At 48.7% G+C, this 128,467-nt stretch overlaps 9 protein-coding genes and 1 long non-coding RNA gene across 24 annotated transcripts; 7 read left to right on the plus strand and 3 right to left on the minus strand.

The window, feature by feature from the left end:
- The first annotated feature begins 23,655 nt into the window (after positions 1-23,655).
- Positions 23,656-24,859, plus strand: CCL21 (C-C motif chemokine ligand 21). The gene is made up of 4 exons (XM_004004119.5): positions 23,656-23,836; positions 23,948-24,068; positions 24,163-24,345; positions 24,427-24,859. Exons 1-4 carry the CDS (start codon positions 23,770-23,772, stop codon positions 24,449-24,451), a joined length of 396 nt encoding a protein of 131 aa, XP_004004168.2. The 5' UTR covers positions 23,656-23,769; the 3' UTR covers positions 24,452-24,859.
- Positions 24,860-45,122: 20,263 nt separating this feature from the next.
- CCL19 (C-C motif chemokine ligand 19) lies at positions 45,123-46,961 on the plus strand. The gene is made up of 4 exons (XM_004004120.5): positions 45,123-45,311; positions 46,179-46,305; positions 46,533-46,626; positions 46,717-46,961. Exons 1-4 carry the CDS (start codon positions 45,251-45,253, stop codon positions 46,741-46,743), a joined length of 309 nt encoding a protein of 102 aa, XP_004004169.1. The 5' UTR covers positions 45,123-45,250; the 3' UTR covers positions 46,744-46,961.
- Positions 46,962-63,356: 16,395 nt separating this feature from the next.
- LOC114112952 (uncharacterized) lies at positions 63,357-64,354 on the plus strand. The gene is made up of 4 exons (XM_027964275.3): positions 63,357-63,423; positions 63,696-63,763; positions 64,009-64,068; positions 64,192-64,354. Exons 2-4 carry the CDS (start codon positions 63,717-63,719, stop codon positions 64,346-64,348), a joined length of 264 nt encoding a protein of 87 aa, XP_027820076.1. The 5' UTR covers positions 63,357-63,423; positions 63,696-63,716; the 3' UTR covers positions 64,349-64,354.
- Positions 64,190-68,078, plus strand: CCL27 (C-C motif chemokine ligand 27). Of its 3 annotated transcripts, none has more exons than XM_042243082.2 (4): positions 65,188-66,746; positions 67,166-67,438; positions 67,576-67,708; positions 67,902-68,078. In XM_042243082.2, the coding sequence occupies exons 2-4, from the start codon at positions 67,369-67,371 to the stop codon at positions 67,996-67,998; spliced, it is 300 nt and encodes a 99-aa protein (XP_042099016.1). In that variant the 5' UTR covers positions 65,188-66,746; positions 67,166-67,368; the 3' UTR covers positions 67,999-68,078. The 3 variants fall into 3 exon arrangements, with proteins under 3 accessions (XP_027820075.1, XP_042099016.1, XP_042099017.1); XM_042243083.2 differs by having other exon boundaries at positions 65,188-66,535; XM_027964274.3 differs by having other exon boundaries at positions 64,190-67,438.
- Positions 68,079-68,147: 69 nt separating this feature from the next.
- On the minus strand, positions 68,148-77,819 carry IL11RA (interleukin 11 receptor subunit alpha). Of its 6 annotated transcripts, none has more exons than XM_060410865.1 (14): positions 77,771-77,819; positions 76,692-76,807; positions 74,587-74,686; positions 74,251-74,311; positions 72,883-73,052; positions 72,634-72,748; positions 72,451-72,483; positions 72,199-72,365; positions 71,354-71,517; positions 70,238-70,379; positions 69,600-69,719; positions 69,385-69,481; positions 69,055-69,137; positions 68,148-68,559 (listed from the first exon to the last, which is right to left on the minus strand). In XM_060410865.1, exons 3-14 carry the CDS (start codon positions 74,684-74,686, stop codon positions 68,543-68,545), a joined length of 1,269 nt encoding a protein of 422 aa, XP_060266848.1. In that variant the 5' UTR covers positions 76,692-76,807; positions 77,771-77,819; the 3' UTR covers positions 68,148-68,542. The 6 variants fall into 6 exon arrangements, with proteins under 6 accessions (XP_060266848.1, XP_011973292.1, XP_042099013.1 ...); XM_012117902.4 differs by having other exon boundaries at positions 77,191-77,819; XM_042243079.1 differs by having other exon boundaries at positions 76,473-76,807; positions 77,191-77,819.
- Positions 77,820-79,829: 2,010 nt separating this feature from the next.
- GALT (galactose-1-phosphate uridylyltransferase) lies at positions 79,830-83,181 on the minus strand. Of its 3 annotated transcripts, none has more exons than XM_004004123.5 (11): positions 83,028-83,181; positions 82,583-82,752; positions 82,235-82,310; positions 82,096-82,144; positions 81,842-81,971; positions 81,632-81,688; positions 81,351-81,473; positions 80,938-81,070; positions 80,752-80,835; positions 80,285-80,439; positions 79,830-80,002 (listed from the first exon to the last, which is right to left on the minus strand). In XM_004004123.5, exons 1-11 carry the CDS (start codon positions 83,050-83,052, stop codon positions 79,922-79,924), a joined length of 1,083 nt encoding a protein of 360 aa, XP_004004172.1. In that variant the 5' UTR covers positions 83,053-83,181; the 3' UTR covers positions 79,830-79,921. The 3 variants fall into 3 exon arrangements, with proteins under 3 accessions (XP_004004172.1, XP_011973324.1, XP_042099015.1); XM_012117934.4 differs by having other exon boundaries at positions 82,946-83,181; XM_042243081.1 differs by having other exon boundaries at positions 82,924-83,181.
- Positions 83,182-90,077: 6,896 nt separating this feature from the next.
- SIGMAR1 (sigma non-opioid intracellular receptor 1) lies at positions 90,078-96,027 on the plus strand. 2 transcript variants are annotated; one of them, XM_015093060.3, is made up of 4 exons: positions 90,078-90,323; positions 90,456-90,656; positions 90,790-90,882; positions 95,756-96,027. In XM_015093060.3, exons 1-4 carry the CDS (start codon positions 90,173-90,175, stop codon positions 95,806-95,808), a joined length of 498 nt encoding a protein of 165 aa, XP_014948546.2. In that variant the 5' UTR covers positions 90,078-90,172; the 3' UTR covers positions 95,809-96,027. The 2 variants fall into 2 exon arrangements, with proteins under 2 accessions (XP_014948546.2, XP_012010245.3); XM_012154855.4 differs by lacking the exon at positions 95,756-96,027 and adding an exon at positions 91,805-92,850.
- A 716-nt stretch (positions 96,028-96,743) lies between these two features.
- LOC132659291 (uncharacterized) lies at positions 96,744-116,904 on the minus strand. Its single transcript, XR_009599530.1, has 2 exons — positions 106,301-116,904; positions 96,744-97,024 (listed from the first exon to the last, which is right to left on the minus strand). It is a non-coding gene; the product is annotated as an uncharacterized LOC132659291 (long non-coding RNA).
- Positions 99,256-106,466, plus strand: ARID3C (AT-rich interaction domain 3C). 2 transcript variants are annotated; one of them, XM_027963899.3, is made up of 7 exons: positions 99,256-99,702; positions 101,532-101,604; positions 103,640-103,823; positions 103,975-104,258; positions 104,977-105,159; positions 105,388-105,477; positions 105,935-106,466. In XM_027963899.3, exons 1-7 carry the CDS (start codon positions 99,379-99,381, stop codon positions 106,033-106,035), a joined length of 1,239 nt encoding a protein of 412 aa, XP_027819700.1. In that variant the 5' UTR covers positions 99,256-99,378; the 3' UTR covers positions 106,036-106,466. The 2 variants fall into 2 exon arrangements, with proteins under 2 accessions (XP_027819700.1, XP_042099018.1); XM_042243084.2 differs by lacking the exon at positions 104,977-105,159.
- Positions 116,905-116,980: 76 nt separating the features above from the next.
- On the plus strand, positions 116,981-119,179 carry RPP25L (ribonuclease P/MRP subunit p25 like). Of its 4 annotated transcripts, none has more exons than XM_004004125.5 (2): positions 116,981-117,061; positions 117,775-119,179. In XM_004004125.5, exon 2 carries the CDS (start codon positions 117,808-117,810, stop codon positions 118,297-118,299), a length of 492 nt encoding a protein of 163 aa, XP_004004174.2. In that variant the 5' UTR covers positions 116,981-117,061; positions 117,775-117,807; the 3' UTR covers positions 118,300-119,179. The 4 variants fall into 4 exon arrangements, with proteins under 4 accessions (XP_004004174.2, XP_011973354.2, XP_042099019.1 ...); XM_012117964.4 differs by having other exon boundaries at positions 117,778-119,179; XM_042243085.1 differs by having other exon boundaries at positions 116,981-117,023.
- The last annotated feature ends 9,288 nt before the right edge of the window (positions 119,180-128,467 follow it).

Here is a 128,467-nt window from a genome sequence, read left to right on the forward strand (position 1 = left end):
CACATCCTGGGCCATAAATCTAGCCTTGGTAAATTCAAAAAAATTGAAATCATTCCAAGCATCTTTTCTGACCACAATGCAGTAAGATTACAATTACAGGAGAAAAACTAGTAAAAATTCCAACATGTGGAGGCTGAACAACACGCTGCTGGGTAACCAACAAATTACAGAAGAAATCAAAAAGAAATCAAAATATGCACAGAAACGAATGAAAATAAAAACACAACAACCCAAAACCTATGGGACACATAAAATCAGTGCTAAGGGAAAGGTTCATAGCAATATAGGCTTACCTCAAGAAACAAGAAAAAAGTCAACTAAATAACCTAACTCTACACCTAAAACAACTAGAAAAGGAAGAAATGAAGAACCCCAAGGTTAGTAGAAGGAAATAAATCTTAAAAATTAGGGCAGAAATAAATGCAAAAGAAACAAAAGAGAACATAGCAAAAATCAACAAAGCCAAAAGCTGGTTCTTTGAGAAGATAAATAAAATAGGCAAACCATTAGCTAGACTCATCAAGAAACAAAGGGAGAAGAATAAAATCAACAAAATTAGAAATGAAAATAGAGCAATCACAACAGGCAACACAGAAATACAAAAGATCATAAGAGACTACTTATGATCATAAGAGACTACATACAGACTATCAGCAACTATATACCAATAAAATGGACAACTTGGAAGAAATGGAAAATTCTTAGAAAAGTACAACTTTCCAAAACTGAACCAGAAAGAAATAGAAAATCTTAACAGACTCATCGCAAGCATGGAAATTGAAACTGTAATCAGAAATCTTTCAGCAAACAAAAGTCCAGGACCAGATGGCTTCACAGCTGAATTCTACCAAAAATTTAGAGAAGAGCTAACACCTTTCCTACTCAAATTCTTCCAGAAAATTGCAGAGGAAGGTAAACTTCCAAACTCATTCTATGAGGCCACCATAACCCTAATACCAAAATCAAACAAAGATGCCACACACGAAAAAAGAAAACTACAGGCCAATATCACTGATGAACATAGATGCAAAAATCCTTAACAAAATTCTAGCAAACAGAATCCAACAACATATTAAAAAGATCATACATCATGACCAAGTGGGCTTTATCCCAGGGATGCAAGGATTCTTCAATATCCACAAATCAATCAATGTAATATACCACATTAACAAGTTAAAAGATAAAAACCATATAATTATCTCAATAGATGCAGAGAAAGCCTTTGACAAAATTCAACATCTATTTATGATAAAAACCCTCCAGAAAGCAGGCATAGAAGGAACATACTTCAACATAATAAAAGCTATATATAATAAACACACAGCAAACATTATCCTCAATGGTGAAAAATTGAAAGCATTTCCCCTAAAGTCAGGAACAAGACAAGGGTGCCCATTCTCACCACTACTATTCAACACAGTTTTGGAAGTTTTGGCCACAGCAATCAGAGCAGAAAAAGAAATAAAAGGAATCCAGACTGGAAAAGAAGAAGTAAAATTCTCACTGTTTGCAGATGACATGATCCTCTGCATAGAAAACCCTAAAGACTCCATCAGAAAATTACTAGGGCTAATCAATGAATATAGTAAAGTTGCACGATATAAAATTAACAGAAATCCCTTGCATTCCTATACACTAACAATGAGAAAACAGAGAAATTAAGGAATCAAGCCCATTTACCATTGCAACAAAAAGAATAAAATACTTAAGAATATATCTACCTAAAGAAACAAAAGACCTATATATAGAAAACTATAAAACACTGATGATAGAAATCAAAAAAGACACAAATAGATGGAAAAATATACCACCTTCATGGATTGGAAGAATCAATATAGTGAAAATGAGTATACTACCCAAAGCAATCTATAGATGTAATGCAATCCCTATCAAGCTACCAGCAGTATTTTTCACAGAACTAGAACAAATAATTTCACAGTTTGTATGGAAATACAAAAAACCTCAAATAGCCAAAGCAATCTTGAGAAAGAAGAATGGAACTGGAGGAATCAACCTGCCTGACTTCAGGCTCTACTACAGAGCTACAGTCATCAAGACAGTATGGTACTGGCACAAAGACAGAAATCTAGATCAATGGAACAAAATAGAAAGCCCAGAGATAAATCCACACACCTATGGACACCTTATACAAAGGAGGCAAAAAATATACAATGGGGAAAAGACAATCTCTTTAACAAGTGGTGCGGGGGAAACTGGTCAATCACTTGTAAAAGAATGAAACCAGAACACTTTCTAACACCATACACAAAAATAAACTCAAAATGGATTAAAGATCTAAATAGTAAAGTAATGCTCAAAATTCTCCAAGCAAGGCATCAGCAATACGTGAACCATGAACTCCCTGATGTTCAAGCTGGTTTTAGAAAAGGCAGAGGAACCAGAGATCAAATTGCCAGCATCCACTGGATCATGGAAAAAGCAAGAGAGTTCCAGAAAACATCTATTTCTGCTTTATTGACTATGCCAAAGCCTTTGACTGTGTGGATCACAAGAAACTGTGGAAAATTCTGAAAGAGATGAGAATACCAGACCACCTAACCTGCCTCTTGAGAAATCTGTGTGCAGGTCAGGAAGCAACACTTAGAATTGGACGTGGAACAACAGACTGGTTCCAAATAGGAAAAGGAGTACGTCAAGGCTGTATATTGCCACCCTGCTTATTTAACTGATATGCAGAGTACATCATGAGAAACACTGGACTGGAAGAAACACAAGCTGGAATCAAGATTGCCAGGAGAAATCTCAATAACCTCAGATATGCAGATTGACACCACCCTTATGGCAGAAAGTGAAGAGGAGCTAAAAGCCTCTTGATGAAAGTGAAAGAGGAGAGTGAAAAAGTTGGCTTAAGCTCAAGATTCAGAAAACGAAGATCATGGCATCTGGTCCCATCACTTCATGGGAAATAGATGGGGAAACAGTAGAAACAGTGTCAGACTTTATTTCGGGGGGCTCCAAAATCACTGCAGATGGTGACTGCAGCCATGAAATTAAAAGACGCTTACTCCTTGGAAGAAAAGTTATGACCAACCTAGACAGTATATTCAAAAGCGGAGACATTACTTTGCCGACTAAGGTCTGTCTAGTCAAGGCTACGGTTTTTCCTGTGGTCATGTATGGATGTGAGAGTTGGACTGTGAACAAGGCTGAGGGCTGAAGAATTGATGCTTTTGAACTGTGGTGTTGGAGAAGACTCTTGAGAGTCCCTTGGACTGCAAGGAGATCCAACTAGTCCATTCGGAAGGAGATCAACCCTGGGATTTCTTTGGAAGGAATGATGCTAAAGCTGAAGCTCCAGTACTTTGGCCACCTCATGTGAAGAGTTGACTCATTGGAAAAGACTCTGATGCTGGGAGGGATTGGGGGCAGGAGGAAAAGGGGACGGCCAAGGATGAGATGGCTGGATGGCATCACGGACTCAATGGATGTGAGTCTGAGTGAACTCCGGGAGTTGGTGATGGACAGGGAGGCCTGGCGTGCTGCGATTCATGGGGTCATAAGGAGTCGGACACAACTGAGCGACTGAACTGAACTGAACTGGACTGTAAGACCAGAAACTATAAAACTCCTAGAGGAAACCATAGGCAAAACACTCTCCGACATAAATCACAGCAGGATCCTCTATAACCCACCTCCCAGAGTATTGGAAATGAAAGCTAAAATAAACAAATGGGACCTAATTAAACTTAAAAGCTTTTGCACAATAAAGAAAACGGTAAGCAAGGTGAAAAGACAGCCTTCAGAATGGGAGAAAATAATAGCAAACAAAGTAACTGACAAAGAATTAATCTCAAGAATATACAAGCAACCCCTGCAGCTCAATTCCAGAAAAATAAATAACGCAATCGAAAAATGGGCCAAAGAACTAAACAGACATTTCACCAAAGAAGACATACAGATGGCTAACAAACACATGAAAAGATGTTCAACATCACTCATTATCAGAGAAATACAAATCAAAACTACAGTGAGGTACCATTTCACGCCAGTTAGAATGGCTGCTATCCAAAAGTCTACAAGCAATAAACGCTGGAGAGGGTGTGAAGAAAAGGGAACCCTCTTACCCTGTTGGTGGGAATGCAAACTAGTACAGCCACTATGGAGAACAGTGTAGAGATTCCTTAAAAAACTGGAAATAGAACTGCTATATGACCCAGCAATCCCACTACTGGGCATACACACCGAGGAAACCAGAATTGAAAGAGATACGTGTACCCCAGTGTTCATTGCAGCACTGTTTATAATAGCCAGGACATGGAAGCAACCTAGATGTCCATCAGCAGATGAATCGATTAGAAAGCTGTGGTACATATACACTGCTACTGCTAAGTCACTTCAGTCGTGTTTAACTCTGTGCGACCCCATAGACGGCAGCCCACCAGGGTCCCCCCTCCCTGGGATACTCCAGGCAAGAATACTGGAGTGGGTTGCCATTTCCTTCTCCAAGTACAGTACATATACACAATGGAATATTATTCAGCCATTGAAAAGAATACATTTGAATCAGCTCTAATGAGGTGGATGAAACTGGAGCCTATTATACAGAGTGAAGTAAGCCAGAAAGAAAAACCAATACAGTATACTAACACATATATATGGAATTTAGAAAGATGGTAACGATAACCCTATATAGAAGACAACAAAAGAGACACGGATGTGTAGAACAGTCTTTTGCACTCAGAGGGAGAGGGCGAGGGTGGGATGCTTTGGGAGAATGGCATTGAAACATGTATATTATCATATGTGAAACAAATCACCAGTCGGTTCAATGCATGAGACAGGGTGCTTGGGGCTGGAGCACTGGGATGACCCAGAGGGATGGGATGGGGAGGGAGGTGGGAGGGGGTTTCAGGATGGGGAACACATGTACACCTGTGGTGGATTCACATCAATGTATGGCAAAAACCATTACAATATTGTAAAGTAATTAGCCTCCAATTAAAATAAATAAATTTATATTTTTTAAAAAAAGAATTCTAGAGAGAGGATTTCAGGCAACTAACTTCCTGCAGTGGGGGGATATGTTCTCCACAGAATCACTTCTCCTGTAAAACACTGACTCTCAGCAAACAGGGACCGTGGCTGCTTCGTTTCTGTACCACCTCGACAAACACAGGGTGGGCACAGGAATAAACACCGCTGGAGATGCTGCTTCCTATGCCATGTGACAGGAGCTGAGTCTCTGCTCTTCCCCAGTCAGCCAAGCCTGTTGCTCCACCTGCTTCAGGGCAGAGGCCTGACCTGTCAGAGAAGGAAGCACAGAGTCCACTGCAGGGAGAGGAAAGGAGGGAGGACAGCCCCGAGTGCAGGCGGGGACATGAGGAGTGAGAACAGCGCAGGCACGCAAGGTGCCGGGGGAGGCAGAGGACCCGTGCCTAACGGGGCTTGCAGAGGACTGTCCCTTCCCAGGCACAGACACAGTGAGGCCAGGACCCTGCGTACTTGCTCTGATGGGAGCACGGGAGGAGAGAGGGGGCCTGAGAAGGGGCCAGAAGGCGATCTCTGTTTCCAGAAGGAGGGGTGCCTGCTGCCAACTGCCCCCCTTTCCCACCCTGTCCCTCTCCTCCACTGAAACGTCTCTGGGTCCACAGCCAGGCAGAGAGCATATTGGGGGCTTTCCAGAGTGTATCATTCCCAAGGTCAAGCCCCACACTGAGGCCCTAGGGGCAGGGCCCCGGGCAGGCAGCCGGACACATGGGAATCCAGACAGCGGGAAGGGAAAGGAAACCATCTCTTGTGGTAAACAGAGCTGGCAGCTGGGGTGCATCAGAGGAGAGGGGCAGGGGAAAGTGAGAGGCCAGAGCACAACCTCACTGCAGTCAAAGACACACGGTTGCAGACACAAGAGGACATAATTTCAGTGATGCCACTCAGAAACTAACTCAGAGTAGCCGTTCAGAAAACACACCTCCAGAGACTCATGAACACCCAGCGTCAGACATGTCCACAGACCCTCGCACCACACACGTGGAACAGACACAGCCCCCATCCTGCAGGCCACAAACACAAATGCATTCCAAATCCACAAACACAAATGCATTCCAATTCCAGCCTGCTAGCCTTTCTGCTCCATAAAACCTCCATAAAACCTCAGCCCAGGCCTGTTCATCCACCTCTAAACTCCAATTTGGAATTTCTGTCCCATTGCCTGTCCTTTAATAAAAACAGTCTTGCATCCACGTGCACACCCCTGTCCTTAATAACTTGGCTGTGTGCTTTAAAAATATATCACAGTCAGCAAGTGAGTCCCCTGTGCGCTTCAGCAGTCCCATCCTTCACTTACTACACACCCCCTCCCACCCCAAGGAGTGTCCCCAGTTTGCAGCAGGGCCCTGACCCTCACTCAGCCTCTGATGCAACAGAAACAGAATCTAAAGGAAGAGTCTACCAGCCAGACCTATCTGTCAAAATCTCCCTCAGGGAACTGTGAAGAACCCATTCCTGGTTCCTCAGGAAAAAGCCCTTGACTCAGGATGTGACCACATGACACTGCCCTAAACTTTTAACAGTAACTGTAGTCCATGCCCCTAACCCTAACCACAATTCTAACCCCAATCACAAACAATCTAAAACCACAGTCTTTCAAGCGGTACCCTCAGAACACTGTACCTTAGAAAGGTAATGCTGGTGAGTGTTACCCAAAAACTGTTTACATGATCAGGTAACTCTAGGAGAGAAAACTGTGATATTCCCTCTCCCCAGGAGCTAGATCCCTACTACCCTCCAGTCTGATTGCAGCTTCAGGAATCACAGCCATTTATAACTCTCAAAGGCAGAGGGCCGAAAAACATCCAAAACCTCTCATCTAAACCAGACCAATATCACACAATATATATAAGCTTAAGTCCCTCTTCAGACCATCTTAGAAGCTTAAAACTCACCCTCAACACAAAACTTACCTCTTTGTCCCATTTGATCCCAATTTTAAACTCAAACAGCACCCTACCCCAACTCTAATACAATCCTAATCCAAGATGAGATGAGTGCAATTGTGCGGTAGTTTGAGCATTCTTTGGCATTGCTTTTCTTTGGAATCGGAATGGAAACTGACCTTTTCCAGTTCTGTGGCCACTGCTGAGTTTTCCAAATTTGCTGGCATATTGAGTGCAGCACTTTCACAGCACCATCGTCCAGGATTTGAAATAGCTCAACTGGAATTCCATCACCTCCACTAGCTTTGTTCGTAGTGATTCTTTCTAAGGCCCACTTGACTTCACATTCCAAGATGTCTGGCTCTAGATTAGTGATCACATCATCATGATTATCTGGGTCATGGAGATCTTTTTTGTACAGTTTTTCTGTGTATTCTTGCCACCTCTTCTTAATATCTTCTGCTTCTGTTAGGTCCATACCATTTCTGTCCTTTATCGAGCCCATCTTTGCATGAAATGTTCCCTTGGTATCTCTCATTTTCTTGAAGAGATCTCTAGTCTTTCCCATTCTATCATTTTCCTCTATTTATTTGCATTGATCTAAACCTCTCATCCAAAACTTCTCATCTAAACCAGATCAATATCACACAATATATATAAGCTTAAGTCCCTCTTCAGACCATCTTAGAAGCTTAAAACTCACCCCCAACACAAAACTTCTCTCCTTGTCCCATTTGATCTCAATTTTAAAATCAAACAGCACCCTACCCCAACTTTAATACAATCCTAATCCAAGATGAGATGAGTAAAGTAATGCTCAAAATTCTCCAAGCCAGGCTTCAGCAATACATGAACCGTGAACTTCCAGATGTTCAAGCTGGTTTTAGAAAAGGCAGAGGAACCAGAGATCAAATTGCCAACATCTGCTGGATCATGGAAAAAGCAAGAGAGTTCCAGAAAAACATCTATTTCTGCTTTATTGACTATGCCAAAGCCTTTGACTGTGTGGATCACAAGAAACTGTGGAAAATTCTGAAAGAGATGGGAATACCAGACCACCTAACCCGCCTCTTGAGAAATCTGTATGCAGGTCAGGAAGCAACAGTTAGAACTGGACATGGAACAACAGACTGGTTCCAAATAGGAAAAGGAGTACGTCAAGGCTGTATATTGTCACCCCGCTTATTTAACTTATATGCAGAATACATCATGAGAAACACTGGACTGGAAGAAACACAAGCTGGAATCAAGATTGCCAGGAGAAATCTCAATAACCTCAGATATGCAGATTGACACCACCCTTATGGCAGAAAGTGAAGAGGAGCTAAAAGCCTCTTGATGAAAGTGAAAGAGGAGAGTGAAAAAGTTGGCTTATAACTCAACATTCAGAAAACGAAGATCATGGCATCTGGTCCCATCACTTCATGGGAAATAGATGGGGAAACAGTGGAAACAGTGTCAGACTTTATTTGGGGGGGCTCCAAAATCACTGCAGATGGTGACTGCAGCCATGAAATTAAAAGACACTTACTCCTTGGAAGAAAAGTTATGACCAACCTAGATAGTATATTCAAAAGCAGAGACATTACTTTGCCGACTAAGGTCTGTCTAGTCAAGGCTACGGTTTTTCCTGTGGTCATGTATGGATGTGAGAGTTGGACTGTGAACAAGGCTGAGGGCTGAAGAATTGATGCTTTTGAACTGTGGTGTTGGAGAAGACTCTTGACAGTCCCTTGGACTGCAAGGAGATCCAACTAGTCCGTTCGGAAGGAGATCAACCCTGGGATTTCTTTGGAAGGAATGATGCTAAAGCTGAAACTCCAGTACTTTGGCCACCTCATGCGAAGAGTTGACTCATTGGAAAAGACTCTGATGCTGGGAGGGATTGGGGGCAGGAGGAGAAGGGGACGACAGAGGATGAGATGGCTGGATGGCATCACGGACTCGATGGACGTGAGTCTGAGTGAACTCCGGGAGATAGTGATGGACAGGGAGGCCTGGCATGCTGCGATTCATGGGGTCGAAAAGAGTCAGACATAACTGAGCGACTGAACTGAACTGAATTGAATCCAAGATGAACTAGCTCTATCAATAGGAACCATAAACCCAATTCCAAATCCTACTTTACCATCACCATTATTCCAGTCCTGACCACTGTCCACTTCTGACCACTGTCCACTTCTGACCACTGTCCACTTCTGACAACCACTGACCACTGTCTACTTCCAATCTGCAACCACTATGTCATATTCCAAGCATAGTCTGAACTCTAACCCTGACCCCAGGCAGCTTCACATGGGGTAATGTCTGCAACTACACTGAGCACACAAACATCACACACTGATGAAGGAACAGGTCATTTGTAGTCCCGGGATCCCATAGCTCCCTCAGTAACATCTACACAGTCATCAGGGCAGCCTGTCCCTGGAGCCCTCAGTGGTCATCTGGGAGCCCAGGAGCACCAGTGCACCCAGGTCCTTTGACCCTTGTTAGATGTATGAGCCCTCAGGGGCCCAGCTCACCCCAAGCTCTGTTCCGGGACTAGCTTGGCTTCTGAGCTAAAATTCCTGCCATACCCCTCCCCGGCTCCCGCCTGCCAAGCTGGGAGCATCTGTTGCCCTGGAACCCCCATCAAGCAGGAATGAATGGGCCTGGGGTTGAAGGGAATGCGGGCTCTTCCCAATGTGGGGGTTTCCAGACTCCTGCACCACCCACACCTAGGACCGCTACCGCTACCCCAGAGCCTGGCCCAGGTGCCCGTCCTTAAGAAGTAGCAGCCTGCCAACACTGGGGGAGTAGGAGTGGATGGCACACCTTCTCCCTCTCCTCCAGGGTCTCAATCTGGTGACAGAGTGTGTTCACTCTGTGCTCATCAGCAAGTAAAGCTGAAGGGAGTCACACGCACCTCCCTCTCCCTCACCCTCAGCACAGGACCTCTGGTGTAACACACCTCTGTACCTTGGCCACCTTAGAGACTGTCCAATACCACCTAGGCTCCCTCAAGAGCTCACCAAGCCCAATATTCACCCAACAGACTAGGACACTTAGGTGGCTACTCACATGTCATATGTGCCGCCATTTGAGTCTCTGTGTCCCCTTCCTTAATGTTTACACCCAGGCTGGCTGGAGGACCAAGAGAGGGGTTGGTTCAGGGCTACAAGCTCCAGACTCCTATACCAAGCTTAGGGTTTGGGTGGGACTGTGAGATGAGCCCAGGCCAGCATCCGAGGGCAGAGGAATGGCTGGGTGACAGACCTGAGGCCCCAGAGAAGGATAAGGATAACAACCCCTTTCACCACCTGAGGCCCTTTCCTGGGGACTGTGTCTGTACCTGAGCCCCACTTCTTTCCAGGCTCCCGCCTCCACCCATCAAGTCAGACATCTGCATGCCAGTATACAGCAGTGATTTTCTGTCCCCTTCCTGCTCTGAGAGCAGTTCTTTCCCAATCTGGCTTTAGGTCCAGCCAGGTATCTATTAATACCTCTGGCAAAATCCCCACTCTTTCCTTCCCTTCCTTTAGAGCCCCTAACTTAGATTCTGAGCCACAGTAGCAAGTAAGGAAGTCCCAGTACCTCCAGTATGGAACATCTCCCTGAGGCTGGTCTACCCCTACAGGCACAAGTTCAGAGGTAGGGACTTAGGGCAGGTCCTCAGAAGTTTTCCAAATTGAGGGAAAGACAATTGAGGATGGGACCCAAGGAGGCTGCGGACACCATCTAACAAACAAGAGCCCCCGTGATGGCATAAACAAGGGGAATGGGGCAGGATGTCCTGGGAGAAACAGGGAACCTAGGATGTTAGGAGAGGAGACCGCACAGTCCCCATCTCTTCCCATTCATGTTCTCCCTCTTTCCATAAGCTGTGCCAGGGCAGAAGGTCCCCCCTCAGGAAGATTAGGGGTATATCACCTCAGCTTCCTCTTCCCCCAGACCACCTTTGTTCCCTTCCCATGGCTCTGTGCCCATCTGGAGTTTGGGATGAGTTCACTATTTACTCTCCCAGCCCCACCCCACCAAATTCTTGAAAGCACTTGGACAGCTTGATAAAAATACATATCCTTTGGCTCTATTCTGAGATTCTGTTTAATACGGTCTGGGGTGGTGCCTCTAATTCTGTATAATTATCAAGCTTTTCACATGATTTCGAAGTGCAGACAAGTTTAGAAACAGTGTAAACAATCTAACATGATATGCCTCTGGTATCAGTTCCATGTCCCCCCAGGCCCATGCTATTCCACCTCTCTGGGAACTCTTCAGAGATGTGCAGTTCACTATTAGACACTTCCACAAAAGGTAGGGCAGCTGTGGAAGGGGAGATTTTAGAGATGGGAATTAGAAGCTTTCTCACGCCAGGATTTACCATAAGACCAGGTAAAAGACCCAAGAAATCTTATCTCCTTGTTTTTGCCCGGTCCTGTTCCAGGAATGCCAGCTTCTTGCCAACTGGGACACTCCCTGCCCTGCTAGATCTCAGCCTGTTGTAAAACCTCCAACCCAAGATTTCAAGTATCTCTCTTCTAATTTACTCAGATTCCAGCCCCTCTCTTCTGGGGCCCCCATCCCAACAATATCTCCATCTCTAATCCCATCCCCTCCACATCCCATCCTTTCCCAATAGCACCACCCCTATTCTAGACACAATCTTTCCGTCACTACCTTGTGCCTGGCCTGCACTGTCCTGACTGTACCCCTCCCAGTCCTGTCTTCCCTGTGGTCTTCTATTTCCACAAAGCTGGGGTAAGCCTGGGGGTGAGGGGCATGCTGGGTTTAGCACCCTGGGAACCGGGTGAATTTTCTAGTCCTAACCTGGTGATCATAACTCGAAATTCTACGCTGGTTTTAAACATAGATTCTAAGTTATGACCTAATAATCCTTACATACTATATCCCAGCATAAATTCCAAATGGATTCAAGATTTTAATGTTAGAAATTCAACTACAAGAATGACAGCATGCAAAATGTCAAAGTAGAAAACTCTAGGGTTAGTCCCTCCACTGAAGCAAACATTGGGCTGAAAAAAGCAACTGGAATCCCCTATTTTAGAACTCTGGAACCTAACTGGACACAGAACATTGAAAGGAGTGCTTGATAAAAGCCAAGGATGTTGATCTTTCAGGAGAGATCATACATGAGCTAGCTACTAGTCAATGCTAGGGGATGGCAGCCCACACTCCTGTAGTGGCTAGTTGGTGGCAGAGAATCCTGTCCTCCAAAAATTGGAGTTTTATATTTTGGTTGGTCTGGGGGTTCCCTGAGAGATAGGTGCAGATGCTTGCCTTGGTTTCTGCCTTCTTGAGCTGCAGCAGCTTCCACAGTAGCATATATCAGAATATTTAAGGGGCATACTGTGATTCATGGGGTCGCAAACAGTCGGACACGACTGAGCGACTGAACTGAAGTGAACTGAACTCTTTTGTGAGAGAGGGAGAGCTAAATCTTTGTCAGGACACTGGCTGACCACAGATATTAGAGAACAGAAATTTCAGGGACCACACACATCAAAGAGTGCACTTGGCAAAAAATTTTTGGAAAAGTCAAAATGGACAGCTATAGCCATTAACAACACAGGCAATTATAAATGATAGTATATTAAATCTTTGGCTTATAACTCCTCTTCCTTCTATGTGATTTAAAAGGCATAAAATAATAATTATGAATCTATGTTAATGGGTACACAATATATAAGGATGTAATCTGTGACAGTAACAATATAAAGGAGAGCAAAGTTGTACAGGAGCAGAGTACTATTTGTTTGTACTACTGAAACAAAGCTGGTATTATTCAAACTAGATTATTATCAGCTTAGGATGTTAATTATAAGCTCCAAGCTAGCTACATGGGTCATGAGTATGAAATGCACAGAATCAATATAGTCAATAAGTATATAACATTTTATATGGTGACAGAAGCTAACTAGACTTATTGTGGTGATCATTTTGAACTGTACAGTAGTTCGTGCACCAGGAACTAACAGTGTTGCAGGTCAATTATACTTCAAAAATAAACTTATAGAAAAAGAGACTGGATTTGTAGTTACCTGAGGTAGGGGTAGAGCAGGGAGGACTGGACTAAAGGGAGTCAAAAGGTATAAACATCCGGTCACAAGCACTAGGGATGTGATATACAATATAATTAATACAAGTAGCATTACTATATGTTGTACATGAAAGTTGTTAAAACAGTAAATCCTAAGAGCTGTCATCACGAAGAAAAACTTTTTTCTTTTATTTTGTACTTAGATGAGATGATGTGTGATAATCATTTCATGATATATATAAGTCAAATATTTATGCTGTATATCTTAAACTTATACTGTACTACACATCAATGATATCTCAATAAAACTGGGAAAAAGTGAAAAAAAGTGAGTTCAACTCTCTAATTAAAAGGCAGAGATTATCAAAACTACAATGAGGTATCACCTCACACTGGTCAGAAGGGCCATTATCAAAAAAAGTCTATAAACAATAAATGGTAGAGAAGGTGTGGAAAAAAGGGTACCCTCATTCTGTTGGTGGGGATGTAAATTGATACAGCCACTATGGAGAACAGCATGTGTGCTTACATGCTAAGTCTCTTTAGTCATGTGCTACTCTTTGTGACCCTAAGGACTATAGCCTGCCAGGCTTCTTTGTCTATGGAGATTGCAGATAGTGTATAGATATTATATGCTCTCTCCTCTCTCCAGGCAAAAATACTGGAGTGGGTTGTCATGTCCTTCTCCAGGGCATCTTCCCAACTCAGGGACTGAAGCTGTGTCTCTTATGCAGTCAGATTCTTTACCACTAGTGCCACATGGAAAGCCCTAAAAAACTAAAAATAGAACTACCATATGACCCAGAATTCCACTTTGGGGCCCAGAGAAAACCATAACTCAAAAAGATACAGGCAGGGACTTCCCTGATGGTCCAGTGGCTAAGACTCCATGCTCCCAAGGCAGAGGGCCCAGGCTCAATCCCTGGTCAGCAAATTAGATCCCACATTTCACAACTAAGACCTGACAGAGTCAAGGAAAGAAAAAGATTCATGCACCCCAGTGTTCACTGCAGCACTACTTATAATAGCTCAGACATGAAAGTAACCTAAATGTTCATCAACAGAGGAATGGATAAAGAAGATAAGGTACATATATACAATCAGATATTAGTCATAAAAAGGAATGAAATCGTGCCATTTGCAGCAACATGCACAGACCTAGAGACTGTCATACAGAGTAAGTCAGAAATAGACAAATATTGTACACTAACACATATACATGGAATCTATAAAAATGGTATAGATGATCATACTTGCAAAGCAGAAACAGAGACACAGACATAGAGAACAAACATATACCAAGGGGGAAAGGGGAGATGGGATGAACTGGGAGACTGGGATTGACATATATACACCACTTTGTATAAAATAGCTAACTAATGGGAACCTATTGTGTAGCACAGGGAACTCTACTCAGTGCTCTAAATGGTTGACCTAAATAGGAAAAAAAGATCCAAAAAAGAGGGGATATATGTACACATCTGACTGATTCGCAGTATAGCAGAAACCGACACAGCAATATAATACACCACTAAAAAAAATACACCAATAAAAATAAATAAATAAAATGTGGGGCTTCCCTGGTGGTCCAGTGGTTAAGGATTTTTCTTGCAATGCAAGAGACACTGGTTCAGGCCCTGGTCTAGGAAGATCTGACATGCCATATGGCACAACTAATGAGCCCACGCTCTAGAGCTTGCGAGCCTCAACTACTTAACTCAGTACAGCTGCTAAGCCACAGGTGCCCTACAGCTACGCAGGCGTGTGTGCCTGTTCTCTGTAGCAAGAGAAGCCATGGCAAGGAGAAGCCTGAGAGCCACAGACAGACACTAGTCCCCACTCTCCACAACTAGAGAAAGCTGCATGCAGTGAGGAAGACCCAGCACGGCCAAAAATAAATATAAAATGTATAAATGAATGTGAATAAATAAATAAAAGGCGGAGATTATCAGAATGGATTGAAAAATAAAAGCAAACATAAAATAAAAGCATGATCCATCTATATGCTATCTATAAGAGACTAACTTATAGAGATATAAATACAAAGCTTTAACATAAAAGGATGGATTCCTCCTGGTGGTCCAGTGGCTAAGACTCTGGTCTCCCAGTGTAGGGGACCTGGGTTTGATCCTTAGTCAGGGAACTAGATCCCACATGCTGCAACTAGGAGTTCACATGTGGCAACTAAAAAGAAAAAGACTCCGCATGTTACAACTAAAGATCCTGCTTGCCACAATGAAGTTGAACATGTTGCAGCTAAGACCCAGCACAGCCAAATAAATAAATAAATATTTTAATAAATAAAGTAAAAGGATGGAAAAATATCCTAGGCAACCAGTGACCAAAAGAGAGCTACAGTGGCTCTATTACTGTCAGACGTAAAACAGACTTTGTAAAAAAAGGTTATAAGAAATAAAGACTGTATTTTGATAAAATATTTGATACAGAAAGATATAACAGTTATAAGCAACTAACAGCCAAGCCTCATCACATATAAAGCAAAAAACTAACAGAACTGTAGGGGAGAGTTGACAGTTCTACAATAATTGCTATAGAATTTAATACCTCACTTTTAATAATGGATAACCAAACAGGAGATCAATAAGGAAACAGAGAACTTGAACAATACTATAAATATATTAGACCTAACATTTATACACACCAAAAACAGGAGAATATGATTTCTCCTGAAGTTCACATGGAACATTCTCTAAGATAAATCATATGATAGGCCATAAAACAAATCTTAACGAAATGTTAAGACTGAAATCATTCAGAGTATCTTTTCTGATCACAGTAGAATAAAACTATGAATCAGTAACAAAATAAAAAGTGGAGAATTCACAAATATGTGGAAACTGAACAATATACTCAAATAAAGGGTCAAAGAAGAAATCACAAGGCAACTTAGAAAATACTTTGAGACAAATAAAAAGAAAAACATAATAAACTAAAACTTATGCGAGTCAATGAAGGCAATGCTAAGAAGGAAATTTATAACTATAAATGCCTATATTTTAAAAGATTTCAAATCAATAACTTAACTATTCACTTTAATAAACTAGAAGTCAATAAAACCAAACCCAAAATATCAGAAAGAAGGAACTAATAGTAAAGCAGAAACAAATTAAATAGAGAATACAAAAAACAGAAAAATCAACAAAAACCAAAATGTTGGTCTTTGAAAAGATCAACAAAATTGACACATTTGGAGTTAGACTGACTAAGGAAAAAAGAAAGAATTTTTAAATAATTCAGGTTTTTTAAATAATTCAAATTATTAAAGTCAGAAATGAAACTGGGGTCATTACTATCAGTTTATGTTTTATAAACATAAAAAATGTTATTAGAGTATACTATGAACAATTGTACATCAATGAATTGGGTAACCTAGATGAAATGGATAAATTCCAGAAACATACAAACTATCAAAACTGACTCAAGAATAAATAGAAAATCTAAATAGATCTATAACAAGTAAGGAGATTCAATCAATAATGAAAATATCCCAACAAAGGAAAACCCAGCACCAGATGGCTTCATTAATGAATACGACCAAATATATTTTTCACATCACTATCAAGTGGGATTTATTTCAGAGATATGAGGATGGTTCAACATCCACAAATCAATCAGTATTATACACCACATTAACAAACTAAAGAATAAAAATCATACAATCATCTCAATAGACACAGAAAAAACATTTGACAAGGTTCAACACCCATTAATGATTTTTTAAAAAGACTCTCAATAAAGTGGATATAGAAGGAATGTACCTCAACATAATAAAAGCCATATATGACAAGCCTTCAGCTAACATAATACTCAAATGTGAAAAGTTGAAAACTTTTCCTGTAATACTAGGAACAAAAGACAGGTGCTTATTGTCACCACTTCTATTCAGCTTAGTATTGGAAGTCTTAGGGAGAGCAATTAGGCAAGAAAATTTATGTATGTATATAAAACTCCAAAGACTCCATCAAAAACCTCTTAGAACTAATAAACAAATTCAGTAAAATTTCAAAATACAAAATCAACAAAGAAAAATCAGTTGTGTTTCTATACACTAACAACAAAGTATCTGGAAAAAAATTAAGAAACAATCCCACTTACAATAGCATCAAAAACAATAAAATACCTAGGAATAAATTTAACCAAGGAAGTAAAACAGCTATACACTGAAAACTATAAGAAACTGATGAAAGAAATTGGAGAAGACACAAATGGAAAGATACCCTGTATTCTTGGATGGGCATGTTAATATTGCTAAAATGTCCATAACTACCCAAAGTGATCTACAAATTCAATGCAATGCCTATCAAAATTCCAATTGCATTTTTTCACAGAAATATAAAAAAAATCCTAAATGCATGTAGAACCACAAAAGACCCCAAATAGAATAATTTTAAGGAAGAAAAACAAAGCTGGAGCCATCATGCTTCCTGCTTTCAAACTATGTTACTAAGCTCTAGTAATCAAAACAGTATAGTACAGGCACGAAAATAGAAACATAGACCAATGCAATAGAATACAGAGTCCAGAAATATACCTACACATATACAGTCAACTAATCTTTGAAAGGGAACCAAGAACACAAAATGGGGAAAGGATAGTTTTTTCAATAAATGGTGATAAAAAACTGGATAGCCACATGTACAAGAATGATACTGGACCCCTATTTTACACCACCCACAAAAATTAATTCTAATTAAAGATTTAAATGTAAGACCTAAACCCATAAAACTCCTAGAAGAAAATGCAGAAGAAAATCTCCTCTGCAATGGTCTTGGCAATGATATTTTTGAATATATGAAAACAAAGCAAAAATAAACAAGTGGGGACTTCCCTGGTGGCTCAGTGGCTGAAAATCCCCCTGCCAATGCAGGGTACATGGGTTCAATCCATACTCCAGAAGATTCCACATGCCATGTAACAAATAAGTCCATGTACCGCAACTCCATGAGCCCCTGCTCTAGTGACCACAAGCTGCAACTACTGAGCCTGCGTGCCACAACTGCTGAAGCCCGCATGCTCTAGGGTCAAAGTGCCACAACTACTGAAGTCTGAAAACCTAGAGCCCATGCTCCATAACAAGAGAAACCACCACAATGAGAAGCCTGAGCACCACAATGAGAAGCCTGAGCACCACAATGGAGAGTGGCCCCTGCTTGTTGCAACTAGAGAAAGCTTGCACACAGCAAAGACAACCCAGCATAGCCAATAAATTAATAAATATTTTTAAAAATAAACAAAGTGGGAGTACATCAAACTGAAAAACTTCTGGAGGCTCTTTTCCTGCAACCTCTGAGTAGCTCAGAGATGGAGCCTGGGGTACATTCAAGATTCAGCTCCACCCATTACCCACCATCATGGCCAAGGAAGGCACTGGTGCTGGAGGGGTAATGGACATTAATATTGTTTTGCAAGAAGTGTTGAAGACCACTCTCATCACAATGGCCTAGCACATGGAGTTTGCAAAGTTGCAAAGCATTAGACCAGTGCCATGCCCATCTTGCATCCAGCTATGATGAACCTACATATGTCAAGTTTATTGAGGCCCTAATGAAGATTGATGACAATAAGAAACTAGGGAAATAGATGCATAAAAAGGTTTTGACAATATTCAATACCAATTTATGGTTTAAAAAAAAAACCCTCCTCATAAAGTGGACATAGAGGGAACCTACCTCGACATAATAAAGGCCATATACAAGAAACCCACAGCAAACATCATTCTCAGTGATGAAAAACTGAAAGCATTTCCTCTAAGATCAAGAACAAGACAATGATGTCCACTCTCACCACTATTATTCAACATAGTTTTGGAAGCCCTAGCCATGGCAATCAGAGAAGAAAAAGAAACAAAAGGAATCCAAATTGGAAATGAAGAAGTAAAATTGTCACTGTTTGCAGAGGACATGATACTATACATAGAAAATTCTAAAGATGCTACCAGAAAACTATTAGAACTCATCAATGAATTTGGTAAAGTTGCAGGATACAAAATTAATACAGAAATCTCTTGCATTCCTATACACTAACAACTAAAGATCAGAAAGAGAAATTAAGGAAACAATCCCATTGACCATCACAACAAAAAGAATAAAATACCTAGGAATAAACTTAGCTGAGGAGGCCAAAGACCTCAGAAAATTATAAGATACTAATGAAAGAAATCAAAGATGACACAGATCAGGAGATATACCATGTTCTTGAATTGGAAGAACAAATATTGTGAAAATGACTATACTACCCAAAGCAATCTCCAGATTTAATGCAGCCATAGAATTAAAACAAAAAATCTTTACAACTTGTATGGAAATACAAAAGACCCCAAATAGCCAAAGTAATCTTAAGGAAGAAAAATGGAGCTGGTGGAGTCAGTCTCCCTGACTTTAGACCATACTACAAAGCTGTAGTAATCAAAACAATATGGTACTGAAACAAAAACAGAAATATAGATCAGTGGAATAGTACAGAAAGTCCAGAGATAAACCTACCTATGGTCACCTAATCTATGACAAAGGAGGCAAGAAACATACAATGGAGAAAAGACAGTCTCTTCAATAAGTGTCCTGGGAAAACTGGACAGCAACATGTAAATGAATGAAATTAGAACATTCCCTACACAGTACACAAAAATAAACTAAAAATGGATTAAAAACCTAAATGTAAGACTGACACTATAAGACTATTGGAAGAAAACATAGGAAGACTACTACTCTTTGACATAAATCACAATAAGATATTTTATGATCCATCTCCTAGAGTAATGGAAATAAAAGCAAAAATAAACAACCAGGATCTAATTAAACTTAAAGCCTTGTACAGCAAAGGAAACCACAAACAAAACAAAAAGACAACCCTCAGAATGAGAGAAAATAATTGCAAAGGACGCAATTGATAAGATATTAATCTCCAAAATATTCAAATAGCTCATGCAGCTCAGTATTTAAAAAAAAAAAAAAACAATTGAAAAATGGGTCAGTCAGTCAGTCAGTTCAGTTGCGCAGTTGTGTCCGACTCTTTGCGACCCCATGGGTAGAAGATCTAAATAGAGATTTCTGCAAAGAAGACATATGGATGGCTAAACAGCACATGAAAAGATGCTCAACATCACTAATTATTAGAGAAATGCACATCAAAACTACAATAAGGTATCAGCCCACACTTGTCAGAATGGCCATCATCAAAAAAGTCTATAACAATAAATGCTGAAGAGGATATACACTGTTGGTGGGAAAGTAAATTGATACTGACACTATGGAGAACAATATGGAAGTTTCTTTAAAAAAAATCTAAAACTAGAATTACCATATGTCACAGCAATCCCATTCCTAGGCATATACCAGGAGAAAATCACAATTTGGAAAGATACATGCATCCCAATGTTCACTGCAGCACTATTTACAATAGCCAGGACTTGGAAGTAATTTAAATGTCCATCACCAGAGGAATGGATAAAAAAGATATGGTACATATATACAATGGAATATGACTCAGTCATTAAAAAGAACAAAATAATGCCATATGTAGCAATATGGATAGACCTCAAGATTGTCATACTGAGTGAAGTAAGTCAGACAGAAAAAGACAAATAATCATATGATATTGCTTATATGTAGACATTTTTTAAAGGGTACAGGGACTTCCCTGGTGGTCAACTAGCTAGGACCATACTCCCAAAGCAGGGGAGTATGATCCCTGTTTGATCCCTGGTCAGGGAACTAGGTCCCAAATGCTGCAACTAAGAGTTTGCATGCCACAACTAAAAGATCCTACATGCCACAACTAAATCTTTGAAAGTCAACTAATTTGCATGCCGCAATGAAGATCGAAGATCTTGTGTGCCACAACTAAAGATCTCAAATGCCCAGCACAGTTGAATAAATAAACAGTTTTTAAAAGGGTACAAATGAACCTATTTACAAAACAGAAGTAGAGTCAGAGATGTAGAAACCAAACTTATGGTTACCAGGGGATAAGCGGGGGAAGGATAAGCGGGGGAAAGATAAACTGGAAGACTGGGATTGACGTATACACACTACTATATATAAAACAGATAATTAATTAAGAATCTACTGTATAGCACAAGGAAGTCTACCCAATATTCTTAATGGCCTATACAGGAAAAGACTCTTTCAAAAAAAGAGTGGATATATGTATAACTGATTCCCTTTGCTATACACTTGAGACTAACAACATTGTAAATCAATTATACTCCAACTTGAAAAGAAACTAGGGGAGTGGGTAAGCCTCTGTAAAACTGATGGAAAGGGAAAACCCTGAAAGTGGTTGGTTGCAACTGTGTAGTGGAAGAACTATGGCAAAGATTTTCAGACCAAGGATGTCATCAAGAAGTACTTCAAATGCAAGAAGTGAACAAACTTAAAACTTGGCTCTTGTTTAAAATAAATAAATAAGCAAGGTTCTGTACAGCAAGAGAAAAAATCAACAAAAACGAAGGGCAGTGTAGGAACACAGGAAATAGGAAAAATATATTTACAAGCCATATATCTGATAAAAGGTTAATACCTGAAATATATATAACGAACTCCTAAAACTCAATAGCAAAACAAAAAAAAAAAAAAAAACTGACCATAAACTGGGAAACGAACCTGAAAATATATTTTTCCAAAGAAGATACACAAATAGCCAGTCGACATATGAAAATATGTTCAATATATCTCTAATCATCAGGGAAATACAAATCAAAACCAGAAAGAGACATCACACCTGTTAGGAGGACTACTATCAAAATTATAAGAGATAACAAATGCTCCAAAGGGTGTGGAAAATGAGAACACTTCTGTATTGCTGGTGAGAAAGTATACTGGTACAGCCATAATAGAAAATAGTATGGAAGTTCCTTAGAAAAATAAAAATAGAACTACCATGTGATCCAGCAATCCCACTTCTGGGCATATATGCAAAGGAAATGAAATCACTACCTCCAAGTAATACCTGCACTCCCATTTTCTGTGCATCATTACTCACAACAGCCAAGATATGGAAACAGCCTAAATGTCTGTTAGGGAAACAGTCTAAGTAGAAAACAAGCTTGTGATTATATATAAGATTATATATACACAATAGAATGTTATTCAGCCCCATATAGAAGGCTGAGTGCCGAAGAACTGATGCTTTCAAATCACGGTGCTGGAGAAGACAAGAGTCCCTTGGACTGCAAGGAGATTCAACCAGTAAATCCTAAAGGAAATCAACCCTGAATATTCATTAGAAGGACTGCTGCTAAAGACGAAGTTCCGATACTCTGGCTACCTGATTCAAAGAACTGAGTCATTGGAAAAGACCCTGATGCTGGGAAAGACTGAAGTCAAAAGAAGGAGGCAACAGATGATGAGATAGTTAAATAGCATCACTGACTCAATGGACATGAATTTGAGCAAACTCCAGGAGATAATGGAGGACAGAGGAGCCTAGCAAGCTGCAGTCCATGGGGTTGCAAAGAGCTGGACACAACAAGAGGGAAACCTGCCATAAGAAAAAGAAGGAACCTGGAGGGGATTATGCTAAGTGAAATAAGTCAGAGAAACACAAATATTGTATGGTGCCACTCATATGGGGAATCAACAAAAAAGTCAAATACAAAGAAGGAAGTAGAATGATGGTTGTCAGGGACTGGGGAAAATGGAGAGATGTTTTAATGGGTACAAAGTTTCAGTTATAAAATGAGTAAGTTCTGAGGATCAAATGTACAACATGGTGATTATAGTTAACAATACTGTACCGTGGGCTTCCCTGGTGGCTCAGACGGTGAAGAATCCACCTGCATTGCAGGAGACCTGGGTTCAGCCCCTGGGTTGGGAAGATCCCCTGGAGAAGGGAACAGCTACCCACTCCAGTATTCTTGCCCAGAGAATTCCATGGACAGAGACTGGCAGGCTACAGTCCATGAGGTCATAAAGAGTCAGATACAACTGAGCAACTTTCATTTATCCTATACTGGAAATTTGCTAAGAAAGTAGGGCTCAAACTGTCTCACTACAAAAAATAAAAAGGTATAACTACATGAAGTGATGGAGGTATTAATTAACTGTGGTAATTATTTCACAATATATACATATATCAACTCATCACATTGTACACTTTAAACATATACAGTTTTGTCAATTATATCTCAATAATGCTGGGGGGAAAACCTAAGGGGAACCTTCAAGGGCTTAGATTTGGCAATGTTTTCTTAAATACAATACCAAAAATACAGACAACAGAAGAAAAATTAGATCAACTGAATTTAAAATTTTTGTGCATCAAAGAACACTATCAAGATATCAAGAGAGTGAAAAAACAACCCATAGAATGGAAGGAAATATTTGCAAATCATATATTTGATAAGGGGCTATTATCCAGAATATACACAGAACTCTTACAATTCATTAATCAGATTTGTCTTTTAGTAACAGTCCTCAGTCTGCTTGAAGGAATGGAAGAACATGGAGCCTGGAGTGAACTGAAGAGGCAATCACAGTGTTCCAGAGGAGAGGTGATAAAGCCTCCATCAGAACAGGGGCTGGGAACAGAAGGCGGGCCTTTCAGATTCAACTTTTATTGAGCAGGAGACAGGGTTGGCTTGGGGACTGACTAGCTGTGTGAAGTTTTCATTTCCGCATACTAGTGAGGCTGGGTGCCAGGACAGGATCTGAGTGTCTTTCAGGAAGGAAGGAGGGAGATTCCTACTCTTGCCTGGACTGAGTGCCTAGGGATGGGGGAAGCGAAAGTGTCCGCCTGCATAAATAGGCAGCGCACCAGTCGTAGCCCACACACGGCCCCCCAGACTGAAACTGCCCACCTCGCCTGAGCGCTACCACGGCCATGCCTCAGTCACTGGTCCTGAGCATCCTTGTCCTGGCTCTGGCCTTCTGCATCCTCCAGGTCCAAGGTATCAAGGAGTTGCCTGGGGGGGGAGGAGGGAGGGGTGGGGGGAGAGCTAGAGAGGCCTGGGGTAGGAGTCTATAAGCAGCCTCTCACTCCCTGTGAACCCCACCCACAGGCAGTGATGGAGGGGCACAGGACTGTTGCCTCACGTACAGCCGAAAGAAGATTCCCGCCAACATTGTCCGCAGCTACAGGAGGCAGGACATAAGCCTGGGTTGCGCTATGCCAGCTATCCTGTAAGTAGGTACACAGGGTGGGTGCAGGCTAGCAGCTGAGTGGGAGGGCATGATAGGCAAGACTAGGACAGGCTTGCTAACCCCCGAACCCTAGGTTCTCGCCTCGGAAACGCTCTCAGCCAGAGCTATGTGCAGACCCTAAAGAGGCCTGGGTGCAGAACCTGATGCGGCGTCTGGACAAGCCATCAGCCCCACGGAAACCAGCCCAGGACTGTAAGAAGGACAAGGGGGCCCCCAAGTCTGGCAAGAAGGGAAAGGGTTCCAAAGGCTGTAAGAGGTAAGGGAGCTAAAGGGACAGGGGGAGGGAGGTGAAGGAGAGCCTCGATCATGCCCTCAAACCCCTCTTCTGCCCTCCCAGGACTGAGACCTCAAAAGGGCCATAGCCCAGTGACCAGCCCGGAGCCCAGGAGGTCCCCACCAGTCTCACTAGGGCTTGGAGCCCCAACCAAAGGGACAAGAGAGGCTAGGAGAGAGGGAGGACTCGGGGGCCCCAGAGCAGCCACTTCATGCTGGCCTTGCCTCACCCCTTCTCCAGCTTCAGCCACCCCTTCTGTATTCCCACCCTACCCTGCACGGCTACACTGCCCACATCAGGCCAGGCCTAGAGACGCAGAGAAGGGCATGTCCCCTAGGAAGTGTGAGAGGTGGCAGCAGGCCTGTCCCTCTGAGGAAAGTTCACCCAGGGTCCTGGACCTGACCCTGCTCCACACTACACACTACCCAGCTCTTTTTTCCTTTGTAAATATGACTTATACCCAGTTGAATAAACAGCCATTCTGGCCTTCTTCCCACGTTTCTGTTTCTGTGTGTTTGTGTCCACAGAGAAGCCATTGTCACCACAGCAGGGAGTCACACACTCTAGGGTCCCAATCAGGAGCTCAGGCTGGGAAAATACTATGTTCCCTCCCACCCCAAGACTTTCCTTGCTTCCCAGGTGCCCAGACCTGCAGGCAGTAAAAGAGAAGCTGACTGGCAGGGTGGGAGCTGGGCTGCTCCGGGTCTAGGAGAAATCCCTGCCCATGGAGAGATGGTGGCTCCAGGACACACATCCTCAATGGTTCTACAGGCCCCTGAGACCCTGAAGAGACCACTTACCCTGCTTCCGCCCAGCACTCTCACTCTCAGCTTCACCAGAGGCTGTCCACCCTTGCCTTTTGGCATACTGGAGGGAGGTGGGAGCCTGAGCCCGCCTATAACACAGCCAAACACAAGTTTTTCTGGAACCTGCCCCACGCAGAGTTCCCATCTCCTCCCAAAGACCCCAGAGGATTCCCTTCCACCCTGACAGTGAAGTGGGGTGCATGGCCTCTCCTCCTTGCCCAATGGGGCTATGTGCTCTCTGTTCCTGCCTGGACTCTCGAGTCCTGCCTCAGCTTCCTTCCAGCTAGGAATGCATCCTCCTCGTCCCTTCTTTTCTCCTTTCTTCCCTAGCTGAGTACCCTGGGGTCCAGGGTACTCAGCCACTTTAACCTCTTTAGCCACTTTAACCTCTTGAGGCCATGGAATGAGTCTCCAGTGACAGGTATTTGGAACCCCAGAAATCAGATGTAAATTAGTCTCTTCTACAAGAAGACTCCAGCCTGGCTCTCCTATACCTCTTCCTTCCCAGAGCAGAGACCCTCCAATTCCCCACTTCACCGTTAGGTGAGGGAGGGGAGAGAGACCATTAGATGAGGCCAGGACAAGTAAGAAAGGAGGGGACAGGTCCTAGGAGGGGGACAAGGAGCTAGAGGTGTCTGCCGCATCCCCTTGTTCTTCCTCTGGGGCCTGAGCATGCCAGAGCACTTAACCGCTTATCAAGTCATGAAAATATTTGCTGTCTGCTCCTCCTGAGGCCAGTGAAGACAGGGGCTGCTCCCTACCTATCATCATGCAGCAGGTGTGATCTTAGTCTACAAACTCAGATGCGCAAGAGTTACTGCACTTTAAAATGCTCTTTCAGGAATTCCCTGGCAGTCCATTGGTTAGAACTCAGCACTTCTAGGGCCCAGGTTCATCCCTGGTTGGGGAACTAAGATCCTGCAAGCCACAAGACATGGCCAAAGACACAATATAAAATGTTCTTCCAACGAACCTTCTCCAAGGCCCTGCACTGGAGGGCTGGCACTCTCAGGATCCCATCTGCCAAGGGCTGTGCAAAGGTCAAAGAAATAGCAAGGCACAGGGGAGGCTTCCTACATGCCCCTGACACCCTCCCATCAAGAGATTGGTCTCACCAGTGAATTCCGTGACCCCTGTGTTCCCAGCAGGTACAACTCCCTGGGTCTTGGACTCTCCAACTCATAGCTCTGTGCCACATTTGAGCCACAGGAGTTCAGCTGTGAGAGCTTCTGGGCTTGGTCCTGGCTTCCCCAGACACCCCCCAGAGCCATCTACTCAGGTCCTACCACTTGCTTCATCCCAGTCAGGGATTAGAGCCCACTGCCCACAGTGGCTAGACATACACACCAATCCCCTCCACAGTCTTAAGGAATTCTCTCCAAAACCCTCCCTTTTCTCAGTCCCTCCAAGGTAAAACCTCTTCCCAGGTTTACTTTAGATTTTTACAAAGGTAAAAGGGATTCTGACATCAGAGTGCTGATACTCTCAGTACTGTTCAGTTCAGTTGCTCAGTCGTGTCTGATTCTTTGCGACCCCATGAATCGCAGCACGCCAGGCCTCCCTGTCCATCACCAACTCCCGGAGTTCACTCAGACTCACGTCCATCGAGTCAGTGATGCCATCCAGCCATCTCATCCTGTCATCCCCTTCTCCTCCTGCCCCCAATCCCTCCCAGCATCAAAGTCTTTTCCAATGAATCAACCCTTCACATGAGGTGGCCAAAGCCCTACCAAAATCCTCGCTTGCTCTAAAGAGAAAAGAAAATGATCAGCAAAAAGAGAACAAAAGAAAAACACAGGCAAAACAAAGCTTCATATTTCACCAAATTATCCTACCACATTGCATACCTGGTATTTTCCTCAAGCCTTGCCCTGAGTAGGCATGCAATATAATGTTTATCTCATCAGAGAATGAGTCCCTACTCTCCTTTTCTGCCTTCATCTTTGGCAATACTATCCTGTTCTTTCTTCTTTCTATAAGATGTATCATTCAAAAAAACCAGATAATACATACTTATGGTTAATAAAATCAGAAAGTACCAAAGCACTTATTCTGAACAATGATTTCTTGCAACTTTCAACTCTTAAGCTACTTCTTCTGGGAGTTAGTGCCATACATCTAAATGCTTTGTTCATACCTCTGTTTTTTTAAGTTACGTATTTTTAAAGTTATCAGTTGACTTCCTTTTATAAAAAGTGAAGATTTAGCTCTCTTACCAACCCTCTTCCCCTATCACTCTATCCTCTAAAAACACCTATACCACTATACAGTAGTCATGTATGGATGTATGAGTTGGACCATAAAGAAGGCTAAGTGCTGAAGAATTGATACTTTTGAACTGTGGTGTTGGAGAAGACTCTTGAGAGTCCCTTGGACTGCAAGGAGATCAAATCAGTCAATCCTAAAGGAAATCAATCCTGAATATTCATTAGAAGGACTGATGCTGAAACTGAACCTCCAATACTTTGGCCACCTGATGGGAAGACCTGACTCATTTGAAAAGACCCTTATGCTGGAAAAGGTTGAAGGAATGAGAAGGGAACAACAGAGGATGAGATGGTTGGATGGCATAACTGACTCAATGCACATGAGTTTGAGCAATCTCCAGGAAATGGTGAAAGACAGAAAAGCCTGGCATGCTGCAGTCCATGGGGTCACAAAGAGTTGGACAGGACTGAGCAACTGAACAACTACAATTAGGCAATGATCAGAATTTACATTATAATGACCATGTAAATATTGTTCATTGCAGAGAAAAGTACATACTTTGCTTACTCTCCTTTTGTCACTCAGCTTTTTTTTAAGATTCTAATTGCTCTTTCTTTTTTAAAATACCTATACTTTCCCTTTATCACAGCCTCAATATTTTTCAAACATTTTACCACAGGACTAGAGACCTAATGTTTAAAATATATGTTATAAAAGAAAATATAAATGTGTTTATAAACTTGTGGTAGAAAAAAACTTTTTAAACATAAAGCCATAAAACACAAACTATAAGGGGGAAAGATCAATACCACTGAATTCAAAAACAAGTAGGAATTCAGGGTAAAGATGGCAAATTAAACACATGCATTTATTTTCACTCCTTCCTGGGTCCCAACTAAAACTATAGTAAATGTCTCTGGTGTGTGTATATGTTTATAAAGGCATCAAATCACAACAATATAAATGAGAGGGGAGACAAAAGAAACTTTCCAGAAGATCGCTGCTTACACAAGTAAACATTTCAGTGTAAAAAAAAATGAGTACAAAGCATAAAATGAAATTATAAATCTGGAGGATTTCCAGGTTTATGCTCATGCATACAGTAAAAATATTTTACTGAATACTAGTACAGTATGCCAGTGTTCAACAGTAAGACAATCAATGGCTTTTACTAGAAATGTGAAAAGGAAAAAATTCTAAAAAAAATTCTAAACATCATTCATCCCCAAAATGTATAAAACCATAAGCATGAAAACTCATTGTAATCCCCAGAATCCTGGTTTTCCCTTAATAGACAATTACAATTGTCTAATAATAAATCATCTTCACTGTTATCCGGAAAATTAATAATACCATGTTTTTAAATGATTTTTTAGCACTATCTCTTCCATGAAATGATAACGCAACCACACACACACTTACGAAATGGTGGGCCAGTTCCTTGTCAGTGTTGCCTCAAAACCTTAAACTTTCTGCTTCCCCTGGTTCACTCCTTTGTAAATCTTTAAGGGCCCCTTTGACACAAATGTAAAGGATGGATGGGGCAAGTAAGATTTCCCAGAATTACAGCTAATAAAACTGTCTTAACAACCTCAGAAACAAATGCCAAATTAAGCAACCAGATTTCTTAACACCCCCCTCCCTCTATGGTACCTGGGCCACACTTTGCCTAGCCACTACTTTAGTCTTTACTTATCAACACAGCCTTTAGAGGGACATGATTACCAATGACAGGAACTTTCGTTTGACTTCTTCCCTTTAAAAATTAAAAATGGGGTATTATGGAGCTACCAGCACAGCACAACTGACGTACTTGGCACCTCCTATCCTGCTTTAAGGCATAGAAAGGTCAGCGAAACTGGATCTATCCTTGCTATTTATGAAAGCTCAAAAGTAATTTGTTTCCTAGCTTTAATTATTTACATGTGACTAAATGTCTTCAGCTTCCACTGACCTCTTTTGTGAAGTTCTTTTCCTTTCCCACATCTGAGTGTTATTTCTTCTAGTGTTTGGGGACAAAGTAATGCTGTTTTGTTTAAAAAAAAAACCAGGGTTTCTTTTCTTTGGTATCAGTCTTGACCAGTGAATTCCCATTTTTATGGATGCTGAAATGGCCAAACATTTTTCTAATGCCTATATTTGGAATCCTCCTAGTAACCGTTATTCTGCAGCTCCCCTACAGAGACTGTGCCAGCTATGTCAAGAAGCTGAAAACTCTATTTTCTTCAAGACCTCCATTTCCCAGCTCCATTTCCCAGCAAATCAAAACTCCCCGGGGAAACTCTGCTGACATATTCTTGAAGACTTTTGCTTTACAGACATAGATTGTGCTAATAATAAATTTTAGTCTAATATTAAACGAACTCCACCTGTGATTTACCTGAGCAGCAGGCACCAATTTCGGTTCACAATACCCCACAAATAGTTGGGGAAACAGTGGAAACAGTGGCTGACTTTATTTTCCGGATGGTGACTGCAGCCATGAAATTAAAAGACGCTTACTCCTTGGAAGGAAAGTTATGACCAAGCTAGACAGCATATTAAAAAGCAGAGACATTACTTTGCCAACAAAGGTCCGTCTAGTCAAGGCTATGGTTTTTCCAGTAGTCATGTATGGACGTGAGAGTTGGACTGTGAAGAAAGCTGAGTGCTGAAGAATTGATGCTTTTGAACTGTGGTGTTGGAGAAGACTCTTGAGAGTCCCTTGGACTGCAAGGAGATCCAACCAGTCCATCCTAAAGGAGATCAGTCCTGGGTGTTCATTGGAAGGACTGATGTTGAAGCTGAAACTCCAATACTTTGGTCACCTGATGCGAAGAGATGACTCACTGGAAAAGACCCTGATGGTGGGAAAGATTGTGGGCAGGAAGAGAAGGGGACAACAGAGGATGAGATGGTTGGATGGCATCACTGACTCGATGGACATGGGTTTGGGTGGACTCCGGGAGTTGGTGATGGACAGGGAGGACTGGCGTGCTGCGATTCATGGGGTCGCAAAGAGTCTGACACTACTGAGCGACTGAACTGGCGCAGCACGCCAGGCCTCCCGGTCTATCGGATGTCGAACTTCATTCGGCTTTTTTGCCCGACTCCGCCACCAGGAGGCAGCATCGTCGCCAAGGTCCTTGGTCCTCTAAAGGCAAACAGGCTTATGAGTTGAATAACATTCAACTATTCTCTTCATCTTTCTGGGATCGTTTTTTTTTTTTTAATTTTCCTCAAATTGTCTCATGCTAGGCCAGAAATTCCTGTGTGCACTGATGAGCAAGACAAACTCGTTTTTCCGCCCTTGTCCCGGTGAAAGCACTTCATCCTCCGGCACCGAGCATTGAGCCCCGCACAGAGGCGCTCAGAAAATCTCCGTTAAAGAAAGAAACCCTTCTCAGAGTTCAGTAATTACGTGGTTTAAGGAATCTGTTCGGTGCGGGTTATTTATGCTGCGAAGGAAGTTCCGGAGACATAGTGAATTTTCTTCAGCCTTTAAGCTTTAAGACAAACATGACCATGTCCTCCACGTTGAAGCTGGACTAGGGATAAGTCCGGAATACTTGGGGTGGGGGAGACCCTCACCAACACTAGCCTCCCGCTGCCCACGCGCCCCGGTCTGCCCCGCCCGGTACCTGCGGGTTCAGTGGCCCGAGTGGCGAAGATTTGGCCAGACGGCCGCTGTGCTCAGCCCAGGGTAACCGCCTCCCGGGGGGCTTCCCAGGCTCACTCTGACCCAAGGTCCCCAGGGCTGCAGGTCCTGCGCACAGCCCGAGTCTCTTTTCCGCACGATCCGACCGCGCGCCGGGACCCTTGGCCTCGGGGACCAGCGGGGGCCTGGAGAGGGGACAGCACCAGAAGCCGTGCCAGGCCCCCGGACTTTGGGCCCAACGCTCTTCCCAGTCTCTCTGAGGACCCTGCCGGGTCGCGGCCGCACCCCGCCCTTGCTAGAGCATCAGCGGCGCTCTCTCCAGAGCCTCCCTTCCCAGGCTGGAGCGCCCTCTGCAGACCTGGGAAGGGAGACACATCGGGCACGCAGAAGTGAAGACAGAATCACAGCGCGTGTGCGCGCGCACACACACACACACACACACACACACGTGACAGGCACACCAGTCACGCTCAGCCACATATGCACATTCATCCATTCAACAAACATTTACTAAGTGTCTAATGGAGCTCCTTTCCACAATCCCTAACCCCCTCTACTCCCACTCCTACCATGGCCTTGTTTGACTTCCCTGGTCCCGCAGCTTTCTCCCCTGCCCAGTGACTAGAGTGCCCTCCACCCAAGATCTGCGACCCCTGGGACATGGATTTGGTCACACCAGGAGCACGAAGGCCGAGTGGGCTCCTTGAAAGAGTATGAGCCACCCCGAGCTGGGAGATTTGCCCAGAGTTAACACTAAACCAAGATCACCACAAAGGTCACTTGGCTGAGAAAAGACTGAAATAGGTGAAGCATGAAGTACATTCTAGATGTATGGTAGACACTGTTACAAACCCACCGCCCTCCAGCCCCACCCCCTCCTTCACTGGATCATTTAAACCAATGACTGGGGAGTTGGTGCCTTAACACCTTCCACACACAGGCCCTGTGTCCTCTCACTTTTTTGCCATTATAGAGGGTACCATCACAACCCCTGACAGCTGTCACCTTCCTTGATCCCTCTTCATCCCCCTGATCTGTCAGGGCTAGGGGGTTCCAGGCCCTGGAACTTGACCCCTTTTGTCTACACTCACTCCCTTGCTGATCTCATTGTCTTAAGGTTTTAACTACCATGCATATGCTCCCAAATTTTTATCTTCAGCTAGAATCTCTCCCTTGAACTCTAAACTCATACTACCAACTACCTACTTAACATCTCCACTTATATGTCCAAACTTCAGCTTCATCTTAAAAAGTCAAAGCAAGACTCCTGGATGGGGGGCTAAATTAGGATCTTGGGATTAAAACACATCTGCAAGCTAAGTCATATTGTGTTCAGTTGTGTTCAACTCTTTGCGACCCCATGGACTGTAGCCTGCCAGACTCCTCTGTCCGTGGGATTCTCCAGGTAAGAATACTGGAGTGGGTTGCCATGCCCTCCTCCAGGGGACCTTCCTGACTCAGGGATCAAACCTACACCTCCTGTGTCTCTTGCATTGCAGGCAGATTCTTTTCCGCTGAGCCGCTGGGGAAGCCCCCAAACACACATGCTACTATATACAAAATAAATAACCAACAAGAATCTGTATAGCACAGGGAACTATATTCAATATCTTGCAATAACCTATAGTGGAAAAGAATATATATATACACACACACACACACACACACACACACACACACACACACACACACACATATATATACAATCTAATCACTTATCTGTATACCTGAGACTAACATAACATTCTAAGTCAACTATATTTCAATAAAATTTAAAAAGAACAAGTCTCCTGACTTTTTCACAAACCTACACCTCTACAACTCTTCACATGTTGATAAATATAACCCCAACCATCACATTGCTCAAACCAAAACCGTTTATTTATTGAGGGTGTCTTATGCACTATTTTCTCTTTTTCTTGTCTTTCTCTCATATACTGTGCTGAACCCCTCAGCAGAGCTCTTCGGCTCTACTTCAAAATATTTTCAGAATCTAACCACTTCTCACCAACTCATAGCAACCTTGTGTCCTCCCTGGATTATTGCAATTGCCTCCAAACTCGTCTCTAGGGTTCCATTTCTGCATCACTTTGGTCTATCCTCCATCTGACCGCCAGAGGGAGCCTTTAACACATGCCAGATCATGTCATTGTTTAAAAACCCTCCAAAGCTTTCCCCAACGCATTTCAGAGAGCAGAAACTCTGCAATTGCCTCAAAAGCCCTACACTATCTGTCCCATATTGTTATCCGGCTATATCTCCTACCACTCTGCTCTTTGCTCACTTTCCTCCCATAACAACGGCCTCCTTTCAATTCCTCAGATACACTCTTGCCTCAATACCTTCACACTTGCTATTTTCTCTAACAGAGCATCTTCCCCAGATCTCCACATGGCTCTCTCCCTCACCTGCTTCAGATGAGCTCTCTGCTCAAATGTAATCAGAAAAGACTTCCATGGCCATCCTCCCCAATATTCCCTATCCCTCTGGCCCTCTTTATTTTTCTTTATAGCACTTACTGCCATCTGACATACTATTTTTTTTTTCTTGTTTGCTTATTGCTGGTTTCCTTCATTAGAATAAAAACTCTCCAAGAGCAGGAATCTTTCTGGTTTACTGTTGTGTCCCAGGGCCAAGAACAGAGTCTGGAACATAAGACGCCCTTAATAAATATTTGTTGAATGAATGTGGTATAAATCCCTTGTATATAATTATTTCACTATTTCACATTTTGCTGCTGATTCTCAGGATCTTTCCCAACAGAAATTCCAGGAAGAGAGTATTAAAATGTAATTGAAAGTTTAATGCCAGCTCAGCATGATACTCTTGTATCATAGAAGATCTTGGTGGGAAATAAACGGCATGACCCAAAAGGCTTAATTTTTAAAAATTTAGTGAAGTGTCTATTTACAGAGGTGAGGGCAAGGTTACCGTGGGCAGCCACTGTACATGAATTAGTATAGCTCCAAACTTCAGGCCACCTCTCCTTGCCAACAAAGTGACATTAACTACACTGTCTGAAATTCTGCCCACTGAGAAGACTTCCCTTCACTGCTGTCTCTCAGGGCCACCCCTGAAGGTAAACAACATCTATCTCTAACTGATGCCAGCATAACTTAGAGACCCATCTGAAAATCAAGACCAAGAATTTTCCCTCTGTAGTAACTGTTTATAGAAAATTTCTCCATGAAGGCATAAATATGATCAGAAGAAGAGGTAGAAAACAATACAAGTAGGAATCTGAGTCACCCATCCATGTTTTATCCATGCCTTCTGAAACTTCTAAGGCCTGATCTCAAATGTACAATGTTCATTTGACAGTAGAATGCTATCAGGCACATCTAACTATACAATTTGCTATAGATAACACCCTAGGTTGTATTGCCACTGGGTGATCTATAGTTTTAGACTATAGTCTAAGTTTTAGACCAGGGTCCAGCGGCAAATCAGAAACTGATTTTCAAGTAGAGCTGTAAGCCTCCTACTGGGGCTCCTACAGCACCCTTCTCTGCCACAGACCATCTGAAATTCATTAGATTTATGAGTCATAGGCTGAAGTAGCCAGGCAAATTTCTCCAGAGCCTAGACCTGCTACAGACCCCTTCCTTGCTCTAGGCCTCAATCAAAACTGCCAGCTTTGTGCTCTATCCAGTAAATATTTTGCTGTGCTACTCCTAAATAGGATAGATGTTGCCTCCCAAATCCAAGCTTCTCTTTAAGCATTGTGCCTCTTCATATGAAGGTGCAACATTCCCCAGATCACTGTTTCTCAGTTCCTCCCTACTTCCTAGGCTGTGTGCTCCGTTGCTTCAGTCGTGTCCAACTCTGTTGACCCCATGGACTACAGCCCGCCAGGCTCCTCTGTCCATCAGATTTTGCAGGTGAGAATACTGGAGTGGGTTGCCATGCCCTTCTCCAGGGGATATTCCCGACCCAGGGATCAAACCTGCATCTTTCGTGTCTCCCTGTAAGGAACTATAGGCAGATTCCTTACCCACTGAGCCACCCAATAGTCTAGAAATTTTACCTACGTAGCAGAATCCTGAAGTTTTGGAAGATTATTTCTCTCCCTCTGTCATACGTAGTAGGTCTTACTGAAGCATTTAAGGCAAATGCTATTTCTTATGCACCAGTAAACTTAATGCCATCAGTTTAAAGGACCATTTTGATATCCTAGGGATACCCAGATTATCTTATGATAGTCAGATCAGGAAAGTTGACATATCCCTGAGATAAACAATGCAGGGGTATTTCTGTCATTACAGTTGGAAAGGAATGGATTTCATCAGTCTTTAAGTACCTGGTACAGAAATAAGACACATGCTAGTTTATTAGCTATAGTATGCTAAAGTATCTTTAATTGGAGGCAATACAAATTCTCTTTAATTCTTTGAAGGTGCTCTCATCTATGCACCTTATCTAGCAACAAAGCATTGCTTTAAGTTTACTACTGTAGTGGGGAATGTGGTGAGACAGGCCCCATTCAAAGGACTCTCACATGGCCTTCCTGCCATAATTTTCCTCCTTCCATGGTCAAGGAACCAGTGTGGAGACTTTGCTAATCATTTAGTATACTTATCTCCACTATACATTCTGAGGGCTTCCGGGATGGCTCAGATGATAAAGAATCTGCCTGCAATGTAGGAGACCTGGGTTTGATCCCTGGGTCGGGAAGATTCCCCTGGGGGAAGGGAATGGCTACCCACTCTGGTATTCTTACCTGGAGAATTCTGGTGGACAGAGGAGCAGAGTCAGACACGACTGAGAAACTAACACAACTAAAGAAATAACCACTGGGTAAGTCTTACAGCCTCATGTGAAATGGACCTGGATCAAGATCCTTCTGTCACCTCAGCTCCATAAACCCTCATTCCAACTAGTGGATCACAGTGGGGTTTTGGGTCCCTAAGACTCATATTAACATGAGACAATACCCAAAGATCTGAATATTTTCTGTTCCTCTATTCATAGTCACTCTGGCAAATGGTTACAGATCTCTCTGGGAAAGGGAGGCTTAGAGCAGTGAGTCTCAAATTTTAGCATACATCAAAAACAACCATCAGAAAGGCTTGTTAAAATATAGATTGCTAGGCCACTCCCAGAGTTTCTGACTCAGTAGAGTTGGGGCAGAGCCCAAGAAGTGACAAGTTCCCAGATGATGCCAATACTGCTGGCCCAAGGATCACATTTTGAGAAAGATCTATCGAGTCCACCTGTGAAAAGACTCAGGCCTTCCCACCACTCACCCACTCAACACCCGATCAAAGGGCTTCAGGTCTCGGGAACTGATTTAAGTCATGGAACTGGGCAAAAGACTATAAATCCACAATACAATTTGAATCAGATTTCTCCCTAACAGAACTAGACATTTTACACTTATATGAGTCAAGTAGCACATCAGTAAGTTGTCCATCTATTTCATTCGGAGGAACACTATGATCAATTAACTGCTACCACAGATCCTCATGCTCAAAGCACAATGATTAACAGGTGTCCCTGCAGCTTGGGATTCCCAAGTGGCCCTAGTGGTAAAGAATCTGCCTACAAATGCAGGATGATGCAAAAGACACAGGTTAGATCCCTGGGTCAGGAAGATCCCCTGGAGTAAGAAATGGCAAACCGCTCCAGTATTCTTGCCTGGAAAATCCCATGGACAGAGGAGCCGGATGGGCTACAGTCTATGGGGTGGCAAAGAGTTGGACGTGACCGAGTATTTGCATGCACACGTGTGCACACACACACACACGCATGCACACACACAATTACACTTGCAGCTTATTTAGTAATTTCATTCATCTTATTGCTCAAAGGTGAACATATGGACTCTACCACTCAAGGATTCCATCATTTTCCTCAAAATAAGACTGCCCAGTCCTAAGAGAATATCTCTCACTCTCATCTCCTGCCTACCAAGGAAACCACTACAGTGCTTTTCAAAGTTAGTGTTCCCATCACCAATACTTTTCTTATGGCCTTGAAGAAATAATTGTCATCCTGGCCCCTTCAGAGTTAGTGGTTGCACACAAGAGTGGCCCTCCAGAAGCCAGAATTGAAAGAGACGCACGCACCCCAATGTTCATTGCAGCACTGTCTATAATAGCTAGGACATGAAAGCAACTTAGATGTCCATTGGCAGACAAATGGATAAGGGAGTTACAGTACATATACACAATGGAATATTCAGTTCAGTTCAGTTCAGTCACTCAGTCGTGTCCGACTCTTTGCGACCCCATGAATCTCAGCATGCCAGGCCTCCCTGTCCATCACCATCTCCCGGAATTCACTCAGACTCACGTCCATCAAGTCAGTGATGCCATCCAGCCATCTCATCCTCTGTCATCCCCTTCTCCTCCTGCCTCCAATCCCTCCCAGCATCAGAGTCTTTTCCAATGAGTCAACTCTTCGCATGAGGTGGCCAAAGTACTGGAGTTTCAGTTTTAGCATCATTCCTTCCCAAGAAATCCCAGGGCTGATCTCCTTCAGAAGGGACTGGTTGGATCTCCTTGCAGTCCAAGGGACTCTCAAGAGTCTTCTCCAACACCACAGTTCAAAAGCATCAATTCTTCGGTGCTCAGCTTTCTTCATAGTCCAACTCTCACATCCATACATGACCACTGGAAAAACCATAGCCTTGGCTAGACGGACCTTTGTTGGCAAAGTAAGGTCTCTGCTTTTCAATACTCAGCTATAAAAAGGAATGCATTTGAATCAGTTCTATGAGATGGATGAAACTGGAGCCTATTATTATACAGAGTGAAGTAAGCCAGAAAGAGAAACACCAATACAGTATATTAACACATATATATGGAATTTAGAAAGATGCTAACAATGATCATATATATATACAAGGCAGCAAAAGAGACACAGGCATAAACAACAGACTTTTGGACTATATGGGAGAGGGCAAGGGTGGGGTGACTTGAGAGAACAGCACTGAAGCATGTATATTACCATATGTAGAACAGTTGACCAGTGCAAGCTCAATGCACGAAGCAGTGCACTCAAAGCCGGTGCTCTGGGACAACCAAGAGGGATTGGGTGGGGAGGCAGGGGAGAGGGGGTTTCAGGATGGGGGGACACATGTGTACCCATGGCTGATTCATGTTGATACATGGCAAAAACCATCACAATATTGTAAAGGAATTATCCTCCAATTAAAATAAGTTAATTAATTTTTAAAAAGAGGGGCCCTCCAACTTTCCCATCTGTCTAATCTTTGCACCCCTTCCTCTCTTTTGCTACTCAAAGTATATTCTGAAGATCAGCAGTATCAGCATCACTTAGAAGCTTTTTAGAAACAGAATATCACGGACTTCATTCAGAACTACTGAAGCAAAATCTTCAGTTTAATAAGATCCCCCAGTGGGTCGTATGCACATCACAGTTTGAGGAAGACTATTCCACAGTATGTCAGCGAGGTTCTAGCATCTCAACCTCATGATCACAGGCCATTGTTTGAGTCCAAGCTTCCAGTAACCAACGTAATAGATTATTAACACCATTCCCAAGTGCTCGGCTTATACAGTGATACCCAAATCCTGGATAAGGGCATCCATATCAATAAATTTGTCCTCACAGTCCCCAGGATTCTCCCAATACAGTTGACAAGTTCTTATAGCTCCTTCAGAGAATATGCTTTTGTTCTTGGAGCTATTAGGTAGTTAGAATAGGAAAAAGGAGTACAAAATGGCAATGGCTAAAAGACAAAGAAAGGGAAAAGACCATGAACATGGAACAAAAGAAAATCCACTTTTTTCTGAGTGAGAAGTTCAGGTGAAACAAACACGCCCCCTTCTTGGCTAGCCCAGTTTGCATAGGGCAGGCTATAGGTGGGAGGAGACAAAACATATAAAAAGAGGAAGCCAAGCTGGATTGAGGCCTCTCCTTTCCGGTTGGCCTGTCCTCACGCCTCGAGGGTATACTTTCCTTTGCTTGCTGAATAAAACTCTGAGCTGTAACTGAGCTGTAACACTGGCCTACCATTTCAAATCTTTGCTGCGGCAAGACAGAACCGAGGCAATCACACACTCCCTCGACATATCTGGTGCCATGACTCAGATTTAACCTGGCCGAAACGACCTCAACTCGGCCCCAGTTAGGCAGAGACCAAGCACAGCAGAAGCCCAACTTGGCAAAACTCACGTGGTGGAAACTGAATACAAAGGAAAGCCAGTGCAGTAGAAGTAACAAGAAGCCTAGTGTGCTGGAAACCAAAACAGCAGCAACAAAAAAACAAATTTGGCAGAAAGTTTACACAGCTCAGTCTCAGATTCCAGAAGACCTCCATTTAACGTAGAAGGTCCTCGCCCCTATGTCTGGAAGGACATATGGCTAACAAAATCTTAATTCTTTTACAATCTCTCATTTCTTGTTTCCTTGAACCCCCAGCTAAAAGGCTAGTGGCAGTGGGTGCAACTGAGGGACTCTGGCAGGAGCTACTCCCCAGTGTGTCCCAAAGGCTCCACTATTCTCTGCTCCCTAGTAGCTGTTGGTTCTTCTGTCCTTAATCTCCTTTGTGCCAAGGATAAAGCCAATGAAAACTGTGGGCACAGGTCAGGCATTTAGCAGTTTCTCCAGCAAGTTATAAAATGGGTTCCTCTGCACATTTTTCCCACTGCTTTTTCCTGCCGTCCTTCAGATCCTCTCTCCATCTATGCCACTGTTTACAAAGTATTGGGCAGGCCATTATTTTTCCACTTCTGAAAACTGTGTTTGAAACTGTTTACCTAAAACTGGGGTTCAAACTCAAGTGGCACGGACTCTGTGCTATGCTTGGTCAGTCAATCACGTCTGGCAAGGACTCACACCCAGTCAAAACCCACGGTGCCTGGTTTCAGGACCTAATGAAGCTCAGGTTCTTGATGTCGCATTGTAGAAAGAATTCAGTGAGAGACACAGTGATAGGTAAGAGGTAGATTTGTTCAAATTCAGAGAGAAACACAGTCCACAAAATGTGCCATCACAGAGGGCGTAGGGTGGCGACCATGAAATGCGTGGTTAGTTTTTGTAAGCTGGGTGATTTCATATGCTAATGAGTAGGAGGATTATTCTAGCAATTGGGGAACCACCCACTCCTTGGTCTTTTGTTAGTGCCTCTGGGTGTGGCTTTTAGCTTGCAGATTGAGGATCCAGGTTTAGTTGAATTTGACTTGACTGCCATCTTGAACCCATGTGAAGTTAACGAGTTTATGTTATGTTCTTGGGCTATGTCATTCTTTCCAAAGTTGTGCCCCGCCCCCCTTCTGTCCTGTTTCTTGCTCTATGCTTGAGCCCTGTCAGGGCCCACAGTGTTGCATCTACAGTCTTCTGGCTGGACAACCAGAAAATAGCTGATCTTGGGAGGAAAATACTGTATAATATCCATCCCTCTAGATATTCAGGCCTTTACCTTCCATGTTTCCTACAACATGCGCAACAACAGCACCTCTCAGTGGACCTGCCAGGGCAGGTGACAGCACACAAGGCTTGCTAGGAGTCCGTCTGCTGCTGGCATCCCTTCAAGGGCAATTGGGCTTCCAGGGATAATGTTTGCCACTTTGGGAGTTAGGCCTGTAGGCCGTTTGGGCCCAAACACTTACACCCGTCTCCTAAAGTTACAAACATACCCCCGGATCAAATCTCCACTCCACTTTTATGGAACATCTGGTCTGTTGCCTCTTATCAATTTGTTCTTAAGCCACTTACTAACTCCTGCAACTTACTAACTGCGCCCTCTGTAGGCAACATTGCTCCACCCAGCTTATTATTAAAGCACTCTTAATGCCCCTAAGAGGACCAGATAAGCCACTCCTTTGTCATTACTTCTGTTATTACCTAGAGTGCCTCTATGACAATGAAATGTTTACCTTTGGAGACACCCTAAACTGCTCTCATGGAGGAATAGGGGAGGAAATCAGTGATTTACAGAACCTCAGAGCAAGCAGAGGATAAGACTTATGGCTATTTCGCCATGTTCCCAGTCTCAGGGCACACACTTGGATTACCTTACATCATGGTATCTATTCCCATCCATGTAGACAAACTGGCAGTGAGTTAAGATTACAACCCCTTAATCGTACCCAGCACTAGTCACGCTGAAGACCTTGGAGATGCCCAACTCCAGCCTAAGATCCCAGAAGGTCAACCTGCCTAGGGTCCCCAGGAGGTTGTCACACCTCAACCTGCCTGGGGATCTGCACCCTGACCCAGGGACACCCAGCTCTCAGGTTGCAACAATACTGGGTAGGATAGGCTTCAGAAAGACTCACCCCTAAGGAAGACCACCCACACAAATAGAAGGAAGTCTATTAGTTGTGGAACTGTGCCCGGTCCCAGCAATAACTCAGGAGTCCAATGAGAACCCCATTGCCTTTCTGGAAAGTCTCAAAGAAGCCCTCCAAAGGTATAACAATCTGTACTTAGACTCTTATGAGGGACAGGTGATTTTAAAGGACAAATTCCTGTCCCAGTGTGCATCAGACATCAGGATAAAGTTACAACAGCTACAGCAGCAGGACCCTGCTGCCTCTTTAGATGAAATGGTCCAGACAGCCACCAATACCTTTTATAACAGAACAGGAGAAGGAGGCCAAGGCCCAGGAAAGGGAGAGAAGGAAAGACACAAGCCATGCCCAGATGCTGGCTGCCCTCCAGGGAAGCCCTATAGCAAACCCCGAGTCCTTGAAGGACAAGGCACGAGGCAAATGCTTAATCTGTAGACAGACAGGAAATTGGGCCAAAGGATGTCCAAACCATGGCAAGTCTCCTAAAATGGCTTGCTACAAATTCCATCATTTGGGACATTGGGCAGCACAGGAAACTCTATTCAATACCTTGTAATAATCTATAGTGGAAAAGAATATGAAAATGATTCAGTTTTATATACATGGGCATAGCTGAATCACTTTGCTGTACACCAGGAACTAACACAACATTGTAAATCAACTATACTTCAATTAAAAACAAAAAAGAATTTCACAGTAGTTGTCTGAATCTCTACCTATAACTTAACTTGGAATTTCATGTTCTTAAACTTTTCTTTTCCTTATGTAATTGTGCCAGCACAATTAGAAACAGGCAGACCATCCAACAATATATGTAATGACCATTTGAAATCACCATTTGCAGCCATAGTAATTAAATACTGAGGCATTTATCTCCTAATGTCTTTCCCTGCATCAACATCCGACCCCACACCTCACTTAGGGATAGTCTTAAGTGATGGTGGTGCTCCTTCATGCTGCAGATTACTCGTGTCCTCTCTCATCCTGCAAGGAGGTTTGTGGACTCAGCAAATATATGAGCAACCCAATCCCAGGATCCCATTTTGGGAATGTATTCCTGGGATCTCTTCTGGTACCATTTACTGTATTGGTCAGGATGCTGGCAGGAAACAGATAGCACAGTCAAAAAAAAGATCTAGCCAGAAAGATTTCACTTAAGGGGATATTTAAGAGATGGGAGTCAGGATTAAGGAACCAACACGGAATGGTGAGGCATTTAGAGTTTAGCAATAGCGAGAAACCATCACACCAAGGCCTGAGGGGCCAGAGGAAGAAACATTATTTCCGGAGTCTTAGAGATAAACCCATGGAGAGGAGCCAGTCAAAATAATCTGTAACTGTTGATCAGTGGTTCTCATGCTCCATCAAGTACCAGAGTCACTGAGGGTGCATTAAAATACCCATTACTCCAGTAGATCTGGAGTAGGACCTGAGACTCTGCATTTCTAACAAGCTCCCAGGTGACACTGATGCTGCTGGAAGACAGCTCTTTGAGAACAACTGCCAGAGAGTAAATCATTCACTCTGAGAACTATAGCAAGATGAAGGATTTGGAAAATTCACACCCCAACCTCTCTCTCCTACCACCAATCTCCCGCTGCTGCCTGCCATGGACCAAACCCAAATAGAAGCTAAAGGATGAGGGATCCTGAGTCTGTCTGTAGAGGTCACCCTTCTAGGGGAACAGAGCAGAGCAGAGTGGAGACTGGAGTGGGGTGCGACAACAGAGAATTATCAGAACCACCATAAGGATTCAGGGAAAAATGGTTAGATAGATGAATCAACAGATATATGAATAAAAGAATAGAATAATAATAATGGTTAATATTGAGTGTTTCTTGAGTACCAGCCTCTAAAGTAGTTTTTGCTCAGACTGCCTCATCCTAAGAAGGATTCCTGTTTTACAGATGAGGATGCTAAGACACAGAAACTAGATACTTTTCACATGGTCACACAGCTGGCAAGTAATGGAATCTAAATCCCAACCTAGGCACGCAAGCTATAGAGCCTCACTCCCCTGCGCTGCTCTGTGATCAATGGTAGACAGGCAGTGTGGGGTGGGAGGAAAGAGTATAAATCTTGGGACTTCCCTGGTGGTCCAGAGGCAAAGGCTCCATGCTCCCCATGCAGGGGGCCCAAGTTCAGTCCCTGGTCAGGGAACTAGATCCTATATGCCACGATCCCTCGAGCCACAACGAAGATTGAAGACTCCTGGGTGCCACCACTAAAACCCTAGCATAGCCAAATAAATAATAAATTAATTCAAAAAAAAGAGAGAGCGTGTAAATCTGGCACTTCCCTGGTGGCACAGCAGATAAGAATCCACCTGCCAATGCAGGAGACACAGGTTCAATCCCTGATCCAGGAAGACTGCACGTGCCGTGGAGCAACTAAGCCTGTGGGTCAGAACTACTGAAGAACCTGTGCTCCACAATGCAAGAAGCCACTGCAACGAGAAGCTCACACACTACAATGAAGAGTAACCCCCGACACGCCACAATTAGAGAAAGCATGTGTGCAACAAAGACCCAGTGCAATGAAAAATAAAAATAAAAAAATAATGTTTTAAGAGTGTAAATCTTAAAAACACCTGGTTCAAGACACTGACTTGCTTTGTGACTTGTGTTCTGAGCCTCATTCGTTATGTGTTTTTAAAGGCGATAATAATATGATAATATAGCTACTTCCTAGTTTTGTTGGGAAAGTTAAGCAAAAGTAATAGTGGTAAGCTCCTTGGTACAAAATCTAGCATACAGTAAACAATCAGAAATACTACTACTGCTTTATTATTAATGGATAAAAAGAAAAATAAGATCGCTTTGCAGCCTTTTGGCTAAGATCAAGTGTAGGAAAAAAAAATAAGTCAGAAACTTGTGAGGGAAACACTCCCCCATCCAAAAGAGTCCAGGACTTGAGTAAGGATGGCTGAATGGGTGTCCCACGTATTAACTTCTCTTTTGAGGCCTTCTTTTCTAGTCTATCTCTGGTCTCTTTCCTAAGGATGGGAAATCACTTGTCCTGTTCCTCATCAGTCTATTCCTTGAAATTTGGGGATTTGTGTGAATATGAGCTGGCCAGCCCCCTCTCCTTAAAAATCCCCTCTTGGTTCCCAGGATCCAGAGGAAGGGAAAGCTGAAGGGGGCTCTGCCAGGCCAGGCTCCATCCAGCTGTTCTGTTGACCCAGGTGTTGAGCACATGAAAATGGTAACTAGAGAAAGGGGCAGTGCTTGCTGAGTCAGGAGGTCGAACCCCAGGGGCCTGAGATGTGGGAATGGGTGCTGGGCCTCCTTCCAAGGAACATTCCTTCTCAACTCTCTTGTCCCGAGGGAGAGGTGGGTTCCTAGATGATGGATGGGCAGGCACTGTGATGACCTGGGGAGGCTCTCCTGGCTCCACCGTTGTTCTGAGGACACCAGGGGGGCTTCTGTACCACCACCAGCACCAGAGACAAGAACCACAGAGAAAAGAGTGAGGAAAAGGCATGAACCCAGGGAAGGGGGCACACCTCCTCACTGTGGTCCCTTGAAACTAAACATCACTTCTGGAGGCCAATCCAGTGGCTGATGATGCAAATGCCACTGGATAGGTGACAGTGTGAACGCTCTCATTCTCTCTCTCTCTTGAGCTGACAGCACAGGGTTCCCTGCTTTCAGCCAGGCTACAGCCTGCTTAGTGGGTTCTTAGAGCTGAAGCCAAGGAAAACAGAGAGAGGAGAGGGGGGCAGGGTCAGGTTCCATTAGACAGAGGGGGCCAGAGGGGAATCCACAGACGGGACTTGGAGGGGATTTCTGAGTGGGGAAAGTGAAAGTTCCGGGCCATAAATAGAAGGAGGCCCCGGCTTCCTCTGGCTGCCACACTCACGTTCCCAGATCCCTTCACACCCTGCACTTGCCAGCTGAGCCTTGCCTTCACGGGGACTCTGCCCAATTCACTAGCTCACAGCTCACCGGCAGTCAGCCTTCCACTCATTCTCCATGGCATTCCAGACAGCCTCACTGCTGGCCGTCAGCCTGCTGATCCTCTGGGTCACCCCTGGTAAGACTGAGGGGAAGCTTGGCAGGGGCGGGGGGGGGGGGGGGTGCTGGTGGCAGCAAGGAGCGGGATGTCTAGAGCTCAGACTGCTTGCCACTGGATGTGAGGGACCCTGTGAGTCAGGGTTGCATGTTTCAGTGAACCTGGCGGCTCCCTGTGCCTGCGAGTGGGAGTGTACCTGAGCCCCCAAATTCCAGTGTGTGTCTGTCTCTTGGTGTATCCGGAGCCTATGACTCCCTCTCTCTCTGCAGGCTCTATTGCCTGCTGCCTCAGTTTCCCAGGCAGGAGAGAACAGTCTATACTTGCTTAAGGTGGGGAGAATGGGAGACACTGAGCCAGGGCTAAATGATCAAAAGTTTTAACAATTCCTAAATTCTACTAATGTCATCTTCCTGCTGCTACCCTACCCCCACCCTGTTCCCCACCCCACATTCATCCCCCCACGGACACTGTGACCGGCATGAATTCTCCATCTTAACTTCCTGTGGGGAAGTTAAAAGGACTTGGGAGAGAAGTTGGGGTGATCCAGGTAGCAGAAAGTCATCTGTGGGGCTCAGAAAAACAGTTGTTGGCAAATAGTGCTTCAATTTATTTAGTAACCACAGGTGGCGCTAGTGGTAAAGAACCCGCCTGCCAATGTAGGAGACATAAGAGACATGGGTTTGATCCTGGGTGAGGAAGATCCCCTGGAGAAGGGCATGGCAGAGTCGAACATGACTGAAGCAGCTTAACATGCAGGGCCATATTGGCGCATACTGGATGAGGATTAATCTGGTCCAGCTGCCGCCACCCCCAGACAGATGTCCTTAACACCAGTGAGGGCTATGACCGCCTCAGGATCCCTGTATCTTGACACTAATCCCACCCTAGCTCTGGGAGGTGCCAACGACGCTGAAGACTGCTGCCTGTCTGTGACCCAGCGCCCCATCCCTGTATTCCTGGTGCGAGCCTACCGCTACCTGCTCCTCGAGGATGGCTGCAGGCTGTCTGCCGTCGTGTGAGTTTTAGGAGGAGCCTATCTGGCCTCACCTCCCCCATCTGCCCCTAGTGAAACACACCCTCACCTCCTTATCTCTCTTCTCTTTGCCAAGCTAAACCCCTGCAAGGAAGTCCCTGAAATAGGTTCCCAGATGTGATCCCCAGTTGCTGTCCTTCCCACCTGGGCCTGCTGGGAAACTGGGTTCCAGGCCTCTGTTTTCTCTGACCTCTGACCTTTGTCTCCAGGTTCACCACGCAGAGAGGCCACGAGCTCTGTGCACCCCCAGACCAGCCATGGGTGGGCCGCATCATCCGGAGACTGAAGAAGAACTCTGCCAGGGCAAGCCTGACCCTCCCCAGCCCTGCCTCCTCCCTCCAAGCCCCTGCCCAAGACCCCAGTCCGTGACTTTGCCTCTCTTTCCTCCCCCAGAGAAGAGTTCCAGCAGTTACCCAATGACATCCCAGAGAGAGCCCTGTGTTCCGGAAACAGAATGTGAATCACTGAAGCCCTGGGGAACCAAGGACCAGAAGGGAGAGCCCAGGCCCCCTGCCCCCCTGCCTCAGACCTGGCCTGGCTGCAGCAGGGCAGGAGTGTCATTGTGAGTGTGAGTGTGAGCGAGGATGTGTGTGGTGAAGATTGCAATGTTTCCAATAAAGCCCAGCTGGTCCCCATGAGTCTGTCTGTCTGCCATGTGTTTGCTGCCTGTTGGGGAGGACTGTGATAGGAAAGGGGAGACAGAATGGCAGGATTCGTTTCCACTCTGCAGCCTGAGCAAGTTCTACCTAACACTCTGTGTTCTCAGGATAAGCTCCCAGGATCAGGCCCCACCTCCTCTTCCCTCACAGCCCTGTCACACTCCAAGGCTCAGCAACACTAAACCTGTGTCAGTTCCCTAAACGACCCATAACTCTCTCAGGCCTCCAAGTCTTTGCTCTCCAGGACAAGTGCTCAAGCATCCAGGTCTCTCAGGGATCTGCTGTTGCTGGGGGCAGGGAAGGGAGTGGTTGGGAACCAGCTCTCATGGCTAGGGGAGGGGCAGGGGCCCAACTCTATTGCTGGAGGTGGGGGTTGGTGGGGGAGGACCCATCCACCCACACCATTCCCACTCTCTGGAACACTCTTCTCTCTCTTCTGCCTGCCTGGCTTCCCATCTGGGTCTGGATGACTCCTCCTCCAGGAAGCCTTCCCTGACTCCTCCACATAAGGTTAGGAAGCCTCCCTCCCTCCCAAGCTCCCAGGGCCCTCTGCTCCTCTCCTCTTGCAGCACTCAAGATGCTGAGTTATAATTGCTAGTTGTCAGCCTTCCTGAACAGGGATCACATCTATTTTGGTTGCCTTTGTCTCCCTGGTGTCCAGCACGCTGCTTGGGACAAAGTAATCAGTCAATAAATATCTGTCTGGAGAACAGATAAATACGTAAGAAAAGGCTCAGCAGCCAAGAGTGAGGGCCCATCTGTCCAAACAGAATCTCACCTCCCAACCAGCCTCCTCTGTCGCCCACTCAGTCTAACCCAGTTCCAGCCCCAGCTGGGTCCATGTGGCAATACTGGGGCCCTGCTTCTCAGGGATACTGACAGGCAGATCTAGGAGTCAGAGGTCAGAGTGGGAGAGGGAAGGAAAAGGGGCAGCCACAGAGCTGGGAGATTCAGCTTGGGGGCACCCACCACCGCTTCATAGCCACATGGGCTCCAGGGACTGAGACCAGTGGAGTTGAAGGAAGGAGTCTCAGCTCTGGGATATGAAAGCCCTTGACCCGTGGAACATCCCAGAAGGCTCCTCTGGGAGGAATGACCTCCTCATGCTCGGGAAGTCCCCTGGGGAGGCTGGCTGGTCTCCTGACTATGGCCCCTAAGGGCTTGTCTGGCAGGAAGCAGCAAGTCTGTGCTCTTGGGGTTGGGAATGACAGCAAGTACACCACACTGAGCATCCTCGACCGGGAACAGAGGCCACCACCATACCATATACTCATCTGGTAATCAAAGCACACCTGGGCAGGCCTGGGCAGACAGTGGGGGGAAGCAGAGGTGAGGGGGTTGTGCCAGCCCTCCTCACTGGACTGAGAGCACAGCAGCTTCTTTCTCACCTCTGCTCCTAAGAGTGGGTGTTCAAAACCTGAAAAAACCTCGGAGACACAGGAGTGGGTGGAAAAGGGATAGTTTGCAAGAACAACTGGTATAGCCAGGAAACTTGGCTCTGCTACCTGTGGGAAACTACCCATCCATTCATGCATCCATGCACCCATCCATCTAGCTGTCTCTGCATCCATTAGAACTCCACCGATCCATCCATCCGTTCCCCACCAACTCATCCATCCATCCATTAACCCATCCATTAAGTCAGCCAACCGTGAAGCCCAAGAGATCCCTTTGGACCTGTGCCCTGCACCGCAGCAGGCAGAGGACAAACACAGGTGGGAGCCGGGCACATCCCCACACATCCTCAGTTCCCAGTGAAGCAAAGCGGAGTTCAGTCTGCCACTGGGGCAGATACAAACTCTCCTTCTGGAGGCTTGAGAAAATAAACAGATGGAGTGGAGAAGGCGAGGGCAGGAGTCCTGAGGAGGTGTTACTAGGACAGAGCCCCCGCAAACACACCACCTCCCTGATACTGCCACTGTCGGGGGAGGGGACACAGGAACAGGTCATGACTCCACAGTCCTGTTTCTACCCCTCACTGTGCAAATCCGGGCAAGTCCTTTCCTGCACTGCCCCCTCCAAGGCCTTCCTCCCCATATCTGTCATGTGTGGGCGACAGGAGAGGGTGCTGAATTTTTAAGAGTCACTCCAAGAAAAGACTTAATTCCTAACTATTTGAGTTTTAGGCTAATCCACCCTCCCAACATTCACACAGGCTCCCCAAAGTCATGCACATTCAGAAAGGTCCCCATTTCCCCAGGGACCCAGGGACCACCCTCTAGGAACGAACCTGAGGTTTGGGAAGAGAGAAACCAATCCAGGAGCTGGTGAAGTGGCTTGAACACTCCCCTGCTGGACCCTGGAGACCTGGAGGAGGAAGAATTTCCAGGAAGCCCAATCCCTCCCAGCTCTCCTCCAGCCAGTGCCCTCCCTTCCGGCTTTCTCCCTCCCTCTTTTTCCCATCCCTAGCTACCAACCCTCCTGGGCACTGGGGCTTCTTCCCTTATGTCCCTGCCAGACACAGGAGGGCTTAGCCCAGCAGTCTGTGACTTGTCCAGATCCACTTCAAAATTCTCAGCATCTGATTTCTTCTAATCGATACCTGTTTTGTTTCGCTGTGATCCACTGACAAATGCTGAGACTTTATTTCTCCCAAAGTTCTGAAGGGCCAGCTGCCGACCTGCCTGCATGACAGTGATGAAGCTGCCAGCTCTCTCTCTGAGGGATGGGGTGGACTTCTGGCTCCCTTACCAGGATATGGGAGCCTGCTGCCTGCCTCTAAGTGGACACCTTCCTCTCTCAGGAACACGATACTTGCTATGGGTTTAAGGCTGGCAACTGAGTGGCAGCTCCCTACCTGAAGGCCTGTGGTCCCAGCAGCCTACATCTCCCTGAAGGGACCTGACATCCTTGCTCAAGGAGCTCCCAGCTTTTTTATCCACTTCCATGGTGAATATGGAGGTGAACGGTATGGGAAAGAATCTGATGCTGGGAAAGACTGAGGGCAGGAGGAGAAGAGGGCGACAAAGGATGAGATGGTTGGATGGCATCATCAACTCAATGTACATGAGTTTGGGCAAATTCCAGGAGACAGTGAAGGACAAGGGAGCCTGAGGTGCTGCAGTCCATGGGGTCGCCAAGAGTCAGACACAACTGAGCGAATGAGCAACAAAAACAAATGGTGAATATGGTGGACAAAAAGCTTCCTGTCCACAGGGGAATTCCCTGGCAGTCCAGGGCTTAGGACTTGGCTCTTTCACTGCTGGAACCCCAGTTCAATCCCTGATCGGAGAACTCAGACCACACAAGCTGAGAACAGCCAAAAAAAAAAAACTCCATGAAACAGTTGCCAGTGAAGAGGACTGGGCCTGTCCATCTCCATTGCCAACATTGTTCTGCCCAGAGCCTGGCACAGAACAAGGCCTAGCGCACAAATGATTATCAAACAATGGAATTAAACTTGACCCTTTCCCACGATTACCCCACCACCACTCACACCTGGAGCACATCCAGTTCTCCAGACAGCGGGGCTGTCTCTGTTACATGGCTAAGTGTTTGCTCAGAGCCAGCTCCATACGGTTTTGATCAGATTTTCAACATCTCGTGTTCAATTTCTCGGCAAGCCCCCACCACATAACCCCTTCTCTGGCATCCGGGAAACTCAGAAACAGACAGAAAACCCTGGAAATAAGAACTTCACTGGGGAGCAAGACTCCCAAGTGGGGAGTTTCCTCCAAGAGCCTCTCTGCCGTAATAAACAGGCACTTTTCTGGTCAGAGAACTTTCTCAATGGTCCCTGAGACTTTCTTTGTCCACGTGGGAGGACTTGGCTTGATAGTACTAGCTAAAACACCCCTAGTGCTTACTAAGTACTAGACACTGCTCTTCAAGTGCTGGTATCATTCTTAAGTTGTAGCTGGGGTAACTGAGGTGCAGAGGTTAAGTAACTTATCCACGCTGCACAGCCAGTAAAGTGGCAGAGCTGGGGGATCCCAGCTGGGCAGTTCAGCTCCAGAATCTGTACTCTTAGCTCCCACACATACCACCTCGCTGAGGTGACTCACCTCCTAAGTGAAAAATGGGCAATAATACAGCAGGGGCAGGTCTGAGGAAGGGGCCCTCAGAGAACACGAGAGCCACTGCTTTGAGGGCTGGCTTTGGGCCAGACTCCAAGCTGAGTCCTTTATGTACATTATCACTGCATCCTCAAACAACCCTATGAGGTGAGATCCCTCATCCCATTCTATATAGGCGGAGACTGAGGCACAGAGAGGTAGAATGAGCTCTCAAGTCCATTCGACTAGTGAGTAGTAAAGCTGAGACTGCAGTCCAAGTCTGCCTGGCAGGTATCACTTGAGCTGAGGGCTGGCAGCTGGGATGGCCAGATTGGATGGAAAGGCTTGGCTTCCTAGGAAGAGCTGGGAAAACACAAAAGAAGTAGCTGGTCCTGTGGCTAAGACTCCATGCTCCCAATGCAGGGGACCCAGGTTTGATCCCTGGTCAGGGAACTAGATTCCATATGCCACAACTGAGTTTGCAGGTCACAACTAAAGATCCTGGGTGCTGCAACTAAGACTTGGCACAGCCAAATAAATAAATATTTTATTTTAAAAAGGACAGAAGAAGCTGGAGACCTTGGGCAGGATCCCAGTGCTTGAGCTCAGACACAGATATGCCCCTTGGAGGCCTCCTGGGCCGACCTCTCCAGCAGAAGGGGAGCCTCCCCTGAGCATCCAGGAGAAAGTGGGCACAGGTTCTCCAGGTCTGCTCAGGCCTCAGTTTTCCCAAGAGTGGAGAGTGGAGAAGGGGCTTAGGCTACAACTATGCCTATTTTCTTACCTCCATTCCCAGGGGAGTAGCAGAGGCCAGGACCTGGTAACGTTGAAATGAAAGGGGGAGTGGAGGGCAGGGCTGGGACCCAGAGGGCAGGGATAGGAGCCTGTCTAGGGGTTTGGTGGGCAGGACTTCTGGAAGGAGTAGGCCTCTCAGGGGCCTCTAATCCAGTCTTGCTGGAACCCCTGCAGGGAAGAGCATCTGGGGGCTGCAGGGGTGGGATCAGACTCCGGAAGGAGCCACTCTGACAGCTACTTCCACCTCCTGAAGGGCCAGGCATGGGCAGGATGGGGAGGAGGACAAAGGTAAGGGTGGAGTCTGAGGATCAGAGTGGATGGGGAAGTCAGATCTCCCACCCCACTTCTATCCCTAGGACCATTGAATCTTCCATGGCTAAAAGGGGAAGCAGATGTGGGCTGCCCTGCAAAGTAGTCCAGCCAAAGTAGGACGGCTATAACCCTAGAAGCTTCAACACTGCCCTGCCAGATAACAGGACCCACCCCACCCCACCTCCCCACAGTTCTGGATCTCAGAATCGCACTCACTGGAAATCTGGACCCATCACCATCAAAACCTCTATCACCGTGCCAACCTCATACCTGTCAGACCATGATTTCAAGGATCCTCCCCCAAGAGGAAGGCACCCCTTCCTACCTGTAGGGGCCCAGCACTGTAAAGCCCTTCATCAATTAAGGAATCCTGGCAGATATCCCATACATATTGGTGTCCCCATTCCCGACAAGACCTCCATTCATGTCAAGGTCCCCTCATTACTATCAGGACACCATTCCTCTTGGGAAATACTATGCCTGTCAGAAATAGACCAGCCTGTCAGGCAGGACGGCAGCAATGTGCTGCTACAAGGACACCATTTTTGCATGTAGCCCATATAAATGGCACCTCCTGGCATGGCAGCCCTAAGAGGATCAATGAGTCCCCTTAGGGTCAGAGTATCTGTTAATGTAGCGTGATTTAAAGGCTGCCATGACATAGAGCCCCAGCCCTGGTGAACCCTTGTGTCTAAAGTGATGCCACATCACTGTCTGGAACTCAGAATATTTATTCATACCAGGCACTGTTCTAGGTGCTGGTGGTACAACAGCAAGCAAGACATACTATCTTGGGCTTCAGGGAGCCTAATGTAATCTTTTGGGGAGTCTACAGTGGAAGATAAGCTCTATTGATAACTGAGACTAATATAATAGGAAATCCCTCAAACATACAAAGGGGTTAAGATTGTGGGCAGTGGAAAAAAAAAAAGATAAATATCTCAATAGTTCATCCTATGGCTTTCCAACAACAACATGCATCCTTCTTCCCAAACCCTAGACTTAACATTTTAAGGGTATCATCTAATGTAAGATCATTTTTGTCTATACAACCAAAAAGATGCACTGATCCCCAAAGGTAGACTCTTCAGCGCCTTGGCAATTGCCACATCTGTCTTAGCTTGGGCTGCCATAATAAAATACCATGGACTGAATGGTTTAAACAAGATTTGTTCTCTCACCATTTTGGAGGTTAGACATTCAATATCAAGGTGCCAGCACTGTAGGTTTCTCTTGGGAGCTCTCTTCCTGGCGTGCAATGCCCACCTTCTTACTATGTCATCACAGGGCAGAGATCTGTCTCTTTCCTCCTCTTCTTTGAAGGCCACAGTCCTATAAGACTAGAGCCCTACCCTTATGATTCCATTTAACCTAAATTACTCCTTAAAAGACCCTCTCTCTAGACACCATCACATTGAGGCTTAGGGTTTCAACATATAAATTCTTGGGGTCACAGGACATAATTCATCCTACAGCAAAAGCCAAATCTAAATCCAAGAACTCAGAATGACATCCATCCCTCCTCTAGTTTTGTTATAATCTCATCTCCCTATTCTACAACACATGGTGATCACCAGCAGCACACCTGATTGGCTGGGACAGGCTGGGTGATGCTGCAATAACAAATGACATCTAAATCTGAGTGGCTGAACACAACAAAATTCTATTCCACCTACATACCAGGCCTGCGGTGGGTCTAGGCAATCTCTAGCACAGCTGTGCTCCATGTGGTGGCTCAGCTCAACATTCCAGGCTGCTTCAATCCCTTGGCAGGTTCTTTCAGATCAACACATGTTTCCATGATGACTCCAGCCAGGCAAGACAGCAAGGGGAACCCTTCCTTAAATGCTCCTGTCCACAAATGACGCACACCATTTCTGTACACATTTCACCAGCTAAAGTGGGTCATACACCCATGCCCAACTTTAAGGGAGCCATTGCCAGGAGGGGAGGCAAACCAGAATCTTGGTGAGTGGTAGTAATATCACCACAACAACTTGTATTCAGGAATGGAATAGAACTTCTCTGGTGGTTCAGTGGTTAAGAGTCAACCTACAGGGAAGGGGGTTCAGGATGGGGAACATGTGTACACCCGTGGCGGATTCATGTTGATGTATGGCAAAACCAATACAATATTGTAAAGTAATGAGCCTCCAATTAAAATAAATAAATTTATATTTTTTTAAAAAAAAGAGTCAACCTACCATCTAGAAGGGTGGGATGGGGAGGGAGATGGAAAGGAGGTTCAGGAGGGAGGAGCTATGAGTGTACCTATGGCTAATTCTTGTTGATGTATGCCAGAAAACCACAAAATTCTGCAAAGCAAATATCCTTCAATTAAAAAAAATAAAGTGGCAAAAATAAAAATAAAAGAATCCACCTGCCAATGAAGGGTACACCACTTCAATCCCTGCTCCAGGACGATTCCCCATGCCAGGGGGCAACTAAGCCCGTGCACCACAACTCCTGAGCCCATGGTCCCTCGGGCCGGTGCTCCACAACAAGAGAAGCCACCACCACAAGAAAGACATGCACGCCAGCCAGAGAGTAGCCCCCACTTGCCACAACCAGAGAAAGTCTACACGCAGCAGCGAAGACCCAGCACAGCCAAAAACAGAGTAAATAAATAGGGAAATAAACAAATAAATGAAATAAACCTCTCATTAAAAAAAAAAAAGAATGGAATAAAGGGGGAATGAAAGAAAATAGGAGTCAGTTAAAGAAATAAGGAATTACACAGCCAGGAAGGAAATATGAATAAAAGCTGTAGTCAGTAGTTCTGGAACTAGTCCTAGGGCTTAACTAGAATTTATTATTTCTTTCTTATATTAGTTTTCTGCTGCTGTGTAACAAATCACCACAAATTTAGCAGCTTCAAACAGCCCAAATGTATTATCTCACGGTTTCTGTGGGCCAACATTCAGGTACAGGTTAACTGGGTCCTCTGCTCGGGGTCTCATCAGGCTGATCTCAGGTGTCAGCCAGGCTGCCATCTCATCTCGGAAATTCTCTTCCAAATTCACTGGGTGTTGACGGTTGTGGTTTTAGGACAGAAGCCCTGAGTTCCTAGAACTGCCTGCAATTCCCTGCTCCATGGCCCTCTTCACAACATGGCAGTTTGCTTCTTCAAGGGCAACGTGAGAGCTTCTGCTGCTGCTGCTTATTTCTTGGCGCTGGACACCATCACCAGCCACACAGGCCACCTTCTGCTTGATTTCAGAGACCCTTGTCTCCCGCACTTCTCCTGAGAAAGCTCAGTTCAAGCCTAGAAACACTAGGGCCCAGAGTGGCCCAAACTACAGAAAATGAAAGAGAGCGGGTGTTCAGGAAATCCTGGTCGGGGCTTTACATGAAGCTCCAGAGGGCAGGAGTCAACGGAGGAGGGTGCTCAATTGCTCAAGACTCCCTTCCCCTTCTGATGTACCGTCACCACCAGAAGTCCTGTGCAACAACTACCCACACCCGAACTGAAGGGCCACCTCTGCCCTGTAGGCTGGGCCAGGACCCTCTGGGTAGGGATAGAGGGATTGGAGAATAACGCTGGAGCAGTGAAGCAGACCCCTTCCTTGGATCGGGGACTTCCAGAAGCTGAGTCATCTGATTTCTTGCTCATTTCCAGCTTCTTTCTGGCATAAAGAGGGCCCAGGCTCCTCAGGCTAGAGCCCCACTTCCACCAGCCACACATTCCATTTTCTCTGTACACGAGACGCCCTCTGGAGGCCCCAGGAGGCTGGCACTCAGGCCAGGAGCCTCACACCCCATTTCCCTATGCGCTGATGCCCTCTGCAGGCCATGTGAGGTCAATAGATGGATTAAACAGTTCGTCTGGTTAACATTTTACGCCTGCTCTGTGTGTGTGTGTGCGTGTGCGCACGTGTGCGTACACACACATACACATGAACACACAGGTGGGTCACCTTTACCCACATGCATATGTCCATACCCCCACACATATACAGGCACATAATCAGACACACAGCCAACCACTCACATCTATCAAGGACACACCACAGACACTTAAGTACATAATCACAGGGTGGATACAAGGGCACATATAGACACACATACATTACTACACACACACTGTCATGGGAGCAGGCACAGAAAAACACACGGACATAATCTTTCCTCTTAGAGAAGGGTATTTGTTTGGAAGGAAAAGGTTAAAAAGCTACTGGGGAAACAGGGTAATAACCTGAATTGTGGACTTAATAAAAGAAGGTATTTCTTTTTAATTAATTTATTTATTTTATTTTTGGCTATCACTGGGTCTTCCTTGCTGTCCGTGGGCCTTCTCTAGTTGTGGTGAGTGGTGGCTACTCTCTAGTTGTGGAGCTCACTCTTCCCGTTGCTGTGGCTTCTCTGGTTGCAGAGCACAGGTTCCAGATGTGCAGGCTCAGTAGTTGCAGCACATGGGCTTAGCTGCCCTGCAGCATATGGGATCCTCCCAGACCAGGGATTGAACCTGTGTCCCGTGCATTGGCAGGTGGATTCTTAACCACTAGACAACTAGGGAAGTCCTAATGGGGACTGTTGACTAGACAGCCTTTTATTTTGCTAGGCACTGGCAGGCTGGTTGTAGTTTTGGAACAGTGCAGATAAGAGATGGGGTAGGGGCTTCCCTGGTGGCTCAGTGGTAAAGAGTCTGCCTGCCAATACAGGAGACACTGGTTTGATCCCTGATCTGGAAAGATCCCACAAGCCACGGGGCAGCTAAGCTCGTGAGGCACAACTGAGCCCATGCTCCTAGAGCCTGGGCTCCGCAAGGAGAGAAGCCACGGCAATAGGAAGCCAGTGCACCACAGTGATGAGTAGCCTCCACTTGCCACAACCAGAAAACAGCAAGTGCAACAGGGAAGACCCATCACAGCCATACATGAATAAATAAATAAAATTATTTATTTTAAATAGTTGAGGTAGAGCTACTAAAAAGAAATTTGGAGTATGCAAGAGCTTAATCTATATAACTTGCATGAGAGCTCGTTCTTAGAAGTTGAAGCTCGTTCTTAGAAGTTAAAGCTCATTCTTAGAAGCTCCTGAGTTCAGCAAGCCAGACTACATGAACCTTACTGCATTCCAGACACCCTAAAAACAGAGAGGCCTTCTGATATTGGTAATTCATGGGAGGTGATAAATGAGAAAGGGGGATGGACCTAAGCACCACTGAACACCCACCCACTGTGAGTCAGGCACATGGACTACCTCACAAGATACAAATTATTCCCATTTTACAGATCCCATTTCCTTGACCGTCCTGGGTTCTAAAATTGGATTCAAATACAAGAGTTTGAGTAAAAAATTCTGTTGTTTCCACTACATGAGTAATGGCAAATGCAAGGGATATAGGTTTCCATTCCTTACTCATGTCCCCAACAATGACAGAATGTATGCATCTTCCCCATTGATCCAGATCAGGGATTGGCAAGCTATGGCCCAGCCAGCCTGCTGCCTGTTTTTGTAAATAAAGCTTTATTGGAATATAGTCATGCCTAATCATTTACGTATTGTCTATGGCTACTTTGGGGCTACAGAGACAGTACGGCCTGTAAAACCTTATTTATTATCTAGACCTTTATCAAAAAGGTTTGCTAACCTCTGATCCAAACCCAGCCTCAAATGGGAGTTAACAAGTCTTATTGCCCTTGGTGTCTTAGCATTGAAGGGTGACCAGATAAATAAATAAATGGGATAGATCAATAGATGGATGGATGAACAAACAGATGGACAGACATATATAGGTAGTATTTCAGAGTTTTTCTCTAAATAGGTACCAGTTTTCTGCCATTTATAAGCAGTGAAACATTGGGCAAGTTAATCTTTCTGCGTCTTAGTTCCTCATCTGTAAAATGGGGATAATAGTACAATGATCATTATCCAGGGCTTTTTCTGTTGAAAATGACAAAACCCAACTTAAGATAGCTTAAGCAAAAAATTAAATATGTCATATCACAGATTAAGATTTAGTCTACTTCAGCCCTGGTTGGACCCAGGGATTCAAATGATATTATCTCCATCTTTTAACCTGATTTCTCTCTAATCCTTTTTATGTGGGGGCCTTATTCCTATTATAAACAAGTTATCTTCTAGCAGCAGAAAATATGGCCACTGAAAGCCTCAAGTCTAAATCTGTAACAGTAAGTGATCCAAAATACAGGCTCTCTTTCTCCTAACATCAAATCTCATGCAAAGCTTTGAACTGTGCTTGTGACATAAACTCAGTTCTTCAATATATTACAGTGGCCAGGCAATGAGTTACTCTGATCAGAACACTATGACTGATAAAGCCACCAGGACCACATGAAGTGAGAGAGAAATTCTCTAAAGAAGCCAGAAAAAGGAGTATAGAAAAATGTCTGCATGAACAAAAAATATCACAGCATTCTACTTCAGAGATCTGCCATGAGAAAATTATTTTAAAGCATTTAGCATGGTGCATGGCACTTAAGTATCAACAAACATTAATTACCATAACTTGATAAATGAATGAATGTACTAATAGATGGATAATGGTTAAATATTGTTGTTGTTGTTCAGCCACTAAGCCGTGTCCAACTCTGCAATCCCATGGACTGCAGCACACCAGGCCTCTCTGTCCTTCATGACCTCATAGAGTTTGCTCAAGCTCATGTCCATTGAATCAGTGATGCCATCCAACCATGTCATCCTGTGTCACCCTCTTCTCCTCCTGCCCTCAATCTTTACCAGCATCAGGGTCTTTTCCAATGAGTTGGCTCTTCACATCAGGTGGACAGAGTATTGGAGTTTCAGTTTCAGCATCAGTCCTTCCAGTGTTTAAACATACAAATGAATAAATGAAGATGAAGATGTGAAAAGATAGATGAAAGGCAAGATGGGTGAATAAAGAGACAAAGATGGGGAGACATACAGACATATGGATGGATGGATGGATGACGGAAAGATAAAAATGGGCCCACAGTTAGGTTTGTCACAACATATGCTTTAGGGCTGGGAATGGGAAACAAAACAGAACTCCACAGTTGGTGTCTCCTGAGAGGTCTCCTCTTCTGGTCTGTCTCTTGGGTCCCTCTGATCAGGTTAGGGAAACACTTGCTCCCCATCTTCATCTCTAGTTTTCTTGTGTCTCTGTGAATCGACCAGCCCCTCTCCTCAGAAATCCCCTCCCAATTCCGAGGATAGGGAAGTCATGGCAGAAGGGGGTGTTCTAAGTCAGGTTGCCCTTATGCTCCTTCCGCTGCCTAGGCTCAGCTTGGAGCCTAGGGAAATAGTGGGGGAGAGGGACAGTACTGGCTGGGCCAAGAGGTAGAGCCTAGGGCCCCGAGACCTAGACCTGCTTCCAAAGAACCTTTGCTTTAGCCCTGCTCAGCCAAGAGAGGAATATGTCTCAGACAATGGATGTGTAGGCACTGTGATGGGCTTAGGGACACCTGGGAGGAGACTTTCTCCAGGCTTAACCTGCTACTTGTGATTGTCCTCAGGGAATCCAGGGGACCAGCTGGGTGCCATCTTTCCCACTCCAGTAGTCTTAGGACCGCAGAGAAGAGGTAGGAGTGAGCAGAAACCTGAGAAAGACGGAGGCAACCCTCTTGCTCTGATCTCTAATTCTGAACTAAGCCCTGACCCTTAGCTTTAAAACTGAGGTTCAAGAGACTTTTTTGGTGGTCCAGTGGTTAAGACTCTGAGCTTCCAAGGCAGGAACGCAGGTTTGATTCTGGTCAGGAACTAAGGTCCCACATGCTACACAACGCAGCCAAAATAAATAAATTAAAAGAAAAAAATTGATTTTCAAATGCCTTCAAGAGGATGACACTGCAAACCTTCCCCTAATAGGGCAATTCAGTCCCCTTCCCTTGTCCAAAAAGTTGCATGTTGAGATTCTCAGAGCTAAAGACAAGCAGTGGGAAATGGGAACAGGGAAGCTATGGGAACAGCAAATTATGAAAGGGAAAAGAGGCTCACCCAGACAGATGGAGAGAGTGGGGAGTGTATTCAGTGGAAAGGTATTCTGCTAGTAATTCTTGTTGTTTAGTTGCTAAGTCCTGTCTGAGTTTTTGTGACCCCATGGACTGTAGCCCACCAGGCTCCTCTGTCCATGGGATTTCCCAGGCAAGAATACTGGAGTGGGCTGCCTTTTCCTTCTCCAGGGGATCTTCCCGACCCAAGAACCAAACCTGTGTCTCCTTTAATGGCAGATGGATTATTTACCGCTGAGCCACTAGGGAAGCCCAGGAGCTCTTTCAACTGCTATTCAATTTAGACATGAACCAGCCAGATCTAGCATTAGATTCCACAGGTTTAAGGGCACAATCCCAACAAGCTTGCTTGAGATGCCAGCAACAAGTGGGGTCCTCAGGCCACCTGCATTTCTGACTAGCTACAAGTCCAGGAGTTTCTCAAACTCAGATCCAAGAGTTCACTAGAATGACTTGTAGAACTCAGAAGTTCTATACTCACAACTAGTTTTTAATAAAGCAGGACTCTCAAGAGTCTTCTCCAACACCACAGTTCAAAAGCATCAATTCTTCGGTGCTCAGCTTTCTTCATAGTCCAACTCTCACATCCATACATGACCACTGGAAAAACCATAGCCTTGACTAGATGGACCTTTGTTGACAAAGTAATGTCTCTGCTTTTTAATATGCTGTCTAGGTTGGTCATAACTTTCCTTCCAAGTAAGCATCTTTTAATTTCACGGCTGCAATCACCATCTGCAGTGATTTGGAGCCCAGAAAAATAGTCAGCCACTGTTTCCACTGTTTCCCTATCTATTTGCCAGGAAGCAATAGTCAAAGCTATTGTTTTTCCAGTGGTCATGTATGGATGTGAGAGTTGGACTATGAAGAAGGCTGAGGGCTGAAGAATTGATACTTTTGAACTGTGGTGTTGGAGAAGACTCTTGAGAGTCCCTTGGACTGCAAGGAGATCCAACCAGTCCATTCTGAGAGTTCAGCCCTGGGATTTCTTTGAAAGGAATGATGCTAAAGCTGAAACTCCAGTACTTTGGCCACCTCATGTGAAGAGATGACTCATTGGAAAAGACTCTGATGCTGGGAGGGATTGGAGGCAGGAGAAGGGGATGACGGAGGATGAGATGGCTGGATGGCATCGCTGACTCAATGGACGTGAGTCTGAGTGAACTCCAGGAGTTGGTGATGGACAGGGAGGCCTGGCATGCTGTGATTCATGGGGTGGCAAAGAGTCGGACACGACTGAGTGACCGAACGGAACTGAACTGAATGGGACCCGATGCCATGATCTTAGTTTTCTGAATGTTGAGCGGAAAAAACTGACGCTTTTGAACTGTGGTGCTAGAGAAGACTCTTGAGAGTCCCTTGGACTGCAAGAAGATCCAACCAGTCCACCCTAAAGGAGATCAGTCCTGGGTGTTCACTGGTAGGACTGATGTTGAAGCTGAAACTCCAATACTTTGGCCACCTGATGCAAAGAGCTGACTCATTGGAAAAGACCCTGATGCTGGGAAAGATTGAGGGCAGGAGGAGAAGGGGAAGACAGAGGTTGGATAGCATCACCGACTCGATGGACATGAGTTTGGGTGGACTCCAGGAGTTGGTGGTGGGCAGGGAGGCCTGGCGTGCTGCAGTTCATGGGGTCGCAAACAGTGGGACACGACTGAGCAACTGAACTGAACTGAATACAAATCAGGAATATCCAAATGGAAAGACACACAAGGAGGATTTCAATGCAGATCTCCCATGCCCTTTCCCCATGGAGACACAAAGGCCACATCACCCTCCCAGTACCTGTTCGCCAACAGTACGTGTTCACCAACCAGGAAGGTCACAAACTTTGATGTCCAGAATTTTTATTGAGATTTCAAACATAGGCAAGAATGAATTGTTGGTGACATAACTCAATCTCCCCAGCCAGGTTGGCTCAAAGCCTCAATTCTGCAATGATATGGTTGGTCTTTCTGCTGACCAGCCTCTATCCCAAGTCACCTCATCTCTTAGCATAAATTCAGGTGTGACCCAAAGGGCTCACAAATAACAAAGAACTTGTATTAGTTGGGATATTTCAAAGATGTAGTGTCTCCCTAATTTGGCCTAAAGGCCAAATTATTGTACAATAGACAGAGCCCTGCATCTGAGTGAATGGATGTGAATCACCAAAGCAGTGGGGACCAGGCCTCCTGCAGACATGACTTGGCTGCGGGGGCAGGAGTGTCACTGTGGATGTAAGAGCAAGTATTAGTAAGGATGAGTGTGGTAAAGGCACAGCCTCTCCACGCCCAGACTGCAATGCTTCCAACTGGCATCAATGGATTTATCTGTCACCTGTCTGTATGTAGTCCAAGAGGGGAAGGTAGGTACAAGAGGGCAAAAAGAGTGTGGGGTGGTAGGAAGAAGAGAGGTGAATTCATTCTCCACACTTCAGCTTAAGAACTTTTACTTCATTCATTTCTGGTCATTTTCTCCCATACTGTCCAGCCACAAGGCTCTCTCCCAGACTCCCCAGACCAACTAGGGCAGCTATTTCCAACCTTCCACACTAAGTTAATTGCTCTTTCCTGCCTTTAGTCGAATAGCCTCTACAGCCCCCAGCCAGTTAGCTTCCTCTATGTAATTTTATTGTCTCTTTTGACCCCCACTCCCACCCCACCCTGTGCAGGTCCAACCCAGATGATAAGCTCTCTGAGGGCAGAATCTGTCTGTGCCTGTCCTCTTTACTGCTGTTTCCTCATATCCACACACATTACCCAGCACAGAGCAGTCACTTAATAAATATTGGTTATGACTGCAGGAACAAAAATCTCAGGAAACGAGGTCTCAGTTCAGAGAGGAAGGGCTGTTGACCCGTGCCACTCAACCAACAAGCATTCCTAGAGCCTGGCCTGTCTAAACTGGGCCCTCTCTGGAGACCTATTCCTCCTTTGCCCAGTACCATATATATAGAATGAGTCAGACAAGAAAGGCAACTGTCAGAGCAGAAGCCAAGATGGAGAGGAAAGGGGATTGGTAAAACAGTACAGGACAGCGTCCCAAAGCTCTTTTCTTGCTGCCTGGTGCTGAGGTCTCTGTCTTCCCAGGGTGGAGCTCCAAAATCTGGCTCCATCCTTATAAAAGAGGGCTCTGTGCCCTGCACCTTAATAATAAATACCGACTCTCCCCACACCACCCCCTCCCAGCTTTAGATATAGGCTCTGGCTCCACCTCCTAGTGTGACATCTGGTCTCCGCCTCCCCCGAAGAGATGCTATGGCTCCGCCCCTTCCGGGTAATAGGTAAGCCCCACCCCTAGAGCGTGACGCTGTCACTGTGACGTAACGTAAAGGTCTGCTTCCGGGGTGGAGCCAGGGAGGGTGGGCGTTTAGGCTGCGCCGACCCCTCAGCCCCCCTGCAGGTGACCCTATCCCCCGAAAATCCTCACCCGGGGCCCCAAATATCCCGGCCCTATGACCTCCAAGCCCTATCTACCTAAATGCCCCATGCCCCCGAGGTGACCGACCTCCCAATCCCTTAATGTCTAGTGCTTCCCAGATCTTCAGCCCCGTCCCGAGTCTTCCCAGGGCACCTGTCTCATATTACCCGAGAACAAGTCAGTCTTGTCCACAGAATGACAGAGAAGGGGACCTGGGGTTGGGGAATTCTTGATCCAATCATGCCGCTCCCCAGGAGACGTTCGGAACCCAGGACATGTCGGGATTGAGGAGATACGAGGTGGCGCTGGAGGCGGAGGAGGAGTGAGTGGAGGCGGGGTTCTGCGGAGGAGGAACCTAAGCCGCTCCGGGGTTGGGGGGTTGGGAGGGCGCGTGTTCTTTGGGGGCGGGAGAAGCGGGAGGGGTGGGGCCTCTTAGGGGCGTGGGCTATCGAGAACCGCCTCTAGGGGCGGGGCGAAGCCTTCCAAGAGAGGAGCCAGGCGTCCAAGGGGCGGAGTCTGTGGGGTCAGCCCCACTCCGCCCCGCCCGGCTCTACCTTCTCTTTGCAGGATCTACTGGGGCTGCTTCTACTTTTTCCCCTGGCTGCGCATGTGGCGAAGGGAGCGGAGGTGAGGGGGCTGCGATACCGCGGACCTGCCCGGGGAATGGGCGAAGCTCACTCCGGGAGAACCGATCGGGGGGAAGCTGGGAGCCCCCGCCCCATCTCATGCCAGTGTCGGGTCGCCCCACAGCTCGGCGCACCCTCGGGAGCAGAAGCTGGAGCCTCTGCGGGGCCTGATGAGCTGTCTGTCAAACGGCCTGGGCACTGCTCCCCAGCGCTCCGGCCGCAGCCTCCCCCGCCGCACCCCTGCCGCCACTGCTCAGCCAGCCGGTGCATTAAAGATTTAAACCCGAGCCACCGTGCTGCCCTGCTGACTCTGCCGCCGCTGCCGCCATTCGGGCTGGGAGCCCCTCTCCACGCCGGGTGTTTCCTTACTGACAGGGCCTCTCTCCCTGATAGAGTGCCCCTCCGTGTACAGGCTCCCATTACTCCTAAGGGTCCCTCATCAGAATCAACCTCCCCTTACTATCAATGACTGCCTTCCACCACCTAATCCCTCACCCCGCCACACACACACTCATCACTCTGAGTGTCTTGTCTGGAGGGAACTGAATAATCCTGACCTGGTCCTCCTCCCAACCTGATCCCCGCATCCCTAAAGTCTCACAACCCCAGCTCTCTGCTGCCACCTTCCTCCTAGACAGGACTTTGCCAAGTGTCTGAAGAATCTTCTCCTGGGAGAGGATCTAAAATATTTTTCAAGTCCATAGTTGTAGGAAGTAGGCTGTGAGAGGAGGGAAAGATTCATAGAAGCTGTACTGTCAGCCTGCCATAGGGGAATGACTTAGAACTGTTGAAGGTCTTTCCTACAGTTAACACCCCAGCTACTGGCTCCTCCAGTCTGATCCCAAGTTTAAAGATAATTGACATCAGGGAATTCCCTGATGGTCCAGTGGTTAAGATTGTGTACTCCCACCATAGGGAGCACAGGTTCCATCCCAGGTTGGGAAACTAAGATCCTGCATGCCAGTGTGGCACAGCCAATAAATAAATAAATGAAGTACAAAGATTCTTGGCATCAGTCCCCCACATGTTACCTCCCTAGGAGAACCTAGTGGCCCCTGCTCCCTACCTTCCTTGTCTGTCTTGTCATCTAGTTGGCCTGAAATCCACTAGTTCCTAAAGCGATGAAGGGTCAGGGACTCCTAGGGGACCTGCTTTCAATTAGGGACTCGCCCCAGCATCAGGGAGGGCACCAAGAATTAAGCTAAAGAGAAAGCTCAGTTTCTGAGTGAGGGCAGAGCTGGCTTTTAGCCTGGGGCCAACCCTGCCATAGCAGGCTATAGCTGGCCCTGTCTTTGGAGAAGCCAGAGGGGAGAGAGGGGTACATATCTGGAAGACTTGGTTTCTTCCTTCCAAGCCCTCTGGACTGACTGGTCTGGGAAAGACTACACGGTGTGTGACAGACAGCCAGCTGATGAAGATTTGTGACAAGATGATGGTGCCTTAGTGGCTGCACCAAGCTCTGGGGCACAAGTCCAGACTGGAGGGTGGGTAAAAGACTGTAAGGCCTCTGGTATTAGAAATTCCAAGATGAGTGACCTCTGGGTTGTGGCCACCCTCAAGAATGGACGTGTAGGCTCTTGAGGCATTTCCTCACAATGTCTGCATCAAGAACCCTGACCAAAGTGGAGCACCCTGGTCCAACCCTGGACCTAAACCTCAGAATCCTCAGGATACTCAGACTTCCTGAATATCCACAAGACAGACTCCAGGGAAGGACCTCTGAGCCTTAACCTGGACAGGAGCATGAGAAGAAGCTCAAGTGGTTCAGCCTGGGAGGGAATTAGTCCCTATTCTGGGAACTGATGGTCCCTTCTGATTGGTGCACCAGGAAGATGCCCAGGGAAGTGTGAGTCCCTGTCCCAAGAGTAGGCCTGCCCCCTAGAGGGTAGGTAGCTGGTCACAGAGCACAAGGTTGCAGACGGCATCCTTGAAACAACCTGATAAGGGCTGGATTATTGAGTTATGACTCAGGTTACATTTCACATAGAGAGCAGGACAGGAGGGTTGAAATCTCCAGACACAGAGTGGGAAATTCTTCAAGGGGCCAAGGGCACTAAACTTAGCAGCTTGCCCCCACCCTTTGCTGGTCCCAGCTTCTTGGAAAGGACAGGAGGAGGAAGAGGAGGCATAGCTTTGCATTGGGGTGGAGGGATTAAGGGGAAGAGGAGGTAAGGGCTGGATACAGGATTAAAAGAGAAGGGACAGGAAGGAGATGGGAGCTTGGGGTTTCAGCAAGAGTATGGGATGCAAAGGGTGTAAGGGTTGGTTGTGTGTGTGTGTGGTGGCGTGGGGTGGGTGGGGGGCATCTTCCAGGCCAACAATAGAGAGAAACAGGAATTTGAATAGAATAAAGGAGAGATAATTGAGCTCTGGAATCTGATGTCTCAAGAAGCCAAGGACTGGAAGCCCCAGGCCCCTGCTGGTAGAAGGCTGGCACCTCTGGAACAGGACTTGGCAAAAACAGGAAGGTAAGATTTCTTGGGTCTTTTATCTGTTTGACAGCAGCAACCTGGCACCAAAGAACTTTGATCTTCCCGCATGTGCGCTTTTATCTACCTCATCCTTCCTCTGTCTCATCTTCCTGGGAAAGCAACCCCCACCTCCGTTATCCCCAAGGCACCGCATTACCACCCAAAAGGGACTTCTCCCAGCTTCTCACTCTGAATGTGACTAGCCCAGGTGAGACGACGACTCAGCCAAAAGGTTTTTGGGACCCATTCCAATCAATGTCTGCTGATAAGACAAGCAGGCTAGGACAGAAAACAGGGAGGGGAAAAGGAAAGCAAGCTGATGCCAGCCTGCCCTGTGCTCCCACCCTACCCACAGTGCCCCCATCAGAATTTGGCTGTGCTAGTGTGATTGTGTGGCGGGATGATTGTGAAAAAACAACTGTGTGGGAGTGCAACTTTGAGTATAACTGGAGCTATATGATTCTGTCTGGGGTTGTCTGACCATGTGAGGTTGATCCAGTGACTGAGGTGTGACTGTGAACGTGTAACTACAGGTATGAGGGTGAATGTCCTCATTGGATGCCACTGTGGATCCTCTGCCCCCCTTACTGTACCATTAGCCCCCACGTGCATAACCCATCTCCCCAGCTTCTCTGCCCAGGACTTAGGAGCCCATGGAAAACGGCAGTCCTAAAAAAGGAGGGGTCTGTGGTAATTAGAGCCCAGGAATGTCACAAGATGAGCAATACATCTTCACCTGCGGCTGACTCACCTGGTGCCCCAGGTATAAAAGGCACCCAGATAAAAGGTAGGGGAGGAGGAGAGAGAAGGAATTATCCAGGCTGAGCATCATGAAGGGGCCCTCACCCACCAGCAGCCTCCTGCTGCTCCTGTTGTTCCTGAGCCCAGACCCTGGAGGAGGTGAGTGAGTCGGGGTCTAGAAGGCCCGGGTTTGGGTGAATGCGATGGAGGGAGAGGGGCCCAGGAAGCCCAGCCTCCAACCTTCTGATGGAGTTTGGGGTCAGAAGCCCTCTGAACACATGGTCCTGTTCCCCTAGCATTCCCACTGGCACTCAGCACTGCATGCTGTACTCAGCTCTACCGACAGCCACTTCCAAACAAGCTACTGAGGAGGGTCATCCGAGTGGAACTTCAAGAAGCTGACGGAGACTGTCACCTCCAAGCCTTCGTGTGAGCTTTGATTCTGCCCCTGATTTGTCCCTGACTCTGACCTCAGTCCCAACCCCAGATGCTGATTTCAACCCCATCCCAATTGCTAATTCTGATGCCAACTCAGGTTTTCATCTGGCCTTTGCCTCTAACTCCTGGGTCTCACCCTCATCCCCCCAGTTATGACCGTATCTTTGAACCTTTCCTTTCCCAGGCTTCACCTGTCTCAACGCAGGGTCTGCATCCACCCCCAGAACCGCAGCCTGATTCGGTGGATTGAGCGCCAAGGGAAGAGGCTCCAGGGAACTTAGCCCAACCAGAGTTTGGAGCTCATGGGGAAAATGGGCTGGGGCCCCCAGTAGCCAAAGTAATAAAGCAGCGATGCACAATAGTCTCTGACTGTGGTCTCTAAGTTTGATGCACTCTCCTGTGAGTCCTGAATCTGGAGCTGTGAGACATGTCAATAGACAGAACCTCCTCATTCTCTTTATTCACACCCTCACAACTCCCTCCAGGGGCAAAGCCAAGAGCATAAGACCCACACACACTCCCCAGGTACCTATATACATACATGCAGAGAACACATGTCCCCTGCCTCACATACACTTGGACACACACAGCCATACACACCTGCACACATTCTTCAGGTAGACCTCCAGCTCTGGGATGAAGTCAGAGGTCCAGGAACCTTTCAACTGGCAAGTTGGGAACACAGAGTCTCATAGAAATGGGCTCCAAACAGAACTTCCAGCTGAGAACCCGCCTCCATGGGAATCTGCTGTCCTGCCTGGGTTCCATCTGTCCATCCATCCACACCAGCATTGGATGGAATCAGCTGAAGGCCTCCAAGGTCCTCTACAGGTTTGGGACTCCTACAAGAAAGAGGAAAATCAAGGGAGATGGTAGGCCTAGATCTTGTCCCAGATTCCCTAAGAGTGAGGGAGGGGACCCAGTTATGAGCCCAACACTCCAAGAATGAATAGGGCAGCCACTTTTGTGTAAGCCCCAACACCCTGGGGATGAGGAAGTGGATCTAGCTCTGGGCCCAGGCATATCAAGAATAGGGGAGGGGATCCAGATACCCCAAGAATAAAGATGGACATCCAGCTCTGAGCATAATACCCTGAAAATGAAGGAGTCCCATCTAGGAGCCCCAGCATTCTACAAAAGACAGAAGAGACCCAACTCTAAGCTCAGGGACTCAAGAATGAAAGGCCCATCTCTGAGTCCAGAAGTCATAAGAATGAGGAGACCCACCTTTGATTCCCAAAACCCTTATGAGGATTAAGGCATGTGGCTCTTAATCCATACAGTCAAAATGAGGTCACACATTTCCCAAGTCCAAACCTCCCAGATGTCACACTCACCTGGAAGCTTGTCCACTGAAATCATTGGGGCCAAGAGCCCAGATTTTTGGGGTCCATCCTTCTCAACTGGTCTCAACCTTAGCCTACAGCACAAAAAAGAAGTTGTCTCCCTAACAATGTGGGGCATCTCAGACTCTTCCAAAAAGGTTTTATTAGTGAAGGGTTAAGAGAGGAAAGAGTAGAATCGTGAAGTTGGGAGTGGAAGAGGGAGGAGGAATGGCTCCAGAATCAGATATGCTGGGATTGGGGTCATGAGGAGTAGGAATGGGTGTGGTCTGTGGGTATCAGAGCATCTGTGTGGGATCAGAGGCTAAGGGGCCAGTCACTTACCAGAGCCCCAGTGCCAGGGCCCCAGCCACCAGTCCCAGGAAAGAGAAGATTCCCAAAGATGCCAGCACAGCCACCTGTTCCAGGGGGTCTCTGTGGTCTGAGGCAGAGGGTCAGATGTCAGCCACAAGAGCAAGGCTGCCTGACCAGACTCGGTGTCCCCTTTTCCCTGGGGCTTTGTCATTCTCTCCCACCTTTGCCCATCTGCTCAAGCTCACCAAGTGGCTGTGGGTCGGGTAGAAGGGACGGCCTTGGGGGAGCAGGGCTGTCTGCCTGAGGTTCTTCCTCTGTCTGTGTATGTTGCTGGTCCCCGACTGATATCTCCTTCAGTAGGGGCTCTGGAGGGAGATGAGACCTGAGAACTGTCCATGAGGGGTGGGGACAGAGGCCCAAGCCTGCCAGGTGCCAGGGAGGCCAGGGCTGGGGTTGGACTCTGCGGCGCCTAGGAGGCAGAGCTCAAAGGGGCAGAGCCAGCTTTCGGTAAGTAAGCAGGGGTAAAGGCTGAGTGAAAGTGAAGTCACTCAGTCATGTCCGACTCTTTGCGACCCCGTGGACTGTAGCCCACCAGGCTCCTCCACCCATGGGATTCTCCAGGCAAGAATACTGGAGTGGGTTGCCATTTCCTTCTCCAGGGGATCTTCCCGACCCAGGGATCGAACCCCTGCATTGCAGGCATAGGCTTTAACCTCTGAGCCACCAGGGAAGCTGAGAGACAGGGTCAAAGCTAGGGCGGGGCTTAAGCTAGGGCAGGGCTGCAGGCAGTACAGCTGAAGCCTGGGGCCGCAAGTGCAATGTGGCCAGCTAATCCCTGCAGATAGATAGGCTTGGCCTCTGCCCTTTCCTTAGGCTCTCTCACCAGTGCTTGGAGTCCCCCAGGCCTCGGGGCTCCAGGAGCTCCAGGTGCCAGCGTCCAGAAAGTCCCGGGCACTGACCCGCACTACGTGGGGCAGCCCAGCCACAGCATCAGTGATCACCTCCTCCAATCCAGCTGGCTCCACCTGGGAGTGCAGAGAGTTCCCTGGCAGGTTATCCAGTCATAAGCACTCAGCCTTCCTGCCCTCCCACGCCGCTCCAGCCTCAGTGTGCAAAAAGCACCCTTTCCTCCCAGTCCAGTCCCTGTCAGTCTGATGCGGCCTTCTGAGCCTCATATAGGGTGGCTGGTGGTGTTAGGTCTACACCTAGCGTTCACAAGATAAAAGTGCATAGCTCTATAGATTGGCTGTGATTTCAGACTGACTGCCTGGGTTCAGATCTTTGCTGTACCACTTACTGAGTCACTTTGGGCCTCTCTCTGTGCCTCAGTTTCTCTATTTGTACAATAGAGGTGAAGTCACTCAGTCGCGTCTGACTCTTTGTGACCCATGGACAGTAGCCTGCACCAGGCTCCTCCGTCCATGGGATTTTCTAGGCAAGAGTACTGGAGTGGGTTGCCATTTCCTTCTCCAGGGAATCTTCCTGACCCAGGGATTGAACCCAGGTCTCCTGCATTGTAGACAGAAGCTTTACCATCTGAGTCACCAGGGAAGTCCTGGTGTACACCTAAAGGAGATAGTAAATGTGAAGCAAGGTGCTTGACAGACAGTAAATATTGGTTATTATCTGAGGCAGCAGCTCCCCGGGCCTGATGCTAGCCAATCTCTGCCACCTCCAGAGGTGGGAATTCACCTTTATTCACACATGAGTATATCAGTGTCTGTGCCTCTGGGTGAAAGGCCCTCCCTTTCCTAGAAAAGTTATTTTTAAAAAGTCACTGCTATCTACCCACAGATGGGCTGACATCAGTTATAGCCCTGGAGGGCGGAGGGAGGAGGCGCAGTCCCCGTGACAAGGCCTGGCCTAGGGAGAGTGCTCTGTAGGCGGGGAGCCCACGGGGCATCATTAACCTCCCAGATCTGGTCATGCAGAACACCAGCAACAGGAAACTAGAGACAGGACCCACAGCCCCAGACCAGGGTGCACTCCAAGGCCTCACCGTAGACCAGGCTGGATGCTGTGCTGGACGGTACTGCAGCCGGAACTTGAGCAGGAAGTGGGGCTGGCGGGGCCAGGAGGCAGGGTACATCCAGTTAGCACGCAGGCGGCGAGGATAGCCAGGCACCGACTCTACCCGCAGCCCCTGGGGCGGGTCAGGGCGCACTGAGGGCAGGTGAAGGGGGAGGGGTGACACAAAGTCAGGGCACAAGAGAGGTGCTCATCCTTCCCTCATCGCCTCCCAAGGGAAGGCAGGTGTGTGCCTAAAAGTCCCAGAGAGGAGGCACTGCTGAGGAACTTGGGGAAATCTTAGGCTTGATCATCCCTTAGGCTCAGGATCTGTAATCCCTGTTATCTGAGGATGGATTTTTGAAATGTTTGTTGAGTGAGTTAAAGAGTGATCTGTTTTCCCTCCAAGGAAGATGAGTTGACCTAAATTCCAGCCAGAGCCTTCGTGATCCCCTCCTACACACAGGTCAAGAGGAAGCCAGAGAGGGCTTTCCACTGGGCAGGGAGGATGCGAGATGGAGCTGCCTTCAGCACCGGGCCTGGAAGCAGAGAGGCAGCACTGGGGTTGGGCAGCCAGGAAGGACTTGAAAGGGAAGGGGGTGGTGGCAATAACCTCTAGAAGCTGAAGTAACCCTGCCTCCTAGGGTTCTGATCTCTTTGGATTCTGCCGAAGTCTCCCTGGGGGCCATTTGTGTGCTGAAATGGACCTGTGCTGGGAGGGAACTGTGTGGGAGCTCAGCGGGAGGAGGGTTATGAATTACGATGGTATCTATACTCTGGGGTCTCTGGGGTCTCTGTGGTAGGGATCTGGGGAGACCTCTAGGACTGGGTACTCACAGATGCTCTGCAAGCTTACATCCAGCAGGCGGGTGCTGGCCCCCAGGGGGTTCACTTCAGTCACATTGATCCGATACTGGCTCCAGAACTCTGCCCCATGGACTATACAGCGGGCCGCCCCAGGGGGCTCCTGTAAGCATGGCCAGGGCCCTGAGGATGGACTCATCCTAGGAGGAAGGATGTAGTCTTGAACTCTGGAAATGCTCGCTGTGGGATCCAGCTGGAGCCCCCAGCTTCCCCCTCACGTCCTACCTTTGGCCATCAGCTCCCGGCACAGTCTTCTTCCTGGCAGGGAAGAAGTCATCTGAGGTCAGGAAGGAAAGGAGAGTCCTCCCTCTCTCTCAGGCCTCCTTCAGTACCTTCCCGCCTACTCTCACACCCACGTTTTGCTATACACCCAAACATATAGGCATACTCAGCCGATGCTGGACACACCTGTAGGAGGTGAGGTAGCGGGTGGGTAAACCGCTAACCTGGCTGGGACTCCAAGTGCAGGAAAAGTTCTCATAGTCAGCAGCCCGGCAGGAAACAACGGGGCGGGCCGGGGGGTCTAGAGGCAGAGGGCACAGCTGGAGAGTGAGAAGCCCCCAGGCCCTCCCCATCCCAGAGGGCTTCCTCTGGGCCTGCAGTCCCTCAGGAGCCCCACTTCTCATCACCCCCCCACAACACTCCTCCCCAACTCACAGCCTAGCCGCAGGGTCACCATGCCCCCAAGTGCACCGTCCAGGGTCCGGCAGGTATAGGTGCCCTCGTCAGTGCTTTCTGCCCGGGCCAGGACCAGTTCGGGCCCTAGCCCAGAGGCAGGTCCCTGGAGCAGCCTTGTCTCCCCGTCCCGAAACCAGGACACTGGAGTCCTGAGGGTGAGATGAGATGATGATAGATGGAAGGAAGAGTCAAAGTATGAGTCAGACCACGCCATAGCTCTCCCCTGGCTTCTTGGTGTGCTTGTGGTAAAATTCAAACTCTGTTTGCTGGCTTACAAAGCCCCTGGTGATCTAGCCCTCACCTTACTTTTTTTCTTCATCACCTCCCTCTCTCCCCTTCCACCACTGGACTTCAGTTAGGTTATGCTTCTTTCAGTTCAAGACTATGGAGCTCAGGAATTCCCTAGTGGTCCAGTGGTTAGAACTCTGTGCTTCCACTGCTGAGGGCCCAGGTTCGATCCCTGGTCGGGAAACTAAGATTCTGCAAGCCAGGGCATGGCCAAAAGTAAATAAAGTTTAAAAGTTTAAAACTGTGATTTTTTTAAAAAGTATGGAACTCACTCCCACTTCAGGGCTTTGCACTAGCTGTTCTCTCTGTCAGGAATGCTGCTTATACCATAACCTTGACTTCCCTGGTGGCTCAGAGGGTAAAGCGTCTGTCTACAATGCAGGAGACCCGGGTTCGAGCCCTGGGTTGGGAAGATCACCTGGAGAAGGTAAAATGGCAATCCACTCCAGTACTATTGCCTGGAAAATCCCATGGACAGAGAAGCCTGGTAGGCTACAGTCTATGGGGTCACAAAGAGTTGGACATGACTGAGCGACTTCACTTTCACTTTACTTTCAGAAATCAGCATCAGTATCACCTCCTCATGGATTCCCCTAATGGTCCAGTATCTAAGACTCCACATTCCCCCAAGTTTGATCCCTCATCAGGGAATTAGATCCCACATGCCACAACTAAGACCCAGTGCAACCAAATAAAATATATATATATCACCTCCTCAGAGAGGCCTTCCCTGATGACCAATAAAAAGTGATCATTCAGTTCTCCTCTTCCACATCACTCCCTTTTGATTTCCTGCCCTGCAGGTATTACTACCTGGCATCTTGCCTGGCTTGTGCACTGCTGTATCCCAGGTCTAGCTAGAAGAGACCAGGCAATTAGCAGGCACTCAGTACATGTAGGTTGAAGGTTCAGTTGAATAAGGATGGTTTGAGGGTTAGGACAGAGAGGTGAAGGTTACAGATACAAGGGGCAAGGATGGGAGGGGTCTGAGGACTGGGCAAAGTCAAGAAAGCATCATGAGAGGGTTCCATCAACCCAACAGTCCGATGGAGCACTTACCCAACAGTCACTCCAGGGCAACACAGCGTCAGGGCCCTGCCAGGCTGCCCATACTGGACCCCTGTGGAAGGCACTTCTGAGAAGAGGCTCTTCCTTTCCCTCTCTCCCATCCTACCCCACACTTTGTGAGAGTGACAGGATAAGGGGTGGACTTTTAAGACCCGAGTGCATCATGTTATAATCTGGAGACAGAGCTCAAAGGGCAGGGTGGAGAGGGAATGTTGCCAGGTTGGATGTCAGCGGTTGGGAGGGTCACAGGGCAGGCCTGAGAAGGGGCCACAGTGCTGGTGGCATCACAAATCAGAGTTGGGGGTCATAGAGCAGGACTCTTCTCACCTGGGGGGCCCCAGGCCTGGGGGCAGGGAGAGGAGGCAGACACCAGGGCTGCAGCCACGGCCACCAGGACCCTGCTCAGCCCTGAGCAGCTGCTGCTCATCTGCGAGAAGAAAGGCAAGGTCAGCGGTACCCCACGCCCAAGACAGGAGGCTAAAGCCTGCCTCCTCCTCTTCCAAACTGGGGCTTTCTAGGAGGAAAAGAGGATCCATGTGGGGTAAGGCTATCAGACATCACTGGAGGATCTGATGTAAGGTCCCCTTTCCACCATACACCTAGTGCTGTGTGTGAGTACACACACACACACACACACACACACACACCATCACACACCATCATACCCTCCTTCTCAGCCATGGGCTTAGGGCCCAGAACAAAACCCCGAGGCAACAGCCTCTGCCAGCACCGCCATCCCCCCCTCCCCCCGCACCACCCTTGGCGCCCACCCCTGGCACCAAGTGCTGGCTCAGGCTCCATCACTCCCATTAACTCCTCCAATCCAGCTGTTGGGAATTTCGTGTCCATCCCCACCTGGCCCAGGGACAGCTGCTGCCTCTGACTGACCTGTGGCCGCCCTTGTCACCCTGGGGCGGGGATTGTCAAGGGTGGGTCTGAGCCCACCCTGCTCCCCTGCCATGAGGCCTAGCCCTGCCCTGGCTGCCAAGCCTGGCCCCTTGCTCTGGCTATTTGGGCCGCTCCTCTGAGCCTGACTCTGGAATCTTGTTGGTCTCGAGCCTGGGAGGCTGGACAGGGCTAGGGTGCAGGCTGAGGCTGCAGAGTTAAGCAGATCCAGATGCCCGGGCTGCTGCCAGAGGCTGGGGTGGGCGAGGAGCCAGCAGATGGAGACAGGGTGGCGGGAGGGGAGAGGAGGCTGAGAGGAGCTAGGAGCCCGGGGGAACAGGAGGCTGGGTGGGGGCCACGGGGCCAGAGATGCAAGAGATCAGGACTGGGAGGCGGTGGGGGCTGGGCTAGGGCAGCAGGATCTCACAAAGGCTGAAAACATAATCAACTGTGTATGTGTCGGGGATTGGGGTGCTACAAGAAAGGGATTCAGGCTGGGAGAAAACAGGAGGAGGAAGGCAGTGGGGAGGTGGGAACTGGGGCAGGAGAAGGGGCAGATGGGGAAAGGGCCCCAGGCAAGGGCTCTAGAAGAGGGAGAGTCCAAATCGCCCCGACCCACAGAACTGAGCAGGGAGCTCTATGTGTCTCTGTGTCTGTCCGAGTGTGTCCAGTGGCTCACCCCAGCCCCCCAGCCACATTTACCCAGCTCAGCCCTGCCCTACCTCGGTGATCCCAGTGGCTGACTGTCCATGGCCTCCAGGACTTCCTCCCACCAGCTACAGTACCGTCTCAGCTCCACTCAGTTCTGCGACCCCAGAATCGTCCCCTCCTTCCCCTTCCCTGCCCCCGCCCCTCTGCGCCCCCGCAGCTCTGCAGGCCCCTAGCCAGGCCCCCTCCCCCTCCTCCCGCCTCCCCTCCCACCCTCTCTCACCCAAGGCCCTGGGAAGGGAAGAGGCCTCCCCCAAGTCTGGAAAGGAAGCCACAGGCACAGCCAGGCACAGCCAGAGAGAAAGGAAGGAGGGCTGCTCTGTCCCTGTCAGTGAGAGGTTCCCTGTGTTCTCACACAGCCAAACACAGGCACACTCAAGGGGGGATTCCCTAGGCACCATCAACAAAGACACTCCCCTGAACACACGTGGACCCAGTCAAATGAAAAAGCAGACACACACTTTTGCTTCCACTCTTTTCATATTAACTTCCCAGCAAATATTTCCTTAGGGTACAGCTGGCTGTGTTTTAAGGGGAAGAGAGGCCCCATGTTGAGGGATATAAAGAAAAGCCAAAGAGTCCAGCTTCCTCCTCCCCTGGACGTTCCAGCCATTTCTCACCTCCTCCTACCTCCCTCCTCTCCTCTTCAGGCCCCAGTACCAGGAAATGCCTTTGGTCCCTGGTGCCAGACTAACAAGACCCACACTTACCATCAGACACACACTCTTAGATATAGCCACTCACAGTTACACCGATACACTGAGACATGTACATTTACAAATACCCAGACACGCACAAAGACACAGACACCGAAGTCTTCCTTGCACAGTCACACATACACTTAGCACTCCACCCCTGGGATGCGGGTCACAGCACTCCCTGTGAGCAACTCCTCATCATGGTTTAAGCTTCTTCTTCCAAGGGGCTCTTAGCAGAGATCCCTGGAGAGATGAAACTGTGAAAAGACACAGAGTATGAGCTCTAGGAAAAAAAGGATTAGGGAGAGAAAAAGACATATAGAAAACTGAGTCAGCCAGGGAAACAGAAAATAAGGGTCAAGGGACCAGTGACAGGAGTACTAAAAGAAGGGGAAGCCAAGTGTGTTGAGATGGGTCCGTCCATGCAGGCCACTGAGTAGAAAGGTCAGTGTCATCAGCTAGGAAGAAAGTAATAGGGAGAGAAAAAGATATATAGAAAACTGAGTCAGCCAGGGAAACAGAAAATAAGGGTCAAAGGGCCAGTGACAGGAGCACTAAAAGAAGGGGAAGCCAAGTGTGTTGAGATGGGTCCGTCCATGCAGGCCACTGAGTAGAAAGGCCAGTGTCATCGGCTACCTACCTAAGTGGGTCCTCAAGATGCAAACCCAGCTCCACGCAGTCTAACAGTCAGGACACAGGACACACGTGGAGTGCAAGTCTCATTCTTACTCTGCCACGGCTGAAGTCACACCTGAGCACACACAAACCCAGCCACGCACTCTCACGCTGGCAGACACGATCTCAGATCCCGCAGAGACCTTCCCAAAACACAGTTGCCCCGCTGTGCTCACGGACCGTCTCACCCGCACAAACGTTTGACCCAGTCCCTGCCCCTACACTGCACATTGACAGACACACGCACACGGAATCGCACACCCGCACAGCCACATGCAGACTCAGCCGCAAGCACAGCGACACCCGCAGGCATACTAGCCGACAGTTGCACCAAGCGACACTGTTGTGAAGTCTCGCACACTGACAGCGTCACACACAGCCTTGGCAGTCTCACAGGCGCGCGCGCACGCACACACACACACACACACACACACACACACACAGGCACACTGACAGTCCGTCAGTCGCTCAATCCCACACCCCCCTGCCCCGCCCTCTCCTGGCGAAGTTCCCGCCAGTTCACCCGCGGCCCCATCAGGCCTCACCTTCCGCGGCCGCCGCCGCCAGCGCCCTCCGCCCTCGCCCTCGCCCTCTGCCCCGGCCTCGACTCCCTCCCGGCCTGGGGCCCCGCCGTGGGGGCGGCTCCGCCCAGGCGCCAATGGAAGGAGCAGGGTGAAATAGGGGGGGTCTCGGCCCATTGGAGCCTCCAACTGCCAATCACCTCCACCCCCACCTCGGCCGGACACTTCCTGTCCCGTCCGGGACTGAGGAGGCTGCCGCCGGGGGACAGAGCGTGGAGCTGGGTTCCTGGGTCCGGGCCCCGAAAGCCCCTCCTCCTGGGACCGCGGGACCTGAAGCTCCCAGGCCCCTCCCCCCTCCCAGCTGTCCGCAAACAAAGCCTCAGGTTTTGTGGCTTAGGAGCTACTGGGCAGGTGACCGGGGAAGCTGAAGGTGCCCCTGACTCCAGATAAGACAAGGAGGTGGACTGCTGTTAAGGCAGTGGGTCTCAAACGTCACTGGACATCGTGGTTTTATAACCGCCAAGCCACACTCCAATTAAATCAGTACTGTTTAAAACTCCTCGGATGACTCCAAAATGCAGGCCATTCAAAGGTGTAGGATCAAATGTGTGTGTGTGTCTGTGTGTGTGTGTAGTAGGAATGTATGTCTTAAGAAACTAGCCACCCATCTAGGGTTCCATTCCCCAGTCAATGGGGGCTCAAGGAAAATGTGTGCCACATTTGTCTGCTGCTGCTGCTGCTGCTGCTGCTACTAAGACGCTTCAGTCGTGTCCGACTCTGTGCGACCCCATAGACGGCAGCCCACCAGGCTCCGCCGTCCCTGGGATTCTCCAGGCAAGAACACTTGAGTGGCCTGCCATGTCCTTCTCCAGTGCATGAAAGTGAAAAGTGAAAGTGAAGTCGCTGAGTTTCTTCAAAACAGGGCAACACTCCAAGTTGACCCTTCCCCTCCAGGGTCTCTAGGAAGACAGGACCCGGGGCTGGAAGGCAGCAAACGTTATCCTGGGTCAGGGTATTACAGTCCTGCCTGATGTGATTCCCCCTCCAAGAGTCTTAATTCCCTTGGAAAGAAAGGAGACAAAAAGTGTTCTGGCCATTCCTGTATCACTCACAAGCTCCTGACTTCACCTAAATGTTTGGAAGACCCTAGGTGCATCACATCTCCTGGGTTGTATGACTTGTTATTCCCGCAGTTACAGTCTTGCCAGGGAAACAGGTCCAGAGAAGCGTGGCTGGACCGAGGGTCACTCTGCATATCATGCCCTCTTTCCAGGCCTCAGGGCTCCTAACTCTGGCAGCCCTGCCCTGCCAGGGCTATCTTCCATCCTCTGCAATGACTGGGGCACAGGGGCAACAGAGGTGTGCAGACACTATGCATACATGCTGCATGTGGGAGTCTGGAAAGGCCAAGGACAAAAAGCCACGTACACGTTCCCTGCCCGCCCATTCAGCCTCTGTGGGCTGGAGCAGAGCCAAGATGCAGCCACTCACAAAGCCAGGGTTCTGGCCAGCGGCCCAGTGTCTGGCCACTGACCACTGGGACTAGGATCCTCCTCGCCTGATGCCCACCAAACCCTCAGTCCCAGGCGTGGTGAGTTGACACCCTAGGGATGGTGCAAGGGAGGCTCTGGTTTTCCCAAAGCCTCAGCCAAAGATAAGAACAAAGGATTCTAAAACAATTTTAAACTGGGCTGCCTTGTTACCCTAGGAGTAAAAGACTCTAAGCCACATATGACATTGAGTATTAATTCTGTTCAGAGATTTGGGGCAAAGGAGAGGTGGGGAGGTCGCACTCTTAAATTTTTGCACATCTCTTGGAGTCACAGGTTCAATCCCTGGGTCGGGAAGGTCCACTTGGAGGAGGAAATGGCAACTCACTCCAGTATTCCTGCTTGGAAAATTCCATGGACCGAGGAACCTGGCGGGTTACAGTCCAAAGGGTCGCAAAGAGTCGGACACAACTGAGCGACTGAGTAAGCAAAAAAGTTGACAAAGAAAGTTGTGGCTGGAGCTATGCCTTCAGCCTTTAACCCCAGACCCCCAGGGATCAGAGTTCACACTCCTCTGGCATTAGAATATGTGATTAAAGTTTGAGAAGCATAGTTTTATTGATCCCACATCTGCCCAAATTCTAAGCCCTGGTTCCTCAGGCAGAAGGCCCTGTGGTCAGCGTGGTCAGGCGATGGCTGCTGTCTCCCTGTCCTTCTGCCCCAGGCGGTAATGAACCTCAGGAAGTGCCCTTAGTCTCTCTGCAGCCTGGAAGGGGGAAAGGGGATAATTAGGGAGAGTAATGTTTGCCCAGAATGGGGTATGGAGTTCAGATGTGCGAGAAGACACTAGACACTGGGGAGGGTGTGTGGGACAGGGAGGTTGGTGAGAAGGACTGCTGGAATAGCCAGAGATGAAGCAGTTGAGCAGCTCTGGAGTCCCCAGGAATACCCAAGTTATGGGGGGTTTTAGGGTCATGATTGTTGCGATCCCTTGAGGAAACAGGAGAGAAAAGGGGACCCAAGGATCCAGAGTGTTCCAAATCCTGACCTGCTCCGGGGTGAGGTCCCTCTGGGCCTGGGCAAGCATTTCATAGCCAACCATGAACTTCCGAACTGTAGCAGAGCGCAAGAGTGGAGGGTAATAATGAGCATGTAGCTGCCAGTGGTCCCAGTTGGCTCCAGCCTCTGATCCTGTGGGAGCCCCTGACAGAAAGAAGGCAGAGATGATTAGGAAAGGTCCTTTGTTAGTTCTTCAGCCTAGCTCCCCAAACCGTAGCAGGTACCTGAAAACTACATCTCCCAGCATTCTCTGCCAGAGAGACAAGGCACCAGAAAGTGCACTGGGAGACACAGTTTCACTAAGTTCGCGTCTCCACCCTCAGTTCCGGCTTATCTGCTCTGAATTCTTCCCCAGCAAGTGTTCCAAGGCCTGCTGGGAGTTTCAGTCCACTAAGCTGGGACCCAGGAGCCCAGAAATGGCGTTGGGGATAGATATGGATGCTCTGGAAGCCTCACCGTGCCAGCCCATGGAGTAGGGGAAGGATGTCTCAAATAGGTTGTCATACTTGGTCAAGAGCTTCTTCATGATGGAGGACAGATCTGGAATCAGAGCCTGACTCTCAGTCTGGGGTGCAGATGCTGTCCCCCCCAGAGCCATCCCCAGCCAAAACCTGGCCCCAGGGGCCCAGCTGGGAGACTCACCGTCACGCTCAGCAGGAGTCAGCTCAGGCAGCCGCCGCACATGCCGACGGGGCAGCAGTAGTGTCTGGAAGGGCCACACTGCCCAAAAGGGGACCAGCACTAACCAGTGTTCACTAGTTAGGACCAGACGTTCCTAGGCCAACCCAATGGAAATGATGTCATCAAGGTGGGTGTGAGGAGACCAGCAAATAGGTAAAGGAAGACCAAAAAACCTATGAAGAAACTGATGGCTTTTCACCACCTCTATCACTATCACCCTAGTCTAAGCCTTCATTATCTTTCTTTTAGCTTATTGCTGTGTCCTCCTAGCAAGTCTCTCTGCTACTTCCCTTCTACCCTTCTCCTTCACACACCTCTCCTTTTGGGGTGAGGCTAGGGGCTTCTTAGGGACACAAGATTTGGCTTTCTCCCACCTTCCTGAGCAGCTCCTGGCGGCCATACTCCACGAGCAGGGGCTCTCCATGCTGACTCTGATAGGCCCGCTGACATCGCTCCTCACGCTGGGCAACATCTGGCAGGAAGCTGCTGGCCCACACCTGTCAAGGGGCAGTAGAAGTGCAGGCAGATCCTTCACCCCCTGAGCCTCCACATCAGTAGCATACTTCCTCTGGCCCTTCCCTTACTCCAGGTCCCCACCCCACAATGCTGGGTTGGACTCAGCCCAGATATCTATGGAAGCCCCTCACACTCTTACCTGGCAGTGGGGATGGGGGTTAGAACAGCCCATCATGGCTCCTTTGTTTTCAAAGATCTACGAGGTAGGAGTAGGGAGCTTTATAGCCAAAAAGACACCAAGTCAACCCCTCGCGACCACAGCCCATGGAAATAAAAGTGCCAATTCCCAGAACCAAATTGTACCACCCCTTCCCTTCCTCTCTACTAGAGAGGGGGCAACTTCACAGACCTGCACCCAAGGGTACTGGGCACCCAGTTCCTCTGTGACTGAGGCCCAAGCATCAACGACAGCTCGGATTTCGGGGACCGACATGAGTGGCAGTGTCACATCCGACCAGGGGTGGAAGCACATGACCTTACTAGGTGGTGAAGGAAGGAGAGATGACATAGGTATAGGGCTTGCTGTGTTGGGGGTAGGGCCCAATCCTAGTATTCAGTCCAGGCCCCAGGTTGAAGGGTGTAAGAGTAGAAATTCATTGTTACCAAACTCCTCGAGCAGCCTCTGCTTGGAAAAGGGGGTGATCACTGGGTCCTAAGATAAAGGGGTATTACTCTATGCAGCAGAAGTCCCCCACCAAGGTACAACCTCTTTGCTCCCCAACAGCACCTAGAACCAGGTTACCTGGACTAGGGGCATCAGGCTGCAGAGCTGGGAAGTCGTTGTCAAACAGGAAGGTGCCTTCATAGTCAGGATTCACCTACAGACAAGGATGGGCTAGAAGCCTTTGCTGGCCTATACCACCAGTCATCTGGTGGGTCTCAAGGTTATAAGTAGGTGGGGAAGGCCACTCTGAGGTCAAAAAGACTTGGTGGGATATGACCCGGAAGGAGGTCCACTCCCCCTGTGAGATGAAGGGTTAGGGTCCATTCCTTTGTGGGGTGAAGGGGAGCTGTAAGGGAAAGGAGATGGAGCTACTCCCCCTACTCCCACTCCCCGCCAAGCCTGCAGATGTAGTATCTAAAGACTGACCTCTCCATTGGCCCGTGTGGCCCCCGGACAGAGAGGGTTGTGGGGGTCATGGCGGGGTACTGTCGTCGGAAGCGGGGGCTCTACCTGCCCCTGCCAGGGACGCTTCATGCGGTGCGCTGACACCAGCACCCACTCATCTTGTAGCGGGTTGTAGCGGATATGCTGATGCTCTGGCGGCAGAGAGTCCAGATCAGTCACAAAGCTCTCCGCCCCCTTCTCCCCTGCAGAAGGCCCAAGCTCGGATGCACCCTCTTGGCCCCACCCTGCTCAAGAGCTAAAGGCCGGAGCTGCGCCAATTAGCCTGCAGCCCCAACACCGGCGTATCCCTTCGCCGCGCGTGCCTGGACCGGTGGGCGCGCCGACCTGCGGGCAGGGACGACAACTTCCTAAGGAAGAGGAGGGTTCAGTTTCGCGTCCCAGCGAGTCCCGGCCGCCCGGCAGTTACCGCTTGCCCGAAAGGTTGTGGCCATGGCGTCCGCCTCTAACGCCTGCTGGCGCTGCTCAGGACACGCTCCGCGGCGCGACTGGAGGCCACAAAGGGGGAGGTATCGTCTGGAACTTGGAGCTTGCTCACTTCGCCCCCATTGCCTCGTCTGTCTGGCCCCGCCCCGGCCTCGATGATTGAACAGCCGCCGGCACGTGACAGCCCAAGGGTCCGCCCTACCACCTGGGGGCGGGGCTCAGGACTGACTACCCCTACAGGGGGCGACTCTGATGATCCCACTCTAGAGCCAAAGCCACTAACTACCCTGAAACAGCCTCTGTGAAACTGCTTACTACAGATCCCTCAGCTCCAGGATGCTTAAAAGACTTCTTTGCTGCATTAAGTCATTTGGTCATTCATTCAGCAAATATTTACCTACTGAGCATCTACCGCGTGCCAGGAACCTAGGCTCCATGTGGCGGAAAAGGATGTCCCTGTGTGCACAAGCCATAGTCTCAGCCCTCCCAGAGCTGATATTCTAGGATAGGTAAGGGTATAACCCTGGATCCACAATCACCTCACTTACCTGTTCAGTGACTCTGGTGGAGGAAGAGCAAGGGGATGGGGTATGGGGCTGTGGGGTTTGATCTGCTTCACCTAAACCCTGGCTTCAGGAACTACTTAGAGTAGTGGGTACCTCACTGTAACCATATGCTAGCCCCACCAGGCAGCAGAAACAGGCTTGGGGAAAGGGGGCTAACCATATTCTCTCTGTGTGTCATATATACAGACACACACAAAGCACAGGAAGTGGTCAGGGTAAGAAGGCTATAAGAAATCTGAAATTGTGGGGAGGACAGGACTATCAGTAGCTCCAACGACCATCTGGGTGAGGTCAGGAGTGTTTCCTTTGCACAATCCTGTCCCTTCTCCAACTTTTCCTTGGATCAAACCAGTTGGCTAAAACTAGAATAAATATCAAATTAATTCCTCCCCTGGCACTTTATAGAGTCATCTAAATATTGCCTGAACCTCCTCCCCATTTCGCAGTGGAGAACAGACACCTCAAGTTCATCCAGAGGATAAGTGGCCAAACTGAGATGTGGACCCAAGTTTACAAGCTCTTCCTGATGCTTTGAAATGTCTCTGAGACTTCAGTGAGCTTGCCTTTCTTTCTTCCTTTTTTTTTTTTTTTTTTTTTCTGGCACACCACTCACAGGATGGTCAGTTCCCTAACCAAGGATTGAACCTGAGTCATGGCAGTGAGAGCCCAGAATCCTAAACACTGGGCCACCAGGGAACTCCCTCAGTGAACCTTAAGACAGAAACCTAGTGAGCTAGGAGCTGGGCAATAGCAGGAAGGCCCCTTCCCCCAAGCCACACCAGGTCAAGCCAGGTGTTTTGCTGAGCTCAGATGTAAAAACTAGGTCTTAGGTCATTTACCTTATCTCTGCCCCGGGGGCCTCAGACTGAAATCTAAAGCCCACCACTAGAGGGCAGGGAGCTGAGAAACCAGAGCTTTATATATCCCATTTGGCTACCCATGAAATAGGGAGCGGCTGCCCTTCAGTCGTGTCTGACTCTGTGCGACCCCATAGATGGCAGCCCGCCAGGCTCCCCTGTCCCTGGGATTCTCCAGGCAAGAATACTGGAGTGGGTTGCCATTTCCTTCTCCAATGCATGAAAGTGAAATAGGGAGGGAAAGGGATAAAAAAAATCTGCTTTTTGTGGAAAGGGCATGTTGTCTGCTAACAATAAATATTGCCACTGCAGCAGCCACTGTAACTGACCCCACAGTGGTGTGCCCAGAGGGGAGTCCAGGATGAAGAAAAACAGGAAGGGTTATGTGCTTTAAAAAAAAAAAAAAAACTATTTATTTTATTTATTTTTGGTCACACCACATGGCATACGGGATCTTAATCCTCTGACCAGGGATCAAACCCATTCCCCCTGCAGTGGAGGCACAGACCACTGGACTACCAGGCAGTTTCCAAATATTCAGCCTTTTTTTTTTTTTGCCATAGTATGTGAGATCTTAGTTCCAGGGCCACAGATCCATCCTGCATTCCCTGCATTGGAAGCATGAAGTCTTAACCAATGGACTGCCAGGGAAGGCCCAGCAATATGTGCTTTGGTTACTGGTTTCTGTCTGACTTACTTCACTTAGTTTGATAATCTCTAGGTCCATCTGTGTTGCCATTATTTCATCCTTTTTTTATGGCTGAGTAATATTACACTGTGTTGGAGAAGGCAATGGCACCCCACTCCAGTACTCTTGCCTGGAAAATCCCATGGACGGAGGAGCCTGGTAGGCTGCAATCCATGGGGTCGCTAAGAGTTGGACACGACTGAGCGACTACTTTCACTTTTCACTTTGATGCATTGGAGAAGGAAATGACAACCCACTCCAGTGTTCTTGCCTGGAGAATCCCAGGGATGGCGGAGCCCGGTAGGCTGCCGTCTATGGGGTCACACAGAGTCGGACACGACTGAATGACTTAGCAGCAGCAGCAGCGATATTACATTGTAAATATGTACCACATCTTCTTTATCCATGTCAATGGACAATTAGGTTGACTCCATGTCTTGGCTATTATAAAGAGTGTTGCAATGAACATTAGGATACTTGCATCTTTTCTCTTTTTAATATAATTTTATTTATTTGTTTTTGGCTGTGTTGGGTCTTCACTACTTTTTGTTGTGTGGGCTTTCTCTAGTTGAAGTTAGCAGGGGATACTCTTTGTTCTGGTGCATGAGCTTCTCATTGTGGTGGCTTCTCTTGTTGCAGGGCATAGGCTCTAGGCTCTCAGGCTTCCATAGTTGCAGCAGGTGGGCTCAGTAGTTACGGCGCACAGGCTTAGCTGCTCTGCCACATGTAGAATCTTCCTGCACCAGAGGTAGAACCCGTGTCCCCTGTATTAGCAGGCAGATTCTTATCCAGTACGCCACCAGAGAAGACAGCAAGCATCTTTTCGAATTATTATTTTATCTGGATATATGCCAAGGAGTGGGATTGCTGGATCATGTGGTAGCTCTATTTTTATTTTTTAGGGAACCTCCATACTGTTCCCCATAGTGGCTGTACCAGTTTACATTCCCACCAACAGGATAGGAAGGTTCCCTTTTCTCCACATCCTGTCCTGAATTTATTTATAGACAATTTGATCATGGCCATTCTGACCCGTGTGATATCATACTTTAGTGTGGTTTTGATTTGCATCTCTGTAACAACTAGCCTTTCTCTTTTTCTAAAACAGTGTGTGCTGGAGAAGATTTCTGAAAGACCAGGTAGGGGAGCTGCAGACCTAGACAGTCCCAGAGGACTCTTCCTAAAACAGCATGGCAGAGACCAGAGTTTTGGGCTAGTCCCTGCTACTCGGGACACTAAAGAATGGTCAGTTCAGGAGTGTCACAGAAGCCAGAGCCAATACAAAAACATGTTCCCTCAGTCTTGCAATAATCCCTTTCTAAATCTTTCCCTTCTTACTTAAAAGTATCTCAAAAAAAAAAAAAGTCCATCTTCCCAGCCTCTACTCTTATCTGCACAGTACACTGTAACAAGTCTTTTGCCCTTTAGTAACCAGGAAAAATAATCTTAGTTGCTGTAACAAACAACTCGCAAACTCAGTGGCTTAGCACCATACTCCACTGAGGGAGAGAGGAAGCGCTCTGTCCCATGCAACATTCAGAATTCTCTACTCACTGCTTAACTGTATGTAACTATGATAATAGATAAGGCAAGAGAGAATGTGTCAATAATTTTACAGATTTTAGGAGCCAGACCTTGAAATGGCATACATCATTTCTGCCTATACTTCACTGGCATCATTTCTGCCTATACTTCTCACCTAACTACTGAGTAGACTGGAATATAATCTGGCCGCCCAAGAGCAAAAGGAATGGATATGTGAATGTACAGCAACCTCTCCGCTACATGTCCTTCCTGAGAAACTGAGTGACCATTTCCCATCATTTAATAGGACCACTCAATTATATTTGACTGTGTTGACCTCTCATTCCATCATTCTCATGGGTGAGGCTACAGTTTTCCAATTCTCTTCTCCTTTATGTTTTATTTCTATAACTAGCACATGACAAATTGAAAAAAGTAGGGAAAACCGCTAGACCATTCAGGTATGACCTAAATCAAATCCCTTATGATTATACAGTGGAAGTGAGAAATAGATTTAAGGGCCTACATCTGATAGATAGAGTGCCTGATGAACTATGGAATGAGGTTCGTGACATTGTACAGGAGACAGGGATCAAGACCATCCCCATGGAAAAGAAATGCAAGAAAGCAAAATGGCTGTCTGGGGAGGCCTTACAAATAGCTGTGAAAAGAAGAGAGGTGAAAAGCAAAGGAGTAAAGGAAAGATATAAGCATCTGTATGCAGAGTTCCAAAGAATACCAAGAAGAGATAAGAAAGCCTTCTTCAGCGATCAATGCAAAGAAATCAAGGAAAACAACAGAATGGGAAATACTAGAGATCTCTTCAAGAAAATTAGAGATACCAAGGGAACATTTCATGCAAAGATGGGCTTGATAAAGGACAGAAATGGTATGGACCTAACAGAAGCAGAAGATATTAAGAAGAGGTGGCAAGAATACACAGAAGAACTGTACAAAAAAGATCGTCATGACCCAGATAACCATGACGATGTGATCACTAATCTAGAGCCAGACATCTTGGAATGTGAAGTCAAGTGGGCCTTAGAAAGCATCACTATGAACAAAGCTAGTGGAGGTGATGGAATTCCAGTTGAGCTGTTTCAAATCCTGAAAGATGATGCTGTGAAAGTGCTGCACTCAGTATGCCAGCAAATTTGGAAAACTCAGCAGTGGCTACAGGACTGGAAAAGGTCAGTTTTCATTCCAATCCCAAAGAAAGGCAATGCCAAAGAAGGCTCAAACTACTGCACAATTGCACTCATCTCACATGCTAGTAAAGTAACTCTCAAAATTCTCCAAGCCAGGCTTCAGCAATATGTGAACCGTGAACTTCCAGATGTTCAAGCTGGTTTTAGAAAAGGCAGAGGAACCAGAGTTCAGATTGCCAACATCCGCTGGACCATGGAAAAAGCAAGAGAGTTCCAGAAAAACATCTATTTCTGCTTTATTGACTATGCCAAAGCCTTTGACTGTGTGGATCACAATAAACTGTGGAAAATTCTGAAAGAAATGGGAATACCAGACTACCTGACCTGCCTCTTGAGAAATCTGTATGCAGGTCAGGAAGCAACAGTTAGAACTGGACGTGGAACAACAGACTGGTTCCAAATAGGAAAAGGAGTACATCAAGGCTGTATATTGTCACCCTACTTATTTAACTTATATGCAGAGTACATCATGAGAAATCCTGGGCTGGAAGAAACACAAGCTGGAATCAAGATTGCCGGAGAAATCTCAATAACCTCAGATATGCAGATGACACCACCCTTATGGCAGAAAGTGAAGAGGAACTAAAAAGCCTGTTGATGAAAGTGAAAGAGGAGAGCGAAAAAGTTGGCTTAAAGCTCAATATTCAGAAAACAAAGATCATGGCATCCGGTCCCATCACTTCATGGGAAATAGATGGGGAAACAGTAGAAACAGTGTCGGACTTTATTTTGGGGGGCTCCAAAATCACTGCAGATGGTGACTGCAGCCATGAAATTAAAAGACGCTTACTCCTTGGAAGAAAAGTTATGACCAACCTAGATAGTATATTGAAAAGCAGAGACATTACTTTGCCGACTAAGGTCCATCTAGCCAAGGCTATGGTTTTTCCTGTGGTCATGTATGGATGTGAGAGTTGGACTGTGAAGAAGGCTGAACGCCAAATAATTGATGCTTTTGAACTGTGGTGTTGGAGAAGACTCTTGAGTTCCTTGGACTGCAAGGAGATCCAACCAGTCCATTCTGAAGGAGATCAGCCCTGGGATTTCTTTGGAAGGAGTGATGCTAAAGCTGAAACTCCAGTACTTTGGCCACCTCATGCGAAGAGTTGACTCATTGGAAAAGACTCTGATGCTGGGAGGGATTGGGGGCAGGAGGAGAAGGGGACAACAGAGGATGAGACGGCTGGATGGCATCGCTGACTTGATAGACGTGAGTCTGAGTGAACTCCGGCAGATAGTGATGGACAGGGAGGCCTGGCATGCTGCGATTCATGGGGTCGCAAAAAGACACGACTGAGCGACTGAACTGAACTGAACTGAACTGAGCACATGACACCACATGCCAGACTCTAATTGCTTTGTAAATATTAACTGGTTTAGTCTTCATCACAATAAACGATGTACTTTTATTCATCCCATTTTACAGATGAGAAAATTGAGTTACAAAGAGTTTAAACAACTTGTCCAAGATCACACAACTAGTAGGTGGCAGAGGCCAGGTTTTTAATCCAGTCAGTCTTTCTTATCACCGCACTATGCTGCCTTTTTTCTGCTGCTTCTGCTTCTCTTTATCACTCTCCCGCGGCTGATAACCTTCAGTTGGTTTACAAGGCCCTCCTCTCACATTTTGTGCTTCTGAATAAAGAACTGTCGGCCCCCGGAAAACCCCACGCTGTGTCTCTCCTCCATGCCTTTGCTCTTGGAGAAGGTCTCACTGGCTCACTGCAATGCCCTTCCCATCTCTCTTAAAGACACTGTCACCGCCTCCAAAAGCCTTGCATACGTTCCCAAGTTGAACAGCCTCCTTCCCACCATCTGTGCTAACAAAGGCGGGCATTTACCATCACAAGTCCCGGAAGGCTCTGCTTCCGGGTTCACCTGCTTCACCAGTCAGTGAGCGCAGGAGGGCCAGTCCCTTCTGCGTTTCACCGCCATCCTGTCCTACCGCAAGTAGGACGGCAGCAGGACGACAGTAGGAGAGACCCCGCCTAGAGGCCCAAAGGCCGGCAGCTCGGAGGGCTTGGCCCCGCCCCCTCGCCTGACGCGTGCGGCGGCTCCCCGCCCCCTCGGAGCTCCCGGCTCCCCGCTCCCGGAGAGATAATGGTTCAACCCGAGAGGCGGTGCCCCGGCGCCCTGGCAGTTCCGATTGGCCAGGGCAAGCCGTACCACGGCGGTCGCGGGGGAACGGGTAGTGGACCGCGCGCCGCAGACTCGGAGGCAGTGAGAGTCGCAGCCTCCCGCCTCGGCACCCTCTAGCGCTGCACTGTGCCAGGCCACCCACCGGGATGTGCTGGGCCGTGGGCCGGCGGTGGGCGTGGGCCGCGCTGCTCCTGGCGGTCGCGGCTGTGCTAGCCCAGGTGGTCCGGCTCTGGCTGGGCACTCAGAGCTTCGTCTTCCAGCACGAAGAGATAGCGCAGCTGGCTCGGCAGTACGCGGGTGAGCCGGCGGGTGAACGGGTGGAGGACCACGGGGTTGGGGCGGGCCGGGCCGAGCTGGAGGTTCCGGGGGCACCGTTTCCCAGTTCCGGACCGGTGCTGGCCCTGACTCTTGTTCCTCTACCCCCGCCAGGGCTGGACCACGAGCTGGCCTTCTCTCGGCTGATCGTGGAGCTGCGGCGGCTGCACCCGGGCCACGTGCTGCCCGACGAGGACCTGCAGTGGGTGTTCGTGAACGCGGGAGGCTGGATGGGCGCCATGTGCCTTCTGCACGCCTCCCTGTCCGAGTACGTGCTGCTCTTCGGCACCGCTCTGGGCTCTAGCGGCCACTCGGGTCAGTGCTGGCAGCGGGCCGGACTGGGAGGCTGGGGCTGTACTAAGGCCCATGCCCTCCTTTCTGCCGTTTGGCCAAGCCGTAGGATGCTACGGATACCCTGGTACTCAGTGTCCATTTGATTGTTCCTCAGGGCGCTACTGGGCTGAGATCTCGGATACCATCATCTCTGGCACCTTCCACCAGTGGAGAGAGGGTACTACTAAAAGTGAGGTCTTCTACCCAGGTGGGTAGGGTGACTTTGTCAGAGAGGTGGGTCTTTTCATTCTTGGGTACCTGTAGCTGGGGGAAGGAGCGATGCCATGGAAAAGGGGGTGCATTGAGGGGCCCTCCACCTAGTTCCTTTGCCCTCCAGGTAAGCCACAGGTGGTTGGTGAGGCAGTGTTGAGGGTTTCTGTGACTTTTCCCCTGTCCAAGTGGAAACATAACCTCCTGTTAACCATGTCTGATTTTTAATCATCCAGTATTCCCAGCAGTTACTGGAGTCAGTTGGGTAATCAGAAATGCTGTCATGCCCCAAGACAAGGCAGACAGTTGTCTCCCCTTTTTTGTATAATGAAGCATTTGGACTGCTGAGTAACTTTGGTGTTGAATGTTACAAGCATGGCAGGCATGAGATTTCCCTGACAGTCCAGTGGTTACAACTGCACTCCCAGTGCAGGGGGCATGGGTCAGATCCCTTGTCAGGGAACTAAGATCCTGCATACTGCACAGCACAGCAAAAAAAAAAAAAAACAACCACCAAGTGTGGCAGGTATTGTAATTGAACAGCTACATTTCTCAGAAAGCCTAGCAAGTTTCATATTCATCTCACCCTATCTAATAGGCCCAGCCCAAGTTTAGCTAAAGTTCTGCTTGACATGACTGAGGCTTGGGAATGCAGACTTCCATGGCTCCCAGACAGTGGTGCGGGGCCAAGTGAGATTTCCCCCACTAGAGGACATGAGCCAGGTGATACCACAACGGAAAGTTCAGGAGTGGCCACCTTAGCCCCTTACCTAACCAAACCAGTGAGGTAAAGCTTTTCCTTTCCTGAAGTTGCCTGTCCATTCCCTACCCCTAGAGAGCCTATAGGCCAGGGGTGGGGGTGGCCATGGAAGGGGAGGGCAGGGCCCGGATCCTCAGGTGGTTGCTCCCTGTCCCCCCAGGGGAGACAGTGGTGCACGGGCCTGGTGAGGCAACGGCTGTGGAGTGGGGGCCAAACACATGGATGGTGGAGTATGGCCGGGGTGTCATCCCCTCTACCCTGGGCTTCGCACTGGCTGACACTGTCTTCAGCACCCAGGACTTCCTCACCCTCTTCTACACTCTTCGAGCCTATGCCCGGGGCCTTCGGCTGGAACTCACCACCTACCTCTTCGGCCAGGACGCCTGACCAGCCAGGCCTGAAGGAGGACCTGTGGATGGACAGGAGCGGGCGGGCCCGCACACATCCACTTGCTGGAGCCCATGTGAACAGACAGGAACATACCACACGCAGATACTGAGTTCCTGATGTATGAGCAGAGACATACATGCTTATACAACCAAACATAGAGAGTCATGGGAATACATGAGACACACATTCAGATACTGAATCCTGTGTGTATGGCAGCATTCACACCCATCCAGAGAGGGAGCCCCACGTGTACCAAGGGAGCCAGGCATGTTCCAGCACACATCCCACAAGCTCGACTCACTAACTCAGGCCTCTCCAGAATCTCTCTGCCCCTAGTCAGAGCTCTGGAGTTAGGGATGGGGGTGGCTATTTCAAACTGCCTGGGTCTGAACCTGCAGCCCAGCAGCCATTGCTTAGGGGGGATAGGGGAGAAGAAGGGCTGCCTTTGGAGGCTCCCTTCACCTGCGGCTATGATTCCCTTCCCCTTCATCTCCCATCCTCACCATATGCCTTACCCCTTTTTGTTCCCCTGCTATGCAAGTACCCTCATGGTCTGTCCCCTACCCTTTGGAGAACCAGGAGAATGGAAAATGCTGAGGTCACACCTCCCTCCAGGGTATGATGGGGAAGCTGGCCTCAGCCCAGGGCCCACTGCTGGGACGAGTACCTGGACAGGTGGGCCCAGGTCCAAGGGGCTGTCGCTGGCCTAGAGAAAGCCTTTTCTGCGCACACACCCATCACAGCTTTTGGACACTGCCCTTGCTGCATTCTTTGTCCATCTGTCTATCTCTGTTAATAAAGACCTGTTGAACAGTTTCATTTCTTTTTGTGTCTGAGCAGCAGGAAAACCTCTAACTCTTGGAGGCCTCAAGAAGGTCTCTCCCTCACTGTGTGATTCAGTTTATATGACAGCGGCTTTTTACTCAATACTTAAAGTGTTCCCAGGAATCAGCTGCAGGCTCACTGACTCTATGGATTATTGTGCCCAATCCCCAGAGATCAGTTCTGGGTTGAGGCCTTGAGATCAGCATGTTTAATAAGTTTCTGCTCACCAAGTTTGAATGCCACAGTTTAAGAAATTCAAGGCTAACTGAGGTGTGTATCTTCCTCTTGGTGTCTTGGTCTTAGCTCTGCTAGTGCTGTTCTGGGAACAGTCCTGGGATTCCTACCCTGAATGACCACCGGGTGGCAGTGTGCAGCCACTTTTGAGCTGTAAGGCAGCGTCATTCTCCATCTGCTTTGTACTAGGTTTCCAGGGTAGCATGTTCACCTCCACCCAGAGCAAGAGTTCCTCCTCTCCAGTCTGCTTTTTCCAGGATCCCTTGCTTCGTTGGAGGCTCCCAGGAGTGGGCAGCAGGCACACTATCTGGTGATGTCTGAGGTAGTGACGGCTGGGACTAGGATGAGATCAGAGAGTTGCCTGAAGTGCACACTCCCACGGGCCCTGCACTTGCCTCACCCTCCTACCTTGCTCTGAGGTTGAGCAAGGCTCAGGCCTCACTTCTTCACACTCTAATATATTTAGAATGGAAGAAACATGGTTATAAAAAATGTCTTATTCTAAAAATGTGACATTCTAATGAACAAAAGTACAAAAGACTACATGTATAACCACTGAGAACATCAAAAGTCTAAATTGGTCACACAGAATGAATGTGAGGCCCAGGCAAGAATGCCTCCTGAGAGTCCACCACCACCGTGTCGGCCATGACGCCCTGGCTGCAGCCTCTCCGTTTGATCACAGGTTGCAAAGTCAAGCCTCAGAATTTCTCTCACTAGGAAACCCGCCTTTGCCTCTAGGCTTAGAGCCCACACCTATTAGGGACGCCCCAGCTCCCTGTGTCATTTCTTTCTTTCACAGAGGACTGAGCTCCGAGGCTCCTCCTCATCTCTGCTGCAACGTCCAGTGGTTATTTCTTCTCACTTTAACTTGACACAATCTTAAAATGCTCATGTCGCTCAGAGGACACTACTCTTCCTTCTTTGCCTCCTTTCCTAGATCTTGCTTATTTCCTCAACCTCTGACTTCCCAGGTCTATACTGCTCTGAGGTGATTGCAACCATTTCATGTCTTTAAATACCATCTAAGGAATCCCCTAGCAATCCAGTGGTTAGGACTTGAGGCTTCCACTGCTGGGGTCTGGGTTCAATCCTAGGTCAGGAAACTAAGATCCCACAAGCCACACGGGACAACCATAAATAAATAAGTACCACCTATATGCCTATAAACCAGCTATACTGAGATACAATTGATATGCAAGGTTTTATTAATTTTAAGGTATACAATGTAATAATTTGATAAATGTCTATATTATGAAATGATTACCACAAGTTGACATTAATCACCACACAGTCATAATTTTTTTCTTTTAATGAGAGGTTTCAGGATCTACTCTCTAAGCAACTTTCAAATATGCCATATAATCTTGTTGACTATAGTCAGTATGTTGTACATTACATCCCCAGGACTTACTTATCTTATAACTGGAAGTTTACCTTTTGACAGCTCTCATTTCTCCCCTGCCCCCACATGACCCCTAACCTCTGGCAACCACCAATCTGTTCTCTGTTTCTATGAGTTCAGTTTTTTGTTTTTTTAGAGTCTGCATTTAAGTGAGAATGTATAACATTTGTCTTTATCTGATTATTTCATTTCACATAATACTCTCAAAAATGAATAGATAAAGAAAATGTGGTATATACCTATAGGGAATATTATTCAGCCATGAAAAAGAAGGAAACCTTGCCATTTGCAACACTGGTTGGAACTTGAGGACCATCTGTGTGTCTTGATGAGTCATTTTTGGTCTCCTCTGAGCTCCAGATTCAGATAGCTGATTACTTTTATCTTCACTTGACCCCTTCACTTGGTCATCTAATTGGCATCTCAAAATGTTCAACACAAACTGATTTTTCTCCCAATCCTGCACCTCCTGCGGTCTTTATGGCCTCAGTTAAGAGCACCTCTACTTACCCAGGTGCTTTGGCCAAACACCTTGGAGTCATCTTGGATACCTTTCATTCTCTCACATTCTACATTCAAGACATCAACAGATCCTGTCAGATTTATCTTCAAAACATATTTATCATCTTACCACTCCTTGCCACCTCCACTGTTACCACCCTGGTACAAGCCATCATCATCTCTTGCCTGGATTACCGCAATGGCCTCCTAACTGAGCCTCATGCTTACATCCATCGTGGAAGGTCAGAGTCAGACTCAACAACCAGAGTCAGACTTTCACTCTTTGCTCAGCCATTTTCAATGGCTTCCCATCTCATCCAGTCCTTCACTGCCTCCAAGAACTTACTCAAAGGTCCATGTTACCTCTGACCAAACATCCAACTGGTCACCTTGGCCACTGTGTTCTAGATCAGTGGCCTTGCTTTTCTTCCAATACATCAAACTTCTACTTCAGGATATTTGCACCTGCTGTTCTGACTGCAAGGCTCTTCCCTAAGTATCTGGATGGCCTTTCCTCCCCTCCTTCAATTCCTGCTCAGTGAGTCCTTCCCTTAACATTGGGTAATATCAGCCCTTCTGTGTTGGTTTTCAAATAGTAAATTTTTGATACTCTTCCTTTTAAGAAGTGAAGCCTAATTCTCTTCCCCTTAAGTGTAGGCTGGACTTAGTTATGTACTTTTAACAAATAACATATGGCATAAGTGACAGTGTGTGACTTCTAAAACTAGGCTATAAAAAGCTCTCTTCCCTCTTTAGTCACTCTCTCTGGAGGAAACCAGCTGCCAGGTTGGGAGGACACTCGGACATGAGGTCCACTCTTATGGAGCGGCCCAGCTGGGGAGAACAGCCTCTTGCCAACAGCCATGCAAGCAAAGTGGATCCTCCAGTCCCAGCCAAACCTTCAAATCACTGCAGCCAACATCTTGACTACAACCTCATGAAAAACAGTCAGCACCCCTCAGCTAAGCCACTCTCGAATTCCTGATTCACAAAATAGTGAAAAAATAAATGCTGTTTCAAGCTGCTAAGTTTGAATGTAATTTGTTGCACAGTAATAGGTAACTAATACACTATTCCCTTTCTATTCCCTCAACCCAGATTTATTTTTCTCCATTTTGCTTATTATACACACTATATATTTCTCCCACTGGAATTATGCCACTATAATAGGGACTTTGTTATATTTACTCCTGTGTCCAACAGTGCCTTGCATAACGTAGGTGCTCCATAAGTATGTGTTGGATGAATGGAGGTTTAGATCTATCTACCTGTGAGGTACAGGCTCAGAGCAGGGCTATATACGGGTATAAAATGCCTTTCTTCTTCGCAGATGGAGAGAGAGAAAGAGAAACCAGGGTCCAGTCAGCTTATTCCTTCTCCTCTGCTCTTCCCCGTTGTGCCTTCCTAGCCTAGACCCATCCAGAGAAGGCAATGGCAACCCACTCCAGTACTCTTGCCTGGAAACTCCCATGGACGGAGGAGCCTGGTAGGCTGCAGTCCATGGGGTCGCTAAGGGTCGGACAGGACTGAGCGACTTCACTTTCACTTTTCACTTTCATGCATTGGAGAAGGAAATGGGAGCCCACTCCAGTATTCTTGCCTGGAGAATCCCAGGGACGGGGGAGCCTGGTGGGCTGCCGTCTATGGGGTCGCACAGAGTCGGACACGACTGAAGCGACGCAGCAGCAGCAGCAGCAGCAGCAGCAGCAGCAGCCTAGACCCAAACGTGAATTCACTATACTTCTTTTTAAAAAACATAATTTTATTTATTTTTGGCTGTGCATGGTCTTTGTTTCTGCGCAGGCTTTTCTCTAGTCGTGGGCTGGGATTACTCTCAAGTTGTGGTTTGAGGGCTTCTCATTGCAGTGGCTTCTCTTGTTGCGTAGCGCAAGCTTTGGGCACTCGGGCTTCAGTTCTTGTGGCACGTGGGCTCATGAATTGTGACTCCCAGGCTCTAGAGCACAGGCTCAATAGTTGTGGTGTGGCATGTGGGATCTTCCCAGATCAGTGATCAAACCATGTCTCCTGCAACAGCAGACAGATTCTTTACCACTGAGCAACAAGGGAAGCCCCACTGTTCTTGAAGCCCCACTTGATTCTTCTCCTTGGCGAGTAGCGTCCCAGCCCCTTATCCCTCTCCATCCCCTCCAAAGCAATCTCCAAACCCTCAGAACTGGAATTCCCTCAAGCCAGTTCCTACCTTTGGGCAACCTGTGTCTGAGAGGAACAGACTGATTGGGAGAGGGTGGATGAGGAAGAAGACGGTAAAACTCACCCCTGAATTTCTGCCTCCTAGAGGAATCTTGGCCCTGGCACAGTTTATCTCAGTGAGTATGAATGACATCAGGTGCCAAGTGCTGTGTTTGACACAGCAGAGTTTCACAACCATGCCAGCTATCACTCCTACAGAGGCCTGATGTTCACTCACGCACTTGGCATCACCTCTGGGTGACCCTCGGTGCTTTTAGTAGGTCAATTTCCTTGGGCATAGGAAGAAACTGTGGAATGTATGAGGGTGCTTAAGAGTGGGGTCCAGGCTGCTAAGGAATGGCATCTCCTCATCTGGAGGATAACTGGGGGCGGGGTGAGCCTGGAGCAGTTGGAAATAGTTACGCAAACATGGGTAGAGGGTGTCTGGAAAAATGGGCAAAATCTGATCACTGTTGAAATTCATGAGGAGTGCCAGAGACTCATTATTCTAGTCACTCTTCTTGGGAATATGTTGACATTTTCCATAATAGAACGTCAAAAGAGCTAAACGCGGTGTAGCTTTGTACCTGCAGGTGGTATGTGTGCCCTGATGTTGGTGTGCAATCAGCTCAGAGACCTCTGAGTGTGTGAGTGCAGAAGTGAGTTCACCATATGTGAGTATGGTGCAAGCTGTAGCGTGCCTGCAGCTGGGGCCAGCACCTAAGCAGGGCAAGGGGAAGTTTTTGCTCTGTCCAGGCCCTGCACGTTCACCCCAGAACCCTGCAGTGATTCCCCTTCTGATCACGGCCAGTCTAGGCATTGGCGCCACAGCATTCCTGTAGGCAAGTGTGTGAGACACGGCGGCGCTGTGCCTTGAACTCGGGACAGAGTGTGTTGGTGTGTGAACACGAATGTTGTTGTTAGGATGCTGGGCACGGAGGACTGGTGTGGGGCCCCTACCCCGGACGTGTGCGGCCGGGGAAGGACCCCGGACCGGAGTTTAGTGATGGGAGACGCCTCACTCTCCTTTGCACGATCCCAAGAAGCTCTCCAGCGCCCTATCCTCCCCAAATCTGGCTGTGTGGAGGGTGGGAGACACCTGTTGGGGAAGCCGCAGAACCCCCCCCCACCCCCGCCGCTCCCGGGGCCTCCCCCTGCCTCCCCGCCCGCCCTGCCCCGCTCGGGTCCCGCCCTCGCGGCCGCCGCCAGCAGAGCAGCGAGTGAGCGCACGGAGGCCGGAGGGGCGCGCGGCGGCTGGAGCGCACGGCAGGGGACTCTGCGCAGGGAACCGAGCCGCGACAGGGGCCGCCCGAGAGGCGGCCTGAACGGAGGGATCGCCGTGGAGACTACGGGGGCAGCGGGCCGCGCCAGGCTGGTGAGTGTGGCAGCTGGCAGCGAGACCCCGGCGTCCTGGCCCCGTCCCGGGGTCTGTCCCGGGGGTCCTCTGTTCCCGCTCCTCCTCGGGTCTGGTCCTCAGCCTCTCTGCCTCGGCTCCGTCTTTCCCCCTGTCCCTGTCTCTGCCCCGCTGTCTATTAACTGTTTTGCCCTGTCTCTGTCTAATCTCTTTCTTCCGTCTCTGCCTCCTGCTGCGGTCCTCTCCGGTCCCTCTCTCCCCTGGTCTTACTATTTGTCTGCCTCTGTCTCTCTGTGACTCTCCCTGGACAGTCTGTCACTCAGGTCTTTGATTTTTATCTCTTGCTCCTCTAGCTCCTATCTGCCCAGTCTCTCTCTGATGTCTCTATTAATCTCATCTCTCCCCATCTCTGTCTCTGCCTCTCTCCACCTTGGTCCCTCTCAGTCTCTCATCTCTCCCCATCTCTCCGGCCCATCTCCATTTCTGTCCTCACATCTCCCTGTCATTCTCTGTCTCCCCTCCATTTCTCTCTGTTTCTTGGTCCTTGTCACCCTCTTTGATCTGCTCAGTCTCTACCTGTGCTCTGTCAATGTCCATGTCTGTCTCTCTGGGCCCAGTCCCTGTCCTGCTCTTTTTACCCCTCGGTGGATTTCTGAGAAAGCGATCTTTCTGACTTTTTCCTCATGCCCCCACTGGTGCTTCCCTGAATCCATGACCACCTCCCCTTGGTTGGATCCAACACCCATCATTCCCTCCCCCACAGGCAGCCCTTTCCTCAGGGCCCCGCCTGGTGCCAGCCCCTCCACCCGTGGGGGGACTGCGCCTGGAAGCTGTCATGGAAGCCCTGCAGAGGCAGCAGGCAGCCAGGCTGGCCCAGGGGGTGGGGCCATTGGCCCCTCCACACCCACCACCACCACCACCAGCACCACCAGGGCCTTCCTTTCCTGGATCCCACACCCTGGAGGCCCCTGAGAGGGGGTTGGGGGAGGTTGGAGCTGAGGAAGAAGAGGATGGCCAAGATGAGGAGGAAGAAGAAGCTGGAGCAGAGGATGAGGCAGCCGAGGAGAGCCGGCCAGGGACCCGGGGCAGCAGCTCACCTTCCAGCCAGCCCCCTGGACCTCATCCCCACGAGTGGACCTACGAGGAGCAGTTCAAGCAGGTAGGACCCTCTCAATGTCAGGCCCTCCCCCTTCCTACTCTTTGGGCAAAACAGAGCAAGGGGATTAATAGCACCCCCACCCCCACTGCGCTCTGCAGGATGGAAGGACAGAGATAGAGACCTGGAGAGAGACAGTGGGGAGACAGGAAGAGACAGTGACAGGGAGGGAGAGACAGACACGCTGGAGAGACGGAAAGAAGGCACACACCGCGAGGTGCAGGAGACACCCAGAAAAATGGAGGCCGACAGACTGAAGGCACTTGTTGTTGAGGCTGGAAGGGCAAGTGGGAGGGGTGTAGGGATCTTCAAGAATTCTGAGGAAGGGGGATCTGGGAACTGGGGATTCCAGTGCCAGCACTATGCCACCTTCTCCACACCAAGTCACAAGGTCAGAGTCCAGGGACCATTCGAGGTGTCCTGGGATGCCTTCCTCTGGCTTTAAAAGTGGAGTGGAGGTCGCCACTCCATTGGCAAGCTGATATCCACCTCGTCTCTTTCTTATTGCCTTCTCCCCATCCAAATCCTCTTCCTGGCCTGAGTCCTATGGGGTGACAGTTGCCAGCCCATGATGACCACTATAGTCACAGTGGGACTGAAGGGCCCCTGGGCAGCTGGGAATGACAGGACCTTACTCACAGGGCCTTAATTTGAGGCTCTTCATCCCCTCTGAACCCATCTGGATGTTATTCTAAGGCACTACTCTAGGCTGTCATTAGAAGGTGTTATGCAGGGCACTGATTCTAGGTGTGCTATTCTGGTGGTGTTACTCATAGGGTGTTGGTTTGGGGTATTTTCCCGAAGTGTTAATCTGTGGTTAGATTCTGTGGCTTTTGTGTAAAACTTGGACTGTTTCTCAGGGCTCTGTTACTCTGGAGATGTGGCTCTAGTGACTATTTCTCCTAGGTGTAATTCAGAGGCTTATTACTTGGAAAGCACGCGTGTTATTTGCAGGTATCCATCTAAGACTTAGGGCTCAGTTCTTGTGGGAGTGTAGATCTAAAGGTGCATCTCTGGGGTTTGTTACTCATGGGTATTTTTTTACTCTGAGAGTTCCTATTAGGGGATGGAGTGTTACCTGTCGGTGTTTCTCAGGGATTGTTACTTGGGTAAAAGACACTGTTAACTTAGGGATTGTCCCTCCTTGGGGTATTTGAGAGCTGATACTGGAAGTAGGTGACTGAGAAGGGGTGGGAGGATCCTTGGCCTTTCAAGTCCTCACCCTACAGGTCTTGGGTGGTCCAGAGCCATTGGCTTTGTGGCAGCTTCTGAAGTAGAGGAAACTGTTCTTGGAAGGAGATCAGACCAGAATGTGGGCTGAGAGGCCCTAGGTTTCAATCCAGCTTTCCTGAGCATCCACCCTGCCAGAGGGATAGGTTAGAGGCATCTCTGCCCCTCAATCCCAGTCCTGGCACACAGATGTGTGAGCAGCAAGAAATCCTAGCACAAATGAATCAGTGAATGAGTGACTCAGCCATATCTGTCAATTTCCTCAATGTAGAACACAGCACCAGCCTGACTTCCTCCCTGGGGCTCTGGAAGGCAGGCAGAACATCTGCAGCTTTCTCTTCCCTTACTCCCTAGGTGGGTGGTGTTAACTGCCCAGGGCACAGCACTACTAGCCAGTAGAAAGTGTCTGTATGTATCAGGGGTGGGGGGAAATGTCCCTACCTGCCCCCAGGGCAAAGAGCTCAATGCTTTCTCAGGAAGTCTATGTTTCAGAACCTCCTTGCCCCTTCAGCTGGGGTCCTTTATCCAGGGGTTGGAGTTGAAGGGGGTCCCAGTGTGTGTGTGGGGGGTGGATAGCTGGGAAATGACCTGTTTTTCCCCAGCTGTACGAGCTCGATGCAGACCCCAAGAGGAAAGAATTTCTGGATGACCTGTTTAGCTTCATGCAGAAGAGGGGTGAGTGGGTTGATGTAAGGGAGGGACGCTCACGTACCAGGTTCAAGGAAGGGAAACCCCAGGGTTTAATCCTCAGTTTGGGTCCTCTTTGCAGAGATCTGGGCTTGGCAGCACTTATCCTTTGGGTCCTCAATAGCATCTTTAACCTCTGACCCTGCCCCCCTTCTCCACCCAGGGATTAATTAGTGGGCAGCCCGCTGGCAGGTTAATGAGTGTGGGATCAATTGGGAGGGTGGGAGGGTGAAGTGGTAGGGGGCTGGCCTGGGGTGTGGGGGTTTCCAGAATTGGGGTACTGGAAATGCCTTGGTTCTCTTCCCTGGCCCTTCCTCCAGCCTTGTCTCTCCTCAGTTTCCCCTTGCTTCAGGCAGGAAACATCCAATGTGTTTTGCAGCAGGAAGGACTGGAATTAGACCCAAGGAAGGTCTTCTTGAGGGGTAGGGGGTGCTGTGGAGAAGAAGGAATTCCTTTCCAGAAATCTCAGAGCCAGAAGTGAATGCAACAAGGGTCCATGAAGGGATCAGGGTGGGCGGCAGTTCATCACTTCAGCTTCTCCCCAGATTCATGGGTCCAGAAGACTGACTCATTATCTCTCTCTACAAAGCTAATTAACTCACTCCTAGAGCGGCCTGATAAGCCGCTAATTAACTGGCTGCACTGGCCCCCACCCCCACCCCCTTAGTGCAGCTGGCGGCCTAAGTCCCTCAGGCCCCCACCCCAGGGCCAGGCCAGCACCCCGCGCAGGTCCCTTCCCAACCAGGGACCCTTAGTGGGGCTCCAGGGCCTTTTGCTCCCCAGGAAGGCTGGGTCATTCTGGTCCCAATGTCTCCTCCCTGCCCCTTCCTCCTGGTATCCCCTCCACTGGGTGGGATAGTGTGGTCTGAGCAGATCCCAGCCCCCTCATCCCCCCAGCTCTGCCTCCCTCAGGTCCCTGCCTTACTGTGCTCCCTGTGCGGGGGAGGGTGTCCCGCGGGGCCGATAATTTCCCCCCATTAATCAGACAGCAGCTAATTGTTCGGGTCCAAAGGCGGCAGCGGAAGGGGCCGAGATCGGTAAGGAATTAACTGGGGCCCATCGCTCAGCGCAGACAGGCCCCTTTGTCAGGACCGGCCGTTGGGGGCGGCGGGGACTGCGGAGTCGGCGAGCCGCGGCGGGGGCTGCTTCTTCCATTCACCATCCCCCGGCCTCTGCAGCCACTCAGGGGCCGCTACTTAGAGGAGTCTGGCTCTTCAGCACTATCAGGAAGTCCTTCCTATGGTCTACCCCCGGGGGCCAAAGCTAATCGCCCACGAGAAAAGAAGGGGGTTTCACATTTTTAAATAAGGGGAAAATTTGAAAGACGAATAACCTTTCTGGACGTGTGAAATTTGAATTTGCTACTGCTGCTGCTAAGTCACTTCAGTCGTGTCCGACTCTGTGCGACACCATAGACGGCAGCCCACCAGGCTCCCCCCTCCCTGGGATTCTCCAGGCAAGAACACTGGAGTGGGTTGCCATTTCCTTCTCCAATGCATGAAAATGAAAAGTGAAAGTGAAGTCGCTCAGTCCTGTCCGACTCTTAGCGACCCCATGGACTGCAGCCCACCAGGCTCCTCTGTCCATGGGATTTTCCAGGCAAGAGTACTGGAGTGGGGTGCCATTGCCTTCTCCAAAATTTGAATTTAAGAGTGTGTAAATAATAAAGTTTTATTGGACTAGAGCCGCGTTCATTCCTTTAAATACCCTCTATATTCTATTCCTTTAAATATCCTTTCAGCCTGCAATGGCAAGTGGAGTAGCTCTAAGAGACTGGCCTGGAAAGCCTAAAACATTTACCATTTGTTTGACCCTTTACAGAAGGAGTTTGCCACCCCCTAGTCTAGCCTCCCATCCTTCCTGCTACAGTGGAGGCTCTGGAGGCTGTGGGCTCCGCCTGCAATCCCACCTCCCCATTGCCAGGGCCTCGCCAAGACTGGTCCAGGCAGCCAATTCCTCCACTCTCTGAGGATGCCGGCAGACAGGGTCTTAGTGTCCTGACTCTCTGCTCACCCCTCATCAGGGACACCCGTGAACCGTGTGCCCATCATGGCGAAGCAGGTGCTGGACCTGTACGCGCTGTTCCGCCTGGTGACGGCCAAGGGCGGTCTGGTGGAAGTCATCAATCGCAAGGTGTGGCGGGAGGTCACGCGCGGCCTCAGCCTGCCCACCACCATCACGTCGGCAGCCTTCACTCTACGCACCCAGTGAGGCCAGGCGCGCGCGAGCGGTGGGAGCGAGGCGCGGGAGCGGGGGGCCGGGGGCTTGGGGGGGGCCCCCCCGAGGGTTCTTGTCCGGGTGTGTGGCTTGATCAGCTGGGCCCAGCCTCCCACCCCACCCCACCCCGTCCGCTCCTAGGTACATGAAGTATCTGTATCCGTACGAATGCGAGACGCGGGCGCTCAGCTCCCCTGGGGAGCTCCAGGCTGCCATCGACAGCAACCGGCGCGAGGGCCGTCGTCAGGCTTACACCGCAGCCCCGCTCTTCGGCCTGGCTGGGCAGCCACCCCGGGGCACTCTTGGCCCCGCCCCCGAGCCCGGGCCCGCCCCGCCCACCCCCGGCCCACGCTCTGCTCATGGCCCCGCCTCCGGCCTGCCGGCCCACGCCTGCGCGCAGCTAAGTCCGAGCCCCATTAAGAAAGGTGTGAGGGTAGAGCGGCTGAATTTTGAGGGTCTCTGAGACCTAGAAGGGTACTGAGATAAAGGGAACATTAAAATATGGGAACACTGAGGTCTGGGAGGCATCGAAGTATGGGGACAATAAGGACTGATGGGCACTAAGGTTTGGTGTATGCTAAGGTTTAGGTGTCGTGATGTTTGGAATCAGTGAAACGTTGGGAGCTCCGGGGTATGGGTTACCGCGCGGTGTGGGGCTGAAGCTCAGGAAAAGGTCCTTTATCCAGAGCAGCTTCATTCCACACCTGTTCACTGATGGCTTCTGTCTGCATGTGGTTTCTGCCTGCTATTTTCCCTGGATTATTTAACAATCAAAAGCAAGGGAGGGGAGTTCAGGATGGGGAACACATGTACACCCGTGGCGGATTCATGGCAATATATGGCAAAACCAATACAATATTGTAAAGTAATTAGCCTCCAATTAAAATAAATAAATTTATATTAAAAAATAAATTTTAAAAAAGCAAGGGAATTCCCCCAGATTGGACCAACCTAGTCAGGTATATTGGCCTTTTTGAGCTCTCCAGCTTCAGAGCCTCTACGCTGAGACTGGATGGGAGGGGAGATTGAATTTGGTGCTTGAACTTGGGTAACCTCCCTTGGTCCCAGGCCTATGGGGAGAACTAGATGCAGGGACAGAGTTGTTTGGGCCAGGGGAGCTAAATGATCTGTTTTTTTTTCCAGAGGAGAGCAGAATTCCCACCCCTCGACTGGCACTGCCTGTGGGCCTGGCCTTTGGACCTGCACGTGAGAAGGTGGCACCAGAGGAACCCCCAGAGAAGAGGGCTGTGCTGATGGGGCCCATGGACCTACCTCGACACAGCACACCCCCCAGTTTCCTGCCCCGTGGCAAGGTTCCCCTTAGGGGTGAGGAGGGACTTGTTGCTGAGAGGGCTTAGCCTGTGCAATGAGGGAGGACAGACTCATCACCCAATAGGCATTAGAGGTGGGGCAGATAGATCCCTCAGTAGACACTTCTGTGATTACAGGTGTGGGGCTGAAGTGGGATGGGGGCTGTCTACAGGGATGGAAGGGGGAGCTTATAGCTGAAATCTAATTCCCCAAAATGTGACTTCCCTGCTCCCTCCGGGACAGAAGAGCAGCTGGATGGGCCTCTCAGTCTGGCAGGCACTGGTATCAGCAGTATCAACATGGCCCTAGAGATCAACGGGGTGGTCTACACTGGTATGGGTCCTGTAGGCTGTTTCTGTTCGCATGAGGTCAGGGGTATTTATGCCGGCATGGAGGTTTTAGACTTTCTCTACTAGCATGAGGTTGAGGGATATCCAAACCTGCATGGGTAACATGGGGTTCAGGGGATTGCTACACTGACCTGGATTAAAGGGGGTGTCTACATGGCATGGGGTCCAAGGCATGACCTCTCTGGCATGAATACCATGGGATGTCTTATCATGGGCTTGTGTATCAGTGTAAATGTTTCTTGTTTACATGTTGGAGGGTATCTATATTGGCACAAGAGTCTTTAACTGACTCAAGGGACTTGTCCTCGTTGGTTGTGACAGGGCTCTGTGTGTGATATTCTAGCAATCAGGACACTGACTTTTGTTTCCCTCTTCTATTTCTTTGCCTTACCTTTTCCTGCTTGTCTTTGCCCTCTACCAATTCCTCATCTCTTTGCTAGGTGTCCTCTTTGCCCGTCGCCAGCCTGTACCAGCTTCCCAGGGCCCAACCAACCCTGCACCCCCACTCCCGACAGGGCCCCCTTCCAGCACCTCACCCTGAGAACTCTTACTTGAAATTGAGAGTCCCGACCCCATTGCTGAGGGGGAAGGAGACCCATTCTTCCAGCGTGCCCATTCTAGGACCCAGCCCAGGGAGGTGACCACTACCCACCCCCACCCCCCACTGCCATATGGACTTGAAGCCAAAGAGATTTCTTTTGATGTTACATCTACCTCATTGCCAAAAGGAGGGGACTTCCTCCCTGGCCAGCTCCAGCAGCATCTACCAAAGAGTTCTTCCCCCGATAATAATAAAGAGTTCTTACCATCATCTCCTCATGTGCTCCCCTGTGCCAATGTCATCTTTAGAATGCCACCTCTTCAAGTCAGACCTGCTTCTCTTCAGGAGCCAGGTGAAGGGATGGGTTGGGTTGTTGTAAAGGAGATGTCCCTCAGTTCATATCTGGATAATAAAGCTGCAATCCCTCCCTCTCCAGTGCCTCCTCTCCTTCTTGTTTGGATCTATGGGTTGGGGAGGAAGAGGAATTATGTGGTATACGCAGGCGGTGCTGGGCCAGAGGTTTTCAGGGAGGAAGACAGAATAGCAAAGGCCATGAATAGGAGAACTCAGTCTCATGAATCAGACTACCTGAGTTCAAATCCCAATCCTGCCACATCGGTGCAGTGTTGAGTGTTCTTGGGCAAGATGCTTAATTGCGTGAACCTTCATTTCAGTTCAGTTCAGTCGCTCAGTCGTGTTCAACTCTTTGCGACCCCATGAATCGCAGCACACCAGGCCTCCCTGTTCATCACCAACTGCTGGAGTTCACTCAAATTCATGTCCATCGAGTCGGCGATGCCATCCAGCCATCTCATCTTCTGTTGTCCCTTCTCCTCCTGCCCCCAATCCCTCCCAGCATCAGAGTCTTTTCCAATGAGTCAACTCTTCGCATGAGGCGGCCAAAGTACTGGAGTTTCAGCGTTAGCATCAGTCCTTCCAAAGAACACCCAGGATTGATCTTCTTTAGAATGGACTGGTTGGATCTCCTTGCAGTCCAAGGGACTCTCAAGAGTCTTCTCCAACTCCACAGTTCAAAAGCATCAATTCTTCAGCGCTCAGCTTTCTTCACAGTCCGACTCTCACATCCATACATGACTACTGGAAAAACCATAGCCTTGACTAGATGGACCTTTGTTGGCAAAGTAATGTCTCTGCTTTTGAATATGCTATCTGAGTTAGTCATAACTTTCCTTCCAAGGAGTAAGCGTCTTTTAATTTCTTGGCTGCAGTCACCATCTGCAATGATTTTGGAGCCTAAAAAAATAAAGTCTCTTAGAAGATTCCAAAAGTATCTCACGGAACTTCCTACTATTCTATGGGAATGGACCAATCTTACAATAATGGGTATATTTATATGTGCAACCTCGGGGAAAGGGCAGGGGAAATCTGTCTGATACCCTGGAATTGGAAGAAGAGAGGCAAAGTTCGTCTTGACAAGCAGGGGCTGGAAATTAGCGCCTGACAAGTAGCCGTTGCCTAGGTTACCAGGCAGCTTTTCGTTGCCCCTGCCTGCCACTTCCGCATCGAAGGGCTGAATCGTTGCGTCACTTCCTGTATGCAAGGACTCCCGTCCACTCGGATTGGCCCGCCTTCTCTATTTGGACGGATGTCCTGCCCTCTGGCTATTCCCGGTTGAGGCGGGACAGCGGGAGCCATGGCGGCTGTGACCGATGTTCAGCGGCTACAGGCCCGGGTGGAGGAGCTGGAGCGCTGGGTATACGGACCAGGCGGGTCTCGCGGCTCGCGGAAGGTGAGCGATCTTGGGTCCAGTGGTCCCTCTCTGGGGCAAAGAGGAGTGGCCTATTGGCCTGGTCCTGGAGATGGATGCTGCAGCTCCAGCCCCGTTGCTCGCAACTAGGCCATTGAAATAGCAAAGGTCCGAGACCTCCCAGAGCATATCGGACCCTCGGGATCCATTCCCATGGAGGGAACTGTGGGCTTGAAGTGGGCTCAAAGAGGAGACTCCGTTTTTACCCTCGCGGGATAGTTGGGGAGACCTGACACACTCGAGAAACTAATGAGTAAGAGCTTTAAGTAAGAGCTTAAGTCACAGTGAAAGGGACGTTGTGGAGCCTTGCCTAATTGCTAAGTGAATTGTGCAAAGAGAGGTCCATGGGACCCCAAAAGAGGCAGACCAGAGATGGATAAGGAAGGGTCCAGGGAGTTAGGGATGAGGTCTGAGAGGGCCAGGATTAGGAGGGGAAAGGATTGAATACTGAGTGTTCAGACATGGACTGACAGTCCTTCCCTCTAGTGACTGAATTTTGAGAGCTCACTTCCCGTCCATCCCCATTTTTAATTATGGAAAGACCTTTCACTGAATGTGGCTGTATCGGGCATACCCTGGAGTTGAGTGCCTCAGAGGTAATGACGTACATGCATACACTGCTTGTGGTATTAGTTGTCACCAGATTGTGTTCCATTTGAGAACTGACTTCTCAAAACATTTTTTCCCTTTGACATCTATAATGCAAATCCTCCTGATTTGCCTCCTGTCTCTCTGGCTGCTTTTACTCAGTAAGATTGCAGGGAGAAATATCAATAACCTCAGATATGCAGATGACACCACCCTTATGGCAGAAAGTGAAGAAGAACTAAAGAGCCTCTTGATGAAAGTGAAAGAGGAGAGTGAAAAAGTTGGCTTAAAGCTCAACATTCAGAAAACGAAGATCATGGCATGTGGTCCCATCACTTCATGGTAAATAGATGGGGAAATAGTGGAAACAGTGGCTGACTTTATTTTTCTGGGCTCCAAAATCATTGCAGATTGTGATTGCAGCCGTGAAATTAAAAGATGCTTACTCCTTGGAAAGAAAGTTATGACCAACCTAGACAGCATATTAAAAAGCAGAGACATTACTTTGCCAGCAAAGGTCCATCTAGTCAAGGCTATGGTTTTTCCAGTAGTCATGTATGGATGTGAGAGTTGGACTATAAAAAAAGCTGAGCACCGAAGAATTGATGCTTTTGAACTGTGGAGTTGGAGAAGACTCTTGAGAGTCCCTTGGACTGTAAGGAGATCCAATCAGTCCATCCTAAAGGAGATCAGTCCTGGGTGTTCATTGGAAGGACTGATGTTGAAGCTGAAACTCCAATACTTTGGCCATCTGATGCGAAGAGCTGACTCATTGGAAAAGACCCTGATGCTGGGAAAGATTGAGGGCAGGAGGAGAAGGAGATGACAGAGGATGAGATAGTTGGATGGTGTCACCAACTCAATGGACATGGGTTTGTGTGGACTCTGGGAGTTAGTGATGGACAGGGAGGCCTGGAGTGCTGCAGTTCATGGGGTCGCAAAGAGTTGGACACGACTGAGCGACTGAACTGATTTACCTCCTCATATATTTGATCCTTGAATATCAGCATTCCTTATCCTCTAACCTAAAACCTGTGTGAGATCATTCACTTTCATAGTCTCTCCCGCTATTCAACCCTTTAATACTGGAATTCCTCACCCTCTACCCTTAAAGCCTAGATCAATTTAGCCAAGAGGAAGGGATCAGCGAATATATAGTATGTGCTGCTGCTGCTAAGTCACTTCAGTCGTGTCTGACTCTGCGACCCCATAGACGGCAGCCCACCAGGCTCCCCCGTCCCTGGGATTCTCCAGGCAAGAGCACTGGAGCAGGTTGCCATTTCCTTCTCCAATGCATGAAAGTGAAAAGTGAAAGGGAAGTCGCCCAGTTGTGTCCGACTCTTCGCAACCCCATGAACTGCAGCCTACCAGGCTCCTCTGTCCATGGGATTTTCAAGGCAAGAGTACTGGAGTGGGGTGCCATCGCCTTCTCCAGAGTGACTAACACTACTTCATACTAGAAGAGGGCATGCAGACTGGCATATAGGCCTGCATTTACTATATTAAGTGACCTATGATGGGGTTGGGAAACACTGGGTGGGGGCTGTAAAAGACGTGGTAGAGACGTGTAGCCCAGAGGAAGAGAGGCTATAAAATGAGTGGATTAATTAACTGTGGCATATCTGTAGAAAGAAATATTATTCACCCATAAAAAGAAATGAAGTACTGATACCCTGCTACAAGGTGGGTGAATCTTGAAAGCATTATACTAAGTGAAAGAAGCCAGACACAAAAAACCACATATTGTATCATTCCATTCATATGAATGTCCAGAAAAGGCAAATCCACAGAGACAGAAAATAGATTAATGTTTACTATGGGCTAGGATGAGGGGGAATGGGCAGTGATGGTTAATGACTATGGTGCATCTTTTGGAGTGATAAAAATGGATGGTATTAAATAATGGTTGAAGTGAAGTCACTCAGTCGTGTCCGACTCATAGTGACCCCATGAACTGCAGGCTCTTCCGTCCATGGGATTTTCCAGGCAAGAGTACTGGAGTGGGATGCCATTGCCTTCTCCGATCGTATGTGCTAGTGCCCCATAAACCCTAAAGTAGTTTATTACTTCCCCAATCACACATGAAACTCCCTGAGGAGTACATGATTAGCTACCACTTCATACTGAGGATTCCCAGAAAGTTGAGTTGGATCTCTTAATACAAGAGAAGGGGGTGATTGTAGGGACAAGGAAGTTTGGAGTCTGAGGAAATGAAGATTCTTTATCTCTTCCAAGCCTTGGGCCAAGTGGTAAATCTTGGAATTAACTTCCACTCCCCTTACAGGTGGCTGATGGCCTGGTCAAGGTGCAGGTGGCTTTGGGGAACATCGCCAGCAAGAGGGAGAGGGTGAAGGTTCTGTACAAAAAAAGTAAGTGTTTCCATGCCTGCCTGCCTGCCCTCCTCAAGCCTATGCTTCCTGGTTCCCTGCCCAGGCCCTTAAGCCCAATAGGTCACTGGAGTTTCCCTTTGGGGATAGCAGGTGAAGACGTTTTCCTGATGAAATGGTGAATTGGGGTATGCTTTCTACTTTGTGGTTAAACCCCAAGCCCATGGCAATGTCCTAAGTTATGAGATAAGAGCTTTGCCTGAAAGTCCACTGGGGAAGGAGAGAGGAGTATGGAATTTCCATAGGCAAGGTTCAGGGGCAGGAAAGAAAGCAGGCACCTTGAGAGCCCCAGCCTTGGCTCAGCCAGGCCTTTTTGATTATGTCAGAGCTAGCAACCTGTTCAGTAACTAGAAATCAGATAAAGTTCTGGCATGTCTTGGTGGCATAGAGGGGCAAGGTAACTTCTACCCTTGAAGATAGATCAGTGAAAATGCTGAGGGCCCCAGGGTATTGGAGGCAATTGTGTTCCCAGCTGTAAAATTTGACTCTGGCCAGCAAGATGGTTAGATAGCATCACTGACTCAATGGACATGAATCTAAGCAAACTCCCAGAGATAGTGAGGGACAGGGAAGCCTGGCATGTTGCAGTTCACAGGGTCCAAAGAGTCGGACATGACTTAGTGACTGAATAGCAGGTGATCAGAGGGAAGAGACAGGGAAGTGGGGATGGGGGCCTGGTGGACCCTTTGGGTATCAGTTCCTCACTCAAGGCTCTCCCCAAGGCTGACCCTTGCCCTGATATCCTTCCTTCACAAGACTGATCCCCACTCCTCAACCTTATTCCATTTTCCATCTTGTTGCTTTTCTAGTTGAAGACTTGATCAAATACCTGGATCCTGAGTACATTGACCGCATTGCCTTACCTGATGCCTCCAAGCTGCAGTTCATCTTGGCAGGTAGTGCTGGATAGGATGTGCACATGCATCTGGGGGACGCTGGGCACAGAGATGGCCTCCCTCTCAGTCCTCTCCTGGATGCAGCCTGGGAAGCTGCTCTCTGGAATCTGGACTGAGGCTGGAGGTGGACTTGTGGTCCTCTTGTAGACACTGGGTACAGTAGACCCTGGAGCCAGCTGCAGACCAGAGTGTCAGCCACTGTGGAAGCGACTCCGGTGTTCTATCTATGGCATGCCTCTAGGATTTTCCTTCAGAATCTTCCTTACTTCTGCTCGGTAGACATAGAGCTTCTAGGAAAGGGTGGGGGCAGAGAGCATTGCCGTGGGAGAGATGAGGATATAAGCATGGGTTTCAGCATCTTGCAGGTGGGAAAGTGCTGGGATTTCAGAGTTCTAGGCAGTAACTGTTGTCTTAGCAATGTTTGCTTATCAGTTAGCTACTCCACTAGGTATGATTTGCCATCACCTGTGTTTGTTCATGCATTCAAGTGCTCATCTGCTGAGATCCGGACATCCTAGGTGTGAGGTATTATACAGCGGTGAGCCAGAACATCCCTGAACCACTGCTGTGGCTCAGACACCAAGTTCAGGAGGTCTTCTTCTGCACCGATTCTTGAGTCTAGCCTCTCTACCCCTCCGTGTGGCACTATCTTGGTGTTCATCCCCTGGCACTTGAACAGTTTCCTAAGTCCTCTTCTTTTTTATTTATTTATTTTCTTTCTTTTTTTTTTTCCTTTGCTTATTCCTAAGTCCTCTTCTTGACCCTAGTTTCCCACTTCTTGCATGTGGCTCACTATCATCTTCCCAAAACACATTTCCAGCATGCCACAGTGTTTACTTTGGAACCTCAGCGTGTCTATATCTTCCTCTTCCTCCTAGGATGAATTCCTAATTCCTTAGCCTACCATTCAAAGCTCCGTATAGACTGCCAGATCTCTCCTCCCATCTAGCTGTTTGCTGTGCTCTCCTTGCTCCAGTTCAGCCAATTGAATTCTTTTTCCTCTACTGATTGACATGCATTCTTGCCATCAGATGATTGACATAACAGTCCTCCCTTGAATCCCCTTCCCACTCTGCAGTCATTAAAACCCCCTATGCACAGGGCCATCCCAGTCCTGCTGAGCTTGTCACTGGACTCTCCTGTTACTGTCCCAGTTCTCCAGGAGCTTGTAATCGTGCCTCTCTGATCCACTCAGCACTACCTGCCAGGTATCTTCCACAAGTCCCCTCTTTCAGACTTTCCCAGGACCCCTTGGGTACTTCAGGTCTGAAGTACTTTGTCTCCTGTGGCCTAGGAGGGGCTCTCTGAATTTGTGGATAGGAGGCTAGGGGGAGAGGCCTCAGAGTTAAAACTTGGAGAAAGGTTAGATTTGGAGGCACTTAGAGATAGGGCTCAAGATAGGTCAGACCAGTGGCATCCAGGAGAGGTGGAGGCAGACTGGGGGAGTGTGCACAGAAAGAAGGGGGCAGTGGGCAGAGTGACTGCCCCTGGCTCCAGGACTCAGTCCTCTCCCTGGCCTGGTCCCCAGCTCCTCACCCAGGAGTGGCTGTGCCTGGGCCCGCCTCACTGCTACTTTCTGTCTGTTCATGCCGCAGAGGAGCAGTTCATTCTCTCGCAGGTTGCACTTCTGGAGCAGGTGGAGGCTCTGGTGCCCATGCTGGACAGCACTCACATCAAAGGTACCTTCTGGGGTTGTATCTCCTCTGCTCTACGTGGGGAGGTAGGATGGGCAGGACTTCCCTGGGATCAGACTGGCTCTGCTCCTTGTCTTTACCCTCACCTGAGGGGTACTGGCCACCTGCACTGGGATTAAAATTGCCAGGGCATAGAGCTCAGCTTCAGAACTCAAGGCAGTTTGGCCCTAAGGACACTCAGGTAAGCCCAGTGGCCTCCCGCTTTAGGATTTCTTCTGTTTTCTACCCCGCCCCTCAGCATCTGTCCTTCAGGGTGTTGCAGAGGCCAGGTTTTACTGTAAGAGTCCCTGCAGGGGGTGGGTGTGTGAACGTGTGTGAATTCTTCCGGCTGCACTGCCCTGGGCCGGGATTTTGACAAGCAGTGACTTTAATTGAATCCAGATATCCATCTTGTCTGTCTCTGGAGGTATTTATCCCAGCTCCCCCTCCCTACCCCTGATCAGTTTCCTGCTGAGCATCTGACAGCGTTAAGCTGTGGGCCCTGCATGGTGGCTGAGGCTCTGGGTGTTGGGTTCCAGGTGACCAGCTTAGGGACCTTGCATTTGTCCTCAGCCCACCTGCAGGCTCCCTGTTCCCTGGGCCACGGAGCTCTGGTCCCGCTGGGCTGAGAGCAAAGGAACAGATCCTGTAATAATCAAAGCTTTCTTTACCTGCCCTGCTCACAACACTGGGGTGGGTATATGGGGCACTTCTGGAAACCCCAAGGTTTTGTCTTCTAGGGGCCTGTATTTCCCCTCCCCTTTGGGTCCTGGAGTAGGACTGGGGTGGGCAGGGAGCCCCACCACCACCACCTCCAGCTGCAGTGGTCGATGAAGCTGGCGTTTGTTTAGCTTCTCCACTCAATACTCTAATCCTGCCGAAGACCTAATAGACTATTGAGCAGTCCCGGGGGAAGGCACAAGCATCACTGGGCAGTGTGTGTTGCGTTTTACAGCCGTTCCTGAGCATGCCGCCCGCCTGCAGCGGTTGGCCCAGATCCACATCCAGCAGCAGGTATGGAGGGGAGAGACCAGGTAGGAAAGTAGAGGTGGCGAGGCTCCTTTTCCCCACCCCTGTCTCCTGGGGAAGTAGCCTCAGGAGCTGATGTCAGCTTCAGGGGAAAGTTAGGGTTTCTCCTTTGTCTTGCATGCACCTTCCAGAGGGAAAGAGACTTGCCTAGGGTAAAATCTAGGCCTCCTGCCTCCAGATTAGGGCTGTCCTGAGACACCAGAGGATTGATGTTGGGAGGTGCCCAAGAATTCCTATGTATCCTTGACCATAGGTAGAGGAGCTGTTTTTTCACTATTGCCAGGCTCTAGTGTGAAGTTCAGAGAGGGTTCAGATATAGGGTACAGGGGAGAAGGAGGGATATACCGGTAGGAATAGGTCGTTAAATGTCTGGTTCGCTCCCTCTTCCATCAGCCTCAGGACTGCAGTTAGGCTACCTACCCATAGCAGAGCCTGAAAGTGCCTTTTTAGAAATTTGCTCCTTTTAGCTCTGAGGTTAAACATTACCTTTTCTGAGGAGCAAGGGTCCCTGATGAGGCAGGCAATGGGGAGTGTGGGCTCTGTGTAACGCCTTTCTCTGCCCCACCTTGGCCCCACAGGACCAGTGTGTGGAGATCACTGAGGAGTCCAAGGCGCTCCTGGAGGAATACAACAAGACTGTATCCTTTCCGCTCAGCTGGGCCCCTGAGGAGTGCTGTATGGAGCCTGGCCTTTTATTCCATTCCTAGTTCTGTCTCTCAACCCATCCCAACCAGTCTGTCTGTTTCCCAGCTCCCCCTACCTTTAGGCAGAGGCAAACATCTTTCTTCTCCCTCTCTCAGATTCTCATTCTCACCTTGACTTGTGACCAGACAATGCTTCTCTCCAAGCAGTTTGTGCAGTGGGATGAACTTCTCTGCCAGCTAGAAGCTGCCAAGCAAGTGAAGCCTGTGGAAGAGTGAATGGCGCTTCCCATCCTAAGGTGGGCTGGGGCAGCCAGGCTCCAGGACCTGTGCCAGCCTGCCCTTGTAACAGAGCAGAAAAGAGGTGGCTCTGTATTTATTGGATTCAAGACCTACCTGGCTGCACTCAGGTGGGGCTCTGAGGTCAGAGGTCTGGTTACTTGAGATTTGCTCTTTGCACCTCCTCCCCTCATCAGTATCCTGTTCCAGTGACAATAAAACTGTAGAGGTCACTGCAGGAGTGTGTTGGCTTCCTGGTCTTGGATGGGTATGGTGGTGGGGATGAGGGTGGTGGAGGCCAGAGTTGTCCATCTTCCTAGGAGTTGGACCACCAGCTATACTTATCCTAGTCTAGCTTTCTGGGAGATATAGAGCTCTCAGGATGAATGCTCTCATTTGCTTGATGTGAGTGGAACATTTGGTTTTATATCTATTTATCCCACATTTACCAAGTACACTCTAAATGTCAGATGCCATACCAGGTGGGGAGGTCACAGGTAGGGTCCACCTGATCCCTGCCCTGAACAGGATAGCAGGGGAAACAGTCATGGAAAAGGGGAGGGAACCATGTGGCACAAGGGTTCTTTGGGGGCACAGAAGAAAAGGATGTGGCAGGTAGCTCTGGAGAGTGATATGCAGGGTCTTTGAGAACCAAGGGAGCAGCATGTGCAAAGGAGAGGGGAGCCTCTATGTTGCTCTCCTGATGCTATAAGAGAAGGGGAGCCTAAAAGAGGATGCAGAGGGCTTTTGGGCTGGGGCGGGGCGGGGCGGTGCTGTGGCTGGAAAGGAGGGAGAGTTGGCATATTAGCAAAGAAACCGATGGCACCTCACTCCACCAAGTGTTTGCTGTCCCCTTGTGGTCTCCGGGACTGCTGCGGCTCCAGGCCCCTTTACGTCGACCTGCCCGCCACCGTACCGGCGCGGTCTCATTGGCATCTCAAATCCAACAAGTCTGAAACTGAGCCATCCTAGGCTCTTCCCTCCATCCGAAGAGTCGCCAAACCCACCTCGTAGTATCTTCCAACTTAATTTCCTTTTCCCCATTCCCAGTGTTGTTTCTCTGGCTCATTCTTTCAACAAATGCTTTATCAAATATTCGAGCACGTATAGGCAGGGCAACTTACGAAGCACCGCGGACATGCCCCTGGGACGTGCGGCCAGGAGTCACCAGAGGGAGGCCCGAGAGCTGCCCACACGAACAAGTCTGACTTGCGCCTTGATGAAAGCCCCCTGTGGGTCGCCAGTGCCCACAGGGTGAGGCTGAAGTTCAGAACTCGGTGATCTAGGCTCTCGCCCCCGCAGCGGCCACATCACCCGGCACCTCTAGCTCCGGTCCAAAGAGAAACCCGCCACTCTGCCTCTGCTACTGCGGTGTGCTCAGCGGGTAACGCCTGCCCTGAATCTTCTAAGGGCCAAATCCTCCGCATCCTTCCGACGCGGACTTCGGACGCGGGACTCCTCTGCTGGCCGCTCCTCTCCCCCGCAGCGCTCTCTCCGCTCGCAAAGGAATGCTCCTTGCCTGGGGCAGAACAGCAAAGACACCCTGCGTGCAGCGAATCCTCGCGTCCGGGGCCAGCTCACTCCCTGGCGTCCGGAACCTCTCGGTTTGCGAACCCGGCCCCTCAGGCCCCGCCCCGTCCGGCGTGCGCGGCCCCGCGACCTCGGCGCGCTTTCGGCCCGCGCCATCTTGGCTTCAGATCGAGCGTAGGGAGTGCGCGGCCGCGGCGGTGAGAGCCGGAGCCCTGCGGGGCAGGGGCGCCTAGAGGTGCGAGGAGGAGAGGGAAGGCCGGGTGCTGGGCCTCTGCGGTGGCCCGTGGCGGTGGGCACCACGGAGCCCGGCCTCTCGTGGCCCCGACGCCAGGGGTGGCCCGAGCAGTCGTTGGCGTCAAGCCTCTGCTTCCCAGTGTCTGAGGGACCCTCGGTTGAGGGGATCGACCCTGGAATCTCTGGATGAGAGAGGGGTGCCCGACCCTGTCCTCGGGGTCCAGGAGTTGGGGAGAGGATCGTTTCTGTCTTTGAGGAGCTTTTGGATGAAGGCTCATGGCTCCGTTTGGTGGAGCATGGGGTGTGGGGGGCGGGGAGGGGGGAGCTTGGCCCTGACCTCTGGGAGCACGAAGTGAGGCGCCTTTGCCCTGGCGCCCCGTGGAGAGCCCAGGGTGAGGAGCACTCAGCCTTGTGCTTAGGGAGTCTCGGGTGAGGGCCTGGATCCAGTCCCCAGGAGCCCCAGATGAGAAAGGTTCATTCCCAGTGCCAGGGAGCTAGAGATGGAGAGGCTTGGCCGGTGTTCAGGGTCGGTGGAGGGTTATGGCCCTGTCCAGAGGACTGGGGTACATGCCCCCCTAGGGGGAGGCAGGCATGACTCCTTGTCCTGGGGATGAGGGGTTTAAAGTCCCATTTCTGGGAAATCTGGGCGGAGCAGCACCCTCGGGTGGGGGTCGCCTGGGACACAGTGCCCACCATCCTTTGACTTCCCTGCAGCAGGGCAGCAAGGCGGACACGACAGCAGGCTGGATGGAGCACTACCGGAAAGCTGGCTCTGTGGAACTCCCCGCACCTTCCCCGATGCCCCAGCTGCCTCCTGATACCCTGGAGATGCGGGTCCGAGCTGGCAGCAAGATCCGCAACCTCTTGGGCTTGGCGCTGGAGCGGCTGGAGGGCGGCAGCGCTCGCCACGTGGTATTCTCAGGCTCTGGCCGCGCTGCAGGCAAGGCTGTCAGCTGTGCTGAGATTGTCAAACGGCGGGTACCAGGCTTGTACCAGCTTACCAAGCTGCGCTTCCTGCAGACCGAGGACAGCTGGGTGCCTACCTCACCTGACACGGGCCTGGATCCCCTCACGGTCCGCAGCCATGTGCCTGCAGTGTGGGTGCTGCTGAGTCGAGACCCCCTGGACCCCAATGAGTATGGCTACCAGCCCCCTGGGGCACCCCCTGACCTCGGGCCCACACCTGCCTCCAGCTGTGGCCCTCAGCCTAGAAGAAGGGCTCGAGATACCCGGTTCTGAGGACCTGTGGGCAAGCTGTTGTCTAGACTGTCTAGGATGGCTGTACCTTTGAGAAGCCTCTAACTGCTCAAGGTCTCCAACAAAACTTGAGTTTAGGAAAGTGGGCCTCCCTGTCCTGCTTCCCCTTCCCTCTGGCTCCTGGAAAGGGACTCTCGTGAAGAGTGACAGGTGTGGAGTCTCTGCCGGGTTCTAGATTGCTTAAGAAGCAACATCCTAAGTCAATGTGTAGGTCAACTTGCCACAGCATAAATAAAATAAAATATTATGTAGAGAAAGAAGAAGGGTTACTCTGCCTTTTACATACAGTGCCTCTCATCTGTCTTCTGACAGAGATCCAAGGAGTGAGTTAGGAAATAAAGGCTCTGTCTGTCTGATGAACCTCTGCTTGGCCTGCTGTGTGGAAGTAGGGTTAAGGGAGTGGGAGTCCCTGCCCTTGACCGCCAGGAGCTCCCAGTCTGGAGACAGGAAAAGTAGGTTCAGATGGGTGCTGGGAGGATCTGGACTGAAGATGCAGCCTCAAGCAGTAACCTGACTGTCTAGATCCCTGGGTAGCTATCTGCTTCCTGTTTGGGGCTGGTTGAAGGACTCTGCATTTTTCTCCACCTGCAGCATAGAGACATACCTCATTTTGTTGCACGCAGATACTACATTTCTTACAGAAGAAGTGAAGTTCTGTGGCAGACCTGCACTGAACAAGTCTGGCAACACCATTTTTCCAACAGTGTTCATTTCGTGTCTCTGTCACATTTTGGTAATTCTCAAAATATCTCAAACTTTAATTATTATATTTGTTATAGTGATCTATGATGTTACTACTGTAACTTAGTGAAAACTCAAATGATGGTTAGCATTTTTTAGCAATAAAATATTTTAAAATTAAGGTATATATGTAGATTGTTTTTTAGCTATAATTCTGTCACATTCATAATAGACTACAATATAGGGCTTCCCTGGTGGCTAGAGGTTGAAACCTCTGCCTCCAATGTGGGAAACCCGCGTTCAATCCCTGGGTCGGGAAGATCCCCTAGAGAAGGAAATGGTAACCCACTCCAGTATTCTTGCCTGGAGAATCCCATGGACAGAGAAGCCTGGTAGGCTACAGTCCACGGGGTCGCAAAGAGTCAGACACGACTGAGCGACTTCACTTCACTTCTTAGAGTAAACATAACTTTTTTAAGCACTGGGGAACCAATAAACTTCTGTGACTTGCACTATAGAGATCTTCCTTTTATTGAGGTGGTCTGGGACTGCACCCAAATGTCTCTGTGAAGTATGCCTATATTACAATATAGTGGTTGAGATCATGGCCTTGGTCACCAAGCTGTCTGGATTTGAATCCTGGGTCTGCCACTTATTAGGTAGTTACTGCTCTGCGCTTTAGTGTTCTCATCATCCATAGAACAAGATGTAGTGCTTGCCTTGAAGGATTGTTATGAGGATTAAATGTAGAAATATACATATGATTCTTAGATATCACCTGAGCCTGTATACCCTCAGCTCTCCATATCTGTGGATGTAGAACGCGTGGATACAAACAGCTGATTGTACTCCACCTTTTTATTTAAGGGACTTGAGTATTTTGGTGAAAAAAGAAATTCACAGGGGCTCCTAGAGACAGTTCCCTGAGGATACTGAGGGATGACTGTAAATGTTCATTGCCCTCATGAAGGAGTCAGCTTACAAACATGCCTTTTCCTTAAAAACATAAGCTCAATTCTACCTTCCCCCTTCAGTTCTCACCCTTTTTACCCCTAGCAGTTCCTCTTCTGTCTCACCTTGGCTGTAGGTTCAGGTTCACCATGGACAGGTCAGGAGCATAAGGAAAGGTGAAGACTGCAGTGGTAGCCAGGAGGCTACAGGAACCAGAGCAGGATCGTGGGCAGTAGTGGACTCAGTGAAGAGTTGAGCAAATTGGATCTTCCACTGGACTTTATGTTCTCCATTGTGTCCACAGCTTGGGTGTCCAATCACTAGGAAAGCACAAAGTGCGGACTCTTCTGGGACCATGTAGCAGGGTGGGCACAGCAGTTGGAGGGTGTTGAAGTGATGTCTGGCTGAGAATCCAGGCAGGTGGGGTTGAAATATTGGGAGAGATGGAGTTGGGGGACCGGAGGCCTCAATAAGAGCTTAGAACAGGCATGAGGGGACCACAGGACCAGCAGGCTGTGGTCAAAACTTGGAATGCTGCATCTTTTTCTTGCCCGGAGTGGAGGGGTTGGAGATTCAGGGCATGCTAGGTAAGAGAGAAAAACCCTCTGCTGCTTCCCAGCTGGGCCTCTCAACTGCAGAAGGTCATGAAGCATCTAATACCGTCCTAGTGGCTGTGGTCCTGACTCTGTCTGGCTACCAGCAACTGCCTGACTTACTCTCTGTGTCTAATTCATGTTTTTTGCTCCTGCTCAGCTTCTGCATATTGCCATTTCTCTGAATATCTTTACTTGCGTGTCCTTTACCATCAACAGCCCCCTGTGTATCATTGGTCCCCAGAGATTTGGGACCAGGCTTCTTGCAGACTATTGAACTTTGGTTCAGCATCCCATCTCGATCCAGTGTGTGGCGGCCAGGGTGGAAAGAGCATGTGAACTAAGCGTGGTGACTGTGTTGAGGGAGTGATTCAGTTAGGCAGCATCACAGGCTTTGGGACTCCCCACTGGGCAGCTCCTCATTAAGGCACCACCTGGGGTCTTGATGATGGCAGGGGGAATGTGGAGGGAAACTGAGGTGCAGTCAAAATCCCTTGAGAAGAATAGGATCTGCCACTACTCAGAGAATCAGGAGAAAGGACACAGGCCGGGAGAGCAAAGGCTAGTGAATCTGGGGCCTTTTCCCTCCTTGGCCACTTTGGGGGCCCAAGTGAGTCCTACCAGAGGAATGTCAGGGAGGGAGCCAGAGTGAGGCATTCAGAATCAGAAAGCCTGACCAAGCTTAGGAGGGAGGGAGCATAAGTACTATGTACATTTGCGAATTTAATTGCTGCTCACTTTCTCCTTCAGTCACTCAGTCGTGTCTGACTCTTTGCGACCCCATGAATTGCAGCATGCCAGGCCTCCCTGTCCATCACCAGCTCCAAGTGTCTTCCTCCATAATCTCTTAGAAAAGGTAATACCTTGGCACAAAAGGTAGGGAAATGGAGATAGCTTTTTCAACAAACTATTGTGATAGGAGGAGAGAGATGATTCTGGGATACAGAGAGTTTTGTTTATTTTTAATAAATTAGCAGAGACTAGTTTATAGGCTGATGGGGGAAGCCAGTAGGGAAAGGCATGGAGATGCAGGAGATTGTGGCTAACTCAGAATGACACTCCTGGGGGCGATGAAAGGGAGTGGGTCTTAGAGCGGGGAGGCACGGGCCTCACAAAGGGCAGAGGAGAGATGTCTGCCTGTAGCAGGAGGGACAGAGTTGAGGATGGCTATGCATGCAGGTGGGTATAGAGGTAAAGGTGAGACACGGAATTCAGAGTTCAGAGGCTTCTAATCTCAAAGCAGAAGTCCAGCTTTGCTGCTGAGAGTGGAGTAAGGAGGCTGGTAGAGAGTTGTTTCAGCTGGGGAAGACAGCTAGTGAGGTATAGGAGGATGACCAGGCAGAGCTAGAAGCCCAGATGAGGTTGGTGATCATGAACTTACAATATCATCAGTCAGAGTGCACTCCAGCAGCACCCACAGGTCAAGTAAGACTCAGGGGAAGCAGGAATAGTGAGACTGGCAAGAGAGTGTATGTGAAGAAGGTCCAAGGAATCCAACCTAGGTCGGGAAAGAAGTGAAGCTAGAAAGGGGCAGGGGTCAGTGGCCTAGAGGTCCTTATAAAAATGGGGTGGAGTGAGGTAGAGTACGTGAGAGAAGTGGGACAGAGTATTGTATGCTTCCCTGGTGGCTCAGAGGGTAAAGCATCTGCCTGCAATGCAGGAGACCCAGGCTCGATACCTGGGTCAGGAAGATCCCTGGAGAAGGAAATGGCAACCCCCTCCAGTATTCTTTCCTGGAGAATTCCCATGGACGGAGGAGCCTGGTAGACTACAGACCACAGGGTTGAAAAGAGTTGGACACAACTGAGCGACTTCACTTTTACTTTCAGTTTCATCATAGTGGTACCAGTTTCTAGGGCACCCATAACAAAGGACCACCAACTGGGTGGCTTAGAACAACAGAACTGTTCTGTCTCACAGTTTTGGAGACTAGAAGCCCCAAATCAAGGTGTCAGAGCCATTTCCCTCTGAAACCTGCCTGGGAATCCTTCCTTAATGCTTCCTAGCTTCCGGTGTGCCAGCAGTCTTTGGTCTTGGCTTTTGGCTGCTTTACTCCAGTCATTCGTCTTCACATCCGTCTTCCTTTGTATCTGTTTCTGTCTCCAAATTTCTCCGTTTCATAAGGACACCAGTCATATTTGACTAGGGCTCATCCCAATGGCCTCATTTTAACTTACCTCTGTAAAGATTCAAATAAGGTCACATTGCGAGGTACTAAGGGTTAGGACTCCAACATATTTATGGAGGGATGCAATTCAACACTTCATAGTAGCCAAAGGATGAAATGAAATCAGTGAGTTTGAGAGTTTTAGGAACTGGCAGGACTTGATAGTGGGCATGAAAGTAGATACCTGGTGGTCCAGAGGGAAAGTTACGGAAGGTGAGGTTGAGGAATTTAAGAGGCTGGGGAGGGCAATCATGGGTATGTTGAGGAGGCAGGAGCATCCAGGATAGAATGTGCTGAGCATTCTCACTACCTGCCTTAGAGATGGCATGCACAGTGAGTACCCTTGAAGTGGGGACTTCAGAACAATATGACTGCAGGAGCTATACACCTCCCAAATGCAAGCAGGCGCCAAGTCCTGGCAATTTTGCTTGCTAGGTTTCTCCATTCCCACAGACTCTGGTGATTCGTGCCCATCGTTGTCTTACAACAGTCTCCTTGTTGGTCTCCCTGCTTCACTCCCCTCTGAGTTCTCCAACAGTCAGGGAACTGGCTGTTCCCATTGTTTGGAATGCCCTGCCAGATACCTGCATGGGTATCTCCCTGCCTCTTTAAGGCTTTGCTCAAATGTCACCTCAGTGAGGCCTGTTTTGATCACTCCATTTAAAACTGCAGTCAAGCACCTCTGATTTTCCTTACTCTGCCTTTTTTCTTCTTACTTCCGCGGCACAGTCCGTCTTTGACTCGGTCCCCTTCGACCTGGGGCTCTGGCCACACTAACTCCCTACTCTTCCCACTTGTCATGAGATTTTTCTGCTTCTGAGCCTTTGATGTTGCCATTCTTTCTGCTTAGAGCTCATCAAGATTTTTCAAAGACACCAGTAGCACTCCCTGTTCAGAGCCTAGCTCCTCACTCCCCACCATTTGCCTGGAACTCCAGGATCAGCCCCGGTTTGACAGCCCCAACCAGTCCATTCTAAAGGAGATCAGTCCTGGGTGTACTTTGGAAGGAATGATGCTAAAGCTGAAACTCCAGTACTTTGGCCACCTCATGCGAAGAGTTGAATCATTGGAAAAGACCCTGATGCTGGGAGAGATTGGGGGCAGGAGGAGAAGGGGACGATAGAGGATGAGATGGCTGGATGGCATCACTGACTCGATGGACGTAGTTTGAGTGAACTCCGGGAGTTGGTGATGGACAGGGAGGCCTGTCGTGCTGTGATTCATGGCGTCGCAAAGAGTCGGACACGACTGAGCAACTGAACTGAACTGAACCACTCCCGGGTAATGTCTGGCTGCACTTTTGAGTTTGTCCACAAGATGGCATCATTTGCGAAGGAATAGCGCATTCCTTCCCTTTGCAGGATCTGTGCAGTTAGGACACAGAGAGGGTAGTCAAGGCTTGAAATTTGGCCTTCCATAGGCTTAGTGACCTCTCAAGGCTTCCCAGGCAGCACTAGTGGTAAAGAATCCGCTTGCCAATGCAGAAGACATAAGAAACTTGGGTTTGATCCCTGGGTCAGGAAGATCTCCTGGAGGAGAGCATGGCAACCCACTCCAGTATTCTTGCCTGGAGAATCCCCACGGACATCCCCAGAAGAGTCTGGCAGGCTACAGTCCATAGGGTCTCAAAGAGTCAGACACGACTGAAGTGACCTAGCACAGGCTTAGTGACTTTTCAGTTATTCAACAAATAGCTAATTATCACCCATAATGTGACCAATATAGTCACTGGGCTTGGGAGCTCCAGCCCCATGAGGGCTATAAGTCACATATATCAGTGATTTCATTATTAGTGTGATGAGTATAGAAATTAAGCAAGTTCATTAGACTTAAGGAGTTCAGAGTCCCTCATCCAGTCTTTAGGAACAGGCAAAGCTTCAAAGAGAAGGAGGTAGTGCCTATGTAGGATCTCGAATAAGAGCTATGACTATCCTGAGAGTCCAGTGGTTAAGACTCCATGCTTCCAGTGCACGGGATGCAGGTTCGATCCCTGGTTGGGGAACTGAGATCCTATATGGCATGTGGCATGGCCCCCCAAAAAAGCTGGAAGAAAAGTGGAAAGGACATTCTGTGTAAAGGGCAGGAATAAGCTAAGGCATAGAAGTGAGAAGAGCACAGAAATGATCACTGGACTGTGAAATTCAAAGCAGGGAGTATGAGGAACAAGGCTCAGAGATGGGTGGGAGCCAGACTGGAAAGGCCTGAGTGCCTGGCTGAGAAGCTTGCACGCTTTCTTGAGAGTGATGGAGAGTTTCTGAAGGTGAAGAGGAGGGAGTGGTGAGGGATATTAGATTGCTGTTTCAGAGAGAGCTCTGGCTGCCCCTGGGTGGAAAGTGGACTGAGGGCACCGGGCAGGATAAGCAATGAGGAGGCTACTGCAGGGATCCAGGGGAGATGGTGAAGCCAAAATGATGGCTGGAGAAGGCCCTGGAGAAGCCCTGCCCAGATTGTAAGAGCTTTCAAGGCTTGGCACTTTGAAAGGGTTCTTGTCCCTAGGCAGCCTCTCCCCCACCATCTGAGCCACCTCAGTCCTTCTGTTCTGGAGACTCCTTCGGGCTCTGTTCTAGCTCCTCGGAGTATTCTTGCCAGAACCCCAGGTCTCTGTCAGTTTCCACGTGGAGGCCACAATGTCCTCGGTCCCTCTTTGTTGGTGTATCTGCAGCCTTCAGCTCTGCTTAGACTTTAGCCTCTGGAAGGTGATCCCTTCATGCACTCTCTTCTCTGACTCCAGATGGGAGTGTGACTGAGGGGTCTCCTCCAGCAGGGAACCAAGGTGAGCACTGCTCCCTCGCTATCATGCCCGCTCCACCAGAGTTCATGTGCACACACGCAAGTGAGTGTGTGCGTAAGTGCCTGCATGCATGTACTGTCGGCAGGACTGATGCTGAGAAAAGGACGTCAGTGTCCCTGGAAAGCAGAGGGGCCTCACCTGAGGAAAGGTTGGGAGGTAGGGAAGTACGGGGGAATGTTTGGGTGAGAGGGGACAAGTCAGGGCCTGTGAGATTGGGCCTGGAGCCATGCCTGTGAACTGCAAGCCAGGAGGCATCACAGCCACGTTTTGAGCAGGGACTGGGAGAGTCACCTTCATTCACAGTCTCATGAATATGCACGGAAACCTGTTGAATTATGCAGATAGAAAAGATGTAGATGTATATGCAAATTCAGCGCTGCCCTCCCTGTTTCTATGGAAACCAGAGAATAGCAAGGGGATGAGGGGGTCCAAACCCTGGAGAGACCAGGCTGGAGAGACTGGAGACCAGGAGAGTCTCCTCTGTAACCTACTCTCCGCATGCCTGCTGTTGACCTCACTCTCTGCCTCATTCTGTCTTTGTCCCCATTTGCCTTGCCCTCTCTGCATCGCTCTGCCTCTCTCTGGATCTTTCTGTCTCTCTCCCCATCATCTTCATTTCTACTTCTCCCTCCTGTTTTTCTTTTCCATCTCCTAGTCTCTGAGTGTCTGTCTATGTCTATATATTGTTGACGCTGTGTCACAGTTCCTCTGAGACTCAAAGACAGTTCTCTCTGACTCTGTGTCTTGCCTGATCTTGGTCTCTGTGTCTTTAATTCCCTAGCATCTCCCTATCTCTGTGTCTCTGACTCACATCTTATTTCTCCACATCTCTATTTTTGTGTCTGACTCTGATTGTATCTATTTCTTGGTCTCTCTCCCAAGGTTCTCTCTCTCTTCTCTTGTGCTCTGCCTCTCGGAACCCCTTATCCCAGTGCTTGTCTCCATCTGATGGGAAAGACAGGAAACTGCACATCTGTCCTTGCCTGATGGGATGCTCCAGCCCTGGCCCAGCTGCCAACACGTTCAAGGATTCCTCGGCTCTCTCCCCACATAAATGCCTGTTTTTGGTCTGGCCCCTGTCACAGTGTTGGCACAGGATCCCCGTGACAGACCCAGGCTGGCTGCCAGAACATCAGGGCTCCCAGCCTCTGCCTGCTGTGTGACCCTGCCTGGTGTGTCTCCCTCTCTGGATCTGTAGCTCCAGCTGCCATTCCATGAAGCTGGCGGGCACCTTGAGACAATGATGCACTGAGAATAGGGAATTGACCTCAACCCTGGCCCTCTTCCCAAGGGTTGACGTGAGGGGCCTGGCGGGGACCCAGATATGGGGGCATCTGGGACTAGTTGAGACCAATCCTGGCCCCCAGAGAAGATTCCTTGCTGAGCCACAGAATCAAACAGCAGCCTTTCCACAGCTTACCCATGGTTCTGCCTGCTGCAGCCTCAGCCATCCAGTTCCCTGTTTGGGGTCCTTTGTATCCCCCTCCTCCATCTGGTTTATGCTTCTAGAGCACCTATTTTACGCATGCCTTCTGCCTTCACAGGTCCACAGTGATCAAACGTGACATCTAGACTTTTTGTCTCCCCCAACCCTCCCAAGAAGGAACTCTTTGGTCCAAGTGAAGAACCTAGACTCTTCAACCCCCACAGTTTCCTATCCTTGGTAGCCTCAGTTTGGGGGTGCAGCAGTCACGGATCAAGGTTGAGACAGAGACATGCCTCTATACAGGATTTGGGATGGGGTATGGGAAGCTAAGAACAAGACTTGGGGGTGAGGGTCGACAAGAGTATTCTGAGGGCAGTTAGACCACCCCATGGAGAAGGAAATGGCAACCCACTCCAGTGTTCTTGCCTGGAGAATCCCAGGGACGGGGGAGCCTGGTGGGCTGCCATCTATGGGGTTGCATAGAGTCGGACACGACTGAAGCGACTTAGCAGCAGCAGCAGACCACCCCATGGAGAAGGAAGTGGCAACCCACTCCAGTATTCTCGCCTGAGAAATCTCATGGACAGAGGAGCCTGGCAGGCTACAGTCCATGGGGTTGCAAAGAGTCAAGACACAACTTAGAGACTAAACACGCACACACCACCTCCACATTGAAGGGAAGGGCTTCCCCTTTCAGTCCTGGGCTCTGGGCAGGTTGCCTTACCTCCACACAGGCTCTAAATATGGGGGATCTGGCTTGAGCCCAGGTGTGGGGGTGGCCAGCAGTCAGAGCAAGTCCCCTCTCCTCCAAGAGGCTGCCAGACTGAGCCCCCAGTCCTGCCCCTCCAGAAAGGATACAGACATAATCGCTCTTCCCACCAACTGTGATTCACCCATGTTCAGGCCCAGGCGTGATCCTGCTGCTGGGAATTCCGTGTTTGAATTACAAACCTCCCCGGACACCCCACCTCCGTCGGCCTGGGCTGGTTGTATCAACATGGGTTGGAACAGAGTCAACCAGGGCTGTCTGGACAGAGCTGGATATGGGGAGAGGACAAGCAAGAGAAAGGTGGACAAAGACTGAGAGAAATAGAGTGATATAGATGGCCAGATGGAGAGAAAGACCAGCAGACAGAGGAGGAGACATGGATTGGGAGAAAGCCCAAGCCAGACGGGGCTCTAGTACCCACCAGGTTGGTGCTGATCACTAGACTAGATTATCTCATTTCACTGAAGCTTCACAACAGTCCTAGGTGTTAGGCGTGATTCTGATCCCATTTCACTCCCTGGGTAAGCGAGACACCAACACAGCAAGTCATTGCCTGAGGCCACAAGGCCAGTAAGTGATGGAGTAGGTATTGGATGGGGCTTTCCTGATGGCTCAGCAGTAAAGAATCTGCCAGCCAATGCAGGAGACATAGGTTCGATCCCTGGGTTGAAAGATACCCATGGGGAAGGAAATGGCTACCCACTCCAGTATTCTTGCCTGGAGAATCCCATGGACAGAGGACCCCATGGCATCAGTCCATGGGGTCGCAAAA

Source organism: Ovis aries, chromosome 2 (assembly GCF_016772045.2).
Source record: "Ovis aries strain OAR_USU_Benz2616 breed Rambouillet chromosome 2, ARS-UI_Ramb_v3.0, whole genome shotgun sequence".
NCBI classification, from domain to species: Eukaryota; Metazoa; Chordata; class Mammalia; order Artiodactyla; family Bovidae; genus Ovis; species Ovis aries.

Bases quoted from the DNA above. Each gene is read 5' to 3' on its own strand.
- CCL21 (XM_004004119.5), top strand. From the start codon at position 23,770: ATGCCTCAGTCACTGGTCCTGAGCATCCTTGTCCTGGCTCTGGCCTTC. The intron at 23,837-23,947 runs GTATCAAGGAGT...CCCCACCCACAG, and splicing joins CTGCATCCTCCAGGTCCAAG to GCAGTGATGGAGGGGCACAG. The intron at 24,069-24,162 runs GTAAGTAGGTAC...CCCGAACCCTAG, and splicing joins TGCGCTATGCCAGCTATCCT to GTTCTCGCCTCGGAAACGCT.
- CCL19 (XM_004004120.5), top strand. From the start codon at position 45,251: ATGGCATTCCAGACAGCCTCACTGCTGGCCGTCAGCCTGCTGATCCTC. The intron at 45,312-46,178 runs GTAAGACTGAGG...ATCCCACCCTAG, and splicing joins GATCCTCTGGGTCACCCCTG to CTCTGGGAGGTGCCAACGAC. The intron at 46,627-46,716 runs GCAAGCCTGACC...TTCCTCCCCCAG, and splicing joins TGAAGAAGAACTCTGCCAGG to AGAAGAGTTCCAGCAGTTAC.
- LOC114112952 (XM_027964275.3), top strand. From the start codon at position 63,717: ATGTCGGGATTGAGGAGATACGAGGTGGCGCTGGAGGCGGAGGAGGA. The intron at 63,764-64,008 runs GTGAGTGGAGGC...TTCTCTTTGCAG, and splicing joins GCGCTGGAGGCGGAGGAGGA to GATCTACTGGGGCTGCTTCT. The intron at 64,069-64,191 runs GTGAGGGGGCTG...GTCGCCCCACAG, and splicing joins ATGTGGCGAAGGGAGCGGAG to CTCGGCGCACCCTCGGGAGC.
- CCL27 (XM_027964274.3), top strand. From the start codon at position 67,369: ATGAAGGGGCCCTCACCCACCAGCAGCCTCCTGCTGCTCCTGTTGTTC. The intron at 67,439-67,575 runs GTGAGTGAGTCG...CTGTTCCCCTAG, and splicing joins GAGCCCAGACCCTGGAGGAG to CATTCCCACTGGCACTCAGC. The intron at 67,709-67,901 runs GTGAGCTTTGAT...TTCCTTTCCCAG, and splicing joins TGTCACCTCCAAGCCTTCGT to GCTTCACCTGTCTCAACGCA.
- IL11RA (XM_027964273.2), bottom strand. From the start codon at position 74,686: ATGAGCAGCAGCTGCTCAGGGCTGAGCAGGGTCCTGGTGGCCGTGGCT. The intron at 72,749-72,882 runs GTGAGTTGGGGA...CTCTGCCTCTAG, and splicing joins GGTGACCCTGCGGCTAGGCT to ACCCCCCGGCCCGCCCCGTT. The intron at 71,518-72,198 runs GTGAGTACCCAG...ACCTGCCCTCAG, and splicing joins TGTAAGCTTGCAGAGCATCT to TGCGCCCTGACCCGCCCCAG.
- GALT (XM_004004123.5), bottom strand. From the start codon at position 83,052: ATGGCCACAACCTTTCGGGCAAGCG. The intron at 81,689-81,841 runs GTCTGTGAAGTT...CCTACCTCGTAG, and splicing joins CCCAGTACCCTTGGGTGCAG to ATCTTTGAAAACAAAGGAGC. The intron at 80,440-80,751 runs GTGAGGCTTCCA...TCTTTCTGTCAG, and splicing joins CTACTCCATGGGCTGGCACG to GGGCTCCCACAGGATCAGAG.
- SIGMAR1 (XM_012154855.4), top strand. From the start codon at position 90,173: ATGTGCTGGGCCGTGGGCCGGCGGTGGGCGTGGGCCGCGCTGCTCCTG. The intron at 90,657-90,789 runs GTCAGTGCTGGC...ATTGTTCCTCAG, and splicing joins GGGCTCTAGCGGCCACTCGG to GGCGCTACTGGGCTGAGATC. The intron at 90,883-91,804 runs GTGGGTAGGGTG...CTGTCCCCCCAG, and splicing joins AAGTGAGGTCTTCTACCCAG to GGGAGACAGTGGTGCACGGG.
- ARID3C (XM_027963899.3), top strand. From the start codon at position 99,379: ATGGAAGCCCTGCAGAGGCAGCAGGCAGCCAGGCTGGCCCAGGGGGTG. The intron at 103,824-103,974 runs GTGAGGCCAGGC...GTCCGCTCCTAG, and splicing joins GCCTTCACTCTACGCACCCA to GTACATGAAGTATCTGTATC. The intron at 105,478-105,934 runs GTATGGGTCCTG...TCTCTTTGCTAG, and splicing joins CAACGGGGTGGTCTACACTG to GTGTCCTCTTTGCCCGTCGC.
- RPP25L (XM_004004125.5), top strand. From the start codon at position 117,808: ATGGAGCACTACCGGAAAGCTGGCTCTGTGGAACTCCCCGCACCTTCC.